The 101,717-nt window shown below is 36.7% G+C and overlaps 4 protein-coding genes across 13 annotated transcripts in view; 2 read left to right on the plus strand and 2 right to left on the minus strand.

Moving 5' to 3' along the window:
* Positions 1–18,700: 18,700 nt before the first annotated feature.
* On the plus strand, positions 18,701–22,238 carry LOC118739228 (T-related protein-like). The gene is made up of 6 exons (XM_036470429.1): positions 18,701–19,128; positions 19,639–19,759; positions 19,831–20,166; positions 20,237–20,873; positions 20,936–21,323; positions 21,574–22,238. Exons 1-6 carry the CDS (start codon positions 18,701–18,703, stop codon positions 21,893–21,895), a joined length of 2,232 nt encoding a protein of 743 aa, XP_036326322.1. The 3' UTR covers positions 21,896–22,238.
* Positions 22,197–56,142, minus strand: LOC118739227 (cationic amino acid transporter 2-like). Of its 4 annotated transcripts, XM_036470428.1 has the most exons (10): positions 41,056–41,546; positions 29,313–29,709; positions 28,953–29,237; positions 28,778–28,882; positions 28,173–28,700; positions 28,016–28,118; positions 27,763–27,953; positions 27,429–27,704; positions 24,669–24,773; positions 22,197–22,510 (listed from the first exon to the last, which is right to left on the minus strand). In XM_036470428.1, exons 2-9 carry the CDS (start codon positions 29,551–29,553, stop codon positions 24,673–24,675), a joined length of 1,830 nt encoding a protein of 609 aa, XP_036326321.1. In that variant the 5' UTR covers positions 29,554–29,709; positions 41,056–41,546; the 3' UTR covers positions 22,197–22,510; positions 24,669–24,672. The 4 variants fall into 4 exon arrangements, with proteins under 4 accessions (XP_036326321.1, XP_036326319.1, XP_036326318.1 ...); XM_036470426.1 differs by lacking the exon at positions 22,197–22,510 and having other exon boundaries at positions 24,296–24,773; XM_036470425.1 differs by lacking the exons at positions 22,197–22,510; positions 24,669–24,773; positions 41,056–41,546 and adding exons at positions 24,780–27,223; positions 55,862–56,142.
* A 5,803-nt stretch (positions 56,143–61,945) lies between these two features.
* Positions 61,946–76,416, minus strand: LOC118739229 (cationic amino acid transporter 2-like). 3 transcript variants are annotated; one of them, XM_036470432.1, is made up of 5 exons: positions 67,052–67,115; positions 66,553–66,920; positions 64,085–64,345; positions 63,232–64,017; positions 61,946–63,157 (listed from the first exon to the last, which is right to left on the minus strand). In XM_036470432.1, exons 2-5 carry the CDS (start codon positions 66,917–66,919, stop codon positions 62,721–62,723), a joined length of 1,851 nt encoding a protein of 616 aa, XP_036326325.1. In that variant the 5' UTR covers position 66,920; positions 67,052–67,115; the 3' UTR covers positions 61,946–62,720. The 3 variants fall into 3 exon arrangements, with proteins under 3 accessions (XP_036326325.1, XP_036326323.1, XP_036326324.1); XM_036470430.1 differs by lacking the exon at positions 67,052–67,115 and adding an exon at positions 76,161–76,416 and having other exon boundaries at positions 61,947–63,157; XM_036470431.1 differs by lacking the exon at positions 67,052–67,115 and adding an exon at positions 69,054–69,163 and having other exon boundaries at positions 61,947–63,157.
* Positions 76,417–83,636: 7,220 nt separating this feature from the next.
* Positions 83,637–101,717, plus strand: part of LOC118739230 (beta-1-syntrophin-like) — a 150,803-nt gene continuing 132,722 nt past the window's right edge. For 2 of the 5 annotated variants that reach the window (XM_036470433.1, XM_036470434.1), the window contains exon 1: positions 83,637–84,556. The gene's annotated coding sequence lies outside the window, so the exon portion shown is untranslated. The remainder of the gene's footprint in view (positions 84,557–101,717) is intronic. The other 3 variants (XM_036470436.1, XM_036470437.1, XM_036470435.1) reach the window with 2 other exon arrangements.

Below are 101,717 nucleotides of genomic sequence, written 5' to 3' on the forward strand. Positions count from 1 at the left end.
ACCCTTTTGTGGGCTCTACAAAGAACACATAAAGAGAATCATAAATATCTGGGTGGAAAAATGTTCAACAGACACTGGATGGAATGACGAGGGCAGAGACAGGCCAAATATTTATCCGTCCTCCAAAAGAATCTCCAACGAAGTTGCTTAATTTAGGCAGAAGGGACACTGTTCTCTTCATTATCACCGCAGTTTAATGAATATTTTTGAAAAAAAAAATGTCTGTCGCTTTTGTCAGTTGGACGTGGAACACATTCTTTGTGAATGGTGATGCTCTTGCCAGGCGCAGAGTAGCACACTTGGATGGTGCTACGCTTAATCTATTTGAAATATGGAACAAAACGCCCTTGAAAGCACTAGGTTATATCAAAAGCCTTCCCATATAGGGTAGAGGGTCACGAACAATAGACCACTTTAGAGGCCGCGGTGCATAGGGTCCATAATAATAATAATTATTATACATGCATTTCTCTACGCATGCTCGCTATTTTCACGTACTCCAGATAGTCGCAAAAGCCTTAAGGTGCTTATAGACGATGAGAGTAAAAACCTTGAGAATAGGAATTCACTCTCATTCTCACCGTCTAACAAGTAATGAGAGTGGGTATTCGTTCTTGCCGTGGAGTTCTCATACGTTCTCAGCACTGGAATATTCTTAGCCATGTAAAGGTGCTCGTAAATGATGAGAGTAAATACCTTGAGAGTTCCGCCATATTGGTCTGAGAATTCTCATAGGTGTTTACACGTACACGGATTTTTTGGTAAGAAAAATCTCACTGTTCGTTTTTGTCCCCGCCACTCAATCGCAAATCTTCTGATAGGAATAAGACAAAAATATGGGTCTGAAAGCTGAAATAATGGCCTACAAGGTAAAGATAGTGGCATTATATAATCGCTGAAAAATGAATTTCCGAAAAATTAATACTTTGCTGGCTAGGTCGAACAAAAAATTCTGGTTTTTGATTTTATGGACTTTTCTATTAGATTTTCAACCGAAGAATTCAAATTTGTTGTCAAAAGTTTACTAAAAAATCTCTTAGATACCCATTTTTCAAATTACAGAGTTGCGTTTAAATTTTCGACTTTATAATAAAATTTTAATTCAGAACTTTTGCTTTGTAGCCCCTCAAACTCTAGTATAATAAAGTTAAAGCTTTAAGTTGATAACAAATTGCGTTGATTTTTGGCAATTACTTTTTAACGCACTTCCTTCCATACTGAGTATATTCGAACTTTTTCTTTGAAAAAATGCAACACAGCAACTTAAAAATTTGGACTTTAGTTTGTAGAATTGAATGAGCTTTAAAACTGGATACTCATAAAAATTCTGGAAAATCTAATTAAAATATTGAAAATTTAGATGCAACCTTGCAATTTAAAAAATGAGCACGCCAAAGATTTTTTAGTCAACTTTTGACAACAAATTTGAATTTCTCGTTTGAAAATCGAAAAGAAAATTCCATAAAATCAAAACCCCAAATGTGTTTTTAGATTTAGCCAGCAAAGTATTGATTTTATTCGAAAGCAAATTTTTCAACGAAATTTTTTGGGGGTTGAATCTAATGATTCTATAATAGCATTATTTTTGCCTTGTAGGCCGTTTTGTCAGCTTTTGAATTAATGTTTTTCCAAAATTTTATCTTATTCCTATCGAGAGATTTACGATTTTGTCCATCGATACTCGCAACTAATACACTGTGCGCCGCGGGGAATACGTAGTCAGAAAAAGTAATTTCTGTCATAAAATTTGTAGACCGTAAGCGCAGTATACCACCGTATGTTATGCAATATAGTGACGATCCAATACAGACTATTGCGGCACACTTGCGGCAACGATTCTTACCTGCATATCTAAGTTGAGCTCTTTGAACTTTCAGTTGTGAGCTTTTAATTATTTAAGAATTGAAGCGAAACAAAAAGATTTTAATGATACATATGCATGTATGTAAAACTAAGTATCCTCTACTAAATCTATGGCTATTTCTGTAGGGAAAATTTCTCTTAAATTATCCCTTTTCACTTGTTATCATTCGATCTGGTAAAAATCTCTTGCATCTCTCGTGTTAGTAAATCAAAAACTAGCAACAAAAATGTCTGAGTATCTAACAAAACGGCATAATAAACTTGCCAATGAAATGTTTATGGTTTGGGAATTTCACACGCAAATTAGCAAAGGCATAAAGATTTGCTAACCTGTCACAAATAAAAGCAAACAAAAATGAATGTTAAATGACAAAAAATGGTATTTTAATAAGCCGACACTAATCAAGTGGACAAAACTGCAAACAACAAAGCCAACATTCAATGAAAGAGCCAATAAAAGCAGACAAAGGCGAAAACAAATTATAACACGTTAATAAAAAGTGCGAGGCACCGAGGAAGAAAGGCCAAGTTCGCTTTACGCAGCCAGTCGAAACAATTACTACCAATGTGAAAATTATCCTATTAAATAAGGCAGGGCAGGCAGAAAAAAAACACGCGAAACACATGTTACAACAATAAATATATATACATACATATGTATAGTATTTACGTGCGCCTAGCAGCAGCCAAAATCACCAGTAAGTGTTAAAGGGATTCGCCTCTCTGCGCGGAGACGTCATTTTGGCCGAGGGGTTATGCGGCTGCCTCTAGATTGTCGACCACAAAGATAGTGCGAACGCGCGCGTATATACTTGACAAATGGATACTAATTAATTGCAGTTTGTACAAAGTTTTAGTAACTATCAGTGAGGGGCTGGTTTGGGATAGTCAACGGGGTTCATTGACTATAAAACGAGCGTAGTGTTGGGCGGAAAGTTAAGAATTTGCAGAAAATTTAAAACATTCGATTCAATTCGTCTTTTCTGCTTCCCTGCCCGGTTATAGCTTTATGGAATATATGATTTGTCAGCTGCGGCCAACAAGAAAATAAAATATAATTGTAATACTGCTACTGGTGACAGTTTTGGCATGCTGGTGTTAAACTCCTTTTCAATAATTACATATACACATCCATACATACTTCAATGCGCTTGCGTATGTGATTCATCAACAGTGTGTGGGCGCTACAAATTCTGGCGATTGGCGATTGTCGATGGCGAGGCGCATATTTTCGAAGCATAATGGCTAATTGGAATTTCAAGGCGGTGAGGAGGCACGCTGTCTGTAGCCAAATACAAATTTAAGTCAGCTGCCACGACTGAAATGAGCAGCAGTAGAATGCGTGTGCAAGGCCCAGCTGTGTGCGGAAGTATCCCGCCGTCAGACGGTAGTGACAGAGGCATGCGCGCTGTGGTTAATCGCATATGAAAGTGTGAAATTTGACAATTTCGTTTAATTCACATACCAACAGAAATAACTAAATAAATACGAAATATCACAGCACGTGAAATAACAAAAAATCGTCTGATAAGCTGATAATCATAACAATGATAAGAGCAAACAAGTGACACAAATGAGTTAAAGAATTATTATAGTTAATAATTATAGCATAGAAGTGTGGCAGAATTTGAGTAATTATGACAGGTGTTTTGGACGCGCCTCTCTGCCAATTATTATTTTCCTTTAATGGATGCATCATTCGATTTATGTGTGGCTCTCTGGCAACCGAGGTTCGCACACCAAATATAATTATTATAATATTCACTTGGTAACAGCGATCCCGAAATCGCAATGCAACTTAAAAGAGAAATTTGTTTGAAATATCTAAACGTCTTTTTTAATGTAAAAATTAATAAATTCGGCAAAAACAACCAAGATTGATTAGTGCGTTTTTAGCTCACAAATTGCAAGTGTTAATTAAATTAAAATATCATTAAAGAATTTGAAAAATTTTATTTTGGCATACACGTGTTGCACGAAGTCGAAATCAATGAAGGGTAATACAACTTTAAATAAGCAGCAATCGGAATATTGTGCTTTTTAAAAAGTTTTACATATTTGCAATAGATACATACATAATCAAAATTAAAGCTCACCAATAATCATTAACATTTGCCTAGGAAATATATCGATTTATTCCAATAGAATTATATAAAAAAATTTTATTGCCGAATGAATATACATATGTGTGTATGTATTTGTCACTGAACAATTTAAAAAACGCGACCCCTACTAGGTTCAGCAAACACTTTTTTTCAAGTTGCTTTGCTAAAATACTTTAGGCTCAGGAATGTGCATGAACTTTCTTGTTTACTTGTAAGATAGTGTATAAACATGTTCTTCATTATTAATGAAAAGCCCTTAGATGACAAATTAGAAATATTACGGACTAGATTTTTTTTTTTAATTTTCACAGAAATAACTACGGCACTATTCCTTAAGTGATAATAAATCTTATATTTTTTTAGATATATGTAGCTTTAAATTTTCGTTTGAAGGAGTGCCTGAGATCAAACGAAAGACTTAAGACACGAACTTGGAAATTAACATCGCCGACCCTCAATTTTGTAGGCGAAACGCCTGTCAGAACCCCCATCACTATTCCTTGAGAGGTAACGTATTTTCCGGCACCTTTAAAGGGTGACCACCTCGTGTGTTTCGCTCCAAAAAGTATTTTAAAGTACCCTGTAAAACATTTGCAGCAGCAGAGAAACATTTTCTTTTCACATATGTATGTCACAAAAGGAGCATCGCTTTCTTTTGTCCATTTTATTAGGTATTTAGTAAAGTATGCAATTTCATTATCGAGAGTCCGAATTATGCGTGTTGGTCTAGCGCCTGCCGAGCTAACACTAGATCCAGCCATCCAGGAGTGGACTGCAGGAGGATAGAAGCGTCCCAAGTTGTTCCTTATCTGGATATAACATTTTAAGGGGGCCTTTCCAACGCCAAGTCATCAGCTACGCAGTTTTCGGCGATGTCACTGTGATCCGGCACCTAAACTAGCCTTATTAACAAGTACTCCGACGCGATAAGGAGATCCGACATTCCTTTACCGATTTCAAACGCACCATCACACCCTTTATCAGTGACTTACCGCTTCCTTGATATCAGCTATTTCCGCCTGAAGGACGTTGCAGAAGTCCGGAAGCTTGAACATAGTTTTAGTGGAGAGTTTCTGACAGAGAAGAGACCTTCTACAAACCTGCCTCCAAGTTTTGATGCTTCCGTAAAGAAGTTTACCGCTCCCTTCTTATAGTAACTCCACCTTACCAATCCTCCTTTGATGGAATATTGGGAATGTGGGTAGAGAAGGAGTTTCTGGGAGCCATTTCGGAGGCGCTGTAATCTATGTGTTAAGGGTCAAAGTCAAAGCCCTCCAGAACTCTACAGTGTTACCACTCGGTTTTCCTAAGCATAGTAGCGGTTCGTGCTGCGACAATTCGGTTTGTAATTTCTGCAGGCGCCGTGTTCAACATGACGTTAAGCGAAGCACACCTCCTAATGCTCCACTAATTCAGATTAGGGAAATCCGCTGTAAAAACTTCAGTGGTTTTACAAGTGTAGCCTTCTCTAGTGAGGTCTATCAGACAAGTGCTCCATACAACAGATAAAACACAGGCTTAACTATGGTTTCATAGAGCCAATGACTTACTTTGGGCGAGAGACCTCACCTTTTACCGATAGGTCCCCTACAGCAGTGAAGGCAACCGACGCCTTTCTTACCCTTTCCTCAATGTTAGACATTCACGACAGCTTCCTATACAGGATCAAGCCTAAGTAGTCGAGGAAAGGGCTACAACGGGTATCTTGTACTTCCTGGTAAACAAGACCAGTTCCGATTTGTTGGGATATACTGCGAGACCGTCGTTGATCACCCACTTAGTTACTTGGTTCAAGTAACCTTGATCCAGATCAAAAAGGGTGTCTAGAAATCGTCCACCCGACAGCCAACTTTTTCCAGTTCCTCTAGAGATCTAAAGATCGTTTACAACCGCAATCCAGAGCAGTCGATAGAGAACACCACCTTTCCGAGTGCCCCCATTGACTCTGCGCTGAGTGCAGGCGCTCCCCGACTCCGCCGCGACAGTTCTGTCACGAAGCTGTAGATAAGCCTTATTCGGTTGGTTTCAACTTCCAGATTATGAATAGACTAGACTATTGCTTCAAAAAATGACATTATTGCACGCCCCCTGCATAATCTTTATACGTAAAGGTTTCCTCTAACCACTTTACTAATGTGTGCAGGGCGGTATCCACCGAATTTTCCTTGCCATAAGCATGTCGAGGTCGCGTTCATTATACCCAGGCCTATCAGTCTCTCTAGCGTTTTTAGCAAAAACGCACCCAGACTAATAGGTCTAAAATCTTTAGGGGACACATAAAAGCCTTTTTTTGGCATTCGGGACGAACGCAACACAGACTACCCTCCAAGCCTTGGGGATGTACCCGGTCCTCACGCAGTTCGCATAAATAAGAGCCAACCAATTGCACGACACTTCCTCAGCCCTTAGCAGCTACGCAGGTATTATATTCATGGGTCCCCAGCGACTTGAAATGTTTGAACGATTTTTTTGCGCCAAAATATCGGAGAAGTACAGAACCTGAAGTACAAAATTTTGCAAAGAAGTACATTTCACTATACTGCGAAGTACGAAGTAAAAGAGCTAAAATTGAAGTACTGTACTTCCGAAAGAAGTACGGTTGGTCAGATTAATCATGGCCCACATCAGAAGAGTAGGGCGAAGTTGTAAATAATACAAAAGACTGGAAAGTGTAAATGAAAGGAATCGTTTCTTGCCGCAATGCAAGGATCACTGGTCATGGAATATATATGCCTTTATCTGATAATACAGAAAGTGTAGTGTTTCCATGAAGGGATTTACGGAGTCGAGATGACCAGCAACGGCTATAAATGAATACATTTAAAAAACCTAACTCATTCCTTGATATCGGTCATTCCCAAAGTGATCCAGGCGGACCCCCAGGGTTCGATAAGTAGAAGTCTTTTAAAATAATTTGTAATGTAATCCTGACTGATAGCGCGAAAACAAATTTTCAAATTGTTTTTTTTTTGGTCCACGGGTTTGTATTAGATAGCCCTAATACTTAGCTTTAATTTCCTTTTTTTAAAACCTCTCTTTATTTATTTTTTGAGTATTGTATTTTAAGACAGAGATCGCAAAAATTACTCACTGAGGAATATTAATTCCATCTTCCTCCTTACTACAACTCAAGTGCGATCAATTTTGATTTTCTCTTATGTGAGCTAAAAAAGAAAGGGCGCTGTTCAACTTAATTTATCTTTAATATAACTCAGTGTTTTGGCCTCTATATTTACTACCTCACGCTTCCATGCCACCCAAAATATTACTCCTCATAAAAGAGCATTCTGTCTCATTTGCTTATCTAGCTTCCATCACTCAGTAGGTTTAATCGTTGATAAACTGGGAACGCTCATTGGGCAATAATTTTTATTTATGCTCTAAACTCCGCGCTGCTTGTTTGGTTGTTTCTCATAGATTTTTCTGGACTCGCTCAAGGCATATTTAATAAGGTAGAAGTGACAACTAGCTCGAACTCTCTTGTAGCTAGTTATAATGACAAAAAACTGTAAACAAACAAATTAACCCTATGAGGTTCGAGTGCTATGTTTGCTATAAATTAGCATCAATTGAAACTCATCATGGTGAAATTATATCAGGTGTAGTAATAATAGCGAGATAAAAGATTTGACCCTATCTATTAATTTGAAAATTTGCCTTTAAAAATTTGTATAAGATAGCCGCATGTCAGAAGAACAAAGCTAGCATGCTTTATTATTACTGCACCTGCTTATAATTTCACCATGGAAATGCATCAGCATAAATACATACATATGGGTATATGTATACTAATTTTAAGGATTACTTCAATATTACCTTCAAAGAATTTTAGCTGCATTCGCATCTTATATGCACATATTCATACATACATATGGACAGAAAAGAATACCTGTTTTATGAAATTGTTTTAAACATTTTTTTGTTTCTATTCGCCCAATGTTTTTGCGTGATTAGTTTCTTATTTAAATATTTACTTCTAAAAAACATTCGCACTTATAAAAAAAACGATTTAATGTTTTCTTCTACATACGTATGTACATATATCAGTGTAAATCTAGGTCCTGACGCTGCGTGTGTGTGCATAATTTTGTAAGAAACTACTCTTACTCTGTTCTGAAATTAGGTGTGCTTCAGGCAATCAAGCCTTCTAACTTCGCAACTTTCCACATAATGCAACACTCGTAGTTCCTGCTCCTTATCATTTTTGTATATGTACATATGTATCTATTTATTAAAGATATCGGGTAGTGCTTTACTATATTTAAGAATCTCTTATACGCAGATGATTTAAAAGTGTACTCAGTTATTAGATCTAATAATGACGCGCTTCTACTTCAAGCTGGTCTGGATAGATTATTTTTGTGGTGTTTTAAGAATCGCTTATTTCTTAACATTAAAAAATGTAACCAAATCACGTTTTCAAAACAATCTACTCCGCTACTCCGTGTTCAAAAGAGAGAAATGTCAAAATCAGTTCTACCTGGTTTAATATGCCTTGGACTCGCTCTTTCGGAATTAAAAGTTTGGCGTAAAAGCTTTGCGGTTTTTTTGTTTAAAAACCTGCGTGATAAATATTTTTCGCATCACTTTAAAACTCGAAACGATGAAAATAATAGCCTATTTCCACCAAAGGCCTAACTGCAGTTAAGAGCTCAGAGAAGTTCGAATAATTCCAACATGGGGTGATCGGCAATTTTTTTTCTTAAGTTTTGCTTTTTTCCTTTCATTTGCTTCTACTTAATAAGTGGAATTACCCCTTTCGAGTTGTAATGTCCGTTTTTCAAACGGCACAAACTGCATTTAAAGTTTGGTGGAAATCAATCATAAAAATGAAAACTCCTATTCTAAAAAGTGGCAAGAAAAACGATTTTAGGAACTAAAGGTCCATCTCTAAGCTCTCAACTGTTCGAGTGTGTAGTAAAAGATCAACTTTACTTTACTAATAACCGCCGGTTTGACGAAAGCAATTTAAGTGAAAAATGATTTCTTTTTATGTCAGTTTTCATATTAAATTCAAGCAAAACAATTATTTTCCACTTAAATTGCTTTCGTGAAACTGGCCATAAGTCTTTTATTTGTCATAATCATCATGGGTTTTTTCTGGGCTGCATAAAGGCGTTTTCTGTTGGATTCCAGGTGGACTGTATTAGGGATTTCGGGATCCCGGGATCCCGGTCTTTTTGAGGTCCCGAATATCCCGGGATTAGTCGATTTAAATCCCGGGATTGCTGGAAACAATTTTTTTTTTGTTAGCCAATTAAATTTTTATCACAAATATCCCGTCTCAAGGGCAAAACAAGCATTTTTTGCAACATTGGTTGCGCTCAGTGATCGGACTTCTACCACATTGTGGTAGATCTGCCACTTTTTTGTGCATCTACCACATCTACCACACAAGGTCTGAAATCTACCACATATTCGCGTTTTTGAGTAGTTTTATTTGTGATAGACATAGTTTTCTTAATTTTAAGAGCAAAAATTGTCCAACACTAAATAGTAGGGCTGATGATACCCGGGTACCCGGTTACCCGGGTATTACCCGGGTGCCCGGGTAATTCGGGTAATGCCCGGGTACCCGGGTACCCGATTACCCGGGTATTACCCGGGGCTTTTATTACCCGGGTAGTCGGGTATTACCCGATTTGCCCGGGTACCCGGGTAATATACATATGTTGGTGCCGGTTAAACGAAAAACACCCGGGTAATGCGACATAAAGCTTCTTGTATAATCTTTTTGGTGAGGATAAATATTTTTTCAGTGAGAAAATTTTTTTTTATAATTATTTTTTTTATGTCTAGAGTGTACGCGACTATGTACACCTAACCGCTTGCCTGAGTAGACGGAGACAAGAAAAGTAAATTAAAACATTAGTTTCTGTACTTAAATTCAAACTTCTAATTTTTGTAAATGCATATACATACATGCATGTGTACATATGTATGTATGTATGTATATTTTAAAGAATATTAAATATTAATATTTTAAAACAGGGACTGAGAACGAAATGTATGATCGAAACTAAATGCCATTGTCGTAGTTTTGTTCCCAAGAACGCGTCAAAACCAAAACCAAAATGAGAACAAAACTGACGAGAACGTTCTCATTGGGAATTATATAAGAACTAAACCCTGTGGTAGGCCACTTCTGGTACAAAAAGTAAGGTAACAAAGCCTTATGCTATTCATTCACCTAAAGATTTTGTACTTTTATTGTATCAGCTTGTTCAAATTATAGTTTCTTTTCTCATAATATTTAAAGCTTTTAAAATCACAATTATTTAATGAAGTTTCCTTAATACGAGAAGTAGGTTGATGAACGTATTGTTGTGAAATAATTGTGGAAGAAATTTTAAAATTTTTTTCATTCCAACACAAAAATTGCCTCAACTGTCGGTCATCGTTTAGATTCGCAGGTGGGTGTGTCTCAATAATTTTATTTGTTACCGATCCGATATCTGTACGTGCATTACCAACTTCGTAAATATTAATATTTTAGACATGCCTAAAACAAGCTGGGTTTGGAAGTACGCTTGTGTGATGAATGACGGATTTGTCAAGTGCAATGTATGTGTTGTATATTATAATATTTCCCCATATGGTACGGAAGATTCTTATAGATTTCCCCTATGTACGTTCGTTTGCGTTATATGATCGTAAATGCGTTTAATTTTCACCTCTCCACATTTTTTCGGGTGCCCGGGTACCCGGGTAATTACCATACTGCCCGGGTACCCGGTCTACCCGGGTCTACCCGGGTTATAAAATACCCGGGTACCCGGGCTACCCGGGTAATTCAATACCCGGGTAGGGCTTCACCCGCTACCCGGGTACCCGGGTAGCTCATTACCCGGGTGAAATCATCAGCCCTACTAAATACTTACAGCAAAGCCGAATGGGAGGATAAAATAAACTAAAATAGTTTTCTCAGTAATAAATTTTTCGAGAGGAAACGGGGTTTTATTGTGTTGAATTGCAAAATATATGATTTGTAAAAAAATTAATTGCGAAAATGTTAAAAAAATCGGCGTTTTTTGTGCAAGTATTAGCAAATTTCAGTGCATCTAATGTTTCTAAGGCGTTGTTTACTTTTACTTGAGAATTGTCAAAACCGCCAAATCCCAAGTAGAGGTTTCTGGAAAGTGCCACATTTGTGTTAGCTACATCGTGATGTGATAGAAAGAAAACCTAACAGCACTCCGCAAGGTTACAGTAATCTCTCAAAATATGTTTGAAAAATATCTTGGTATGGAATATCTTGATACAAAGCAGTTTCTTTACACTGTCAAGGAAAAATTGCCAAAACTCAACGCAATTTTTAGCAACTTCAATCTTGTACTTTATTATATTAAAATTAAATCTTTTTTTGTAGATTCTAATTAAAATGTTTGCAATTTAGGTGGAACTTTGCAGAATTTTTAAATTTGTGTACAAAGTTTGATCCAGAACCTGAGATCTACCACATTTCTTTGAAATCTACCACATTTTTTTCTAGATTCCACCACACAAATTTTTTTTGAAGTCCGACAACTGGTTGCGCTTTACGCCGTTTTAATAAAACTGCCCGAAAATCCCGGGATCGACAAAACCCCGAAAATTGACATCCCTAAACTGTAGGCATATGTATGTACAAATGCAAGGACTTCCCGAAAGCCTCTGACAAAGTCCCTCATAGAATACTAGTAGAAAAACTTGCCTGCCTAGGTTTTCATTCCTGCTTTTTGGAATGGATAAAATCTTACTTAGCCAACAGACGTTGTGGTGTGTATCCTGAATCTTTCGTGGCCTCCTCTGGGGTGCCGCACGGAAGTGGGTTAGGTCCTCTATTTTTTTCCTTTTTATAAATTACTCCATACAGACGATCTCAGGGTATACGCTATAATCAAAGATTCATTTGATGAGGTTAGGCTTCAATGTGATATTGGCGCTCTCCATTTTTGGTGTCTGAAATCTCGTCTATCTTTAATCATAAATAAATGCTTTGAGATGATGTTTGCGAAGATTTTGATTAAAGAGCTTGGGGTTATATTCGACTCGAAGCTTCCATTTAACAACCATGTTAACTACGTAATTGCGAAAGCATACTCAGTACTTGGTTTTATACGTCGTAATAGTAAACAGTAAACGTTTCAATAAGATACAAACAACGAAAAACACTTGTTTTCTTTTATATTTTTTAGACCCTTTTATAGCACATAATTAGCTCTATATTAAACCGAAAAATTAAAACAATCGAACCACATGGTATCACTAGAGAATCTATCAAAGACATGACTGAGTGCCTCTCCGGCTGCCAGCTTTTCGTTTAAAGTGAGCCAACTTTGCCTTTATCGTTCCAAAACAGGGTGTCTAGATTGTTAAAAAAAGCGCAATTTCTGAAAAAAAAAATCGCCAAAAATTGCCAAATTTTTTTAAATAAAATTCATGAAATCGATTTGACAAATCTTTTAATTTAAAAATGAGTTTTTTTTTATAATATAAATTTTAAAACCAAAAACGAATATAATACCTTCAGAGGGTAAAAATAAATAACAAAAATCACTTATATAATCGTGATGTACCAACAATTTTCTTTAAAAATACGCATACTTTTTAAAAATATTTGTTTCAAAACATTTTTCAAAAGGACTGCGCAATTATTAAATTTATTATAACTCATATTAATTAATTAATCGCACAATCCGCTTTTAAGCGCTCGGCGCTAAAAATAAAATAGAAACCTATAAAGGCCAGATCAGCTATTTCTTCAAATTTTTTAAAATCACCTGATTGTCTGTCACCTGTCTGAATGATTTACATTTCTGTTGTTGTCATATATTGAGCTATTCAACCTTGATAACATACTGTTTGATATTGGAAACGTGTTGCAGCAGAAACTATTAGTCTTCATATAACACTTTATTCGAACTATTGAATTAAGGCTTTCCAACCTCATCCTATTTCGAATCTTAGTTTTTGTTAAATTCATTACGGAAAAAACGCGCTCAACAAAGCATGTGAGTGCGGCAAGTATAATAATATGAATTTACTTATATTTCCAAACATTCTATTGCCTGTTGCGGTTCTCACTCCGTAAGCAATTATCCAAAATTCTTCAGAGTCGGATGGAATGGATCTGAGAAAAGTTAATCCATGGGAAAGTTAAAATATTTAAATATTCAGGTTCCGCTGCTTTTCTTTCCTTCAAAGTTAAATAGTGAATGAAACTCGCCCTCTTGTGATTCACACACATTTCTGGTGACAAAATCAAAGCTTTTTCGAAAGTATTTAATTGACTAGGTAATCGTCTCAAAAGTCCTTCGATTAGGGTGATTAAATATTTTCGACAGTCTTTTTATATGCTTCTTAAGACATGTTTATCATGCAGTTCATTAGCCTCTTCTATAAAGTTTTCGTGGAAAATTAAGTTTTGTATATTTTTACAATTGGAATAAAATTTATTTCAAGGGAAAAAATCGCCAAAACCTCGCCAATGACGATTTCCTAAATTTTTACGCGCAAATATCAAAAAAAAAAACACCAAATTGGCGCGAAATAGCCAAATCTGGACACTCTGTTCCAAAAGCCCTTTAGAAGATCACGAAGTTTTTTAAGTAATCTCCGATACTACAAGAAAGCTCTTGTAATCGATCTGAATAGCTTAAGTAACTTATTTAGATTAGTTGCTGAATACTTGTGCGCACTTGAAGTCATTTGTTTTGAATCTAAATTGTTTGAATCGATCTTTTTATTTTCAAGCAGAACCTTTGGCTTCCTGAATATATATTTACGCAAAGTTCTATCAGAAAATCTCGATCGGAAGTCCAAAAAAAAAAGTAATTATGTGAACAAAAAAATTGCTTATTCAATAGTGGCTCACAAACAGTACAATAGTCAGGATCATGTGAGGAAAATTTCTACAGTAACACACTGTACTCTATGTGTAATGAACATCAAATAAATTTCAATTTGTTATGGGCACTTCAAACGCCAAATAAAAAAACTGCTCGAAAGCCAGCAAATCACCAGCTAAGATGCTTTCAACCATTTTGTTAGCCACGAAAAAGCATGAACTCGAATACGCAAGCGCATGTGTATTTACATAAAATACAAACTTACATACATATATACATATGTACATACATATGTTTGGTTGTAGATTTTTGAGCGCTCGTTTGATTTTTAGTGTAAATATTGTATTAAAAATTTAAATTGTTCAAACGAATTCCGAATTGGCAGAGGAGGCAAGGCTGCGGCAGCGGGCATCACGGGCGTCACGGGATGCAAAACAGAGTAAGAAAATATTAAAAGTTTCATTAAGTAAATACTTATGTACGTAACGCAGATCATGACAAGCACTCAAGTTCACACAAGTGTACATATGTATGTACATTAATATGTAAGTGGATAGGGGTGTATGAAGGCAGATACTTAGCTGCCACACCAATATGGCGGCGGCCGCTGCTATTCGAAGTTGTACTCCATTCGAAGTTGTTTTTGTGTACATTTGATTGTATTTATGTATGTTTTTGTTCTTGCTTCTTCGTTTTTTTTTTTCTTTGTTTTCTTGTTTTCCTTTTGTTTTGTGCCTATTTCCAACTGTGCGAGTAAACATTTGTATTTGCCTTGTTGCCAGGCTAGTTAATGCATGACTGAATGTGCGGATGGGCATGTGAGCGTGTGCGTGTGCAGTGTTTTGTTGTCGCAGTAAATAGACAATTTGTTTGTTATTTTAATGCTTCATGTTATCCCTGCAGTTTTAGAAAAAAGGAGAAAAATAAATATTGGTCCAGAACTCTGTGAAGTCCATTGCTCTGTACTTGCTGTTAGCGTAAAAGCTTTGCTCGTTGAATGAAGGCAAATAATGAAGTTAGATGAATCACAAGAACTAATTTTCGTAGCTTATTACAAATGGCCGTATGAAAGCTTTTTTGAGCATTTTTACATGTTAAAAGGTGTTCATTACCACAGAAAATAAAAGCATATAAGGCTGTTAACATAGTTATTTTTGTCATGATTTCCGGCTTTACTTGAATCACACGCTTTAAATGATAGAGAAATACATAAATAAATAATAAAGCACGCAAACTTTAATTATCAGACTTTCGAATAATTTTTAACGGTCGTTCCGCATGCACAGCTAAGGCGTGGCAGTGACAGGTTTGTCGCTTAAGTCTTTCCTTTGGTCAACCATATTTTGTCGCGCGCTTAATGCGGCTAAAACCTGTTGCTTCTGCCTCGAACTCCACTGCTCGAGTACAAACTAGTTACAACAAAATTGAAATGCACGATTTGCAACAACGCCTAGCACAAATTCCAAGAAATGCGGATAATTGAATAATAAAAAATAAAAAACCCCAAAAAACCTAAAATTGTCTAGCCATAAGTGGTCCATTTTGAAAAGACAAATGAAGTGTTTCTTCTGCCAAACTGGCTGGCCTAGCTGAATACGAAGTCGTGCCGCCAAGCAACAATTTAATCAAAATCAATTCAGTTTGAAAATAAAATTAAGAAACCGAAAAAATAATGTCATAAAATTAAAGCGAAAAATATATGGCAAGCATAGTGGCTATACAAACTCCGCATGCCATAAAATCAACCAGCACAATGAATTGACCGGATAAAACAACAACAACAACCACAACACTCACCCACAACCAAAAACAACAATAACAGAAGCAACAATAAAATGTCGGCAAAGCACCAATTTATACGTTCATAAAAATAAACAAAACTATTAATACATTTTGTTAATTTATGACAGCCATCGCATTGCAGGCAGTTCGTCATCGCTCGATTGCAGAAGCCGGTGAATAGAATGCCTTTTAAGAAGAATGCATGCAGTAGAAAAAGATTTAGACATCAATTTGGTATGCGGAGTAGAGCGACATGCGCTGGGCATCTTCAAGCCGAGGGCGCTGTATCAAAACCAAAATGAAATGAAATGAAATGAGATACCATGGTGAGACCTCCAAAAAAAAGAAGCAAGATACAGCCATGACTCCCACCACAACAAAAACAACGAAAATAACAATAACACAAGCGCAGCCAACTGATCGCGCAGGTACAAGTGCTGCACTGCCATCATAAATGACCGGCACAAATGATTGTAAGTGTTTGATTGAATGCGTGGCAAGAAGAAGTATTCCTTTTTTGCCGAATATGAGTGCTTCATTTTTATTACGTGCCAGCTGAGTGGCTATTCAACGCGCAGCATCAAAACAATGGCATGTGGTTGTTGTTGTCTCATGCAACTCGCCGTCCAGCCGTCCAGCCGTCGGCAATGCTTTCGAAGTTCAACTTTTTCTAAGGTTCCCAGCTTGATTTCAGTGGCTTGAAGGGTTTGAAGTGCTTGTAATAAAACTCAAAAGCCGACAAACGTTCTCAGAAATATTTAGTTAAGAACACATATGTGTGTGTGTGTGTGTGTGTGTGTGTGTGTGTATGAATAGGCCGGTAAGCAAGTTTACTACCACGCCGAGTGAATAAATGAATCGTGATGTAATGAAGTCATCTGCTTTGTAATATTTGTTAAAGTCGAAAATTAAGATGGCCTCAATCAATTTCGAATTCTATCAATATGTATGATTGCAAACCTTTTAACACCATCTCGTTTTGTCGCAGTATATTCCTTGGCTGAATATACCTGGCGTCTTAATTTGTTGCCGTTAACTCTTTTGCTTACCCAATTGTGTTTTGTCCTAAGTAGCTCTCTTCAGCCTGCGATTCTCCAAACCACTAATCCATTCTTGATTTTGGTTTTGATATTCCATTTGATTTTTACGTTTGTAGGTGTTGTAAAATAATAAAATTTTGATATTTGCTGCTGACAAAAGGGATTTGATGGCCTCACAAATTAGCCGGCACACAGTGGTCGGAGAGGCAATATTTTACGCAAAAAAAGGCGTATTTAAAAACTGTGATAAATTAACCGTGGTAAAGCTATTCTTATTCTTTTTATTTCACAACTTTAGCAGATGATCCAAATAACATTAAGTGTATTAAGTGGGCTTATTACAAATTTCAAACTAGTTTTAGTAAATTAATTTTGCCAAACAAATATATCTTATTAGTCAACTCAAAATGACAGTTGTCAACCGAAAAAGTTTGAATGTGAGTCTTAAAAACTATTATGTTTAATTTTTGGGAAATTTCCCTTATTTCAAGACAAATTGACGACCCCTTCGATAGCTGACTACTCTTAAGTTTTTAATTTGAGTTAAAATTCGTGACTGGCATGTCCAAAACCTTTTTCAGTAGTATCTTAAAATTGTTTTTCTTATTTTTAGAAAAATTAACAGTCAATTTAACAGCTGTCAACTGTCAAAGTATTAATTTGATATAAAATTGTTCAAAAACCTAATCAGTAGCATTTTTCGAAAGATTTTCTTTTTTTTAGAGAAATTTACAGTTGATTTAACAGCTGTCAAGTGTTAAAACAACAATAATACGACCCGAGTTTTATTATGTTTATTTGTTTATTTAAGTATATTAAGTATATGTAAGTAAGTATTATAATCGTAAGAGCCCTTCTAATTTCTCGTGCAAAACATGACTTCTCCAACCACTAAATAAATTATAAGTACAAAACCGAATTGACATATATTAATAAACGGTTTATTTGCGAACACCTCTTAGCCAACCAACGGATTCCGAAGGGTGCACAATTAGGACGGTGCGCTGATGCTCCTAGCGAGGCTCCCAAAAAAAGAGTCTCAAGGAGTATATCCGTCGGAGAAATGTGCCTTCCCGATATATATTTAAAATTGTTTCTTTAGGATTTCTTAAATGAGTAATTTCAGACACTTAAAAAGTTCCTCACATAATTTGCAAACATTCGGCGCGGACTCTCATATGCGCCTCTAATTTTGCGAAAAGGACTCCTTAAATCATCAAAAGAAAACCTAACCGGAGTGTTTTGGGAGGGAGTGCTCCGTTAATATACCGAAAAGGAGGATTTACGGTTTTTCAAAAGGCTCCTAATTTAATTCACAGTTTATAAGTATTCGAATTTTTGCATCATTTTCTTTTATTGTAAAACTTAAAAAAAAAAAAATTATTTAACATTTTATTCAGTAAAAAAGGAAAAACCATGAAATAAATAACAAATATTTTTTATTTAATTTTTTTAACGCGTTTCTTTGAAGTGTGGAACCACTTTGCGCTCGCTGTATTGAGTTCTTTGCCAGAACCAGAAATTTCTAAAGTTAGCCAAGTTATGCGTTATTGCTTACCTTCAAATGCATTTGCAACTGCCATTAACGTCAACAGATTTTTTTGCGGTGTCCGTTTCCAGGAACATTCGGAAGGGACGACCCCATTTATTGATTGAATTTTCATCTCAAGAAAAACGAAAAAATCATATAAAATGACGCATAAGAAATTTTCTTCTATTAAAATTTCTCGTATATTTATTCCTTCAAGAAAATTTACAGGTTTCCATGATAACATAATGATAAGCTTTACACTTCCACTCCCTTTTCATTCCATACACAAACAATCACACGTTTCTGGGACCCAACCTGTACAGCCAAAAACCCAATTCATTGAAAAAGGTTTTTTATGACAGTTTTTCCTCCTACTAATTATAACTTAGAATTGTATTTAGAAAAGGTCTATTGGTTTCCTTAACTTAGTGCCATCGGCTGCCTGGTATTTCAACAGTGCGGTCTATACAAATTTTCTTGGTTATGTCTAACAAAAATGGCTTTGTAACTTTTATAAACAACTTTGCTTTTTTCATTTCCACAGACGCCATGACCACCTCCCACATCTTGTCCGCCGTCGATCCGGCTGGCATGAGTGGCACAACATCGAATAACAACAACACCAACAACCACAACAACAACAACAATTTGACGAATGTAAATGGTGACAATACCAGTAGCGTTGGCCTATCACACCACAGCGCCACCAACAACAACAATGGCAGCCATTCGTCGAGCGCACATTCACCACACGCACAGCACACACATCACAGCGTCGCTACGGGAGGCAGCGGTATTAGCGGCGGCGGCGGTCTTATTCATGGCATGGGCAGCAGCATAAATCATCTTGGGGCGCCGTTGGCGGCAAATCGGAGCCCCGGCATGGAGCGAAATCTGCACGTCAGCTTGGATGACCGTGAATTATGGCTACGCTTTCAGAATCTTACCAACGAAATGATCGTCACGAAGAATGGCAGGTGAGTACGAAGAAGAAATGGGTGGAGGGCGTGGAAAGGACAGGGTATCATTTGTGTGCCTCAGCACTTCGCGTGTGCAAATATATGTGCTAAATGGGATGAGTTGTTTACCACTGGCTTTGCAGCACATTTAAACTGTTTTTCAATGTCAACAGTGTGCACCCGTTACACAGACTTATGGCGTCCTCATAAAGCCGCGTCGTAATTGGCAATGATGTTTCTATTGTTCGTTTGGTGTTTTGTTTTGTAATTAGAACATTTTTTATGTGTTGGACAAAACAAAAATAGTTTTACGATAGTCATAATTAATAGCCAGCGCGCTTTGCATGGGGTGTGATGTTTTTCTTCACGCTTTTACAAGCAGATAGTCTAAAAATAAATCTGGTTTCATTGTACTTGTAAACAAGCGCTTTTGGACTTCAGCACAAATCAGCTGTAAAATCGGCGTGTGTGTGTATGTGTTTTGGGCAATTCTCACTAATGCGTCACTTTTTATTTTCATCTTGACAGACGCATGTTTCCAGTGGTTAAGATTAGCACTTCCGGTCTGGACCCAGCCGCAATGTATACCGTACTGCTGGAGTTCGTGCAGGTGGATTCACATCGTTGGAAGTACGTTAACGGCGAGTGGGTGAGTTTGGCTTTCTTAAATGTATGCGCGTCAAATCATAATTAACGCAGTGCCATGCGGATTTTCTTCAGGTGCCCGGTGGCAAGGCGGAAGTACCTCCTGCGAACCCTATTTACGTGCACCCGGAATCACCGAACTTCGGCGCACACTGGATGAAGGAGCCGATTTCTTTTGCGAAGGTGAAACTGACCAACAAGACGAACGGCAATGGCCAGATTATGCTGAACTCGCTGCACAAGTACGAGCCGCGCGTGCATTTGGTGCGTGTAGGTTCCGAGCAGCGCCATGTGGTTACCTATACATTTCCAGAGACACAATTCATTGCTGTAACGGCCTATCAAAACGAGGAGGTCACATCGTTAAAGATCAAATACAATCCATTTGCGAAAGCCTTTCTGGATGCAAAGGTAATTTTCTGTTGTTACTTTTTGTTAAGATAGCGCCATTTCTAATGAAAACACACCCTATTGCACAAAGGAGCGTCCCGATACGCTGTATTCTCATGAGGCACCCTACGGATGGCTAATACCACCGCCGACCCATTACACCAGCGTTGCACAAGCGCCTCCACCACCGCCACCAAGCTTGGCGGTAGCGAATTCTCCCCTAGGCATGGGTTGTGACCGCTATGGACGTACGTTCAGCAGTCGCAGCATATCTGCACATAGTGCACGCTCTTCACCTTATGCACGACCGCGTTTGACTCCAACCATTCCTGGGTCGAGCTCTCCAGGACCTGGTAATTCTGGCGTGATGAACGGCAGCACTGGCAGCGCTTCGCCACCGCAGCAGCCACCTTCAGCGCCACACACTCCGACAAGCCTACAATCCGCACATACCACAAACTTGGGCGTTAGCGGCAGCAATGTAGGCATGACCAGCTCCGCAAATCCAGTTGGCTCCTTTTCAGGGTTTTCCAGTTCCTATACACAGTCCAGCTTCATGCCGGTGGAGCCGAGTTCATCGATGTTCTCATACGCGGGTGGCTGGCAAGGCAACGGCGGTTATTGGAGTTCGCCGGCAGCAGTTAGTGCCGTTCCGCCGACAGCAGTGCCGGTGAATGTAAGCCAAAGCAGCAACAGCGGCAGCGGCAGCGGCGCTGGTCGTGCAATTTGTGAGTGATGCATAGTGGCGTGTATGAAATGTGTGATTAATATTCTTTTCTATATTTTGCAGCTGCACACAACTCTCCATCGCCGACAAATGGTGGATCGCCGAATTACACCAGTCCATCGCCAGGCTATACCATTCACCACCTCACACCACACCCGTCGCATCAATACAATGTCGCACAGTCAGCGGCGGCAGCAGCTGCACATGCAGCTGATATGTATCAGACCAGCACGCCCACACAGTCCTATGGTGCACCACCAACGCACCAAGTTTACCACCCAACGCCCACCTCGCCCTCGCACCAGTTGTACACGAACGTTTTGAACGCGCCCACGGCGCTGAGCTACGCGGGCACCTCGTGGCACAATGGCGGCGGCGCTGAGTATGGATTGTATCAGAACGCAGCATATGGATATCAGCCGGAGTACATACCGCTGGTATCGGATTTGGGGTAAGTTCACAGCAAACGGAAATCACTTCCTTTAATTTCGATCTGTTTCGAGTTTTGCTGTTTGAAAGTGAACGAATACCGATTTCGGAAGAGTTGCTGTTGCCTATGCGAAATTCGAAACACTCGAAAACATGCTACTGTCCCGACTTCGAACTAATTTAATTGAATGTAGTTTTTATTGATATCCCCCACCCATCCATCAAACACCCACACACCCTGCCTTCCATCACTTTCTCTTATGCACCAACAGTTACACCTCACATCCGCTTGAACCCATCGATGTTCCTAAATCACTCGAAGATCCACAGGCCGCTATCTATAAGTCGCCCCCCCAGCAGACCAGCAGTGAAGGCGGCAGCGGCGGCGATGGCAGTTCAGTTCTCACTTTGGAATGCAGCAATTTGAAAGTCCACTCGCCATCGGTTGCCGTAAAGTTAGAGACACTGGACAGTGTTGTGCCGCCCAGTCACGAACGTGCATCGGTGGCCGCCACTTCTGCTGTAGCCGCCAGCCCAACTACGTCGAGCGGCACATGGACGCCACTCACACCACCACAGAGCACGCTGCAGTAGAAATAAAGCTGAGAAAGTGGACAGAAAGCCTTCAGAAGCCGATTTGTTCAAATAATTACTTACATACATACATATGTATATATTAAAGAGCCTATAGTTTGTATAAATTATTGAGAACTAGAAACCTTAACTTAAAAATGTTTACATGTTTTTTTTTTAAATTATAGTATGCAACTAGTTTTAAAATAATCTTTAGTTGATAAACAAATATGGAAATTTGTGCTTATTTGCTTAGAAATAACTTGATGAACTGTATCTAAACTTTGGTTGCGAAGATGCAATAAATAGATTTAGAAATAAATTATACTCGCTATTGGCTAATTTTATTCTATTTTAATAAAAAGTGACAAAATGCATTTAGTACTTTCATAGAAGATGATACCGATGTTGTGTCTTCCAGCTCATTTCAGCGTATTTAAAGCTGATCAGATATTAATCGACAGCGCCGCAGCACAGGTAAAGTGTGTTGTCGTTTGCCCTGCTCGCGCCCATCCGCACCAGCGGCGCAGTCTGCATGACTTAGGGGCCTTTACATTTTATGTTTTTTTTTTTAATTTTCGCCCTGAGTCACAAACTGCAGGAGTTAGTTAAGTCTTGAGATGCAAAACTTTTCAGCTACAGAATTGATTTTGAGAAAAAAAAACACAATTCGTATTCAAACATTATTTCATATTTAATTATCGTAAAATTTTTGCTTTTAATACAAATCAACAAACAAAATTTTTTAATAAAAACTGTTTACTTGTTTTTTAATGATTACACCGTGCGACAAGAACCGCAAAATTTCAAAATATACGAAGCATTCAATATACTTACGAAACTAGGCGCAAAATATAGCAAAGCTGCATTTTTAGTTGTTCTCTCTGAAGTCAGGATTTTTTAAGGACTTTGAAGTTTAGCGAATTTATTAATTCAAAGAATTATTTTTAAAGTTCAAATTCGAAGATGTTGGTGCTTAACGTATAATTTTTTCAAAACTAATTATTGTAAATTCAAGGGTATCAAAGGACAAAATTTTCAAAAGACATTTTCATTTTCAAAAATTTTTTTCTACATAATGAGGTCATAGGGCCAGAGGAGCCTATCTTATAGAAAAAGTAAAAATTAATTATCGAAAATTATCGAGTTACCGAAATTTATCAAATCATCGAAGTTTTAAATTATCAAAGTTTATCGAGTTATCCATGTTAATTTATTTATCGCAACGTATCGAATTAATCGACTTAATTAATGTTTATGGAGTTGTTGAAATTAATAGACCCAGAAAACTAGTTATCGAAATTAACGGATCGTTATCGAGCTATACAAATTTATGAGATAATCGAAATTCGTCAATCATTATTTGTAGAGTTACCGGAATTTATCGAGTTATCGTAATGCATCGAGTTCTTTAAACTTATAGAGCTATCGAGTTTTGTTGAGTTATCGGATTTTAGTATTTTTGAAATTTATCGACAAACTGGAATGTATCGGGGCCAATTCCAAGTCCTACCTAAGTCCTCCAAAGACCTTCAAAGATATATAAAAATATACAAAATTTTAGTCACGTTTTACATAGTTCCAAAGCAGAAGATTTACGGCACTCCTAGTCCATATTGTTATTTTACATTGCAATGAACTTTCAAAGTCCGTTTTAAGAAAACTTAAAGCGCAGTTTTTCTATTGGAGAAACCACAATGCATTGAATGTTTTAAAGGCGTACAACTTTGCAATATAAGATAACAGTTAAAATGAATTTAGGGAAATCGTAGTGGGTGATAAGAGCAAATTATATATTTCAAAAAAAACCATTTTAATCTTTAGTTTGCGTTGAAAAATTTTACGATTTGAAAATATTAAAACGCTTTAGATGTCTTGTAAATCACCTAAATTTTTGGCCCCTACATTCGCAAGTATATTGATTTTTTTTGGTGTGTAAATTTTACTGTGGCTCGGTGTTATAAAAAACCGTTAAAACTCAAGAGCAAAATCATTTACATACAAAGTTTCTTTATTATTATCTAGATAATTGCTTTCATAGCTTTCTTAATCACTAATTTATCGTTGTCTAAAAGTTTGCAGTTTTGTTTTCACTTTTTCTTTCAGCACCTTTTCTAATTATGTATGTATGTATACATATATATGTATTTATGTAGAAAATCTCACGAGCTGTTACATTTTTCGACAAAGACGACTTTTTGGGCGAAAGTGTAGTGAAATGAAAATTTAAAAAATATATACATACTAAAGAAGTAAAAAATTTTTGTTTCAATTAATGCAATTCTTTTTCACTTTTAAAATGTCACAGATATACCACGTGGCATTCGTTTTTGTTGCCGACCACTTGACTTTTAACAAGTTTATGACATTTCCCTGAAACCATGCCACCGCCAACTTTCTTTGCCTCTAATCTGAACATTCTCTTTAAAAACTTTCAAAAGCTATTAAAAAAACAAAAACAATTGTGATTATTGAGTGACAAACGTTTTAAGGCTATAACTTCTCAATTATTTGATTTATTTTTTATTGAACTGGAACTTCACTGATTGAAATACTACCCTGCTCACCTTTACTTCATACGCTTTGAAACATTTCTGCTTCAAGATTGTATGTAATAAAAGTGTGAAGTGTATGAACTAAAGGCGGGCACGGGGAGTAAATGCAAGACTAATGCTTTAGCGATTTTATGTTCTGGCGGGAGAAGATATTGACACTAAAAACAAAACTACTCGTGAGATTTGCTCATATACAAACACATATACATATGCTCTTAAACTAATTGTTATATATTTACATCATTAAAATGAGTTACTGTATTTCAGTTTTTGCCAACCGTTACGCTGCCTCTTTAACTGTCTTAAACTATTCGGTAGTCCATAGAAAAAGTACATTGACAAGCCTGTGAAAGGGGTTAGAAGAAGGTGTACAAACATACATACAAAGTACATATACAGATAGAAAATGTGTTAAAGATGGTAATGTTTTTTTTAAAGATGTGTAAAATTGTAGAAAAAATTTTGTAACAAAAATTAAAAGACAAAAATTAAAACAATTGTTTATGTATTTGGTAAAGAATTCTATAGACACACGGCTATTAGTTCTAACGACTAGTTTTAAGGAATAAAAATTAACTAAATTCTCATAAGACATATAGACATCGTACATACACAATACACACTAGTCATTAAAGAATCCGGCATGCATTTTTCTTCTCTTTTGGCGTATTTTAAATTTTAAGCGTGTGTTAGATTTCCTGTGAATACTTTGAGCTCTTCCAAGGACTTCATGTCGCAGCTTTCTGCCTTTGAAATCGCTTGAAGCTTTAAAATCATGCTGTAAATTAGTTTTTATATTCATGCAAACCTATATGCATATATGTATGTACATAAATACATAACGTAATATTGGTTAGACCTACTTACATATGTACGTAAAATACTAAGTACGTAAACTACCAATTAGTATACATATATCTACAATAAAGCTTTTGTGCTTTGAGCTTTGAGCCGTTTGTGTGAGTGCTAAGTATTTGTAACTAGCTAAGTATTTGTATAGTAAATTACATCAATAAATATCTTTAACAGCTACAATACTAAAATGCAGTTCATATAAATAAGTGTACGCACACATATATGCGATTATGTTCTGGTAAATCGGAACCCATATATGTACACTTGTAAATATCAACAAGTTCAATGCTACCCCCCGTCTGCTACCCATACAGCTCCACAGCGCCGTTGGGCACGTGTTTTAGCTGATTTCGTGCGTTGCTAATCATCTCCTTGCCCTCGGCAGCTTTTGTGGTCGCGATATTGCTCTCCGATCGCGCGTTGCGTCTGCTCACCTGGCCATTTTGTTTGAGTTGAAGCACTCCGCTCTCTTCCTCTTCTCGCACTGATATTGGCTCCACTGACTTTGGTCGTCGTATAGGCACCGGTTCTGGCCGCTTCTGTGTACGATGCGAGGGACCACGTTTGAGTACGGCTTCCAATTTCTGCTTGAATGGCAGCGCTGGCTCTTCTGTTGCTGGATCATCAGCTTTTGTGGGCCCACCTACTTTAAGCGCGATTGGTTTTTCGTCGTCTTCCAGTAGTCGTTGGAGACTGGGGCGTTCTTTATTGGGGCGCAGGTTATTTATAGTTTTGTACAGTATTGGATCGAATTTTGGTGGCTTTGGTATGTCGTCAGCATTCGATTCATGCTCGGAAGTTTCGCCGTTTAATCCAGCCAGACCAGTGTTCTCAATGGCTTTCAAAACCAGATGGCGCACGTCTGTTTCGCTTTTTGAATGCTTGAGCGATGGACGGGAAGGCGTCTCCTCTTTGAGCGTGGGTTCTTTGGCTATTTTTTGTGTCAGTGCTTGAGCTGGTGGGACCATTAATATTTTACTAAGTCTATTCTTGAACTGATCCGAATGAATAGGATCCTCGATGGTGAGTATAGAAGCTCCGGAGCCTGTGCGATTAAGTACTGTAGCTCCATTTGTGAGGGTAGTCGCTGCAACGTTTTGAGTTGGCTGCGCATCATTCTCAGCTGGCGGCTGTAGCTTTTTCTGTGCTACTTCATTCGCCGCTTCCGTTGCTGCTGAAAATTGAAGGTTCACTGCTTCATTGAGTGATCTGTGCCGTTCCAAGGCTTCCATCAGCTCGGCGCTATTCAGAATTTCATCAACCAACTTTTGCGCCGCCTGTTGGCTGGCCGTGAAACATTCCGTACCACCACTGAGACTGTTGTTGCTCGAACTTTTTTTACTCTCTATCTCAGGCACTGCCTCCAATTCGTCTGACGAATTGCTGCTGGTATGCACTGTCGCCACTGTATTCATCTCAATCACACTCGGCAGCATCTCTGAATCAACACTGAATTTCCGATAATCTGGCATGTTGGACGTTATTGTAGTACCAGCATCTGCTGCTTGCAATACATCGTCTAGCATTGCTATGACAGACTTCTCATCTTCGCGTGCACCATCTTTCTCCGCATCCACTCTCTCTGCAGAGCTCTTCGATGTGTGACTTCGATCATCCTCGATGTAGAAAACTTTGCCATTTGGATGCCTCATCTCTATCAAATCGTCACTGACCTCATTCATATTCATAATTTCATCGAGACTTCTCACCGAATGCTCGTTTTGTGTGCTGAAATTGGTGCCATTGGCCACACCATTGGCGCTCTTTGATTTTTTTAAAACGCCATTGGACTTGATGTTCTTGGGCAACTGACCGTTGAGTGGCTTAGCCTTGCGCGCAGTCTCCCTTAAAGCGCGCTCGAAGCTGATGCGCTCTGGATTTCGCTTGTCAGGGTTGCAACTGTCGTACATGCACCAGCTTATAATTAAAATCGGTATGCCTGCGTTGCGTTGCAGTGAAGTGGTTCAGGAAGGAAGGGAGTAAAATGGTAAATCAGTTAGCTGCCTTGGTTAGTAGGCTACTTAAGCTAAGTTACATGCAAGTGAAGGTTTTGGAATCCCGAGAAGGATAATGCCAATCAGGGTTAGTAACTAAGTACTTGTAAGGTAGGCATGCAACCTAGGATAGGTACTGGACATACTTACCTATCAACATCCATATTCCGAAACGTATCCAAGTCATCACGTCCAGCTGCAACATTAGGTAGATGTTAATGAACACGCTTATGGCAGGTACGAAGGGAACGAGAGGAACACGAAATGTATTTATGACGGCCTCACGTGGTTGTAGACAAATCGCGACCAAGACTAGCAATGCAAGTGTCACTAGTAAGGGCAGTAGAATAAGTACCCATAGTTGGTTGTGGAGCAGTGCATCGTAAGCTTCTTTGAGTATGAGACCAATGCCCAGAGAGAGAAGACCTATTAACGGCAAAAATTTCTGCTTAGCACTTTTCTTATTAAATCACAAAAGACTTACAGAAAATAGTAATCAAGCTGCCTACAATTCGCGTCGACAGCGAGCTTGGTGTGTCCAGCCGCTTGATATTGAAAAATTGCACGAGTACCGCCTTGGTAGTGATACGCGTGCCCGTTGAGGTGAGCATGGAATTTTCGGTTGGCGGCTGATTGCCACTCTCACAATCCGAACCATCCGTGGAATCCATGTACCTTAAAGTTGTGGGAAAGAAGTGTTAACAGGAAATAATCTAGAGCTATTCATTTTCCTATACCTGAGAATCGTAACTGAAATTGCGACAACGCTGTATGCCAGCAAAGTGCCGATTGATAAGAGACTTACGAGCTGCTGTAGATCAAACAAACCGGCCATCAAAGCTGAAGAGCGATATTAAGTGATAATTATTTGCATGGAAAAATTTGGCTAAATACCTGTGAATACGGCGGCAAAGATGGAGCCACCAACCGGCACCCGGTAGCGCGGACTAATTTTGCCCAAAAATCGGAAAAGCAAACCATCTTCAGCCATGGAGTACATGATCCGCGGCAAGGGGAACAAAGCGCCAAATAAGCTGGCCAACAAGCCGATGAGTCCTCCGACAGCCACCACCCACATGGCGAACGTCCAGCCAACTTGCTTGAAGGCGAATGGAAGCGGAGCATTTGGATCTTGTTCGTAGTAGGGTACCATGAGTGTGAGCACCGTAGAGACACCAAAATAGCAAAGAAAAATTATCAGCAGTGAGAGGAGAATGGAACGCGGTATGTTGCGGCGTGGATTGCGCACCTCTTCGCCGGTGGTGGCGATGCAATCGAAGCCGACAAAGCCAAAGAAGCAGGTAGCTGCACCCTTGAGCGTGCCCGCGAAGCCGAATGGAAAGAAGCCGCCGGAACCGATATCATGCGCTGCGATGGTGGCATTAACTGTATGTGGATCGATGGACCAGTTCGCGAAGTTGGCTGAAAAGTAGAGATCGGTGAGAAATTTACATGGCTCTGAAAGCTATGTAGTCTATAAGTGACAAAGAAAAACCTACCTTTTATAGCGCCTGCAACAATTACAAACACAAGAATCAAAATATTAAGGCTGGTGCAGAAATTGTTTGCTAAAGCTGAAGTCTCCACGCCAAAAGCCAAGGCAACTAAAGGTAAAGTGAAAAATGAAAGCAACGTAAAAATGTAACGAAAAAGTGTCTGCTTGATACAACATACCTCCGAATACGATCACCAGCCCAAAGGCGAAGAAATCGAAGTAGCTGCCCAGGAAGCTGACGTTAATCGGCGCTACCTCAGCAAACGTAGTCTTGAGCGTATCATTTATGAGCGTATCCAAATAGAGACTTATGCCGCGACAGACACTCGCTGTGCCAATAATATACTCCAGCATCAGATTCCAGCCAATGACGAAGGCGACGAACTCCCCTATGCACACATAGCTGTAAACGTAGGCAGAGCCGGCCTTTGGCACGCGCGCACCAAATTCGGCATAACAAATGCCTGTCGAGAAAAGATAATGACCGTTGCCATCAAAAATATTGCATTGCAATTCTCTATGAGTAATAAGCAACCTACCAGCAAGCAAGGACGCCAACGCGGCAATGGCGAAAGACAACATCACCGAAGGGCCAGCTTGATCGCGGGCTATTTGGCCGGCTAGCACATAAACGCCTGCACCCAACGTCGAACCAACGCCCAAGGCGGTGAGATCGAATAGACCAAGCACCCGATTGAGCTTCGTATCACTGTCCTGACCTTCGGCGGATAAAACTTTTCGTCGAGTCAAAACTTTCCAATATGTTGGTTGCGGCGCCATTTTTTCAGGGGTGCACTACACCAGCTGCACAGATGAGTGGGGCACAGATGAGTGGACTAAATTAAGAAGCAGTTCGGCAGGTGCAGCTCGATACTGTGATGTGTGCGCTTTTGGCAGCGTCTTAGTTGTGCTCCTGTCCGGTGTGTTGCGGGTGAACTGCAATGAAATTCATAATTTTTTTTTAGCAAATGTACTTTATTTTGTAAAAAATATATATTTGCGGTTGGGATGAACTGGTGAAGACTTGTAGTTACAACTAATAATTAGGGACCGAAAATAACGGTTATTTTTTTTAACTGTTAAACATGGCAAAATATTTTTTAAGGCCGAAATACCTTTACTAGTAATAAACAAACAGCTTATCCAAATTAAACAATTTTGGTATAGATAGAGGACTAAAGTAGCTTCCAAAACGAAATGTCTAAACGAGGAAAGCCACCTAAGGAAAAATATTCCAATAAAAATGGTATTGAAATGCTGAGGGTCCTTTTGCTTCGCAGGTCGTACGTCATGTGACAAGTTTATTTGTTAAAAAAAAAAACTACAAATTACAAAATTACAGGCTAACCTTATATTCACGCACGCCGCCAATTTATTGTCAAAAATGTCTCATGCACATGCAACTTGTGTGAGATCAACCGAAATTGAACGGCGTGCGTATGAAGCTAACTTAATTTCCAATTTTTGTTCTGCGTGACATTTTGATTTGACGTTTCGCTCAATGAAATCAAATGCAAACGCATGCAAGTCAATTTCGGGTGACGCAAAAAAACAAATTCGACGGCATGCGTACCAAAACGCAAGCCGCGAATATTAGGTTAGCCTGTAAGACTTTCAGCTTTGAGTTTGGACTGTCGCACAGTGTAAGATTTGACACATCTAGCTGCTTTTAATTCTTTAATTCGAAAACTATTGAAGATAGATTAATGAAATTTTGCACAGGGTACGTTATAAGATAGGCGAAGCTTTTTACAAAAAATTGGTAATTTATAGTTACTGTCACGCCGCCCTATTATATAACTGCAATTTTAAAAAATGCAAAAACTGAAATATTTAACTAATTACAAACGCTAAAATGCCTAAAATTTATATTTAGAATTTCCCTATAACAGGACTGACAAACTGACAGAAATGGACTTAAAAATAAATATACTTTTTTTTTTAATTATGGGCATGGAAAATATCGACAAAAAAGTCAAGTTGGGTCAACATAATTCCGTTATAAGTTCAATATTTCTTGCTCTATTTACAAAAATGGGATACCATTGGAAATGTAATGAATCAGGCTTCTTCTATTCAAAGCAAAAATACAAGAATTTGTCTCGACCGAGATAAAATGCAAATGAATTACTCGAAGAAAATGAAATTCCCAGTAGGCCAGAAAAAAGAAAATTTCATCAAAACATGCACTTTCCAGCAGCTAAAATTGTGTTGTTTCAAGTCTAAGAGGAGTGGCAAATAAACTGAGATACAAACTTTATCGAATAGTGGCGGATAACGAGTTTTCGGGTCTAATAAAAATAATAGTTTGCTAAAAATAAGTCTAAGTCAACATCGTTTTACTTTAACTGAAATACTCAGTCCTAGTTTACTAAATTCCCAAAAATGCGTATTCATTAAAAGGATCATACCTAAAAAAATAAGACCAAAATGATATTTTAGCAAAACAAATTAAACATTGAGATTCAGTTTTAAATATACAAGTTTAAATATTATTGCCCTCAGTAATTTTCCAAATCAAACCCCGTCCCGCCATACACTTTGATTTAAATTTTTTAGTTGTTATTGTTTCATCTTTATCAGGCATTTCTAAAAACATTCTTGACGTTGTTTTGAAATTTAGCGACATAAAATAATGTAATTAATCTTTTCTAGAATATGGAAATGATACACTGTGTGTCGGAAGCAATATCGCACGAGAACCGCAGTTGTCAAAGCCCCGAAACTAATTAAAAATTCACGGTACAAGCTCGAGTATTTATAGGAATCACAAATGTCAAGGCAATGCACAGAGTTGTAGTGCTAGATATAGATACAGAGTTTCAAAATAACGTAAAATTGAAATACAGGATTGTTACATGAAATGAATGTACAGAGTTGAATTACAAAATATCAATACATGTTTACACAAATAAACTATTAATGAAAGAGGGCCGCTACAGTATTTAATTACCATAGAGCAAATCTTGGGTCAGGTATATGAATTTCTTGTGTATTAAATTAAAAAAATATATAAATAGAGGTGGCAACCTTCATTCGTTAATTCTGTTATAAAGATTTGTTTATTATTCGGAAAGGAGTTTTAATTCGGACTTAAAAAATATTTGGGCAAGTTTAACTGTTAGCAAAATAACTGTTATTTTCGGTCCTTGCTAATAATATTAGATATATGCCGCTATTTATGGGGCGCTCTACCCTAATTTACTTGTGATAAAAACACTTGCTATAGTGGGATACAAAACAATTTTATTTTTGTTGAAGCAGTCAATCCGAGCAAATGATGTCAATATCGCTAAACAGCGGCTACAACAACAAGAAGAAAGCAATAAAAATTCATACAAACATTTTTGGAATCAGTCAAGCGATGAATTATTGCATTTTTATTTAGCTTTCATACCCGACCAACAAAGAAATCGTTAAGGAATTTTATTTGTGAACATTGTATGTAGATATTAAAGGTCTGCATCGGAATTCATTTTGCTTCACTGTGAAGTTTTCTTCAAATATATGTATGTATATATTTGAATAAAAAGATAATGTATGTCTTTTCTTAACATTATGTTAAATGCAAAAATTTTAAAAGAAAAAACTTCATAAGTATTCCTATACTTCCTATGAAGCTTTCAAATACTACTGAATACAATCAACAAGAGTATTTCTGCTGGTATATTTACAGTGCTTTAGTAGATATGTACATATGTACGTACATTAATCCTTATCACGACATATGGAAGAAAAAAAGTTTAGCGTGTGTCAGTCTTATTTAAACTCATATGTCGAGAGAAAATTTTCGGTGTTAAACAATTTTTTTTATCGCGTTTTTTGCTATAACATTTTCGCCTGAAAAGGTCTTGCTCGGGACTTTAATTGGCCAATAAACAGTTTTGGCCTTCAAAACCTTTTTAATTTATACCTTCGCTAATTTTGGAATTACTATCACTCAATTTTTATTTTATACTATAAATCTAAAGCTCTCAAAATTGATGACGACCTTGTTAAAATGGTTTAGGCTTTATTCTATTATAGTACTGAGCGAGGCCTTTTCGCCGACATAAGAATTTCCAAAATCAGATAGCAAATAAGAAAGTTATAGCAAAAAACGCGATTAATCTATTTTTAGCGGGTGCAAAAAAAAAACAAAAATGTTTACAGCCAAAATTTTTTCTCCACATAAGTATTCAAATAAAATTGTCACACGCTAAACTTTGTTTCGTGATACGCCTTAAGGTACATATGTATTGTATAAGAATATATTTTTTTGATGTGGAATTTCACCGAACAGAGATTAAAAAAAAGTAAATAAAAATGTATGCCTTTTTTGCATGCCACATAATTGTCATAGTTAGGTACGTATGTATCTATTGCTTATTGCATACATCGATTGCCTATAGAATATATGTATTTATTTAAATTACCATAATAAATTTATTAATAACATTTAAGTCAGATTTGCACTTCTGTCTACAGCACGAAGTCCAATGCAATTGCGCTTCTTTTCTGAAATCTGATGTAATAATATTTATCGCTGACTTATTTATGAAAGCATGTAATCTAAATATTGTTATTTACGAACACTGAACTCGGAAAAGCAATTATCCTATTTGAAAGTATGCCATTTTACGGGGCTAATACTTGCAAGCCAAATACTGAGATAAGTTGTTTTTCAATAGAATTTTGAAATAGGGCGTTCTTGAAAAGTTTTTTGAGAGAGGGCGTTTTCGAACTAGCTACCGAGATAGGTCGATATTCCACTCAGCAGTGGATATATAGTACTTGAAACAGATTTTGATAGGTAAAAAATTTTTATAGATGAAAAATCGGGCTTTGATGATTTTAAAAACAATGTTCAGTAGTCACAATTAAGATGAAGTCGACTCTAAATTTAGTAGCAGCTTTTTGACATAATTTTCAATGGGATATCTGTCAAAAATATCTGCAATCGAACCATAAATATGGATTTTTCTTAAATATCGACTACAGAGCCTTCTAATGGATTTATTTTTGGTAAGTGTATTTCATACGTATGCATATAGAGCAGAGGTTCCCAAACTTTTTTCTCGTAGACCCCTTTCAAAATTTTAGTGGTGCCGGTTCACAGATTTTATTAAAGAGACAATCTGAGTACAGATTTAGTCAGATTTTTTCGGAATACTTGGATCGCTGAAAATGTACAGGATTTGCCCATCCTCACATGAACATTGTACCTTTAGGATCAGCTCCTTCGACCTCAGGGTATTAAGTAAAGCACTCTCCTTATTGAAGAGATTATTTGGTGGTATATTACAGTGAACCTTCAAAAGCTACCATTAGTTATGATTCGATCGCCTCAGTAATAAATAAGAATAGAGAAAACCATACGCCATTCTCACTAAGAAAAATTTCTAAATATTTAAGAAATGGTAGATGAGGCCCCTGAATGCCCCAAAGGCTATTGAATGTATGAGTGACCGTAGTGTTCCAAAATAATGTTTAAGAAGGCCCTAATCAGAGTAATATTTATTCAGACAATCTATGTATATACAGAAATAAGCAGTTACGCGTGTTAAACGAAACTACAACATTTACAAAGGTATTGCACCACAAACCACAAGAAAAGCGATTAAATAAATAATAAGCAAAGCTAACACTTGTAATCACAGATAAGTTCTTCGCGTGACCTTCGCTGTTTCTGATAAGCTCTTTTGGCCCAAATAATCACACACACTTGAAAATGCTCGGTGATAAAAAGTAACTGCAGTCGTACGCGCATACATACATATTTGTATTCTTCTATACGAGCTATGGCGTCACAATATCATGTGTCTTTGAAATAAAAAAAAGATAAAGTAGAAATTGCATCATACTCGGTATAAAGTTGATAACAATACTTTATTTTTGATAAAATATTCAAAATTTCAGAGAATACATTTATCTTGAATAATTTATTTTAAGCAAAAAGACATAAATCTCAAAAGGTGAGTATCTTTTTTGTGCCAGATACCACAGACATGTCGTTTAAAGTACAAAACCGCGTATCAAGGTAATGCGAAACCGCGTATGCGAGGTTGCATAAATTATTTTCTAGAGAGTAAAAACACTAATAGTTCAAAATGGTTATCGTTTTTATAAAGCAATCGCATTTCAGGCCAGCATAATTTAGGACCAATGGATAAGGATTGAGCCAAGAGCGTGAGTGAGCAAGTTTAATTTTTGGCAGCCAATGTCAGTTACGCGGTTTTGCAAAATGACGATACGCGGTTTTGTACTTTAAACGACGATATGTATATTTAAACAATAACTGCTTGCATTTATGTTACCGCTTTTATTATTGTTACTATTGTTTTTATGAGTACCTAATGCGATAAATGCCGAAAATCATATATAATTACTAATAGAGAGTACTAATTTTGATCGATGACCGAGTATGCGGCTTTAACATGTGACTGAACAATATTTGTTTAACTAATATATCAGCTTTTAAGTGAGAGTCAAATTGGGTCATGCACTGAGATCGATAATGATGAATTACCTGGGCAAGTTTATGTACATATGTATGCATTACGTTTGGCGGGCGAAATCAAACCAATGCATTTACCATTTACTTTGTTAAATATAATGTAGCTCTTTTATATACCTTATATATAAATAGGCAAACATGTTTTCTTAACACCGAGTATACAGCTAAACTGTATTGCTAAGATATTAAGAATTACATATCATTAGACAGGTATTTTGAAGCTGAAGTGAAGAAAATTACTCAAATTTATAATTAGTTTAAAATAAAACTAAGCATCAATTCAAAATTGACACTAACACAAATGCCATATATGTACATAAAGAGGAAATGGAATATTGACACTGAATTAAATTTGAAGCACTTTAGAAATAAGATTTTTGTAGATTAAGATTCATACAAGGACAAGGTAAGGCGGATTACGTAGAAAAAGAAAGGGATACAGATATGGAGATGAAAAAAGAATGAAGACAAAGTTCAGGATACATGTACAGGAAAAGATAAAGATACAATGAAAAGATACATAAAAATAAAAATAAAAATATAGAATGAGACATAGAAAATAATAGGGACAAAGATAGAGACAAAAGAAACTGCTTGTTATGGTATGTATCTCTGTTATTTTATGTTACGTTACGTTATGATATGTTATTTTGGTCAACGCATTTCACCAGAACTCAGCACTAACTGCTCACTTCACACATCTGACATCAACTCCTCTCAGTTCACGTCAACTAACCTCACTCCAACTCACCTCATTTCATCTCAACTCAATTCACCTCACCCTTACTTCAATTCACCCCGACTAATGTTATTTCACGTCAACTCATCTCACCTCAGCTCATCTCCCCTCAGCCCAACTCATCTTCCCTTACTTATCTTAACTCATCTTAACTCACCTCACCCCAACTCATTTCACTACAGTACACTTCACTTCACCTTAATTCAACTCAACTCAGCTCAACTCCTCTTAAATTACCCCAACTGCACTAATTTATATAAAGAATTTTTTATATGTAACACATGTATATAAGTATGTGCATCCTACTTGTGATATTAGGTGGCAAAAATATCAAGATACTGTGATTATTTAGTCATTTCATTGATGAGTCACTAAACAGCTTAGTTTCTCGTAAAGGTAATCAAACGGGGAAACACCTTCATTATTTTATTAGAGACATAGGTATATTAGTACATATACTTATATATATATATCATTTCGAAAATCACTTCGTTATTTTTTACAATTCAAATGTTTGCTATTGATCTCACATAGTTAGCACATATGTATGAAGATAGCATTTTGTAGAGCTAAATATATGTATATATACATATATCAATAAATTAATATTGGTTCTTAATTACCAAGTTTCTGATCAAATGAGCCAATAAAAATCCATACACATAATTATTTGTTGGCTAATGAAATTCATCACTCATTGGAATAGTTCATAAATCATATGCGTCGATAAATATGGTTTGAGAAAAAACAGTATAGGTACATACATATGTACATAGTTCAGTGCGCGAAATCATGTTCCGATACAAATAAATGAATTCTTCAATTTTCCCTTAATTTTAGTTATATGTAATTGCTTTCTGATGACTCAGAGCGAACATTGCCAATTATGAAATGCGGTTAATGCGATGAAAAATCAAAATGATACTCATACGCCGTGTTATCCACTTTATCGATCGTGAGCGTGAAGATGAGAAAACATTTTAAATGTTCTCAGATTGACGTAAGTGGGAAAACGCCCATTTCAGCGGCAAAAGAAAGTTCTTAAGAATGTTCTTAATGTAAAAAGGTATGACAAATATGTATATTGCATGACGCATCTGCTTGTGGTTTGACGACAAACATTAACAATAATTATGCAAGACGGCAGATAAAAATAAAAAAAAATTAAATCAGTACATTGCGTATTGCACTAAGTCAACAACCGAAGCTGCCATAACGTGCACTGTGCACTGCTTGTTCAATTAACTTCTTTTTTTGTTATATTAATCTTGCATCGAACGTAAGATAAATCGAGAATCTAAATTGCAAACTTTTTGCGGATACGGACGTAATTTAATCCGTGAATCTACCGCTTGTATACAGCTGGGGCTTGTTATCGTACATGCGCGTGATTTAATATCTCCTGCTTGTGTGAGCATAGATTCAAGCAAAAACAATCCATTTAGTAACAAAATAATTAATTATTATTGCGAGAACTAACAAATTAGACAAGATTTCAAAAAAGATGACATGGCTTACACACACTTACTTATATAAAAAAACACTAATCCGGGACGACTCCGGGAGCAATCACAAAGGAACACGCGACTAATATCACTTTTGATCTCTTTACATGGAATGAACTGTTCGCTTTTGTTCGAGCATATCCTATGAAGAGACTAATAGGTCCCCCTTTATACCCAAAGGGGTACAAAAAGCGACAGTCACTTAAAAAAAAAAAAAAAAAAAAAATTTGCGCCAGCCGCGATGCGAACCAGGGTGCTCAGGTTTGTTAAGCGAATACTCTCCCTATGTGCCAACGCTGCACAAGAAATTTCATTGACTAAGCGTGTATATATCATTAAATCGTTAACAGTAGCCGTTAGAGATGTGTCGGGGACTAATTGATCTCCAATTATTCCCGTAAGGGATGAGACTAATTGATCTCCATTAGTACCCGTATGAGACTAGTTGCGACTAATTAATGCCCAATTGTACACGATTGAGAGAGATCTCGGAATACTCTCTTTAGAGATTAGTCGCAGAATTTTTTGCAGCGCACATTCATAATTACATGTGGGTAAGGCTTCCTCAAGTGGTCCCCGAATTTTGAGATTTGTAGTCGAAAAGTACACTGTGTAAATTTTGTTGCAAAATTCCAAAAAGGAGTTTTTTTTTATCAACAATTGAAAATTTTTGCAATGTTTTGGAAATTTTTATTTTTCTTTGAAAGTAAGTGTCCGAATGATTGGGTGTAGATTTAAAAGACATTGAACTAAACAATGATTGCGTTACAAAAATATTTTTTTTTTGCTTTGCAATAATTTTTTAACAACTTCTGTAATAAACATTTCTGCATTTATCTATGATAAAAATGCGTGAGTTTCGATATAGTTTGGTCTGAATGAATTTTTATTTGCCAGTGTGCGCGCCCGACTTCCGCGGACATGCGAAATTCGAGCATAAGAAATAAAAGTAGAACGATTGAAACGTGCATTTATTTCTTGTGCAAGAAGTCAACGCGGATTGCGCGCGATCCAGTCACGAGAGTCGGGTCCGCACGCTGGCAAATAAAAATTCATTCCGACCAAACTATATCGAAGTGCACGCATTTTTTTCATAGATAAATGCAGAAATCTTTATTAAAGAAGTTTTTGTTAAAAATTTTCGTCCAAGAGGCGCAGATATTGCTTAAAAATTAAATTTTTCATAAAGAAAATATTGAAAAGCAAAAAAGAAATATATATATATTTTTGTAACGCAAATAATTTCATTGTATAGCTTAATATTTTTTTAATCTGCACCCAAAACAATTTGTTCATTCAGACACTTATTTTCAAAGAAAAATAAAATTTCCAAAACACTGCAAAAATTCTCAATTGTTGATTAAAAAAAAAACCATTTGGAATTTTGCAACAAAATTTACACAGTGTACTTTTCGACTACTCGTCGAAAACTCGTCGCTGCCTGAATATCATTGAAATATATTGTATGTATATTTGTATATGTGTACAGAGCTGGGTCGTAATGATTCCTTTAGGAATTAAATTACTCCCAATTACAGATTACAAGGAATTGTAATTAGGAATCAATTCCTTCAGTCCACAGCAAAGGAATCGATTACTTTTTCAATTCCTTGAAGTAATTTCAAATGTAATTGGGTTTTTCTTTAATTCCATTACAAGGAATTTCATATTGTAATTGGAAAAAATTACGTGCTAGTAATGTAATTTTTTTTTTCCAATTCCTTTGAAAGGAATTGAAAATGTAATTGATTTTTTTTCAATTCCATTACCTGGAATTGCAAGAGTACTTTAGTTTTTCCAATTACTCAAAGGAATTGTAAAAGTAATCGAGAAACTGAAAGTTCATTCACGAATATACATACAATGTGGAATTTTTGTTGTGGTCAAAGAATAAAATCGAAAGCACACATTGGACATCTTCTATGTATATCTATATATATATATAAATGTTGTGTTCGTATGTCACGGTCATCAAAACCAGAGAACGGCTGAACCGATTTGAATAATATTTTTTTTTATTATTCGGTATAATACCAGAACCAATGATATCGCAAAAATTTGGTGGGTTGCCACCTATTTTAAAATTAATTAATTTAAAATCAATGAATTATTACAATATGGGTATTTAGTTAAAGAGGTTTAAGAAAGATAACTGCTGGAAGTATTTTTGACGAGGGTGGCCACCTATTTGAAAATTTAAACTCAGTCAAATTGTTAAAAAAAAAATGAAATATTGCCATGTGGGTGTTAAACTAAAGAGTTTTAAGAAGGCTTACTGCCGAAAATATGTTTGAGGAGGGTTGCCATCTGTTTGAAAATTTAACTAAATTACATTGATAAAATAAATAAAATATTACAATATGGGTATCAAATTAAAAAGGTTTGAGAAAGATAACTGTTGGAAATATTTTTGAGGAGGCTGCCACCTATTTGGAAATTGTAACTCAGTTAAATTGATAAAGTAAATGCAATGTTGGCATGTGGGTGTCAAACTAAAGAGTTTTAAAAAGGCTTACAGTCTACCATGAACACTTCCAGAAATATGCAATATGGAAAGTTCGGTTTATATGGGAGGTGCCACACGCCATTCTCCAACCATGCAAATTTTTCTCCATGAGTATGGAATTGGTCTTATATATGTATATAGATATCACCATACCCAGTTCTAGTCCTTTACCACAAATATATGCAGTTTGAAAAATTCGGTTTGTATGGGAGGTGCCACGCCCCCTATCTATATCGAAACTTTTTTTAGCTATAACCATCCCTGGAAAGTCTGCAGTAGATTCCGAAATTTCAAAAAAATCGGTACGGCCTTTCTCGAGCTTTGCGAATAGACAAAAAAAGCTCTTCAAAATATATATTAGTATAGACTAGCCAAACTCTGCTTGTTTTGCGGGTTAAAACACTACTACCGATGAAAATCGATGGATAAATAAAAAAGTTTGCAAGGGTTAAGTGAAAGTGCAATAATTTTTTGTATGAAATACTAGCAGGAAATTTAACAAAGCTATTGCAATTCAACAGTAAAAATTTTTTTTTTATAAATTTTTCGATTACTTTTTAAATTACTTTGAGGAATGGAATTGGAAAAAAATCAATTACATTTTCAATTCCTTCCAAAGGAATTGGAAAAAAAAATTACATTACTAGCACGTAATTTATTCCAATTACAATATGAAATTCCTTGTAATGGAATTAAAGAAAAAAACAATTCCATTTGAAATTACTTCAAGGAATTGAAAAAGTAATCGATTCCTTTGCAGTGAACTAAAGGAATTGAATCCTAATTACAATTACTGAGGAATGTAATTGTAATTGTAATGTAATTGCATTTACCCAGCTCTGTATGTGTATAACCTTTAAATACTAGTATGATAGAATTAAAGTTAAATGTTTGTATATATTTATTTATAAATTAGGGTGCCCATCGAAAATGTTTTTTTTTTGAAATTCCAACACCCATTTCAAACCATAACATGGTTGAAAAACCCATTATACTTTTGGCTCAGTGTTGTCGCTAACGTTTTTGTTGTACTTACCTTTTCTTCCAAACTGCTTAACGAATGCTTGATGTTGATAAGTTGATAAGAGTTGCTTTTTGTTTCAGTTTTATTTCATTTGCGCTTTGAAATTTTCATTTCTTTTTTTCATTTGAAAATGTAAGCAATGCATTGGAAATTACGTAGAAAAATTTTTCGTTTCACAAAATTTCATCACAACTTTTTAATTGAATGCATTTCTTTTATATACTCGAAATGTTTTCAAAATGCTTTAAGAAAGAAAAAAAATACACTAGGATTTTGCTTTATTTGTACGCTTTTCGACGATTATCTTTCCTTACACCCACAAATATTTGAATGCACTTAATTTATAAATGAAACAAAAATATATTAATTCGTTGAAACAGCCAACAATCTGAGTTACTCGCGACGCCACTCCGAACGTAGATAATTTGCAACCTGTTGCCAATTTTACGTACGTAAGTACTTCGGTGCTACTACCGCTGTCGTCGGTGTCACCGCCACAACTGTCACTCACCCCGTGCGAGAATCGTTAGGCCGCATCTACCGAATATAATGAACACATATCGAATTACGCATCAATTACGAACTCCACTTCTCAGCCTCAGCCTCGGATCCAGACTCGCTCCCGATAGAAACGACAATCGAATGGAGCGAGCAAAAGGTACAAAAACAAGCCGTACACAAAAACAAAATTACAGCAAATATGAAAGTATAATCAAATGAGAAAACGACTAAAAAAAGTACGTACATTGTTTGTAAGCGCACTTCATATTTAAGTATTACAGACATGCACACACGCACACATTCGAAATGCATTTAAGTAGGCAAGCAGACGGACAATTGAAATTGAAAAGGAAAAAAAAACACGCGAAAAAATCAACAAACGCGAAAGTAAACAACTCAAACAATGGGACTCCAGATAAGGTGCATTGAATACAGGGAGCGAGTACCTAGTAATTAAGCACGGCATATCGCACAGCACTGATAACACACACACACTAAGATATTTCGACAAACGAGTGCATGAGGCGTCGTAGTAAATATAAGAGAGGACTCATTAACAGACTAGTTCATATACAATCACTTTGAGATTGGAGATTATAGGTCCATTCAATATCAAAAATTTTTACGAATTGTTACTAGTACTTGCAAGTTTTTACTGGAAATGCATTCAATAGCCAAAAATATTCGCAAGCGAGAGCGAATTCGAGAGCGTAACAACTCGAGAGAGTTGCAAATTCTTGCAAGTAAAAAATTTACTAAATTTACAAAAAGTAAGGTTATGTTTCAAATTCAAATCTAAACAAACTGTTTAAGAGGATGATTTCATGAAACATAATAAGTGAAATGAAAATATAGATGAAAAATTTAAATCTATTGTATATTTTTTTATTTTATTTTTATGACGATGGGAACTATTCCCAATTAAAAAGAAAATTGCACGCCAAAACTTAACCGTCAGAAAGTGTCAAAATGGCTTAAGTTGCAAGTTTTTACTAGGTTTGCGTTCAATAACTTTTTCTGAAAATTTTCTCTTGCTCTCAATTTTACTCTCTTTTTTTCTCTTACGCTCTCGCTGCAAGTACTTACTGGAAAAGTTATTGAATGGACCTTATGTAGGCAACAATATTCACTGTCAGTTAAAGCTCACTTAGTCAAGACTTAATTTTCGTAACTGTGTTGGCGGTTAGTAAAAACTTAACTTATCGTAAAAAAATTAAGATCATCTAGGTTTTAGATTCTTATGTTACGGCCAGATTTTCGTTCTAGCATTTGTCAAAAATAAATGAACGTAAACATATTCTTTTGCATGAATTTTTTTGATGTGGCATATTACGCGGTAAACTGTCAAACGGCTGAAAATGAAAACACAAATACAAAATATTTCCGCTTCTGGCTTAAGTTTATGGTTTGAATAATCATGGATGATTTCTTACAGTAAGTTAAATTAAGTTAAGTCTAGGCGAACTGAGCATTTTTAGAAACATTTTGAGTATGCAATTTTATAGCCTAAAAAATTATTAAAAATCAACGCGATTGATTATCACTTGAAATTTTCGCATTTTTGTACTAAAATTTAATAGGCCATAAAACTGGATATCTAAAATTTTTCTAAAAATTAAAAAATCAAGAATTTAATTTTAGTGAAAATTATTTTATAACATTGAACATTTTTCTTTGGTATTTTTTCCGTTTTATGGAAACCCTATTATTGTTTTTAACTTATTTTTATTACATAACATTCATTAACAAGAAAATGGATTTTTTTCAAAATTTCTATCTTCCTTGCACTTTGCCCTAAACTTTTTTTCTTAAGAATTGAATTCATTTTCAGTTAAAAAAAAAAATAAATTCCAGCAAGTATTGCTTTTTGAATAGTAAATTGAGCGTTTGCACCACTGTGCAGTGTTTGTGTGTACATATGTCAGCCAAGTACAGATATGTACGTTAACGAAAACAAATTGAAACTTAAGAATAACTATAATTAGTATAAACGATGACAATAACATCAGAAACAATAGAAGTCGTCTGAAGTGCAGTGAAACGATAATACAAAAAAAAACAAACAAAAAAATTATCTACCAATCGAGTTGCGAACCGCTGGGCATTGTTTTGCCGTTTGATGTTTTTCAGGAAGTCAATGCAGCTTCACTCTCTAAGTATGTAACTTAAGTGTGAGTGTATGTGTATCTATATATGCGAGGTGTTTCACGTCGATTTATGTTTTATTTTTAAACTGCATACTGTCATGCATGCAGCTGTCACATTTTACCCATCAAAGAGCACACAAACTGACATATCAACATTGACATTTATTAAGTCATATTTAAGTAAGTAAAGGAAACTAGTAAGAAAGCGACTCTTTTATTTACATTTAATCAAATTACTATTCTACTTATATTTAAGTACATTCGCGGAAAAAGTCTATAATTTCCTTAAATCGTAAATTTACATTAAAGTAGTTTGAAAAGTTACTCAATAGCTTATCGACCTTGAATGCGTGCATTGGCTGTGTTTATTGTTTCTAAAAAAAAAATAATCTCAGTCATTACATAAGCCTATTGTTTGTTACTCGTACAGTCATCGCATTTAATTGAGTTAATGTCGCGCATAAACTATTCAAAGCGAGTACGCAGCCCACAATTGATAAATGGTATCGCTGACCGATAATTGTGATTCGACTGTGATTACTCATAGCCAAGCTAAAATAAACTGAATTAAATTAATAAAATCAGTTCATTGCATTGGAATAGAAACTTCACGTTAAAGTGATGTTTATCAGCTGCGATTTTATTACAGAAAAGAACGGAGCATGTGTTTTGTTTTTGTCCAATGAAATTATCTATTTAAATTCTTATTAAAAGATCTTGAATTTCGCAACTTAAAATTTCCGAAAACCCCCGTGATAGCGTGAAATACTTTTTGTGTTGTGTAAAGCGTTGGTCTGTATATTAACAACACTCAAATGCCATTATTATTGTTAACCTCACACATACAAAGGCAAAGGCTTACGCACTCAATAAAATGCAAATGTAAGTAGTTGAATATACTTATTATCGCTTGATTTAGATTTCGAAAGAAAAGTATTTTGTATTGTAGTTAATACTATAAATAAATAAATTACAGAACAAAAGTATATAATATGGCAAAATCGGTTGAGCAGAGCCAAAAAATGCCGACTTTACTTCGACAGGTGAGACATTTTCCATTTCAAATATTTTCAATCACATCATGTGCCATTCAACGTTATTCTTCTGTTTTTCTTTTTTATTGGCGCTGTAACCGCCTAGGCGATTTCGGCCGAGTTCAAAACAGCACTTCAGTCATTTCTCTTCTGTGCCAACTGACGCCAATTGGAAATACCAAGCGAAGCAAAGTCCTCCTTCACCTGATATTTTTAACGCAGAGGAGGCCTTCCTCTTCCTCCTCTGTTACTAGCAACGCGTACCGCGTTGAATGCTTTTAGTGCAGGAGCGTTGCTCTCCTTTCGAATGACATGGCCTAGCTAGCCTGCAATGCCGCTGAATTTTAATTAGCTGCACTATGTCTTTATCCTTGTAAAGCTCAATACAGCTAATCGTTAAATAGTCTGCGGCATTCGCTATCGCCAACGCGTAAAGACCTATAAATCTCTCGCAGAATCTTTTTCTCGAAAACTCCAAGAGCCGCTTCATCAGAGCTGCAAAACTGCATGCTAAAAATATGTATTTCTAGGAAATCTATTTGAAAAGCTCAAAATTTTTACGAAAGTTTGTTGATATTTTAATGTTGCGCAAATGTCTCATTTTGGATTAACACTGGTTTTGTTAAAGTATAAACTGCATTTTTATAAACACATAATTTTAAGATAAATGGCCAAGCTTGGCAAGATGTCTCTTTTATCCATTCATAATAACTAAAAAAAAAAAATTGATTGTCAAGAAGTGTACCCTAAAATATGTGCATACACATTTGTGTTAAAAGTGTAAAATATGTAAATGTACCTACATAAACTTTCATCATCTAAGATTGTGGGATTGATTTCATATACATATCTCCATACCAAATTCCAATACTCTATCATGAACACTTCCAGAGATATGCAGTGTGAAAAAGATGTAAATCGATGTGTATTTGCAGGAAGTATTAGTGGTGTTTTTATAAACAGATTAATTTGACCTTCGCATATACGTATATTTTTATCCACTGTTTTATATGAACGGGAAAAAAAAATATTTGTTGCCCTACGATTTAGTTATTTGTACAATGGTTTTGGGTTGTTGTACCCAAACGCATCACCCGAATCTAAAAACTTTAAATACACGTGTAGTCAAAGGGTTAAACTTTAATTTAAAATAAAGTTTCCGAGCTCTAGTTTATTAATAAATTCGGTTTGAACCATGCACTTTTTTGTAAATTTCGATGTGGGTTCTGCGCAAAGATACAGTGGATGGCGTAGCCGGAGTTATATGCACAATAAATGTTGTATACCGTTCTCGTTAGTGAGGCTTATAATCCCCAAGTGCAGAAGCAAGCGTAACCAGGCGGTGGACCCAACAAAATTCATACTTTCAATGGCTTGGAAGAAGCTGTTATTGCAATAACTGGATTGAGAACCAGTTTTTCAACTAAAGGAGAAGTTTTCGCTTGTGGCTCAACAATTCAACCACAACCTGACTTAGATGCTATGCCCGACAGCTCCGCATACCTTTGTGAATAATTTTCCTCAAAATATGTAAAATCAACCAATTTTGCTATAAACAAGCACATGACGAGTGTTTTTTTTAATTCCTTTCCACTTTGTTTTCCTTCATACAGCTGACTTCAAAAAAAACTGATAGATAGATAGATAATTAATGGAGGCATGCACTGCGACCAGCAGGTCTATTGTGCCCTCAACCATTTACAGTACCTCATCTAATCCTAGAGAGCCCAAAAATTTGAGGAGATCCCCAGGGATTAGCGATTGTATTGCTTCGTTACTTGGCCAGTAGTGGCCCAGGTACCTCTCCCGTCTTTTCGCGACCGCCACGCATTCGCTAAGCAGGTGCACGGGAGTCTCCTCGGTCACGTCGCAGAAACGACATAGGTCGTTGGACCAAATCCCTAGCTTGTGCAGATGGCCTCTCAGTCTGCAGTGACCCGTCAGAAAACCTGTTATGATCCTTAGTTTTCCCTTGGATAGATTAATAACTGCCCTGTACCTCGTGAGGTTGTAGCCTCCCAGTAGTTGTTTTGCTTGACGTAAACCTGTAGTGTTGCGCCAGTGTTGATTCCTTTGTGTGTTCCTTTCTTTCCTGAGCTCTTCCTTGATTGTACTGGGTCCAATCGCTAGGAAGGGCTCAGGCCCTATAGGCGACGAGGCGGCCGCCAGTCTAGCTAGTCGGTCCGCTTCTTCGTTGCCCGCAACTCCTATGTGTCCTGGTACCCAAGTTAATTGGATTTTGTTGTGCACTGCCAGGCTGTTGAGCCTATCTATGCACTCAAGAACCAAGGATGACTTGACCTCAAATGCTGAGAGGGCCTTGAGTGCCGCCTGGCTGTCGCTCAATATTAAGATTCTCTCATTACGGTAATTCCTCCGTAGGTTAATCTCTGCACACAGACTGATGGCATAGACCTCCGCCTGGAAGATACTCGGGTACGCCCCCATAGGTACCGAGAGCTGCAGCCTCGGCCCGTAGACGCCAGCCCCAATGCCTTCCGGAGTCTTCGAGCCGTCTGTGTACCATTGCAACGAGCTCGATTGGATCAGCCTCTCCATGAGAGAGGAGCTCCAGGTCGCCTTGGTGCAAAGCTCTATTTTGAAATTCCTGTCAAAGTTAACCACCTTAGGCCTGTCGTCTCTGGGGAGTAAAGCTAGCGGAACTTGGGAGCCTAGCTTGTCTCTGTTCCTTAATGATATAGTTCTGCCCCTGCCAAAGCCTTCCCTCGCGAAATTTAGTAGAGTTCGCTTTGCAGCCTGTTCTATGGTAAGGTACAGCGGCTCGAGCTCGAGAATCACCTCCAGCGCTGCCGTCGGACATGTGCGCATTGCCCCCGTGATGCATACACATGCCAGCCGTTGAAGCTTGGTGAGGGTTTGCCTCACCGTGGTGAGGGTGGTTCTCGAGGCCCAAGCCACTGCTCCATAGGTGACTATTGGTCTAACTATCATGGTATACATCCATCTCAGAATCCTGGGACTGCAGCCCCAGGTCTTTCCTGCCAGGCGTTTGCATACCATTAGTGCCCTCGTAGCTTTGGAAGTGACCGCGTCAACATGTGCCTTCCACAGAAGTTTAGAATCCAGGGTTAGTCCTAGATATTTGACTTCGGTGGCGACGTTGATGGCGACCCCATTCAAAGAAATGTTCCTCATGCCTGGAAGCGTTCTTCTTCTAGTGAAAGGGACAATAACCGTTTTAGAGGGGTTGATGCTGAGGCCCACGTCCGCGCACCAGCCTCTTGCCAGGTTTAGTCCCCTTTGCACTATGTCACATAGAGTGCTCACGAACTTCCCTCTGGCGATAATCACGATGTCATCCGCATAGCCTTGGCAGCGGATGCCATTGTCCGTGAGAATCCGTAGAAGTTCGTCCACAACTAGGCTCCACAGGAGAGGGGATAAGACTCCTCCCTGCGGGCAACCTTTCGTAGTTTTTAACTGTACCACGCTGTCCCCGATATCGGTTTCAGCGATTCTTGAATTTAGTAGCCTGGCTATCCACCTGCGGATCGTTGCCTGCACATTGCGTTCTTCGAGTGCCCGGTCGACACTGATATGAGAGATGAGAAAAAAACTGATAACTGGCAATGCTGCACATTTCTTCGCAAGAACTTTCAAAATTGGCTGAAAATTATGAACGAAATTGGAGTAGTTTTCGCCCTTTGTTATACTCCGTATTTGAAATAAAACGTTGTAATAAAAATAAATGTGATGATGAAGAAATAAATCATATTAAGTAAAAATATCGAAGTTCGGGCGGAGCCGAACATTAGATACCCGGCGCAATTATTAAATATAGCCTACGCCTACGATGGATATGGCAGACTCATAGATCACCAGCATCAAAACAACTGCTCAAGGCGGCCACACATGCACTGACAAGGGCCTTCAAGAACGAGGAACAGTACGCACAGTACCGGCACACCCAAAAGCTCTCACCGACTAGCACAAAGCACTCGTTATGGAAAGCACACTAAAATCTAAATGCGTCAATAGAGACTGAAATGCCAGTACGAGACCACAATGGCAAATGGGCTCGAAGTGACGCAGAAAAAGCAAACACCTTTGATGCTCACCTAAAAAATGTTTTTAGGCCAAACCCTGCAACTAATGATTTTCAACTACCACCCGTACCCATTATGTCAAAATGTGAGCTGCTGAAATTTGTACCTGAAGAAATTTCAAAAGTAATTAGGGATCAACTGCAACCAAATAAGGCATGACTAATAACCCCAAAAATGATTATTGAGGTACCAAATTGGGCTGTACTTTGCATCTGTATGCTATTTAACGCAATCACAAAACATTGTCATTTCCCTCACCAATGGGAAAAGTGGACTATTGTGATGATACCAAATCCCGGAAAGGACAAAACGCAGCCATCTTCCTATAGGCCCAACAGCCTGCTATCGTGTATGCCGAAATTATTCGTAAAACTGGAAGCCCGCAACATAATACCACTTCACCAATTTAGCTTCAGGGAAAAACCGAATAATCGAGCAAGTAGATTGCATAACAACCGAAATCGGAACAGCGTTTGAAAAGAGGGAATATTGCCGGGCAGATTCAATAAGTAAAAATAAAAAGTAAAAAAAAAAAGAAAATTAGAAAACCTCTCCAACGGCCTTTAAAAAACTAGTAAAACGATCGAATTTCGATAGTAACTGGCACTTCTAGTACTGACTTATTCCCTTTGGTACTTAACCGATTCAAACGCGCGTTCAAGTAGGTCCATAGGTATGTAACTTATGCGCTTTATTTCTATATTATGTATTACAAAATTTTACGTAATAATAACACTTCAGGGCCATAGCCCAATGGATGACCATAGTTCGATTTGAGGCATACATTTTTTTAAATCGAATTAAGATAAAGAAATTACGAAAATTTAAACTTTATTGTTTTTATCAGTTTTTATTAGTTTAAGCCATTCTTACACTTAGCGCTTGATATGTAAGTACATAAGTTTAAATCTGAATTCGAACGCGTATGGCGTTTGTGAACGTGGTCAATTAACTCTACGCCAAAGCGCGCTGCTTTCGGTATTACGGTTTTGTTGTTGTTGTAGTTATTACGAGTATGCTTTATATTTGTCGCGCTTGTTTTGCCACACCACCCACCACCACCACCACCTCCAGCAACAGCAACAGCAACAGCTACAGCCCCGGCCCGGCCCGGATGGCTTGGTAACTCGCTGCCCGTTTCATGTGCACAATAAATTCTCGCTTTTTATATGCGCCTGGCAATTTTTGTTTTTGTTGTTTATTTTTAATTATTCGCTTGTGCGCTCATTGTAGTGATTGTTGTTGTTACTTAATTTTTTATTATTTTTGTTTGTCAATTTCCAGCTAGTTATTGGTGTATCTGCTCACTTGCCGTTCGGTGTCATTTACTTACAAGCGAACTGACTGACTGACTGATCGACAGGGGTTAAGTAGCAGCGCTTTGAGTGCGACTACATACCGGACTCGCCAGCGTTGAGATGCATTTGCAAATATTTTCGAAGCATGCAATCAGCTTTGCAAAAAAAAAAAGAAACGTATAAATGTACATACTTTAATAATTATGCGGTTATAAAAGGTTTAACAGCGATCGGCAGTTAAGCAATTATGACGTACAAACAATATGTAAAAGCAAAAAAAAAAACTTTATTGGTGAGTACACATGCGAATATTACGTATGTAAATGTGTATTTATTTATTTTTTTCATAACCAGTTGGTGAGCACGCATTGTTTCGGAATTTGGTTTTTAGAATTTATTTAGCGTATTTTTATCGATTGTTACCGAGTACCTACATACATATGTATGTGTGTTTTGATCACAGTACGCGAATATGCAAATGTTAGATTGATAATTTCTGTGAATTAATTGAATTTTAAATGAAATTGAATTTCTGAAAAGGTTTCAGGCTGAGTACATACATACATACTAGGGCTGCGTATCGGCAATGAAAGTTCGGTATATCGGTATCGCGATATTCTAAATTCACCAGAGCCGATACCGATATTTCTAATAAAATAATATCGATATATTGAATATCGGAAAAGTCGAAAACGAAATAGTTAATAAAGATATATTGTTTATGCACACTACGTATATTCGTAATTAAAATGCGAAGAAGCATAAATTTATACATATAACGAAGTTACTTGGGATATGATGCCTTTAATGAAATAAAAAAATATCAACTTTGATTAACCCTTCCTCACAAGAAAGTCTAGAACTTTCAAAGAGACAAACCATATCATATGTATGTATGTATTTATAAATGTGAAGTACAAATGGAACATGATCAATGGAATCTGCTAAAGCCTAAAATGCCAGTACAGCATCTCTGGTTGGTCTTGGTTACTTAATATTGTATTTTTATGCAAAAAGTAGTTTGCGTTTGCTGTAGATTTTTTTTCCAGAAATAAATTTACGAGACTTTATTTCTTAAGAGTTGCAAACTGATTTAAGAAATTTTAATATTTTTATGAATTTTTGTTTTCATGGTTACTATGCCGAAAGCTGTTTATTGTGAGAACGAAACATTTCTCGAACTAGTCAGTTTTATTAACCGACTTCAAAAAAAAGGAGAAGGTTATCAATTCGTCGGATAACTTTGGACCACGTGAACCGATTTCGATAATTAGTTTTCTATCGGAAAGGTAGTCTCTCACTAATTTGGTTTAACTCCGATCATTGGGTCATGAAAAAATTAACGGTACGCCTAAACTTGTATAGGAGAATTGAAGTCGGTTGTGTGTTTTATTTAAAAATTACTTGTTTTCAATTCATAAGCCCAGAGAACGTAGAGAAAAGTTTCCGATATTTCGAATATCGAACCAAAACATTGTATTGATATCGTATCGCAACTTCTGATATCGATATAAATTAACCAATACGTTGAACAACGATATCGATATATTGAATATCGTATCGGTATCGGACATCTCTAGTACTCTGTCGCGAAACGCACTAGTGCCGAACTGGTTCTGTACTAGAATATTTAGAACCATAACTAGTGCGCGTTAATTCTCTTTTGCATGCTAGCAACTGGCGAATTTAACATTGTGATATCCTGGGATGAGTTAATCGCCCCCCGCTGCATCCCCTTTTCGATAGTTCCCAACTAGTCCGACAGACGAATGAAAAAAGTATCATTGTAAGGTCATTATTTTTTATATCCGTTTAAATTTGTGTGGCAATTATACCTGACTGCTGGGTATTCTGCAGTAAACAGTATTGTCAAGTAAAAATATAATGCAAATTTATACAATACGGTTGTTTTCAGGGGCAAAAACATTAAGTGAATTTAAGGAGTTAAATAGCAAAAACATTTATTTAGCTCTTTTCCACAGCTCCGCTCCAGCCAACATCCTTTGCTCTTAGCTCCTTGCTCCTTTACTCCACTCCGCTTCGAAGTAAAGAAGCCCCCCGCTGCATGCTCTTTTTGATAGTTCCGAACTATTTAGTTCTAAATTCGACAAATAAGATCTAGTTCGTTCTGCATCCCGTTTTCTATAGTTCCAAACCAGTTCTAAATTGGCCACCTTAGATATAGATTTATAATGAAAAAAGTGAAATAGTAGTAGGTAGTTTTTAAAAGTATCACATTTCCCTGTTTTTGGACTGGTGGGAATCTAGTTACTGTCAGACTGGTTCGTTTTTGGCGACAAAGATCTATGTAGTACGGAACTAGAAATTTGATTCACTAGCTCGCGGTTTCCCTGCAGGGTATGTACTTAGCGAAGTAGTGGCGGGTGCGCTTGGCAACTCAGTTCTTGCTACAGTGGAGAGTGTTGATTTTTTCGTGTTCAGAGATGTTTATTAAAAAAGTTTATTATTATTTATTGAATTTTGGAGTTTGGGTTAAGGTAGGAGGGCGTGTGTGGAATATTCCATACACTCACTCGGAGACAGAGTCATTACTCTACTGAACCAATTACTATCCCTGATGAAACCGCGGTGACTGTTGAAGAAGCGTGAACCCAAGTGCTTGAGTCGCTTTGTCTGTGGGCCTAGACATCGACACAGAAAGTGGTCAATGGACTCTTCCTCATCATGGCAGCCCTGCAGAGAGTAGTTGTTGGTATTCGCCACCATTGCAGTATTGGTGCTATAGCACTGTGTCCTGTGATGACACCGATAAGGGCTCTTATTGCAGATTTATTGAGTTTCAGTATGTCTCTTTGTCTTTTTCCTATTAAGCCACGGCCATAATAATCTTGTAGCCTCATAGTCTTCCCGTTTGTTCCAAAAGTCATTCGTAGCAGCCACGGTGTATTCATCAATTTTCCTAACGTGATCACTAAACGGCGGTAGTACGGTAAAGACGGAGTTTTTATGCTCTAACCCTCTAGGATTGTTTTATACCGAAAAAATAGACCCCTATTTTTTATTTCGAAGTCGAAATGGGGGGTTATAAGTAGCATTAAAATTCCTACTATACTTTCTTTTTGACCACCCTAATGTGGCGAAAATAGAAATGGGGAAGCGATACTTTTACAATTCTAGGTATGCACTTTTGTTGTTTAGATTTTTGAAAAGAGTTGCCAAATAAGAAAAAATATTTCGCTAGTTTAATATTTAAGTAAATTTGGTTTATAAAATATAACAACGTGTGCCTAAATTTCACGCAGACAAAATTTGGTAGTGTGACCAAGTAAAAAAATTGTTTAGGCATGCTAAATATTGTAGTAACGAGGAGTGTTGCTAAATATTTTTACAAAAGCATATCAACCTTTAATGTAAACCTAAGCTGTGGGAAAGTTAAATAGACTGTATTGCGAATAATTCTTCACTAAATCCCATTTTAACGTGTTTATAAAAATATTTTAATTCCAAACGTTTTAATTTACACACGTGAAAATGAAATGAACACATTTTAACTCTCACTTATGTACGTCAACGGCAATTGAATAAATAAAAGTACCGGTAGACACTGACAGCTGAATTTGATGCTTAATTTAAAAGTTTATGTGCGAGGCTTAGAAAAATTTAAAAAATACTCTGTGTTTATCAGCATTTTTTGCATTGCTATGTATTTAATTAACTATTTAGTGGCAATTTTCAAATAAATCATTCAATTTATAGTTGATGCAGCTCTGCCGGCAACTTTTTTGAAAATTATGTAGTCAAAATTTTTTATAGCTTATATAGTACTTTGTACACAATATGTATTAGCACCTTTGCAACAGAATAAACTGCACAATAACAACACATAAACCTACATACATACATACATAGATACATATATATAGTTCACGCAGACTAAGAAATCGAAGTCAAGCCATGTCCACTTTTATTGCAAATGCTAAATCATTCTCACTTCTATTTCAGCATACAATTCATTTTGCGCATAAACTAAGTTAATGGCATGCGTTCAAAGTTACGCAAGGTTTATAAGGGTCACGTAGCAGCAGAAGTTTGCATTTTTGAGTGCTACTTTGTTGAGTAAGTTAGCGAAAAATCGCTTAATATACAAAGCCATAAAATTGGCAAACTTTAGCGCCATTAAATATGTAAAAAGCACAATATTTAAATTTAGGAACCTACATATGCATGTACCCTATATACATTAGGGCGGGTCAATTTGAATGTAGAAGGATTCTAGGTGTAATTCTAAGCAAATTTTCCCAAGAAACCGTGGGTCTAAAACAAAGTTGGAGTTTGGCAAATTGCGGAAATAGGTTTCTTAGCATTTAGCTGTAGCATCGTGAAGAAGTGCTTAAATTTTGAATAAATACATGCTAAAAGGGATTTTTTGGTACGATAAGTCCTTTTCTTATCTCTTATCTCTTTCTTAAAACATTCACGGGAGGGCGTAACAGTGAAAACTTTCACATTTTCTTCGAAACCTATTTTCGCAATATGGCATGGTTTCTTCGGCAAATTTACTTAGAATTACACATAGAGTCTTGCTATACTATACGCGCATAGTAAAAAAAAAAAATCGACCCGCCCTTATATACATATATGTAAGTAAGGGGCGAAAGCAGGCAGGAGTTTTGGGGGTTCAAACTCCCCCCGTAATGCCTGCGGAAAATTTAAAAAAAGTTTTCTTTTCATTTAGCTAGTTGTGATTAAAGTTTGTATGAATTTTCAACTATTTGCTAAAATCTGCAGATAAAGAACAAAACAAGGTGAATGATGGAAATGAAGGTTGTTTGCAATAAACACATCATTTTGACATTCAGAACAGTTGATTTAAGTTTACACAATTATAAGTTTATATTTAGGGTTCATAATGTTTCTTTACAGGCATTTTTACAATGTACGGAGCGTAATCCAACAATATTCCTAGACCGATTCGTGCAGATAGGCGCAATATTCCCTGTAACACTTGCTTCCAGTGAAAGCTCCTTCTTAAGCATAAAAATGATAAAACAATTTTGCTGTTTCGGAGATCACCACATCTCCTCATTAGACTTCTTCAGTCGCCGCCACTGGGATATGAACCAGCGACCTCGGATTACAAAGGCAAGTGGGCTACCCACTGAGCTAAGCTCGCCACGTAATCTGTTGTTGCTTTTTGGCTTGGTGATCTCCGAAATAGCAGCTATGTATAACTTCTACCTTTGTGTAAATTACTATTGTTTTCCACACAATTTTTCATTATAAATGGCCTCAAGCTCAATAAAATTACTGAATATAGTTGTTAAAGGCGAAGCAGTAGAGAAATGTTATTTTTAAATTTTTTCGTGTATATAACTCGAATTTATTAAAAAAAATGAAAATATAGGCATTTTTGTTGGAACGGATTATATGAAAAAAATAAAAATTTAAAATCTGCGATTTACATATATATGTAGAATACACACACTGACATGCTTGAACTCAATGGGAGCATACGTATGTACATACGTACATATATACCTTCTCATCTGCAGAACTGTCAACAAACAAAATGGCAAGCCATCACAAACAGGTTGTTAGCTGATAAGAGAGATAAGTATAATCTTTGAAGAGTTCTTCCAGTGTCATTACCCATTTCCACTTGCTCACTGTGTTTTCTTCACACACACAAACTCATAAGTATTATGCATACACTCAGGCATTCGTCACACACACACACACACACACACACACACACACACACACAAAGACGCATACCCCGATGCCTTTGTTTGTCGAAGCTGTGTATTTACGTTTTATTTTTATTGAAGTTTTAGTTTCAGTTTCAGTTCTCAAAAACGCTAAGCGCAGCTTCAATTTAACAAGCAAACAAAAACAAACATAAACTCAGAAAATTAAAACAGGCTTCAAAATATCGCTAAGTATCCCGAGAAATCACTATCCGCGCGTGCTCAGTGACCCACCGAGCTGAAGCTGTTTAAAAAGCCGACCGCGGAAACGAATGCGAATTTTCGATGAGCTGTGGCTACCTACGGTCAGGGTGTCCAGATTGTTAAAAAAATAGTTATTTCTGAACAAAAAATGCCAAAAATCGCCTATTTTTTTGTTTTTATAAAAACTCATGAAATCGGCTTAGCAAATCTTTTATTTTAATAATGAGATCCTGCTATAATAAAAAACCAAAAACGAATATAATACTTTCAGGGTAATAATAAATGACAGAAAACACTTTTATTATAGTGATGTGCAAAAATTATTAAAAAAATACGCACACTTTTAAAAAATATTTGTATTAACACATTTTCCAATACAACTGCGTAATTAATAAATTCAATATAGCTAAAAATAAAATAAAAGCTATGAAAAGGCGAGATCAGTTATTTCCACAAACGAAATTGGAAATTTCACATTCAGCGGAAGTTGTCACAAGTGGCGGTCTAATATTGGCAAATGCTCGATATCCTACAATAAAATCGATAACAATAAAAAGGGTTGCCACATCAAAACTAAAGCTCTAACTCGACAACCTACTTTTCACGTGTTTGCAGGGCAGCGCACAAAAAATTTATTTGAAGGGAAGCGATTTCCTAATTTTTTGCGCCCAATTATCCCAAAAAAAAATCGGCAAGTTGGCGCTAAATCGCCCAATCTGGACACTCTGCCTACGGTGCAATACAAATATGTACATATACGAATATCAATCTACGCTATAGACTTTTAACCGGTGAATCCGATACCGCCAACACTTTCAAACGCTGCGATTGCTGAGACACGACTGACTGATGCCAGCTACCGAGCGAGCACCTGTTGGCCAACACAGTTCGCTCACCACCACCGCTGTCGTCGCCGCCGCCGCCACCGGTATAACGCATCGAGCGGCACCTGTATGTAATCAAATGGGGCGCGCTGCAGTGGTGGCTGAGCGCGGCGCCCGCTCCAATTACGTGCGGGCGCGCACTTGTGTTTGCGTTTGCACTTGTGCGCGTGTATTGTTATTGTGGCGGCTTTGGTGTTGTAATAAACAGCTGGCTAAGGGAGGTTGACAACAGTGGTAGCCAGTGTTGCCATTCACAAAATTTTTTTTGCAGCAAAAAATGTAGCAAATCTAACTGAAACGTAGCCAATTGTTTAATGCTTATAATTATAATTAGAAAATGCCCTTAGGTTTTATTTTTTTTTTCAAAAACTGCGCATTTCAAAATTATTAAAATTTCGGAATATATTGAGTAGTTTAGGTAATTTAGGTTCTTATTGTTTAATTTCAATTATCATATTATTTAATATATATCAAAAAACATACAAGGATCAAAATTTTGAAAAAATAAAAAAAATGCTCAAAAATTCTGTGGGACGTCCCCATATAAGCTGCAAGTCGCTGACAAAGTCGCGGAAACTTCGTAAAAAAATAGTTTCAAAAATATGCCATCTCAAACAAAAAAAAAATTAAAAAATCACAATGGTAGCTCTGAATATTGCGCAATATTTAAGTATATGTAGCATTGTAGCTTTTCATTTTTAATGTACCACTTTTGCTACCATTGTAGCCAAACGGCAACGCTGGTGGTGGCTGCGATTTCAATTGTTCTCAATGATTCTCGTAATCTGTTTACCTTTCGCAGATCTTTGGTTTAATATTTTTTTTGCATCTTTGTTTGTTTGTTGTTGGTGCAAATTTTGATATTTTCTTATCATAGCCACAGTTCCACTGAATGATTTCCTGAATTTACAAAAAAAAAGATACAATAAAATTTCTCGGCGCAGTGACATCTGTGTTCACCAAAGTCAACTGTTAATAATCGTGTGTACCTTGGTTATGTAGACGCTTCATTGCTTCTCTGCTCTATCCAGCGCTGCGCTCAGTTGCCCCTTTGCCAAAGGCGATAAGATACGCGTATCTACGGCAAGCGCGGAGCTGCGGGACTACGCGGAGGCTCTTATCAGATGCGACGAAAATACCGCATCATTTACCTGTTGTTGGTTTGCACGTAAAAAGTGCTACAGATAAATAAATTCTAGCTCGCTATTTAAGTATGTAGTACATATGTACATATGTAGACCGTACCGAAAAAAATTTCGCCGAAGTCTTGCAAAACAATTTCGGAAACATTTCGTTTTGTCATACATGAAGGTTGCCTTTTTAAATTTTTGTTCATATCTTCGGAATACTAAGCTTCTGCATGCTAAAATGTTAATCTACAATGGAATTAAAATTAGAAAATTGTAATGGCTTTCAATTTTGAAAATTTTTGACAAGCAATGTGTGTGAAGAAATTCAAAGGTAAAACTGATTGTTTGTTTTCAGCGTTAAATATTTTGAAATTTAAACGCGCTAATTTACCCAAACTTGATACAAATTTTAAATTCAAATTACATCAAATTACGTCAAGTGGGCCATTTAAAAAAAGTTTCTTTCGGATAACCAAGCTAGTTACGTACTTTGGTAGAGGTCCAGGTAGATAATATTTGTTTCCCTATACTTTATTTTGCAATAATCCTCTTACTTTGCAAAAAATCGCGAATTTTATATTAAAATAATAATTTCTTTGATCTTTCATATCTCCCGAACGGGCAGCCTCATAGCCAGAAACTACTTTAAATCTTAATTGTATTTGGCATGAAATAAATAACGCCAAGTAATTATAATTTTGCGCGGAGTTTACTTTACATTTTCCTAACATCGGCAGTAAATTCCAAACACAATCTTCCCGAGAGTTAATACCCAGCTTCTTCCATTTATATTAAGTCCTACTACTGCCCCATTTTCGTTCCTTTCACCTTTACATTCACACTTAATTCTATTAATATTCCGAGTTGGCTGAAATCCCCATATACGTTTATTTAACTAAGCATTAAGTTATTTTGCTGTGCTTAAAAAAGAGTTTGTTATCATGTGTGCTATCGCATGTTTTGCTTTTAATTCAATAAATAGACAACTGCTTATCAGACAAAGGTTCAATTGCCGTCTATTGTTTTAGGTGCCTATATGGCCATCAACGAGATGATAGAGTATTTTTGTCGGTGATTAATGTGCAGTCTAATTATAACTAGAAATCCTATTTGCGTAGAAAAGTCACTACCCAAGTGCGAAAGAGTATAGAACGACATTATCTGATTTGGCGAACTAAATGTGCCCAAAAAGTTGCTATATCTGCAACATGAAAATTAAAAAAAAAAAGGGGAAACAAATTTTAGCTTTTATAAAACACTAGGTTGGGGTTAGGTAAGCGGGCTGCCTCCGCATGTGGAGGCACACTTGGACTCGACTAAGCTGTCCGTTGTAATGCCCTCAGAGGGGGAGGGAAAAAAGGGATGCAGGTAGGGTAGGGGAAAGAGGGAGGAGGCTATGGGAGAAAGACGACCCCTATGGCTTTTTGCCGGAGAAACGCTCCGTGCTCACAACGAAGCTCTTCAGTCGACTGATGTCCAAAAGTGGGACCCGAGGTGCTTAAACATTACGTTCGCAAAGCCGGGACACCAGAGCAGCAGATGTTGAGATGATTTCACCTCATCATCCTCCATGCAGCTGGTGCAGTAAGCGGCCGAAATTTTAGTCCGATTTCAATAATTTTTAACATTTTGCTTTCATGTGGCAAGCACAATAACCCTACCGAGTTTGGCAAAAATTGGTAGAACGGTTATCGAGATACATACATATGTATATAAATTAGCTAAAATATTTACGATTTATCGAAGATTTCGTATTTCTCCAAATTGCCGTTATATGGGATGTGGGCGCGGTTATTGGTATTGTTTCGTGGGAATTGGTGCAGGGGTTACCAAGATATACACATGTAACCACAAGTGGGCGTAGCTACGCCCATTTTCCAAAAATTTATAATATTCTTATTTTTTGAAAATTACCGTTATATGGGAGGTAGGCGTGGTTATTTTCCGATTTTGCCCATTTTCAATACCATCCATCCTACGGCCGAAAGAAGTGCACGCACAAAGTTCAGGCACCGCTTTATCGATTTCTTTTTTCATTCTGAGCATTTATGTATACATTTGTCTATATCTATCTCGATTCGTTTTGCCTGTTACAAACAACCGTTATGTGAACAAAGCTATAATACATTTGTGCACAAGTGCGCTCGGGTATCACAGCGTACGACAGTGCGCGCGATTGACGAAAGCAGCCACAGTGGCATGCTGAAATGACTCGCTTATATATACACGAGATTTGGAAGTTTTTATCCAAACGTCCAATCGACATGTTCGTTGGATATCGCTGGAAAGGTCTTGCGGAGTGTGTCCAGAAAATGAACTCAAGTTTCATAAACGATTAACCGGATTCCTAAAAATTAGGCTAAACTGTTGCGAAACAAAAAACATTTTTTTTGCTTTTGCCGGTTTAAGGGGCTATGTGGGCACCCCCAACACATTGTGTTATAGGCCAATCAATACCTTTCAAACGATACCTTATATATTAAGGTCCGGCTATTAGTTGGAAAGATATAGAGGTAAATGTGTTTTGGTTCGTGTGTCCACTACGAGATGCTTATGTATGTATGTGGCGTCTGTACGTACCATCACTTAATTTTTTTCAAACTCTCAGGAATTAAAGTACATAAAAAACTAAGAAGGTTTTGTTCCAGGATGTTTTCATTCCTATGACTTTGTGGGCGTGGCTGCTGCCGGAAATTCGAAAAAAAGACGATTTTCTAAACTACCACTGAGGTCGTAATACTCAATCCATACCATTGAAGTGGATATCAGTAGAAGGGTCTTAAAACAAGCTATCTAACGCTGTCTTTTGCGTTTATAAAATATAAATATGTCATAACGTTATCGCCTGAAAACTAAAAATCGGGCTGCTGAAAATAGAGATTTCGGGCATTTTCTCAAAAACTGGTCAGTCGATTTTATTCTTAGTTTCCACAAGACTAGCCCAAAAGCTTAGCTTTCATCTGATATCTAGCCTATATTTGGGAATAATCTTGTTTTGGAGATTATACGATTCAAATAGAAAAAATTTCGCTCCAAAAAGGGTCAAATGGTTAAAAATTAACATATCCGTCTAATTTGGTTACATTAAGATATAAAAATAACATACCCAGTTCCCCGAAAAAAGTGCCCATTCCACGATTGCCTGTTAAATCGAAATTCCCTGAAAATCGGGGATTTTTTCCCGCGAGTTGAAGGATGCATGTCTTGGAAACCACAATTGGTGTGTATTTTAGAGTTTTTTTCCAGACACATGCCGAAATTGTAACAGTTTTCCCGATTTTAATTGTAGGTATGTGCACAGTATTTAACTATGCTACATGGGTTTATCACCCGCACTAACTCATGCAGATGGCATCAACGACGAAATCACCATTTCTATGAAAAAGTCATGAACGACTTCCATACAAACGGAGCCTAAAGTCATTTAAGACGTAGCTTTTCCGTACAAGAATTTTAAGTGACTAATGCATGACATTCGCTACGGGGTATTTAATGTTTGAAATGATTGAGAGTGATAGCAATGGCTTCGTGCTACTGCTTTTCTATATCTCATTTCAAGATAGTACGATAGATCGTAGTTCATTTCCACCAAGCGTAAATTGCAGCTTATGCCTATTGGAAAAAGGAGATTACAACTCGAAGGGGATGTAATAAGTACAAGCAAATGAAGGTAAAAGTGCAAAAAGTAAGAAATTAACCTTGCGGATCACCCCATTTTAATATTCATGAACCTTATCTGAGCTCTTAACTGCAATTAAGCTGTTGGTGGAAATGGGCTATTGGTCTTTTTAGGTAATTTTTTATGAATATCATTTTATATGCAATGGAAAAATTCCAACTTTGAAGTATTTTGTTACAGGAACGATGCTGTATGCTGTGTCTATACTTACTAAAACTGCAATTATGATAAGTTTTAAAACTAATTGCTTTTTATTATTTAAATTAAACATTACTTTTGGGCCTTTAAAAAGCATAGAGAATTCGAATGAGTTCGTCATTTTAATAATTTACAACATTTATAAGTCTTCTAAGGTCTTCTAAGACGCTTGAATCAATAAATACTTTATATTTACTTAAATAATGTATAAATACATAACGGCATATAATATAAAAAAATTTAAAAATTAGTACCAGTTCATTACGAAATTCCGAGACTCTATCTACATGAGTATAGTAACTATAAACCAAAGCAATATATATAACTAACTAAGTACTTATATATAGTATTTTTGTGTGAATGTTAATAAATATTCAAATCCCTCTTAAGTAGTCAAAAAACTGTCGAAAGTTTGTACAAAAGATGGGCGTGCAGATAAAAAGGTGGCAGGTGGGTAGACATTCGAACTACGTCTAATTTTTAATGAGTAAGTCAGAAGGCCTTCACTTTGATACTTTTTAGTATGCTTACAACTTAATACCTATGAAGTGTAGAGTACGTAGTGCTTTGGAAATTTTACCAATAATTTTATGTTTTCTGAGGGAGGATGTATTCATCCGGTAAGAGAGTGCATCTTAAAAGTTATGGTAGTTGAACTTATTGTTAGTATTTTAAATACAAGAGCAACTGTATTCGGGTACTTCGAGCTCATCTTATGGCATGTTTGTATAAGTCGCACCTTGTATTTAGTACCTAAAATATTATATAGTATGCTACGAGAATACTTCGATTCCAAGTAAACTTTTCAATCCGTTTTTCCTTAGTCCTTAACTTGTATTCTTCATGATGATAAGCGGCACCTCGGTGTAGTCATTAGTCAGAGGTAATCCTGATTCACTGCTCTCCGCCGTTTCGGGTAATACTAGGCGCGTTTCCCGCTTGCGTTGGCGGCTGTGGCGAATACTGTAGCTGAAGTAAATCATCAAGCCAATGGCAATCCATATGCCGAAGCGTACCCAGGTCATTACATCCAGGCGCACCATCAGATAGACGTTGATGAAGATTGACAGGCCCGGCAGCCAAGGCACCAGAGGTACTTTGAATGCCAGCTGGGTGCTGGAATGCGGTTGACGAGAAATAATTAAGAGTATGAGTGGCAGAGGCAATCCAGTAACAGCTAGTAGGACGATATAGAACGGCGTTATGCTAGCCGGTTCGATTTCCACCTTCTGCAAGAAATGCGAGAACACAAAGCACCAACAAACTGAAAAGAGAAAACATGCAAATGAGCGCGTTTTGGTATAAGCGATATTTGCACTTTGTTTGGTGTTAACTCACAGTAAAGCGTTATCATGCATGTCACTAGCCTGCTGCTCCTCTTGTTCGCCAGTGAAGTGTTGTTGGTGTTGAACAATTGCCGCCAAAGCATACAATTTCTTTGCCCATAGTCAACCAGAGGGCGTCCATTTCCTATGGAGCGACCATCCCTGCGATCATCACCGTCATATCGCAGAATGAGGACGCAACTTGCCACCATCGAGTAGGCCAGCAGCGTACCAATTGACATTATGCTCACCAGCTGGCTGAGTTTAAAGATGGCGGCGAGAAGACCAGTCAGCACGCCCGTGAGTAATGTGCCTTTGAAGGGTGTTTTGAAACGTTGATTGATCTCGCCCATGCATTTGAACAGCAGTCCATCCGAAGCCATGGCGAAGACGATACGTGGCAGTGGAAACATGGCACCCATCATACTGGCACAGAGCCCGCACAGCGCGCCAATGGTAACCAAATACTCAGCAACCCACCAGCCATAACGGCTGAAGACATGCGGTAGCGGCGCCTGTTCGTCCTGCTCGAAATAAGGCAGCATCATGGTAAGCACTGTCGAGACTCCGAAGTAAGCTAGAAAGATCGTTGCGAGCGATGTGACCACAGCAAACGGAATGGATTTTTTGGGATTTTTAGCCTCTTCACCGGCAGTGGCAATACAATCAAATCCAATGAAACCATAGAAACAGACTGCTGCGCCGCGTATGATGCCCGTTAGACCATATGGACTGAAGCCGCCATTGCCGTAGCCCTCGGGTACTTCTTCTTTGGGTATAGACCAATTGCTGAGTGAAACTATTGAAGAGTAGAGAAAGAAAATTAATTTAGGAGGAATTTGGAGGAGCGCTTTATGATAGCTTACCTTTGAAGAGTCCAGCGATGATCACAAAGAGCACCACACTCAAATTGAGGAATGTAAAGACATTGTTCAAGCGCGTCGACTCCTTGGCGCCTACAGCTATGGCTAAAGCGAATAGTACTGTCACGATCAGCGCAAAGAAATCTGGATAGTCGCCAAGACCCTCGATGTTCATGGCGAAATTTCTGCTTAAGTAATCGCGCATTGCATAGTTGAAAAGTTTATCTAGATAGGTGCTGAGACCTTTAACCACACTGGCGCCACCTATATCAAATGTGATGCAATATTAGTCTAATAACTAAGATACATATACATAGTTATAGGTTATAGGAAATTCGTTTGTATATGCATAAAATGTACGTTCATTAGGGCGGGTCAATTTGTATGGGAGATTTTTTCGACTGTGAGCGTATAGCACATAAGGATTCTACGTGTAATTCTAAGCAAGTTTGCTAAATTGCTAAAATAGGTTTCTTAGCAGTTTGCTGTAGTGTGGTAAAGAAGTGCCTAAATTTTGTATTAAAACATGATATAAGGGGTTTTTTGGTATGAGGAATCCATTTCTGTATTTATCTTTTTCGTAAAACTCCCACCAGAGCGCGCAATATCGAACATTTTCACATTTTCTGCGAAACATATTTTCGCAATTTGGCAAACTCCAAATTGGTGTTAGACTCATAGTTTCTTCGGCAAATATATGCATTTAATTACGCATAGAACCTTCCTATGCTATACGAGCACAGTAAAAAACAATCGCCCGCCCTAATGTATATAAACACAAGTTGTAATTGTTGTAATTTGTTGAGCCGCTAAAAGTCACACCAAGAGGAATAAGGCCGGTCCACATAGAACTTTCGCGTTGGCTTTGGCGTTGGCGTTGGTTTGACAGAACGCACGTTAAAAGTATGCTTGCTACAATGAACGCTTGGCAGCGAATCCTTGGGCCACTAAATTAACATATTAACGACAGATAAATTAATATTTCATATCAATAATTGCATTTAAAACGATATTTCTTGCCCGCACTTGATTAAAAAGGAAAAATATTTCACATAATTTTATTTATTCGCAACAGCTGACGAGCGACGCACGCGAAAAGTTGAGAGTTGGCCATCTTTTTGCTTTGTGTTAGCGTGAGCGTTGTCGAATTTTGGCTATGTGGACGGCTGCATTTGAATTCATGTATTCATAGTCAGCTGTTGAAGCGACACCAACGCCAACGCAACGCCGAAGTTCTATGTGGACGGGCCTATAGAATTCTTCTGCGTTGCACATTTACGCACGCTAGCCAGATCGCATTGGCGAAAACCGCCAAGAAACCTGAACTTACTCAATTGTGCGGGCTACAATTGGCGATGGATGGTCGATATAATTAGGCACGTACATATGTATGCATGTATGTTTGTATAAATATTTTCAATTAAGCACAAAAAAATAGAAGTGAGTAGATTTGGTTACAGAACGTGTGATGTCAATGCGTATATCGATGTTTAAAATACAGGAAAATGTTCGCATATATGTATGTATGCTTGTATTCAGATATGTGCAGACATAAAATTGAATTGAAAAACGCGACATAAATTGCAATCAATTAAGGGTACTACAAAGTCGACTGGCAAATCGGAATTCAATTATGAAAAGTATTGAAATTGTGTGTAAAAACTTAGCTATTGGGAGGACTAAGGGATGACTAAGGGAACAAGTTCCAAAAGTGTGCTCTATTACTATTTGTATACCGAAGTACTCGTATATATGTATGTATGTAAGCATGTGAAAGGTATGCATGACAACATCCTTTTAATTTTCAAAAAATAATGTTTAATTGCAACCAGTGTTGCCAGTTTAGCTATTTATTTTTCGGCATTTAGCTATAGAAATGTCTAGCAATTAGCTTTTTTCTAAATCGAGTTAGCTATATTAGCACAATTTTTTTATAATTTCACCATTTTTACACAGAATTTTATCATTTTGAATTGATTAGTTATCTTGAAGTAGATATATAAACAATTGGCAATTACTGTGGTTATCAAACTATACAAAAATTGGTAGTAGATAGGGCATACCTAACACATTTTTCTTCTATCGATTATTAGTACGTAATTGAATTGCTGGTTTCATCTTTAATAATCAACCGCTTAATGTTGATCACAACGTTTTCTGACAAATATTGTAACTCACTAGGTTGTCAAAATGGAAATGTTATACAAATAAACAGTTTTTAAATGAATATATAAAATGGGCATCTTCAGCTACAACTTTAATAATATATGATAGTCATAATTATAATTTATTTTACTATTCCAATTCAATGTACATTAGAGTGGCAAAAAAATTTTCTGTGATATTTCTATAATTTCTATTTCTTATTTCTATATGAAAAAATCTTGACCGTTCAATTTTGGGTTTTTCGCTCATATCTACATACTATATTACAAGAAGCATTAAAAATACATTTCCATATCGATACTCACCAATTGCATATTCTAATATCAGATTCCAGCCAATAATGAAGGCCATAAATTCACCAATGGTCACATAACTGTAAATGTATGCTGAACCGGCTTTTGGCACGCGTGCGCCGAACTCAGCATAACAGAGACCGGCGAATATCGAAGCAATCGCTGCGATTAAGAAACTTATGACTACAGCAGGACCAGCATATACCTTGGAGACCTCACCGGCCAGCACATAAACGCCGACACCCAATGTTGAGCCAATGCCAAGCGCTGTCAAATCAAAGGCAGACAAGACCTTGGCCAATTTTGATTCGGTTGTATCCTCCATGGGTTTGCGACGAGTGAGTACATGATATGCACCGGATATGCTAAGTGAGGGCATTCTGCAGGGGTAAGATGAAGAAAGGCAGAAGGGTGAGTATAAATATGACTTAATTTCTTAGTATTGAGTAAATAATTTGTAAGTGAGGAATTCAAAGTAAAATATTTTGAAGTGTAAACATATTATATTTACTGGTAGGTACGCGTAGTGTGTCGTTTTTAAGCGATAGGGCACGGATTTGCGGTGCTGGTTTTTTAAGTGTAAAAATTATGTAAATACAAATGCTAAAAAATAAGAGCTGTGGAGGATTATGTAATATTTTGGATTGTAAGTAGTTGTAAAAATAGTAAATTCTCTGTAAGTGGTTTGTGCTTTAAATTCTTATGGTTACAGTGAATAGCTTTTACTTCACTTTTAGCAGCAGAAATCAACTTCAACTCATAGAGAAAAGCCCTGTAGTTGACATACATAGCTAACTATTTTTCCAAATACCAAACACCATTAACATATTTTTAATCACATTATTCTCTAAAAAATGAAAATTATAATATGTATTGCTGGTATTCTCATAATATGTGCATATCCAGATGGTGAAAATGAGCATTTTAGCACGTTCTGAGGTAAGTGTGAAATTGGAGACATTCGCGAGCAGTGTATATGAAATTACGATAAATACTAGATATGAATATTAGTTATGTATATGCATGTATGCGTATGTAAGAGCTATTAGCGCAAATGTTGTGATTCGCCTATGTAGATATATCGATAAAAAAAAAAAAAAAATGAAAGAGATGAGATATGTACATATGTATGTTCATTAGGGCGGTAAATTTTTCAATTTGCCAAATTGCGATGAAAGCTTTCTTAGCATTTTGCTGTAGTGTTGTTTTGTATAGAAACATGATATAAGCAGTTTTATGGTATGAGGAATTCATTTCTGCACTTATCTTTTTCTTAAAATTTCCCCCCGAAGGCGAAACAGTGAAAATTCACATTTTCTTCGCAACCTATTTACGCAATTTGGCAAACTCCAAATTGATTTTAGACCCATGGTTTCTTCGGCAAATTTACTTAGAATTGCACGTACAATCCTTCTATGCTATACGCGCATAGTAAAAAAAAATTGACCAGCCCTAATGTACATACTATATGTAAAAGATATTTAATACAAACATTTTTATATATGCACTTAATACTTTTTAGGCGGCTATTGCTTTTACATTTCTACAAAAACGAACAATCTTTTAACCGCAATTATAAAATGGGCACGAATGATGATCACAAGACGTTAAATGAATTTCTAAAAAAAAACACAAATAGCAATAAACTTTGCGCCATTCTCCAATTAACACTTTTAATAAAAGTTTCGGTAGAAAGGTGAGATTATTAATTTCAAATGGATATTTATAAAATTTCGTCGTCACAAATGTATGTATGTGTGTTCCAGTTTCGTAGTGAAATTATATTCGTTATTTTTCGATTTTATTTATATCTTCATAAACGTTATTCGAGGTGCTATAAAATGAGTCAATTTGGGTAGCTAAAAAAACTGTGGAGAAAGATTGATTGTATGTACAACTTCGCTGAATTGGTGAATTATAGTAATCAAAAACCAAAACTACAGCTTTCAATACTATGACAACGAAATGTGGAAAAGTAAGCTACTTACAAGCTGTCGGCATAGCTGCGGAAAAAATGCAACTCTTTTTTTGCACTAATGACCTTCGAAGAAGTACTCAGGGCCGCTACTTCCGTAAAGATTAATAATTTTTGACTTTTTACGTACTTATGTATATACATATATCAACATATATGTATACATATGTGTAGACAATATTTACATATTCAATCCCAGTAAATTTCATTTGCGATTATGATTTACAAAATTCATAGTTTTGGGCTTTGAGTCACAGACAGTTCCGTAGTGCCGCTTTGAAATAGTTTTTAAAGATAGTTCTGATGCGGCTTCTATTAGTCGACAGAAAGCATTAGGCCCATAAAGTTAAAGTAAATGATTGTGCAAGTTCCATTTTAAAATAGTTAATGATTTCTTGTAATAAAAAGTTTTTTTTGCGCCATGTTTCGGCACTAGATCAGCTCATATTTGTTATAATTGTTTCTAAAACTATTGTTTCTTTAAGAAAATTTCACATTCAAAACACTGTTCTATATCACATTAAGCGCCACTGCCTACCTTTTGGCCGCTAAACGAAAAAGAAAACTTATTCTTCTCCACTAGTTTTTTTTCGCTTTTATCTTGCTTTTTCCTTTTTTTTTTGCACCACCTACACACCTCAACACTACGCCAAGTATAAACCGCTACTGTTTGCACTTCAGCTTTGAGCGTTACTTAAATAGTACGAACAATCGGCGCGCGCATTCTTCAAATCCCGAAGCAACAATTTTTCTTACTTTTTTTTTTGATGAATGTCAATGAATGAAAATTCGAGTGCGGGTATGAAAGCTTCACTTTTGAGCGTCTTTGAAGAATTGACCGCGATCTGTTCGCAGCTGCCGTTCGTGGTACATATGTATGTATGTAGTGTGTAGCACGCGCTTGTAAAATGCTTAAAACTTAAAATGTTGGCGCGTAAAATTTTAAAGCTGCAATCGTATCGAAAGCTTATGTATGAAAGCTTTTAGTTGTATGCTAGTAATTAGTAGAGAAATATATAAACAAAATTAGGGTAAAGCAATTCGCCAAAGGGGTGGAAAATTTTAGGATTCTGATTGTTTTTACTGACTGGAAATAGTTGGAGGGATGCTGATCAATTTTTACTGTGTTCAAGTTTTTTCTATTGCATGCATTCCATGCAAAAATCGTTGTACAATGCGATCTATTTGTGCCATATTAGAGTACTTACAAAATACTTATCTGTAACGCCTCTAAACCAGCTTATTATTGTCCATCATAGCTGGTGTTTTTTGGGATCGTAATCCCTATTCGATGTTTATTGGGTTGTGTTGCCGAGATGTAGGCCCTCCATGGAGTTAATCCCTTGGGATAGTTTTGTGATACTCTGATGATATGCAGAGTAGTATATGGTCCTCCCCTAGGACATTTGCTGTGTTAATTGGACTACATTTTCTATATTCATTTCGGTTAATTTTGGTGTATGTACTCCATGGAGTTGACCTAAATCGCCATGGGCCCACTGTAAACACAGGTACAGCTTCCATTGGTATCTTGGCAAATGAAAGGGCAAGAGTTTACTCCCGTAAGCAATAACATGACGCTGACAGCTGACCAGTATGATCTCTTTGTGAGTAATTCCTCAAAACGTGAGGAATTTTGGGTGCGCTTGAGTATTTTTTGGAGGATTTTTATTTTGAGGAATTTTCTCTATATATTTGCAAATAACAAATGCATGCATGTTTTACACAACGGAGTACGCTCTGCAATTTTTTTAACAAAAAGCTTTCCGAAGTTTTATAAAGAGCGAAATACACCACACAAGCGGCTTGCCAAGCATTCTTCAAACCTACTTTTCCCATTTCGCCATACACCATGCAAACTTGACTCGTTCAAGCAAAGAATTTCCGGTTTCTTCCGGTTCACAATGTAAAACAGTTTCTTTTTCTTCGATTTTTGCCTCTTGCCTCCTCATTCGGTGAAAATTCCGTTGCGAAGCAGACGCTTTTACCATACACAACGTAAGCGGTTTGATCAAACGTCAACGTAACGGCCAGAAAATCAAAAAAATTTTACTTTTTGTTCACATATCCCTCAAACGGCTTGTCAAACCTTCAAACACCCCCATACACAACACATATAAATAGCTTTAAGCAAAGGTATATTTCGTTTGGTTTATCAAACTGCTTGTGTGGTCGCTTATGATTTGCTGCTAAATATTCAAAATGTTATCGATATTTTTTTTTCATTCCATCGTTATATTTATTAACTTTTTTGAATTTGCAAAATCTCGATAACGAACGGAGAGATTTCGCCTTGTTTGATCACAAGAATATTCATATTGATTCTTCATTAGATCCAGAAATTTATATGAAAGTTTGTGAATCAGAAGATTCTTCAGGTTCATATAAGTTTCCCAAATAAAAAAAAAAAATATCTGCATTACTATTATAGCCCGTTTCTAATGCTTCAGTTGAATGTAGATTTAGTAGCTTAAAAATGCATAGGACTGACTTGAGGACCAGATTGAGCACTGATATAGTTGCAGCAATCTTCTATACATATAATAAAATTGCAACAGGTCGATGTCTGTACATTATAGATATAAAAAAAAATGAATGTGGGGGGTCTTCATTAGAGCAACAGAAGCCAAATCAACCATTTTTAGAATGTCTGTCTGTCTGTCTGTATGTTAGCACGCGCATCACTCGAAAACGAATGCATAGATTTGAATGCAGTTTCCACCGATGTATTGCTAGATGTCTAACTTAAAATATAGAAGGAAAAAAATTAGAGAGTTGCCACCTGTTTGAAACTTGCAGTTGAAGTAAATTGATAAGAAAAAGTGTATATTGCAATATGGGCGTTAAAAGAAAGAGGCTTAAGAAGGCTTATATCCAAAAATATTTTTTAGAGTTGCCACCTGTTTGAAAATTTTAATTTAATTTAATTTATAAGATAAATTGAATATTGCAATATGGGTATCAAACTGAAGATGTTTAGGAAATTTTACTGCCAAAAATATTTTTAGGGAGGGTTGCCACCTGTTTGAAAAATTGTATAGTGTTAAATTGATAAAATAAATGAAATATAATGAAAAAATTCGGAAGAACGCGAAAAGTTTGAATAATTTTTCGACGAAATTTTACAATTTATCGCATGATTTGATAGTTTTGGATAATGTAAAGGTGGAAAATTCGCCGGAAAGCTTGTAAAATTTTGGATAATTGTGAAATTTATTGTGAGCATGAATCAATTGGCAACTTGTTTCATAACCGAGTTTTAATTTTTCCGATAGGTGGCGCAGGGGTCCAGCTACGCTAAAAAAAAGAGTTTCATACGTAGGTAGTCTTTTGGCCTAGATTAGCATATAGCATAAATCTCAATCTTATTTATGGTGCGACTTGCTTGAAATTTGACATGTATTGCCAGGATTAACATATAGGATACTTTTTTCTAACAGGTGGATCAGGGACCGATCTATTCCAAAAAATTTTATTTATGGTCCAATTTGCTTGAAATTCAATACCCGTATTATAGATATGCGTAGAATAGAATCGAGTCATTGTTTTACAGTTCGAAAGGTGTTTGAAGGCGGCGCAAACATGCGGGTATTGGCTATTTAACACTACTTATTACAAAGGCCAACAAAAATGGGAAAAAATTTGATGCAGCAAATGTTAACGCTATTTTTGACGTAAACATAACGTTTCCATCAGCTCCAGATTTTAAGAAAAACGAGGTCTAAGTGTCAAAAAATTGCGTTTTTGCAATATTTGAGAAGCTCTAGCAAAGAAACAAAAGGTGGTAGAACCTCCCACTTAGGCTTAGATTAAAGCAAAAAATCTCGACTACTATCCCTGTACCTTTGCTTGATGGTCACTTATAGTCATTTGTTGAACAGGAAAAACTGATTTTGGGAAATTTGAGCACCTACCGAAATTAAGCAAAAGGTGTTAGAACCTTCCACTTAGGCTTAAATTAAGGCTTGGGCTTCTGACTTCAATCCCTGAAAATAGCACTCCTGCAGGGTTAAGATGAAATTAAGCAAGAACGAATTAAATAAAACAAAACTTAAAACTAAACAATAATATTAATCGCGTAATATTATAGATTATGAAATTAAAATTTGAAAACAAATTGATAATAATTGCTAAAAAATGAGGAAAAGCGTAGAGTAGTTATAGAGAGTAAATATATAAATTTAAATTGATACATTTTGTTAAAAGGAGCTTAAATTAATACAATTATAGTTTAAACAAATAATTTATAATTTAAAGCCAATCTGCATTATGTTTGGAAGTGCTTGAATAGGCTAGCCTTGAACCTCATTGCGCTACGCAAATCCTGCAAAGTGTGTGGCAGTGAGTTCCACCTGCGGCTGCCGAAGCTGATGCGCATTTTATTAGTAATCACTTTCTGCGTTTGCTTTGACTGAAACTGCTTTCTTTTCCAGAAGCAAAAGAAAATGGTATAAAACTTATTGCAGTTTTTTAAACACTGATCACAATATACATACATAGGTGTCAGACGAAAAAGGTTTAAGAAGGTTGTAGTTTGAAAACAATTCGAAACGTCTTTGAAAAGTCTAATTTAATTAAATTATACACAAGTTATATGATATTTCAAAAAATGCGTGTCAAACGAAAAAGTGTTAAAAAAATTTTAGTTAGAACTCTGATAATATTTTTGGAGTATTTAAAGCTGTTTGAAAAGTAATTTTCAAGTTACTTATGTAATTAATTAAATAAGCTATTACAATATGGGTTTCAATGTAAACGGTTTTCAATAGACCTCATTTCTAGTTACCAGGCCAAATTCAACTTGAATTAGGGGAATGTGTAATTGAAATATGTATCACAATTGGCGCAAGATTTTTAAGAGGCTTTAGTTTGAAAATATAAAAATTTTTAAATGTAAGAATACTTAACCTATGTTTTTTTTTAAGTTTAAAAATGTTTAGTTTTATTCAGATAAATTACACTTAACCGCACACGCATAAATTCATACGCTCAGCAAAGCGGGTGAAGGCACTGTATGCACTCATATTCCTACTGCAATTTTATTTACAATATTAGGCTTCTTTACATCCGTTTCGGTAGTTTTGGTAAACTGCTAGTTTGTGCTAGGTAATTTTATCAACTGTGAACGTCCTTTTGAGCCTACTTTTGATAGTCTGGTAAAGTATGTTTATCAACAGCTGATTTCCCTATAGAAAGAAATTCTTGTTGAAGGTAAAAATGTCAAAAAATGCAAAAAAGGCGAGAAATCAGAAACTATGTAACGGGTGAGGGACCTGCGGTTATTAAGCTTACCATCACGATATTTTGGTAGTTGGAAACCCGATAGTAAAATAAGTTTACAAAAGAAAAATAATGCGGAAAAACAGAACATTGTGTTACCGAGTACCAAACTCGGTCTGAAGACCCCTACTATTTATCTAAATACGTTAGACCGTAACAAAAAAAGTTCAATTTCTTCTCTACTCTCAATGACGGTATTTCAGGTGTATGAACACTGTGTGTCAGATATATAGTCTCCAGGAAAAATATTAACCCATTTTCATTAAACAAAATAATATCAAATAAGGAAGTTTTAAAAGAGCCATTTAGGTATTTTACAGGGTGCGAAAAAAGTGTTACACTACTGAAATACTCTCATAGTGTGTATCCGAAATTACTTGGAACAAATTCTACATTTATTTGGGATACGGTCTAATGTACATACATAGGTATGTATTTGCAAAATTTGTATGTGCATACATATAAGTAATCACAGAAAATTCAATTACAGAAATTGATAAGCGAGTTCAGTCCATTAACTTATTTGGCAAATAATATACATTTAAACATGTATATATGTATGTGAATGTATGTATGTACCTACATACATATAATATTATCTGTAACTGAAGATAGAGCGTAAATGATAAACAACGTTTTGTTTGTAATTTGTTAAAGTAATATATGTACATACGTAAATTGTACATACATAATTGAAAAAATTTATAAGATATATGTATGTATACGTATGTATGTTCTATGAAAACAAATATTTGCGCACATTTATTCATGATTACTTTACTAAATTGAAATAAATGCCTATATATAGTACGTAAATATTAGAGACCGTAAAAGTTATGGCTTTCAATTTGTATCTTAAAGCATGCGAAATATAACGATAGTGCCGGGATACTTCATCTCAAATAGTCTATCCTATCTTGAACGCCGTGTGAACTCGATGAACTCTCCGAATTTTGTACTAACTCCGCCCTGTCAGGCAAGCAATCATAACTTGGACGAGCCTATTTTTTGTGTCGTATATATTACGCTGCTAAGCTATGGAGTCTGAAATTTTAGCTTTATAAATTCGACAAATTTTGCTCCAAATTTTGATATTTTCAATTAGATTTCTAATAGCCAGTTTCATGAAAGCAATTCAAGTGAAAAATGTTTTTTCCAAAAATTGCTGGTGAAACCGATAGTAAAATAAAATGCGAATTCGCAGTAGTTAGGATTTACCCTTGTTTTTTGGCATATTTTTATTGAAGGTGTGGTGCTCATTTTCTCTAAATACAAACAATTATCGAATCGGTTTTTCGTTAAAAGATTGCCAAAAATCAGCGGTAGGTCCTAACTACTTCAAATTTGCACTTTATGGTACTAAAATTTAACAGGCTATAAAGCTGTACACACATTTTTTTTTAGAAATTCAGATTGAAAAGTTTAAAGCTTTGCTGTAATTTTATGGAAATTTTCCTAATTTTTGTATAAGTTTAAAATTCGGAATTACATGATTTTTAATAGAGGACGGGCTATACATACATGTAAAAAAATAATAATAAACATTAAGTAAACAAAAAATATTAAAATCTCGCGACCTTGTTTAGGTTTTCATAACCGTACCTAGATAAATATTACCCCTTTTAATATTATATTTTTTATTTGCTTTAAAAAGTATTTTTTGCATAGCAGTTACATATGAAGAAAATGTTCTAGGGCTCATATCTCCACAGTTAAGGGTTAAATAAGACTTGTGTTCCGCAAACTGTTTTCACCATTTTCTTCTATGTGAAAATACTCAAACCGATTTGCTCCTGAATAAGACTCGGCAACTCTGCAAGGTAAAAAAAAAACTGCCAACAAGCTATTACCGCTCTCTACCTCTATTTCTCATACGTTCTCTTTCCACTCACTTTTCTACCATCTGCCATTAACTCTGCGCTCTTCACTAGCTTATGGGTTAAGTTAATTCAAACAAAATTAATTAATACTACGCATGCTGCCCACATGGCACAGCGATCAGCTGTATTGGACAGGGAATACTAATTAGTTTGCTGTTGTTGTTTTTGTTGGGGAATACGTCATAAAGACTAAATTGAATTTGATGCGTGTGTAAAAATAGCTACTATCGCGGCATTTTGCAGTCGTTCGGTGCACATTTCTGCGAATACTTGTGGGTTATGTATGTATGTATGTATATACAACAAATATGCATGCATGAATGTGAGCATCTGCTATTGGGTATTTGCGAAACAAATGTTAAGATATAGGTATGTATGTATGTATATTTCCTTTAACTGCAACGTTGGCAATGTGATATATATCTAAGCCCTTTCCGTGCCCTTTGTCGCCAGGTAACAAAGAGTCGCGATTTTTCTAAACTTACCCGCAACTTTCCAAAAGCTCCTCCATGACTGTGTGTTGTCTTCAATATATTAGTAAATATGTTTCACTTTAATTAAACTTTTCCGTTTTGGTTAAATTTCTGTATTTTGCTTTTTTAATTCACAATTTTTCTAAGGCATGGGACTATAAACTGTGCTATGATTTTATTGATTAAGTAACGAATTGTTCAAAAAACACGCGACGACCGGCATTGAATGGCGCGTTCTTCTCATGCTGCGTTTCTACAGTTAGACGGCTGACAAATGAATAACGAATCCATGAGGTGGCTATGAAATGTTGGTACTCGTATGTTCAGTGTATGGCAAAGGTGGTCTTATGTATATGTATGTACGTACAGTCAGCGTCAGTGACAATCGTACAGTAATTTGTTTTCTGTGTTGGAAAATTTTTGGTTTTATTTAAATTTTATTATATATTATAATAATAATTACTATCATAACATACGATCATTTGTAATATGAAAAAAAAACGTGAAACACTGCCGACAAAACAATTGCCAAAAAATCAACGGCATTTTGTAGCGACTTCAAACTTGCACTTTATTGAATGAGCTATACAACTAAGTACAAAAGAAAAAAATGCTAAAAATTCTGCATACAAATTTTGATAAAAACTTTATGATTTTTTTAATTCCTACAAAGTTAGAAACTTTGAGTTCTATGGCTTTTGTTGAAGTATGAAATATATTTATATTAAAAATCAATAAAATTTAAATAAACAAAATATTTTCAAGAAATGGAAAAAATTACTGTATGATTTTCATTGGCACTCACTGTATACATCACAAACATAATGCGCAGTCGCTATCAATCAAATGGATATACATAAATATATATTCTCTTCGCCTGCTCACCGGTTGCGGGTCGTTGTGAGTTAAGAGCAGTGTTGCCACTCACTAATTTTTTTTTGTGGCAAAAAATGTAACAAATCTGACTGAAACGTAGCCATCTTTTGAATGCTTGTAATTATAATTAGAGAATGCCGTTAGGTTTAATTTGTTTTCTTTTTTTTTCAAAAATTCGGCGCAGTTTTTAATGTAGCGCTTTTCAAAATAATAAAAATTTTACAATATATTGACAAGTTTTGGATAAAAATTTTGTAAAGGTAAAAAAAAATTCAACAAAGTTTCAGTAGAATTGTTGTGTGCAGTTTTATTTACATCCCATTAAATTTTCCTGCAAGGCTGAAGTTGCTCAAAACTTCCGTTTAATTTTGCTGACGGTGCACAGTGGGACGTCCCCATATAAGCTGCGGTCAAAAGTAGTAACCTTACGACAAATTGGCGGAAATTTCGTTAGAATAAAAGTTATAATTTGATGAAATTTCCAAGTACTTGTGGAAAATTAACAAACGCATTTAGTTTATTTCTTAAGCAATTCCTATTTTTTCAATAATGAAAGAAAGAAAACATCAATACCTGCATTCTAAATTATGTGCATGGTATGTATTTGCGCTGAAGCTTTTATACAACAATAGTTGGGTTAATGCAAACAGAACTTTTCCGTCGATAACTGATCTCGACCAGGGAAGCATCTACTTTTCACTGAACAAATTTTACCGGAGGTATGTTTATAAAAAGAAAAATAGAAGCTGAATTCGTAGTTCCTTGCTTCTGGATCTATTTCAAATATGGCACGCATAATAATAATAATAATAATAATCGCTCCGTTCCTTGGTATACTGACAAATTGTGTAGAGCTTCAAGTGAAGCTGTGACTTTCTGTACATATACATACAAACATTTTTTTCAATGGAGAAAGTACACTTTAACAATTTTGACCGGGTAGGTAAACTGTTTGTATAAAATAAATTTAATACTGGTAACATCGGCATACCAAAAAGAGTGGTGTGTGCTTTTAACCAGACCCACCTATCCACATGTATTTCGATCCACTGGGCCTTATGCATAAAAAGTGAGCTTAAGCTCCGACTAGATTTTTAGTACAAATTCTTTAGCTCACTTCATCAGTGCAAAAATTGAGTTTGAGCTTAAAGTAGCTTAAGGAGCTTACATGTGCATTATATGCACAGGTCAACTTTTTTTTTTGTGTTTGCCGGGGTAATTAGGGTATAGATGAGAGGCAGTCTTTTAAATTTTGCATGCATTAAAATTTCCTTCAGCATTGGCCACTCTGCCAAATTAGATTCTCTTATAAACGTTTCTCTCTTGTATAAATTCTCTTTGAGAAAAGAAAAACGTTGCACCCTCAGAGGTAATGGATTGATGTGCCATGTGAGGGCATGCAAGAGTCTTATTTCGTATTGGCGGGAATTGCATCAGCAAATTTTTAAAATGTTTGCGCTTCATTAGTGGCGCTCTGTTGGATCTAATTTCACAGAAAGTTGAACGTTCACCAAGAAAGATCCCAGCATAATCTTTAAACTTTTTGGGAAGTTCTTATTTTTTTATCAATGGAGTAACGCAATACAAGTTGCTTCAAGACAATTTTCGCTTATCCAGGTAAGAAATCTTACATTTATTCGATTAGCTCCAATGACATGCACATGTTAAAATAATGCGTTCTGTAAACGAAGAGTTAAGCGGTTACTCTCGAAAAGTGGTTCCCCAATTTGGCAAAAATTCTCTTGAGGCGACTTGTATTTATTGCTACAAAAATAAGTGCTTCCAAAAAATGAAAAGTTTTTGCTGCGATAATTCAATATTTTGTTTGGCGGTAAGTACTCGTATAAATAAATGTTTGTACTTTTTTGGAGATATGTACGCATGTATGTGTGTGTCCGTGTTTGAGGCATACAATTCAATCATTTGTATGCTCAAATATGTAAGTAATAGGCTGGGTAGTTGTTGAACTAATTGAACTAAAGAACTATTTTCCTAGTTCGGTCTTCTGATTGAACTAAATTTGTCAGTGCTACAATTTCTCATTTTGGATCGCGATCCAAATATTCTTGGCACGTGTATACCCTTTTTTACTGACACGCTTTATAATTTAATGAGGTTATATATTTTATTCAGTTTACAACAATAAAATACACTAGACAACAATAAAACAGGTTTACAAAAAAAAGCTTTAGCATATTGAACCAAACCTCTGTATCCCTATGTTATTCGATGCGCTGAATGCGAATCCGACGTCTGTTAAGCTGCGTTTACATGAGGCGATTCAACATTGCTCCAAAAATTGCTGGTGTGAATGGTGAGTCAAAAATCGCTTGCCTCAAAGTAGACAGCAAGTCAACTTTTGCAGGCGATTATCGCCTGTCAAAAAATCACCTCATGTGAAGGCAGCTTTAGTCCCCATCACGTCAGGTTCGAGGTCATTTGAAGGTCAAGTAGGGCAAAATTCATTGAACAAACCTGGAAATTCAAATCCGAGGTCCGTTAACCTCCATAATGTCAGGTTCGAGGTCATTAGAGGGTCAAATAGGACAAACATTTTATTCAATATTTTTTTTTTGTGTTTGTTGTCGCTGAATCCGGACATGGAAGTGCCTTGATTCTTCAAGGTCATCTATAGGTCATGTCAAGGTCATACCAAGGCCAAATTAAGAAGAATCGTATTGATATTTCAGGTTTATTCAATGGATTTTTCCCTATTTGACCTTAAAATAACCTCGAACCTGACGTGATGGAGGCTAACAGACTTCGTAGTAGTAAGTATTAAGAGCATTGTATTATTCAGTAGCAACGTGAGCAACCCATGTGCAAGATGCGGTAACCAATCCGAGTGGAGCCTTGGGTCACGGCAGAAAGAGAGGGAACTTCGGTGGGGCCACTCCGACTTATTCGGTTTAAGGGCTCACTGAAGTCTGCAGTGTCTGTTCACTAGTAGGTGCAGCTGCAAGCGAGTGTCTGCTTGGAGCAAACGGCTCGCTATATAAACGTGTATTTGGTTGCGAAACCACGCCCATCCAAGCAATGGGCCGTGCGCTGGGTTTGGGACTCGCCACGCAAAAACCACTTCCAGTACAGAAGCATGGTAAAGCCTCGCTCATCTGCGCCGAAGAAAGAGAAAGATTAGGCATCCAAGGATCTCTTCTATGAGCGTTTGGAGCGCACGTACGAGCGCTGCCCCCGCCATGATATCAAAATCGTGCTTAGCGGCTTCAATGCCAGGCTGGGGAAAAAAAGGGATCCTTGGAACTACCGTCGGAAAATTCAGCCTCCACGACGAAAAGTCCAACAATGGATTGAGGCTGATCGACTTCGCCTTCGTAGTATTAGGTTCAATCATAAAAAGATACATCAAGCCACGTCTCCGGATCGAAAAACAAGAAACCAATTCGATCATGTTGTGATAAACGGAAGGGGCGCTTCCTGTGTTTGAGACGTACGCACACTCCGAGGCCCAAACATCGACTCGGACCACTGGCTTGTTGTAGGCAAGATACGCACCCGCCTATGTGCAACAAAAAATGTGCGTCCAAGTATGCACTGAAAGCTTAAGCTGTCAGAGAGCACTCTTCAACAAACCGACACTTGCGAGCAGTGGAACCACATCTCCCGCTCATTAAGTACCGCCGCCGAAGAAGTAGTAGGATTTAAGCAAGCCCGAAATAACAACTGGCACGATGAAGAGTGTCAGGAAGATGCAGAGAAAAAAGATGCCGCCTACAGGGCCACGCTGCGATCGGGCGCCACGCGCGCTATTTGGGACCGCTACAGGGATCTGAAGAGGGAAGCGAGACGTATTTGTCGCAATAAGAAAAAGGCCGAAATACGTGAGTGCGAAGAGCTTGAAATGCTGGCCGACAGGAAGAATGCCCGAAAATTTTACAAGAGAGTTAGGTGACTTACGGAAGGTTTAAAGACCACGGCGACCTCGTAACCGATATTCATAGCGTGCATAAATTATTGAGGGAACACTTTTCCACCCTACTGAATGGAAGCAGCACGGAAAGTTGTGGAGAAGAAGAACCCGAGCCCCCAGTCGATGATGACGGAGTCGACGTTCCACCGCCTGACTATGACGAGGTATAAATAGCGATAACGCGGTTGAAAAATAACAAAGCTGCTGGAGCTGACAGCCTGTCAGCTGAGCTATTCAAGTACAGCGGCGAGGAGTTCATAAGGTGTATGCATCAACTCTTGTGCAGAATATGGTCAGATGATTGCATGTCCGACGACTGGAATTTAACTGTGCTCTGCCCAATCCACAAGAAAGGCGACCCTACCATTCGCGCCAACTACCGCGGGATCAGCATTCTAAGCATAGGTTACGAGGTCTTATCGAGCGAATTGTATGGAGGACTGAAGCCCACCGTCAATGAACGGATTGGACCTTATTAGTGTACTTTAGACCGGGCAAATCAACCATAGACCAGGTATTCAAAATACGCTAAATCTTGGAAAAGAATCGAAACTCACCACTTAATTGTCGACTTTAAAGGCGCATTCGACAGCAATAAAAGGCGTTGCCTAGACGCCGCTATGTCTGAATTTGGCATCCCCTCAAGACCACCAGCTCCGCCAGAATTGGGGAAACCTCTCCGAGCCGTTCGCCACCAAACGGGGTTTCAGACAGGGCGACTCCCTTTCATGTGACTTCTTTAATCTGATGTTGGAGAAGATCATAAGAGATAGTAAGAGCTGCAGAACTGAACGGCTCAGGACCAATTTACTACAAGAGCGTGCAATTGCTGGCTTATGCCGATGACATCGATATCATCGGTATCAAAAACCGCGAAGTCTGTTGTACCGCAGACGATGGAATGATGAGCTGTATAAGCTTTGCAACGACAGGGACATAATGCAGCGGATTAAAATATAACTGCTCCGCTGTTCGAATGCACACCGACGCTCCAGCTCTGAAAGTATTCAACTCGGAACTCGCTGGTGACAGCAGAGGAAGCGGGAGGCCCCACTGCCATGGAAAGATCAGGTGGAGAAGGACTTGGCTTCACTTAGCGTTTCCATATGTGTAAGTACCAAATGGCATCAGTTGACACAAAAGAGAAGATGAGCAGAGATATCTTTTACTATATTTGTCTGACCGAAATTGCATGGTTGTGCTCGAGGATGTCTATTCACAACCTTTTATCGCGACGTCGGGTGTTCCGCAAGGTAGTGTACTTGGACCACTGTTGTTTATTTTATTTATTAATGACATCGGGTCGTGCTTCTCGTCATCTAAATATTTATTATATTATCAAAATTTATTCTGTCATCAAAAGCATACATGACTCCATTGTCCTTCAAGGAGAACTGGTAAAACTACATAGATAATTAGTGCATACGAAACCGTCTTCTTCCCAAGTGCTCACATTGTACATATACCAGAAAGTTAATTCCGCTCCCCCCGCGCTATCATATTTCTGAATCTCCTCTTAATCATGTTAATGAAGTCAAGGATTTAGGTGTCTATTTCGACACGAAACTACGCTTTTCTACGCATATCCACTATAAAATCGACTTGGCAAATCCTACGCAATGCTGGCCTTCCTCCGGCGTAAGAGTTCACCTTTTTAAGATCCATACACCTCATTCATTTAAAGACCTTACCAGAAATCTCATATCACGCGACTAGAACGGATACAGAAAAAAAAAATTATAAAATTTGCTTTACGCTCATTGAATTTTAGTGAACCCATTCCCTCATATGACTCACGTTGTGCGCTTCTAAATTTACAAACTCTGCGGAGCAGATCTGCTTATCTTGCCTGCTCATACGTTGCCAACCTCTAGAATAGATCGGTTGATTGCCCTAACCTCTTGCAAAGGATAACCTTTAATGTACCTACACGGAATTTACGCAGAGTTTTTTCTTTCTATATCGTATTTTCTAAAACAAACTATGCAATGTATGCTCGCTTGATTAGAACTTTAGTGGAGCTAAACAGTATTCCAGCTTTATACCCGTCTCTATCTTGTGGAGCAGTTCGTAGTTTATTACACAACTATTTTTATCAGTTTTAGGTATTTCTGAATTATAGTCAGTAAGAGTTTATTGTTCAATTGACTGAAATAAACAAATAAAATAAAAATTAATAAAGAAAACGCTGAAAATCGGGATTTAATCGGTACAAATACGAAAAATCGGGACACCTATACTTCCCGAGTTTTTAAATATATTCACCTGGACAATTTTCTCAAAAGCGGTACTGTTCCGCCATAATCGACACGAATGGTCACCGTAATTATAGTACTCTAAAATACACCTCGTTTTATATTAATTTTGCCATAATTTTTAAGGATATTTTTCAATTGGGTGACAACTCTATCAATATATTCATACTTAACTTTCTCAAATTAATTAGTAAAAGGAACATAAAATATTTGTTTATATTTTCCTAAAACCTTTTTACAACTCTTGGCAACTTTGCTCGGAAAGCTCAGGATACAACTGAGCGCCATAATACGTCTACAAATGTCTCGCTAGCGAGCAAAAGCAAATCCAATTGTCTCCACAAAAAGCTTTCACCCGCAGCCGTGATGTCTGTTGGAGATTTAAAATCGAGCGCATAGCCTCAGTGCGAGCTCAGTTTCGAGCGAACATTCGCGGGCGAAGGATGTTTAAATATTTTCGGTAGGCGTCGCGTCGCTGATATAGAAGTTCAATTGAGTGCTATAAATATGTATATTGACTGCCGCCTTGTGTACGCTTGAATGCGTTTGTGCGTGAGTGCGCGCGCGAAGCGGGGGCGTGAGTGGCGTTCGATTTTTTCTGCAATTACAAAGCAATAAAGTGGCGAGCTATTTGTTCGTGTGTGCGTTCGTGCGGTAGTGTGAAAAGAAGATAACGGTAAAAGGAGAATATTAACATTTTGTAATATTTGGTGGAAATTTTGTTTGAATTTGCGTATTTATTGAAGCACCGAAACGGCGTCGCGAGACTTCCGGAAAAATACGAGCTGATGAGAATGAAGAATTGCAGGCGTAGTGCTGTTGGTGCTTAGCTTTTTTTCGGCTCTATATAAAGGCAGCGAGAATGCATATGAATTGGCATACCAAGGCATGCAAACACAATATATTCATAAATATACATACTAACTACTTGTGTGTACCGAAATAAACGCAGTAAACCTCCATACCAATCGCACTTAAACTTGCGTCGGTGTGGTCATTGAAGTGCTGAAGGAAACGCGTGGAAGGTGGAGGAGTTGCGAGAAACTGCGCAAGCGCTGTGCGAGGTACGTCCGCTGCGGTAATTTGTGACAAAATAATAATAAAAGCAAGCGAAAAAAACAAATACGATTTTTACGGAAATAACTGAAAACTGGAAACTTAGAAAACAAAGTAAAAAGTTAGTTATGATATGTAATTATTACTGTAAAGCAATTTAATGGTGTAATATATGTAGGAGAAGTATGTTTTGTGTAATTTAATGATTCTGTTGGAGGTGTTTAAGAAACAGCAAAGAAGTTTGGGTGAAGCTGTGCCAGGTTGTAAACAACGAATAAAGTAGTAAATGGAAGGTAAGTTTGTTATTTAAAAAACAAAGAATACTTTTTGCAAGTTCAGCAGTGGGATTCCAGAAATTGTTACGTTGCGCTGAATTTCTGTCGCCAAAAATTTCTATATGAATTGCAGGTGCGAGAAAAAGTATGCATTGTTTCCAGTGGAACCAGCTGTCCCTCATGCATTCCACTTGAGAATGCACTTTTTAGTTTTTAATGTTGCATAAATTTGGGCGCATCTATTAATCATACAGAAAGTTTTGGAATTTAGCGCCGAAACATTTAGAATCCCGTGAGCGATTAGTTTGGGCATATCGAAGCTGAGCACTGTTGCTCAGAAATTTTGAAAATAAAACGGGGAAAACTAAAATATTATTATGTGATGCCTAAAACTATTTATGTATATAGTTTTACAAAAGTTTAATTGCACGAAGAATTAAACTAATTTCAATATGCCTGATTTGGTGGCAAAGCAAAAGAAAAATTAGCGGCTTTTTTAGCATATTTTTTTTTCGTTTGATTAGCATTTTTCTTTATTACGGAGTGATAAATTTTGGAACGAATATCCGATGTCTCCCAATATCTGTTTGAGTTCATTTTAATTTGAAGTTTCTTTGTAAATGCAATTTAGTTATGAATTATGAAATCACTTCAAAAAACATTATAACCTTAAGCCAAAAAATGAATAGAATAACACTCCTGAGCCCTTGAAACTACCATCGCAAACACCTTCGTATGTATTTTGAACGCCACACTCCCACCCGCTATCCGAATTCTTTTTTTTTATCCCCAAACTTTCCGGATGCTGGTCGTCTGCGGTTAATGCCGCTGCAGTACTTCATTTCTTTCCACCATTTCCTCCAGCTATAGCCACATTCCGAAGTAGTATGAGTTCCTTAAGGCCATTTCGTAGTCTGCCAACCACCAGTCCACCCCCATTGCTGGATTTTTAATCGTTAATTGCAAATTGCCACAGGCTCTGCGTAGCAATGTTGGTGTTGGCTGTAGGGTTGCCAACATTTTCTAAGATATTTATAGTACTTTTTCAAGAAAATTGGAAAAAATATACCACACTTCAAATATATATAGTATTTTATTTTTAAGAGAAAGTAAAAACGATTTTGAAGTGATGGAAAATTTCTTCCTGTGAATGCCAAAGTTGTTGGAATAAAGAGTAGAAATGAAATAATTTTAAATAAGTCTGTTTACTCCTCCTCAGTTAAGCTACCCTTTTTGATTATAAACTCACAGTGACCTTTTACTACAAAGAATATTTCATTTAATATAGTTATTTCAGTATAAATGTCATCCATTTTAAAACACATTTTTTTGATGCAAACTACTGAAATATATTTATACTTATAATTGATGAAACATAGTATTTTCGCGTACTATATTTTTTTCCAGTACAGTACATAGTACGCCGACCGGCAAAATAATATAATGCAATATATTATATTCCGGTTGGCAACCCTAGTTGGTTGTGTAGTGGGTGGCCATACTTAGCGGGTAAAAGCGTCACTGACTGCAGAGCGAAATTCTCCAAAGAGTGCCGCTAATTAAACTCTCCACACCTGCTGGCCGCTGCATTTCGGAGAGCTCTTACTCACCCATACTTCCACTGTGTGTTAGTTTATGCTGGCTCACATGCACACAGTTGTAACGATGGAGCTTTTCATTCAATATTATTTGGTTGGTGTTGTTGTTGCGCCTACACTGCGTAATTTGGCGTGAAGTCCTTTGGTGACGCTCGCTGACTGTGCTTCTGGTCATTAGTCGTTGTTTTTACTCTTATTATTTTCTACAAATTCAGCCACCCACTGAAAATAACAACAACCCGCAATACGACATGCGCCAGTAATTGAAACAAAACAAAATCATGCATTCCTCATTTACTCATGCGAGCTACGTTCGTCTGCATCTGCTTTATGTTCCCCGCTTTACATTAAACAAAGTGCATATACATATGTATGTATATCTTTTTATTTTTTCCCGCTCTTCATATTTTCATATTAGTATTCCTTCTTTCACTTGCATCGCTTGTTTTTCAATCCTTATGTGTTTTTCATTTCTAGACATCACATTCATACACACATACATATGTAACTCAACATGCCGGCTGCTGCCTTTTGGAATCAAGGATGCCATCCTTGGTTGTGCTCTCTCGCAGAAGGGTTCGCCGAAACCCAACCAGAGTTACCACTGAAAAATTTTCTTTCCTACCATGAGTTGGTTCATAAACCTACCAAATGGCGCATAGTTTATAGTTTTAATAAAACCTTCGGAGTAAATGGCTTGAAAGATCGCAGCACAAAATAAAATTCCTTCGGTGATTTTTTATACATCGCTCATTTGCATACATACTTATCTTATGAAATATATAAACACGTGAACCGGTTTTAAACCGAACCGGTTTTGTACCGGAAAACCGGTCTTTTCTTTTAATTAACTGAACCATTAACCGAACCGAAATTTTCCACAAATGTTTGATCTGAACCAAAAACCGAATCACTTTCTATAAAGATTGAAAGGTTCGTTTCAACCAATTTTCAATAGATAAATGTACCCACTTTTTTCATTTTGGTAAACATGGTAATACCCACCATGTTTGTTTACCATGTGACAATATGAAATGTAAAGGCAACACATCTCATTTGACCGACACTTGACCCTTAACCTGACGCGTTGTTGCACTTGACACTTAAACTTGCGCGTATTTTTATTTTTTTTTTCGAACCGTTGAACCGAACCGAAACCCCGGTTCAAATACCAAAAAAACCCCTTCGACGAACCAATCCAAAAGTGCAAGAACGGTTCGAACCGCTGAACCGAACCGACCAAATTTTTCATCCGGTTCACGTCCCTGATAAACATACATAATTAAGTTAAAAATATACCTCATGGTTAGGCTTGCCAAATGTCTGGGTCTAGGAGCCGCCGGGCTGGGGAAAAATCTGCGCTTTGCGGGTTTGCCATTAATTTCTTCGAGTCGCAGTTAAAGCTTTGTGATTTTCCGATTTATTGGAAATATGTATGACTAACAAAAAGTTGTTTTCTTTTAATTTTCGTGTATGATAAAAAATAACATATTCTGTAAACACGTATATTTTTTATCTAGCGCATGCATTTGAATCGCTCTTCTAGTGCCATTTAAAATATTATAACAATTTTGTCATTGTTGAAACTACCATCGATTCGCAACTGTATTTCAAAGAAAAATATCTGTTTTATAAACCTCCCTTTACATCCATCAATTTAATCACTTGATATCCCTTTTGATACCCAGTAGCAAAGCTTTTTTTAAAGGTATTTGAAATAATGGCACACAGTTGGATCCATCTAAGAAACAGACTGAGGGTAAAACTTATATCGGCAAGCCTACTCACAGTGCTGACAAAGTGACACTCTATAGCAAACCAGAAATGTTTTCTGTTTTATGAGCAATGAGACCTACCAAAATTTTTAAGCGTCCTACCATCCTACCAACGAGAAAAAAACCTACCAATTTTGGTAGGAAAAGCCCAAAACGGCAACCCTGAACCCAACACTTAAAATTCTCATATACTTACTTAGTTTTTCCGCTTTTGCTCATACCTCTTCTCCTTGCATAAAAGCTGGCAGAATAAGGCCTGCCTGCTTGCCTTTGTCCTCGTCGCCGGCATTGCGTTCGTTGACATTTTTCTTTCGCTCTTACGCCTCCGTTTCTTTCCGCTCTTCATCCGTTGCTGGCTTTGTGTCGCCTGCAGCCGCTGCTGCTGTAATTGTCCGCTTTGAAAAAAAAGCCAAGAGACGCGGGAAATGCGAGACTTGGTGCAATTTTCTATGCAATAACAAGTTACTGATTGTGTGGGGTAGTCAGGTGGCGGGTTGTGGGAGTGTCGAAGGATGTGGGGAGATTGATGCGTTGTGTTAGTGCGAAAACGTGGCCAAGGTTTGCTAGAATTGCAAATGTTGTTTTTACAGTTATTGCTCTGGTTGTTGTTGCTATTGGTATTGCCCTTGAGCGTTGTTTAGGTATCAATTACTAAGACAATATACATTGATTGCTCTACATCGGCAATGAATGGCATAATTTCTACGCTCACTCAGTTCATTTTTATCGAAAACGAGCGCAAACGATGCGAAACACGCTCGCAGCTACTAAAATTCCTATATGCATACAATGTACGTACGTACATACTTAGTAGAATCAGACAATTTGCTGTGCAAATACCTTGAAATTATTTGATGTCATTCAGTTTGTTGTTAGCGAGCATTTGATTTGAGTGAGTCGCAACGTTTTTGCCTATTTAAATATTTCTCTTTGAAATGTATACGATTTTTTTTTGTTTTATGTTGTGAAGAGTTTATTAAAATATGTGACTAAAATGAAATAAATTCAATGTATGTGGTATATCTGACCCTTGAAAATAAGCCAAAATAAAAATCCTTTTTTTAAATTATCGTATTGTTGTGCAAAAAATCACACTTTATTTTCCGTTTATGACATCTTTAGTTTTTCTAAAAGTCAAGAATAAATAGTATCCTCCAGTAAGATTACACTTTCATATGTGAACAAATCTCACGAGTTGTTTTTAGTGTCACTTGCTCCTCTCTCCAGAAAAACAAAAAACGCTTAAGCATTCTTCTTGCATTTATTTTAATCACTGGAGTTCCAGAAATAAATACAATAAAAATAAAATCAAGTATTTGAAAAATTCTAGCATTAAAATGCTTATTTAGGCGAAAAAGTATCGAGATTTTTCATTGACACTCGAAAAAATCATAATTGTTTTTTTTATAACTTTGGAAAGTTGTCAGATGGAATATTCGTATTACAGCCAATGGACTCAGGCATCAAATACAGCATATCTGTGCAGTTTGAAGAGTGTGCCACCAAATTAAAAAAAAAAAAAAAACATTGGCAGCATGCAGAATATCCGTTGCAGCTATTTTGTAACTTTTGAAATTTTTACGAGCTTTTTAGTTTTACTAATTTAAAATACTTCAAAATGTTAAAATAAAATGGTGAAAATTTTCTTCTCGTAAAAACAAAAGATTCAATGAAGTGTAATGAAACTATTGTGACAACAAATGGAAAAAAAATTACATTAGGGGTATTCACGATCCGGTGCACACATAGCATAAATAGCATTATTGGCTAATTTTGTTGTTGTTTGAACACCGTATGTACCGGATCGCGAAAACCCCTATTGAGTAAAATATGACTATGATCTGAGAAACTAAAATTCCATTTTTTTAATTTTTATTGACACTCGAAATTTATTGTAAAATTATTGTATATGTACATGAAGAAAGTAATATATGTATATGTGCATAAGGAAAACTACATATGTAAAAATCTTCCACGCCAACATTTAACTCATTTTAAATAATATGACTTTTAAGTGAAGGCGTGCGGCTTTACTCTGCCTCACATGTATCTCCCTGGGATTTCAGGCCCATAAGTCTCTCCTCGTTTCTTTTGAGGACGCTGGAGAGGCTGATCGATCCGAATTTAAGGAGCAGGATCCTGAGGGAGCGCCTTTCCTTGGATCAGCATGCTTATTGCAAGAGCAAGTCTGTCGAAACTGCCTTACACACGGTCGTTGAAAATATTGAGCAATCCTTCTCGCAGAAGGAATTTGCGGTCGGTGCCTTCCTTGATATCGAGGGGGCTTTTAACAATGTTTTGCGGCATAGTGGGGCAGCGCTTCTATCCGGAGGAGTGTGAGTAGAGGTACTTACCCCGCAAGAGGGAGTTCTCTCGCCGTTGCTTTGGGGTGTTGTAATCAATGACCTGCTGGTGTCTCTGGAAAGAAGTGGCTGTCGGGTGGTTGCCTATGTCGATGATGTAGTATTGATAACAAGAGGAAAGTTTCCGGAAACACTGTTTGAGCTTATGCAGGGTTACATGAGCTTGGTTGATGACTGGGCTTTTAGCTGCGGGCTGGGTGTAAATCCCAGTAAAACGGAGCTTGTTCTCTTTACTAGGAGATCTTATACCGAATAGCCGTCTTCCCTCAATGGGTGGTCTTCCTCTAAGGCTCTCTGACAGGGTCAAGTACTTGGGCTTGATCCTTGACAGTAAGCTTTCCTGGAAGCCTAACGTAGAGGAAAGAGTCAAGAAGGCTATAGTAGCACTGTATTGTTGCAGAGGGGCCATTGGCAAGCGTTGGGGCCTCTCGCCGAAGGTAGTGCATTGGCTTTATGAAACTATTATTAAGCTAATGCTATTATATGGGGTACTCGTCTGGTGGAACGCACTTGACAAATATATACAAAAAAAAAACAAACAAAAGACAAAAATATAAAAAAATTTTACTTAACTGATTATATTGTATCTACTGCATTTGCATTAGAGAAACGTAAAAACGTGTTCTCCCCAGCAGCGTGACTCAGCATAACTAAATACAATTTAAGCGCCTAAATACAGCTGGAATTGCAAGGAGCATAGTAAGCATAAGTAGTATTATAACTAAATATATGATGCAGCTACTAAACAGTAAAGGATAGTTAAGTACGAAGAATTTTAGAATTTGAGTACGCGTATATGTGCACATACCCGAAAATCTACATACATAAATGAGTACCTATGTAAGAGTATGCACCTACATAACTAAGCATTTTCCAAATGAAAGCACACTGCAATGCAGTAATGCTGAAGCGCTAGCCAAAAATAGAAATATCACAAGGAATATATAGTATTGTATGTATAAATAAAAATGGGAGTAGAAACAATGAAACCGAAAAAGATTCGGACGTCAGAGGAGTACACATTTTTGGAGTATGACAAAAACTCTACGAAATAAAATAATGACTGCGACTTAGCATTGAGGGCGCACAGTTAGTTAGGGAAAAGTGCAATATTTAGATACATACAAATGTGCATTTGTATGGGGAGTCGGCGGGTATGGATTTCCGTGCTGCACAGCAGTAAAATGAGAGAAGAGATTATAAATAGTGAATAGTAGCAAAGGAGTAATTTGCGTTGGCCATTCACGCTACACTGGGTTAAATAATTTCTGCAGCCCCGTGGAATTTGTTGTTTTGGATAGTTGAGTATTAGTTGGTCGCAGTGTGTATGCATTGGTGTGTGTAGAGAGCTGTTGGGCAAACGTAAGTCACTAGGTAACGGGTGATTTTTTAAGAGCTTGGTACCTTTTTTTTTAAAAAAAACGCATAAAATTTGCAAAATCTCATCGGTTCTTTATTTGAAACGTTAGATTGGTCCATGACATTTACTTTTTGAAGATAATTTCATTTAAATGTTGACCGCGGCTGCGTCTTAGGTGGTCCATTCGGAAAGTCCAATTTTGGGCAACTTTTTCGAGCATTTCGGCCGGAATAGCCCGAATTTCTTCGGAAATGTTGTCTTCCAAAGCTGGAATAGTTGCTGGCTTATTTCTGTAGACTTTAGACTTGACGTAGCCCCACAAAAAATAGTCTAAAGGCGTCAAATCGCATGATCTTGGTGGCCAACTTACCGGTCCATTTCTTGAGATGAATTGTTCTCCGAAGTTTTCCCTCAAAATGGCCATAGAATCGCGAGCTGTGTGGCATGTAGCGCCATCTTGTTGAAACCACATGTCAACCAAGTTCAGTTCTTCCATTTTTGGCAACAAAAAGTTTGTTAGCATCGAACGATAGCGATCGCCATTCACCGTAACGTTGCGTCCAACAGCATCTTTGAAAAAATACGGTCCAATGATTCCACCAGCGTACAAACCACACCAAACAGTGCATTTTTCGGGATGCATGGGCAGTTCTTGAACGGCTTCTGGTTGCTCTTCACTCCAAATGCGGCAATTTTGCTTATTTACGAAGCCATTCAACCAGAAATGAGCCTCATCGCTGAACAAAATTTGTCGATAAAAAAGCGGATTTTCTGCCAACTTTTCTAGGTAATAAAATTCAATGATTTGCAAGCGTTGCTCGTTAGTAAGTCTATTCATGATGAAATGTCAAAGCATACTGAGCATCTTTCTCTTTGACACCATGTCTGAAATCCCACGTGATCTGTCAAATACTAATGCATGAAAATCCTAACCTCAAAAAAATCACCCGTTATTATGAACGGATTACACGCTTAAATAATCCGACTCCCAAACGACGCACCACAGAGCGACAGACTGACAGATGGACAGTGAAATCCGCAAAGATTCTAATGCAATATTTAGATGTCATATGTATTTGCAAGTGTACATTTGTATGCATTGGTGCACCTATGTAAGCACACACATTAGGGCGGGCCAATTTGTATGGGAGATTTTTTCGACTATGCGCGTATAGCACAGAAAGATTCTACCTGTAAATCTAAGTAAGTCATAGGTGTAAAATCAATTCGGAGTTTGCCAAATTGTGAAAATGCTTTCTTAACATTTCGCTGTAGCGTCATCAAGAAATGCTTAAATTTTGCAAAAAGGTATGCTATGAAAGGTTTTTTGATATGAGGCATCCATTTCTGTGCTTATATGTGTCTTAAAATTTCCATCACAGGGCGCAACAGGCAAAATTTTGTATTTTTCTTCAAAACCTATTTTCGAAATTTGGCAAATTCCAAATCGGTTTTAGACCCATGGTTTCTTCGGCAAATTTGCTTAAAATTACACGTAAAATCCTCCTATGCCAAACAAGCATAGTAAAAAAAAAATGGCCGCCCTAATCTAGTACCTACTTAAGTAGATATTCAGATCGGCATAATATTTAAGCGTTTATAGTAGTATATGCATTTGCCAAGTGTTGGTGAATTGTCGGTGTAAAACTGATTACATACATGCAAAACTCAGTGGCAAATAAGCGGAAACAGTGTGGCCGGCAAAGCAAAACTGTACAGAAGCAGCAGAGTTTGTAAATTTGTTTGAATCGAAAATAGCAACATCCTTTGCTTGATATCCTTTGCCATTTATATGGCATAGTTTGGCAGTATTTGTTGTTGTTGTTTTTATTTCAAATCGCTTACTTGTGTACAAAAATAATTCCTTGGCCAACACTCTTGCCATAATTATTTGAATAGAAATGGTACTGCTGCTGTGCAATAAATTTCAATTTAGTCCTAACAAATGCTTGGCCACGCAGCACTTAAAGCGGATTTAAACCACTGATAGGTGCATTGGAAGTAAACGAGGATTTTAGTACAATTGCGAATTTGAGGACACTTGATTGCCAATTAATGCATGTATTGTGCAAAGACTTAAACAAATTTTTTCAAATTTATTTTTACACTAAAAATTCGTAAGAAAATGTTACATAGAAAATTAAAAAATTTTACAATAAATTATAAATGTGGAAAAAACCATGAAACCTCCAGAACACTCAGTACAAACGACTAGCCTGTGGCAGCAGCATTTTTTAGCCAATATTTCTACAATAAATAAAAGTCCTTCTCCATGAATTCTATGAAAGCGAATTAGTAAAATATTTTTAGCTCATTTCTTTGCACACTTATACATATTTTGATTGCACGTAGAATGTGTTCATAATTCAAAAGAGGATGATGACAAATGGTATGCATGGCGGGCGCGCTAAAAAATATGTTCTGACTACATATTAATGTACACAGAAATTGTTGATGCGAATGCAAGGAGACTCGGCATTACGTTATTTGCTCTTCCAAAAAAAAAAAAAAGAATAAGCATACCATACATTAAAGGTGCGTGCGTGTGCGTGTGCGTGTGGTAAATTTTGAGAAAGGACAAATCTAAACGGCCAAAAGTTGCAGCGAAAATGTTATTTCAATGACTTGTAATTTTTTTTAATCCAATGAAATGAGCTCAGTAATTGTTTTTATAAACGATTGAATTATTAAAAGCAGTCAATACCGCATGCAGAGTATAAGCTATCCCTCTCTCTGATTGTCGCTGTTTTAAAAACAGTTTTTTCTCACTCCTTTTGGTTGTACAATGAGAATAATATTTTTATGTCCCAATTAAATAGTAACTCTCGCCACCGCATATCGTAGGTGTATACATTTCTGCGATAATTTTTCAAGTTTGTTTTTCAGTTTTTTCTTTTTTTTTTTAAATAAAACTGTATTAAAAGATGTTATGTCTTTTTGTTCTAAGAACAAATTGCATGTTCGGATTCGATACTTTAGAAATGTCCCGACTGTGAGCCACAGAAATCTGGGCACCGTAACTTAACGCCATTGTCTCAGCCCAACCCGACGAACGGTTGTAGAGACAAATAAGACAAGAAGCATACATACATCGTCGTTTAAAGTGCAAAACCGCGTATCAACAAAATGCAAAACCGCGTATGTGAGGTTGCATAAATTATTTTCTAGAGAGTAAAAACACAAATATTGAATTGAATTTCTGGCTAGTATATTTCAAGATGGAAAGGATTGAGCCAAGAGCTTGTGTGAGCAAATTCAAGCCAGGGATTGCGATCCTTGCTTTATGGTGACTAAACATTATGTGGACCTATGATAATCACTAGTTTGGAAATTGCCACCAACTATACTATGCAGATTCAAGGACGATTCTTCATCGATCCGCAAGGACTTCTTCCCGGTATAACGCTTTCGTCAGGTTATTTAAGACGGCAGTGGAGGATATGCCTTCTGTCGACCACAGAACCAAACGCGAACGTGAATTGCTGGCGAAAACGTTGGTCCAAATGTTTCAATAAAAAAAATTAATTTTGGGCGGGACGAAGTTCGCCGGGTTTGCTAGTTTGGAATAAAAATCGTGAAGGGCTACGAAGTATGTCTGACTTAATTAGATGCTCTTACTGGCTGATAGATGGCGCGCAAACTAGGCATCATTAACGAATAGAGTAAAAGCCAAATATGCAGACCTGGGTTTATCGCAGACAACAGAATTAACAATTCTCGGTACACTTTTTTGAAAAAAGATTTCAGGCCTTCCCTGGTTTAGATTTTGAAAAAGTTCAAAAAATCCTAATTGCATGTGTATGCACATTAGGGTGGCCCAAAAATGCATGGGAAAAAGTAAAACAAAATTTTGATAATATTTAGAATAAAAAATATTTAATATTGAAAAATGGGTTAACAAATGGGGAGTCTTCTGAAGAGAATCAGAGTTTTCCGATCGAAAGTTATTGATTTACAAGAATTCTTTACCATTTCTACGAAAAGTTGTTTTTCTAAAATAAATTACATGGAAAACTTTAAATGCTTTGAGCGACTTCTAAATACTATCTGATTTCAAAATAAGAAAAAGGGGTATAGTTTTCGCTATAGAACAAGGGCATTTACTTTTTTGGAGCACCCTAATGTACATATCTAAATGCAGATTATTATGACATTGTTGCTTTAAATCTTGAGTAGCTATGTTTGTTGTTCCATTGCTTTTGTGTTGATATTTTGAAAGCAAATAAATTATTCATCGTTGATTAATTATGGAAATGTGCGAATTGTTATGTACGTAAGCGTATACTATATGTTTGTTTGAATGAACTAGCTTTGTTTACAATTATTTCTGGTGCAAATGAGCGCATTTAAACACATGTGAAATTATGAAAAGACATGAATGCAAACATACAAATACTCATTCAATCATTTACTTAGGCACTAATTCACAGAGGTATGGAAATGCCTGCGCTCGCATGCTTATATGTCATTATGCCGTTACTCATACGACACGTTGTACGAGTATTCATTATTTTTCGTGAGAGTCATACAAGCCCCCTAAAGCTTACAACCTTAAATACAAACTGTACCTTAAAGCTTAGAATCCAGCTCTTAAGAAAAATCACAAAAAATATTTTTTTATTATATCTGTTACTTAAAAAAGCACTTTGTTTTTTTTTTCTGTGAAATACCTTATATTTTTAGAAGTATAAACCTAAAGTATATGTCAAAAACATTCATGTTCAGCACCTTGCGAGGTAATTCATATTTTATTTCAGCTTTTAGTACCAAAATTATCATCATGACCAATGTCATCTATTAGTAAAGCATAAAAGGAACACCTCCGATTACGGCTTATGCTGTAATTTGCAAAATAATATTTCGTAGTGCCGAACTCCGAGCGACTACTTTATATGCTACGTACCTTACTTGGTGAAGCTGTTCAGAATTTTGTCTAATAACAAATGTACATATGTACATTCGCAATTCCTGCTTTCACAAAGCGGCCACGCATTTGTTAAAGTAAGGGAATTCGGCAGGGAAGTGTTGAGGACCGTCGGCTCAAGTGTAAGTTGCTGGCAAAGCATTATTACGTGCTCCTATTTCCTATGGGGTACAAACACTTGAATCGTGGATCCGACGCATTCCTATTGTTTTATTGGCCTAAAAAGACACAAACATGCATAAGTATATGACTACGAAGCATGTGCAGCATACGTTTACCTGGTACGAATTCATTCTCGCACCTCTATAATTTTCATTCAATTTCTAATTTCATTTTGTTTTATTTGCCTTCATGTCGTACGTTGGCAGGGTGTCGGTACGTGGCGCACGCCCCCGTGCATCGGATTGGGGGCTGGTTTTGCTTTCTTTGATCGATGCTTATTGTTGCTTTTAATGATATTTACATGAGTTTTGAATTAGCGATAATTACCAGCAACGTGATTGATTACACGCTCGCGGCTAAGTACCCGCGATTGAGTGGCTGTGAATGGTGTGAGACCCGATGTGGGCGGGAGTTCGTCGTCTCATGATTGTGTCAATCGCAAGAATCACAAGTCACGTCGCAAGTGTCAATTTGTAAGCGGAAATCACTTGCCAAGTGACACTGCTTTGGTGATAAATTTTGAAGAGCTAAGCGAAAGAAAAATTAATTTGAGTAAAATTGTTGTTTAGAAAGAAAAGTTTCGCTATGAAACAACTTGTTTTAATCATTTTTAATGGTGCTTCTAGGCAAAAAAAAAATTAAGAAATATGTGATGATAAAGAAAATTTCGATTTAATATTTTTATTGCGCTTTCTAAAAAATAGGTGTAAGCATGATTTACGTAATGTAGAGTTTAAAATTAACTGGTTTCGCTTGATCTAAAAGTTAAATAAATTCTTTGACTTTTTCTATTATTCCTAGAAGTTTAGTATAATTTCACGAAGAAGAGTTAAGTAAGCCGATAAGAACATATGCTCGGGCGGCATATAATGCCTAGTGGCTTAAAGTATACAACTTCACTATGAATAAAGTTAAAATAAAAAAACTGTTTAATATACTACGCCCTTATAAATGGACTAAAAAGTAGAAAACAATATTTCTCAGTCCCGTAGAATTTCTTTTGATAACTTTTGATTTTGAAATTTTAGCAAAAGCTATTATAAACAATTTATGAGAATGGAAAGGAAAAACGTGGGGCGTATGTAGGAGACTTGAATTGATATGAAAAGTAATATATGTATATATATATCGTCGATGTTTTTGCAAAAAAAAATAGTTAAAAATGGTGTCTGGAAACACAACATTACAAGTTAATAAAAGCGTTTTAATAAAAACCTCCACGAAATTATATATGAAAACTTATACGCACTTTTCAAATGCAACAATCAAGAATTTTTTCAGGTTAAAATATGCTGGCGCCTAAATTCGTAGTAAATTTGCTTCACGCACCAAACTAGAAGTTGTTTTTTGTAATTTTAAAAATCACTAGCCATAACAAATTCTTAAGGAAATATTTACTCAGAAAGCTATTTAACTATTGAAAGTAAACTTGCTTTATGTTCGTTCTTCTGATATTTAATTATTTTAAGTTTGAAATTTAGCAAACATTTTAGGTGTGAATTAAACTTTCAGAATTTCAATTGAAATGTAACAATAAATTTATCTATTATCTCGGAAAGATTTGAAATGTGACATAGTAGCCTTCACATATATATCGTAAATCTCATGTTTTTTTTCAATTTAAAATATGAATTAAGTTTAACAAGCGAAGTTTTTCTCTTCAGTTAAACATATTATTTTTTTTTGTCTATAAAAGAAAACAACGCCTAAAATTTCGAAGTACAGCACATTCATCCACGTAACACTTCGTTGTGTTCGGGTATGAAAACAAGATGTTTACTATTTTACGAATGAAAAGTCCTTTGCTGCATTTTCATGATTGAGTATATTGAGTTATGCGAAGGGAAGTTGAACTAAAAAAATTAAGCCTAATTTAATTTAAATGTCGAAAGCGTCTAGTCAAAAAGTTTGCTTTAACGTTACATAAAATGGCAAAAGAGCACTTAATATTTATAAGTAGATCAAAAAACGGGGACACAGTTTACAAAAGAAAATACGTAAAAAGCAGTGAAATGAACAAAATCAGATTCCAAATTTCGATTTTACTCGCAGACAAAAACTTGACCGGCCTCCTCAACGAGGCAAGCAATAAACTTGACCGTTTGACATTTTTCCAGCACACCCACGAGCCCCAATTTCATAGTCAGCGTGTAAAAAGGTAACGAAAAAGGCGAAAAGAATTGCAGAAGACACTTTCTGGCTTGCAACAAACGAACTTTATACATTTTTAATATATTGACAAGTTGTGTAGCAAGTCAGTTGAAGGAGGACTAAGAAAGGATGGCGAATTTAAGAAGGCAAAGCGAACGAAGTGAAGGCAGCAACGGAAGGTCAAATGCGGGCCGCATTGAAATGCTGGCGAGTCGGGCATAAAAGTCAACTAGCAATGCTATCAGCAATAATTCTATTTGCACACAACCCACAAAACATACTTATGTATATACACGTGTACAACTATGCAAACAAACAAAGAGCGGCGAATGAACAGCAGCGAAAGCAGAGAACAGCATGTGGCAAATTTTGTCACGTATACGCCATGCGGGCCGGCGCTTTTGCATCAACACCAGCGCCAGCAACAATTTGATTTGCTACAGTTCAATGTAAGTAAATACGTTTGTGTTTGGGATTCTGGCATCGTTTTTTTTTTTTTGTTATTGCAGCTGCCATTGTATTACATTGTCAAATGCAAATGGAATATTATGAAATGCCAAACAATAAACCGATAATATGTTGTTGAGAAGTCGGCGGCATTAAAATGAAGTCAGAGTGGGTGACTGTCAAAAAGGGACTAAATATGAGGCTCATTAAAGTTTCATATCAAATATGTAGGTGAAAATTTATTTGTCGACCACACGCTGACGCTAACTTCGACGCGCCCAAGCCGAATGGATAAATGTAAGCAATCAACCGATAAAAAACTGCCGTCATCCAGTGCGCTCAAAAAACGGCAGTGTGTGCCAGCATTGTATAGATTCGACCGTTGGCGAATAGCAGCAAATAGAAATAAAGCCTAAAACGCTAGCCAAAGTGAGCTGACAAAGCTAACATCAAATCAAAAAGCTGCAAAATAGCGTCGCCAAAGGCTATGATTAATGAGCCGGCTACGGTCAGTAGGCTAACATTTCTTATGCGCAAATACAGGCATGCAGTATAATTGTGTATGTGTGTGTGTGTGTGTGTGTGTAGCATTTATATACATATCTATATGTTCAGCATTTTTAGGTCAACTCTGACTGCTGGCACATACGAGTATGTGTGAATGAAAGTATGTATTTGTATATGTATACATATGTAGAATGTATAGTAATAAGCAGCATGACATGGGTGTTCGCTACGAAATGGAAATGTCAAATTCTCTTTGACATGGCGTGGCATGGCTTGGCATAACGTGGTGAATGTCGTGTAAAATTGTGTGAAGTGGCAGACAACTGGATGAAATAGTTGTTCAAATATGCCAAAAGTGTTTTGTGTCACATATATGCACATACGTACATATTTAAAAGAAGTGAGTATTTGATATTCCATGTTGCCACCTGTCAAATGCTAATACAGTGCAGCATAAGAGATATATTTATGCAATCATATTGAGGTGTTTTTTGTTTGGGGGGAAAAATGAGAAACGAGATGTGATATAAAATTTATGACAATTGTGATTGCGAAATTCAACGATAAGCGTTTGTTTAAGGTATCAAAATTTGACTGAACAGCTTCAATCAGCGTTAAGATTTTTGCTTCCAAGTTGACGTTGAGGGACTTTTATTGTCCTGAAATAGATTACAATTCGTGCCCCACAATTTTCATTGCTTGGCTCCGTACTCCAGAACGCAATTTAAAATAAAGTGAGCTCTGTATCTTTCAATCCAGTAGCCGATTAGATTTCACTGATGAACTGGTACTGAGTTTAGCGTATAGTCTACGTAAAAAGAGGATCGAATTCCGACATTGAAAAAATTTTACTCTTTATGAGCGCGGTTTGTATCCCGCAAGCGAAGGAACCGACAAAAGTGATACACGAGCAGTTGTGGTTGAGCTTTTTGCAGTTAAAATTGCCACCAAAAGACCATTGGAACGGCAAGTACTTATAGTTGACTATCGTCAGGAACCTGTTGAAAGTTATTGCTAAGAAATCCTCGAAAAGTGGCAGCTTTTTGTCGAGAATGGTTTCAAATTTAAGTGGTACTAGAAGTAGAGGAAAACGTCTCGTTTCAATGTGGTGTGCGCATTCCTTCTATACAAAGCTCCGACGTGACCACCCAAGTTATCGATAGAAGCTTTCCGCACTAATTGCACATGAAGCAATGAGAGTATGGAAGACGAGAAAGGTGCGAAAGAAAGAAGGAGAGCCTTGTTCTTCTCTTCACGCAAACTACAGTTGCGATATCGCACACGATCTTCAAAGGTGACACAACTCAAAATTACACGTTTCCAAAAACAAAAAAAAAAAAAACGGAAAACAATTTCTTATCACATGCTAATCATATTGGCAAAGGAGACTTTACCATAGGTTTTTCAACAGATTATAGCAAAAATTTGCTCCAGTTTTTGCGGAAAGGTAAATGAAAGCTCTGTGTACACATTTATTGTACATAATTCAAAAATTACGTATTATGCACATAATTTCAAAAATGCCAAACTAAACTTTGGTAACTGGGGGAAGCCGAAAAAATCATACGTGCGCTCATCAACTTTTACTTTTTGAAGATTTCCAGGGATCAAGTAGAGGAAGGGGTTTTTACGTGGCGGCTCCCAAACCCAGCGCGCAAGCCATTACTGGGTGGTAGCAAGTCATACAGTTGTCCACAAAATAATAGGAGTGCGATATTTTGACCAGTTTTGGCTATTTGTCTTTTGTTTATTTAATGTTTATTATTTTTTTATAAAAGCCTAGCTGACTATACAACAAACACCATATAAATTCAGATTTTAAACTTTGTATAAAAATTATAAAAATTTTGCAATTTTTCACCCAAATTTCAAACTTTTTAATCAGAATCTTT

The sequence above is a fragment of the Rhagoletis pomonella genome, unplaced genomic scaffold (assembly GCF_013731165.1).
Source record: "Rhagoletis pomonella isolate Grant_MI unplaced genomic scaffold, Rhpom_1.0 Rhpom_scaffold_00005, whole genome shotgun sequence".
In the NCBI taxonomy this organism is placed as follows: Eukaryota; Metazoa; Arthropoda; class Insecta; order Diptera; family Tephritidae; genus Rhagoletis; species Rhagoletis pomonella.

Coding starts and splice junctions, on each gene's coding strand:
- LOC118739228 (XM_036470429.1), top strand. CDS start 18,701: ATGACCACCTCCCACATCTTGTCCGCCGTCGATCCGGCTGGCATGAGT. Junction 19,760..19,830: donor AGTACGTTAACGGCGAGTGG/GTGAGTTTGGCT, acceptor GATTTTCTTCAG/GTGCCCGGTGGCAAGGCGGA. Junction 20,874..20,935: donor CGGCGCTGGTCGTGCAATTT/GTGAGTGATGCA, acceptor TATATTTTGCAG/CTGCACACAACTCTCCATCG.
- LOC118739227 (XM_036470425.1), bottom strand. CDS start 29,553: ATGGCGCCGCAACCAACATATTGGAAAGTTTTGACTCGACGAAAAGTT. Junction 27,954..28,015: donor ATTTCAGTTACGATTCTCAG/GTATAGGAAAAT, acceptor CACAACTTTAAG/GTACATGGATTCCACGGATG. Junction 27,705..27,762: donor CAGCTTGATTACTATTTTCT/GTAAGTCTTTTG, acceptor TGCCGTTAATAG/GTCTTCTCTCTCTGGGCATT.
- LOC118739229 (XM_036470430.1), bottom strand. CDS start 76,186: ATGGAGGAGCTTTTGGAAAGTTGCGG. Junction 64,018..64,084: donor CATCGCTGGACTCTTCAAAG/GTAAGCTATCAT, acceptor ACTCTTCAATAG/TTTCACTCAGCAATTGGTCT. Junction 63,158..63,231: donor ATGCATGATAACGCTTTACT/GTGAGTTAACAC, acceptor TTCTCTTTTCAG/TTTGTTGGTGCTTTGTGTTC.